Source organism: Microtus pennsylvanicus, chromosome 11, assembly GCF_037038515.1.
Source record: "Microtus pennsylvanicus isolate mMicPen1 chromosome 11, mMicPen1.hap1, whole genome shotgun sequence".
Classification (NCBI taxonomy): Eukaryota; Metazoa; Chordata; class Mammalia; order Rodentia; family Cricetidae; genus Microtus; species Microtus pennsylvanicus.
The window spans coordinates 63,187,635-63,329,756 of NC_134589.1; the positions used below are offsets into that span (position 1 = coordinate 63,187,635).

General features: G+C 46.9%; 5 protein-coding genes, 2 non-coding genes and 1 pseudogene across 22 annotated transcripts; 4 read left to right on the forward strand and 4 right to left on the reverse strand.

The window, feature by feature from the left end:
• Window positions 1-13,448: 13,448 nt before the first annotated feature.
• On the reverse strand, window positions 13,449-27,925 carry Sh3bp5l (SH3 binding domain protein 5 like). Of its 3 annotated transcripts, none has more exons than XM_075992480.1 (7): window positions 27,820-27,925; window positions 26,744-27,353; window positions 20,864-20,926; window positions 20,599-20,727; window positions 16,979-17,140; window positions 15,688-15,861; window positions 13,449-15,218 (listed from the first exon to the last, which is right to left on the reverse strand). In XM_075992480.1, exons 2-7 carry the CDS (start codon window positions 26,924-26,926, stop codon window positions 14,751-14,753), a joined length of 1,179 nt encoding a protein of 392 aa, XP_075848595.1. In that variant the 5' UTR covers window positions 26,927-27,353; window positions 27,820-27,925; the 3' UTR covers window positions 13,449-14,750. The 3 variants fall into 3 exon arrangements, with proteins under 3 accessions (XP_075848595.1, XP_075848596.1, XP_075848597.1); XM_075992481.1 differs by having other exon boundaries at window positions 27,830-27,914; XM_075992482.1 differs by having other exon boundaries at window positions 27,674-27,887.
• Window positions 17,632-17,735, forward strand: LOC142832102 (U2 spliceosomal RNA; annotated as a pseudogene).
• Window positions 27,926-27,986: 61 nt separating the features above from the next.
• Window positions 27,987-50,406, forward strand: Znf672 (zinc finger protein 672). 12 transcript variants are annotated; one of them, XM_075992472.1, is made up of 5 exons: window positions 34,751-34,824; window positions 34,946-35,081; window positions 44,637-44,929; window positions 45,676-45,719; window positions 47,846-50,406. In XM_075992472.1, the coding sequence occupies exon 5, from the start codon at window positions 48,064-48,066 to the stop codon at window positions 49,468-49,470; it is 1,407 nt and encodes a 468-aa protein (XP_075848587.1). In that variant the 5' UTR covers window positions 34,751-34,824; window positions 34,946-35,081; window positions 44,637-44,929; window positions 45,676-45,719; window positions 47,846-48,063; the 3' UTR covers window positions 49,471-50,406. The 12 variants fall into 12 exon arrangements, with proteins under 12 accessions (XP_075848589.1, XP_075848593.1, XP_075848581.1 ...); XM_075992477.1 differs by lacking the exon at window positions 44,637-44,929 and having other exon boundaries at window positions 34,575-34,824; window positions 48,024-50,406; XM_075992470.1 differs by lacking the exon at window positions 34,946-35,081 and having other exon boundaries at window positions 44,628-44,929.
• Window positions 50,407-50,507: 101 nt separating this feature from the next.
• Window positions 50,508-57,906, reverse strand: Znf692 (zinc finger protein 692). Of its 3 annotated transcripts, none has more exons than XM_075992463.1 (12): window positions 57,716-57,906; window positions 57,218-57,405; window positions 56,964-56,995; window positions 56,125-56,388; window positions 55,660-55,708; window positions 55,444-55,566; window positions 54,917-55,132; window positions 54,754-54,831; window positions 54,590-54,668; window positions 53,441-53,555; window positions 51,414-51,513; window positions 50,508-51,306 (listed from the first exon to the last, which is right to left on the reverse strand). In XM_075992463.1, exons 2-12 carry the CDS (start codon window positions 57,391-57,393, stop codon window positions 50,937-50,939), a joined length of 1,602 nt encoding a protein of 533 aa, XP_075848578.1. In that variant the 5' UTR covers window positions 57,394-57,405; window positions 57,716-57,906; the 3' UTR covers window positions 50,508-50,936. The 3 variants fall into 3 exon arrangements, with proteins under 3 accessions (XP_075848578.1, XP_075848577.1, XP_075848579.1); XM_075992462.1 differs by having other exon boundaries at window positions 54,917-55,135; window positions 57,716-57,905; XM_075992464.1 differs by lacking the exon at window positions 56,964-56,995 and having other exon boundaries at window positions 54,917-55,135; window positions 56,125-56,333.
• Window positions 57,907-62,262: 4,356 nt separating this feature from the next.
• Trnal-caa (transfer RNA leucine (anticodon CAA)) lies at window positions 62,263-62,368 on the forward strand. Its single transcript has 2 exons — window positions 62,263-62,300; window positions 62,323-62,368. It is a non-coding gene; the product is annotated as a tRNA-Leu (tRNA).
• Window positions 62,369-62,582: 214 nt separating this feature from the next.
• Trnae-cuc (transfer RNA glutamic acid (anticodon CUC)) lies at window positions 62,583-62,654 on the forward strand. Its single transcript has one exon. It is a non-coding gene; the product is annotated as a tRNA-Glu (tRNA).
• A 9,582-nt stretch (window positions 62,655-72,236) lies between these two features.
• On the reverse strand, window positions 72,237-79,227 carry LOC142859418 (L-amino-acid oxidase-like). Its single transcript, XM_075989594.1, has 6 exons — window positions 79,000-79,227; window positions 78,429-78,541; window positions 77,542-77,743; window positions 76,377-76,445; window positions 74,525-74,661; window positions 72,237-73,179 (listed from the first exon to the last, which is right to left on the reverse strand). Exons 1-6 carry the CDS (start codon window positions 79,225-79,227, stop codon window positions 72,348-72,350), a joined length of 1,581 nt encoding a protein of 526 aa, XP_075845709.1. The 3' UTR covers window positions 72,237-72,347.
• Window positions 79,228-129,642: 50,415 nt separating this feature from the next.
• LOC142860790 (immunity-related GTPase family M protein 2-like) lies at window positions 129,643-137,698 on the reverse strand. Its single transcript, XM_075992511.1, has 2 exons — window positions 137,424-137,698; window positions 129,643-132,009 (listed from the first exon to the last, which is right to left on the reverse strand). Exon 2 carries the CDS (start codon window positions 131,986-131,988, stop codon window positions 130,771-130,773), a length of 1,218 nt encoding a protein of 405 aa, XP_075848626.1. The 5' UTR covers window positions 131,989-132,009; window positions 137,424-137,698; the 3' UTR covers window positions 129,643-130,770.
• Window positions 137,699-142,122: the final 4,424 nt, after the last annotated feature.

Here is a 142,122-nt window from a genome sequence, read left to right on the forward strand (position 1 = left end):
GATGGTTGTTGGGTGAGGGAAGCCACCAAAGTAAGTCTGGGGAGCCTAAACCTGAGCCTCAGAGAGTGCCATAGCATGGAGGTCCTGGACCAAAGTGCATCGGAAGGCCTGCAGTTGCTAACCAAAAAGTGGGGCATCAGATCAGGAGGTAATGGCAGGCAGCCTGGTGGTGGCAAGACTTGGTGAATCATGCAGGACGTCACTGAAGGTGACCTAGGGAGACCATGGTTCCAAGCCATGACAGGAAGGCAACACCAGGCTGCTTTCTTGAGGTGACCCATCAAGAAAACCCTGGAGAGGCCGGGCGGTGGTGGCGCACGCCTTTAATCCCAGCACTTGGGAGGCAGAGGCAGGCGGATCTCTGTGAGTTCGAGGCCAGCCTGGTCTACAAGAGCTAGTTCCAGGACAGGAACCAAAAGCTACGGAGAAACCCTGAAAGGTAGCAGGGCTTGATGGATGGTTCAAAGAGGACCTAAATTTAGTTCCCAACACCCATGGGGCAGCTCACAACTACTTCAGCCCCAGGAGATCCAGTCCCTTTTCTGGACTCCAAGGACACCAGCACACATATGGCAGACACACATACACACACAGACACACACACACACACACACAGACACACACAGACACACACACACACAGACACACACACACAGACACACACACACACACAGACACACACACACACACACACTGTAACATTCGAGTGCCCACACATTAACTCACAAACAAACAAACAAACAAACAGACCTTGTGAAAATGAGTACTCATTGACCTCCGGGCCTCTCTACCACTCTGGAATCCCATTCATGTGTCCTAGAGACAGGAGACAGTGTGAGGAAGACTCCAGCCATCAGGAAGAGTCAGACCCTCTTGGCACTAAAGGAGTGTGTTCCTCTAAAGTACAGACTTCTCTTACATACAGAGTTGGGAGACTGTTAAGCTGAAGGATGCTCTAGAGCCAGGCGGGTGAACAGGGCAGGCTGTAGAGAAAAGTCTTTGGGAAGCAAACTGGTAGATAGATTCATAGCAGATAATCACCCCAAATTTATATACTGGAACCCTAGCCCCCAATGTGATAGTATTTGGAGGTGGTGTTCTTGGAAGGTAATTAGGTCCTGAAGGTGGAACCATTACAAAAGCAACCCCAGATGAGTGCACGTCCCCTGGGCAACTACACAACAGGGAGTGGATGGTTCCCAACCTGGAAGAGGCCTCGCCATAGACCGTCCATGCTGGCATCTTGCTCTCCGGTTTCCAGCCTCCCAGGCTGTGAGAAATAAACTCCCATTGTTTGTCACCCTGTGGGTATGGTCAACCTTCACCGTCGACTTGACAGGACCTATGATCACCCAGGAGACTCACCTCTGGCTGTGGCTATGAAGGTGTTTCCGGGGAGGTTTTTCTGGACAGGTAAGACAATTAGGATAACTCCTATCAGAATAAATCTCTTTATTGTCATGAACTCACAAATAAAAGGATCACAGTGCTGGATTAAGGCAGCTTCTCAAACAATCATTTGTCCAGTCCCAAACTCCATGCACCTTAGTGAACATTTTCTGTACAGTCAGAATGACAATGACCATTCTGAAGCCATGGAGCTTCCCATAGGGTTTTACACTTTCATTATCAATTACGTCTTTAGGCACAAAGAAAGAAAAAAGCCTAGGAGGAATGACTTCTAATAGGATATAGTACAGGGTGTAACTATGGTTACCAAAAGTATATAACACCGAGTGTATCTATAGTTACAACTATGTGAACAATAGAGAGGATTTATTTTTAATTGTCATTGTTTTGACAGTGTCTTATCTTGCTATGTAGTTCAGGCTAGCTCAAAACTCACAATTCTCCTGCCTCAGCCTCAAGTACTGGAATTTGTAAGCAAAAGCAAGAGCTGGTGTAGGCAGGATCTTGAATGTTCCAACACAAAGCCATGATAAATCTCTAAAATGATACATTGTAGCTACCCTAAGTGGATCATTACACATTGCATAAAGTACTGAAAGGTGGCCACATGACACAAATTACTAATCATTGTGTTGTGACAATTAAAAATAAAAATATGGAGAAAATGGGGCTGGAGAGATGGCTCAGCAGGCAACAACACTTGCTGCTTTCACAAAGGACCTGGGTTCAGTTCCCAGCCACTTATACAGTGGCTCACAACCATAGCTCCAGTTCCAGGAGCTCCGATGCCCTCTTCTGGCCTCAAAGGGCACCAGACGCACACACAGTACACATGCATACATACTTGAACACAAAACACTCATACACACAAAATAAAAGTAATTCAATATTTAATAAATGAAAAGAATGGTGGGGAGGAGCACTGTGAAATGCTGGCTTCCGGAGATGACACAGCTGTCATGCTCATGAACCCACTGGGGCTGCAGTTAGAACCCAAGGCCTACGCCAGATCAACAGCATCAGTCGCTAAGTTCTAACTGGACTATGGGTTAAACAAATAAGGAGAGGACATAAAGGAGGCAGGGGGATGTCTGTGGGGAAGGAAGAGTGAGCTGTGGGTGGATGTGACCAATGCATACTCTGGTTCTAGGAGCTCTGATGCCATCTTCTGGCCTCCGGGGACACCTGTGCACCTGTGTTGCACATATATACTCTCGGGCACACACAGAAAACCAAACGTTAAAAAGTCCCACTGGTGGAGAAGGCTTCTGCTCAGGGCACTGACAAGGGAAAACCGTCTTGCTGGAATGTCACAGGGCCCATACTCATAGCTGCTGAGCCTTGTTTAATGCTCTGGGTTGCTTCTTTCTACAAGCAGTTAAGATGATGTGCAAAGAGCCGTGGCTTGTTTGGACTCCAGTGTGGAAGTTTATGAGCTGTGTGCTCCCTTCTCTATGAGTCACGCCTTCCTAATCTGTTAAAATAGTAAGTTATACCTACCTGGGGGAAAATGAGATGTGCCTCACCCCACTCGTTTATGAAATAGTCCTGGAAACAATTTGCCATTGGCCCCACATACCTAATGAATGCAATTTGTGAGCCAAGCCCAGGAGGAAGTCCAGTGTCCTCTCACGGTTCTGTTCAGGGCGATCTCCTCATGTACGGCCCAGTTAAAGTCAGAGGACAGGAAGGGCTTGCTTTCCTCACACAAGGCTAAACAACATGCTGAGAAGACCCTAAAGGCTCTGCTCTCCTTCCCCGGAAGTGTGCGCTCCACTGCTGAGGAGCCCAACCTGGACCCACCCTCCAAAGCTGGAAGGGATGGACAGGCAACAACGGCATTTGCACCTGGCCAGAGCCCAGAGTCAAGGCATCAGAAACTCCAAAAGGACGCAAATGGTGGGGCACTGTCCCTCAGCATGCCACAGAGGTTCCCTGGGAGGTGGAAAGAAGGAAGACTTCATAGAGGGAGGTGGGGTGGGGGTGGGAGCTAGGGAGGAGCAAGGAAAGGCAGAGGGTGAGTTCCCCTCCTCCTTCTGTCACCCCTGTGTCACCCAGTGTGGGAGGGCATGTCGGCACCACACAAAGGCAGGTGGATGAGCCTGGTCTGTCTCCAAATGATACCCTACCTTCCTAGTGCTTCAGTGGGTGACAGGTGGCATTGCTGTTTTGACTTGTGTCGTCTTCAACAGCTCTTCTTTAAAAGAGGTTTAGAATTGGCCCTCAAATAGACATTCTCCCTTGACCCCCACCCCAAGTCAGGGTTTCTCTCTAAAGTCCTGGCTGTCCTGGAACTCTCTCTGCAGACCACACTGGCCTCAAACTCAGAGATCCACCTGGCTTAAGGGCAGGTGAGAGGATCTCCCTGGGAAGGGGACATAGACTAGATTTTGTGGGTGCACTAGGGAGGGGTGAGGGTGGGAACAGGAGGGATCAAGTAGTAGGGGGGAGTAAATAGTGGGAGAAACGAATGAAATAGGGGGGCATCTCAGGGACAAGGTGGAAACGTAGTGCAAGGGAAACTCCAATGTATCTACAAGAGTAACCTAGCAAAGACGTCTAGCAATGGAGGACACCGAGCCTGAACCAGCCGTCTTCTGTGACCAGTCAAGTCCTCAAGCAGAGGGATTGGAACGCCAACCCAGCCACAAAACTTTCAACCTATAGTTTGTCCTGCCTGCAGAGTGTTCTGGGACCAGAGCCTAGCCTAGCAGAAACATCATCAAAGAGACCAGAGATGCTTCATCCAGCAACTGCTGGGAGCAGATCCAGAGTCCCATAGTCAAACATTAGACAGAAGTCAGGGAGTCTTGCATAGGAGGAATATGAAGGATCAGAGGAACCAGAAGAGTCAGGGACCCCATGAGAACTTGGCCCACAGAATCAACTGACTGGGTATAAATGGAGGCTGTGCTTTGTCGCCCAGCCACCCAGGCCTGAATAATCGCATAGAAACTGTATTAATTACAACACTGTTTGGCCGATGGTTCAGACATATTTCTAGCTAGCTCTTACATCTTGAATTAACCCATTTCTATTCTTTTATATTTTACCACAAGGCTCGTAGTTTGTTACCTCTTGCTTCTTTGGTGGCTACATGGCATCTCTCTGATTCCACCTTCCTTCCTCTTCTATCTCTGCTTGGATTTCCTGCCTTGTTATATTCTATCCTGCCATAGGCCAGAGCAGTTTTCTTTAGTAACCAATGGCAATAAAATATATTCACAGCATACAGAGGGGACTCCCACATCATCTCCCCTTTTCTGACTAAATATAAAGGAAGGTTTTAACTTAAACATAATAAAATTATATATAGCAAAACAGGTATCAAACAATAATCACACTTAACAATATTTAGTCTATTTGTATCTGGAAAGTTTCATATCTAATTTATCTTTTATCATAACTAAAGAAAACTATAACTATCTGTCTTCAACTCCATCAAGGACCCCAGAAGGTATAATATTACCTAAGTAAACATGAAGTACATTGTAAGCAACTTCCAAAACTCTAGAATTGACAGAGACATCTCGTTGCCTGGACAGTCACCCAAAGATCTTCTGTAACGTTGGGGCATCCATCTTCGGCCTATTGGCCCATAGTAACTGGCAGATTCTCCCATGAAACAGGAAATTTATTTGTTACCTCTCGTTTATTGGGCAGCTACATGGCGTCTCTCTGACTCTGCCTTCTTTCCTCCCCTGTCTCTGCTTGAATTTCCTGCCTTGCTATATTCTGCCCTACCCTAGGCCAAAGCAGCTTCTTTAATAATGGCAATAAAACATATTCACAGTATATAGAGGGGAATCCCACATCAACTGGAACTCATGAGGGCTTGCAGAGTTCAGGGAGCCTGTAGGGGTCTGTCTGACCTAGGTCCTCTGCATGTATGTTATGGCTGAGTAGCTTAGAGTTCTTGTGGATTCCTAACTGTGGGGGTGGGGGCAGTTGCTGACTTTTGTCTACTTACGGGACACTTTTTCTCCTATTATATTGCCTTATTCAACCTTGATATGATAGATATGTGCCTGGTCTTATACTAGCATATTATGCTGTATTTGATTGATAATCCTGGAAGACCTGCTCTTTTTGGAGGGGAGATGAAGGGAGGGTGGATTTGGAGGAGAGGAGTGGTAGCGGGAGAGACTAGGGGGAGGGGAAGGGAGGGAAATAGCAGTCTAAATGTAATATGTGAGAGGAGACTTTAAAAAAAAAGAACTGGCCCTGAAGATAGCTTAGCAGATAAAGGTGCTTGCTGCCAACCCTGATGACCTGGGTTCGATCCCTAGCTCCCAAATGGCAGAAGGAGAGGATAGACTCTTGTAGGGTGCCCATTAACCACCACACATGTACTGTAGTAATCAAGTACACACCCACACAAATACACACACAATAAATCAAATAAGCAATTTATTGAAAAAAATTCAGATCTGAGTATGGTGGCCCATGCCTGTAATTCCATCTCTTGATAGCAACGGTAGAAGGATTGCAAAATTGAGTCTAGCCCTGGGCTACATAGACATTCTGTAAGAGAAGAAGAGGAGGAAGAGGAGGAGAAGGAAAGGACGGGAGCTGGAATGCTGGGGATCTCAGCACTGCAAAGTAGATGTCAGAGGGTCAGGAGTTCAAGGCCAGCTTTTCCAATAACGAATCTGAGGCAGGCTGATCTGCATGAGAAAAATAGGAAAAAGAGCCTGAGAAATAGTTTGGGGGTAAAAATGTTAGTCATGCAGGCCTGACAACCTGAGTTTATTCCTAAAACCCCGCATACAAAGCTGGATGTGTGCCACGCAGCTGTAATCCCAGAATGCCTAGGACAAGGTGGGAGGCAGAGGCAGGAGAAGCTCCCAGGAGCTTGTAGGTCAGCTCGCCTGGAGTACACAACACAGCAGCAAGCGATCTGACCACTGCACATGTGCTGTGACTTGAGTTCTCCACACTCACTCTCGCATGCACTCGTGCACACAGCACACACACGAGAGAGAGAGAGAGAGAGAGAGAGAGAGAGAGAGAGAGAGAGAACCAAAGCCAGGCATGGTGGCCTTTGATCCCAGCACTGAGGAGGCAGAGGCAGGAGGATCTGAGTTCTAGACAGCCTGAACTACAGAGAAAGTTTCAGGACAGCCAGGGCTGTTACTATATATATATATATTAAAGAAGGGAGAGATAGAGGAGGGAGGGAGGGAAGGAAGGGAAAGAGGGAGGAAGAAGGAAGGAAAAAGAAAACCAAGAAAAAGAAAGGAAGGATGGAAAAAAATAAATTTAGAAAATTTATGACAGTTCAACAATTTTATTTCATTTTATTTGGGAACCACAAATGTTGCATTTTTTGTTTTATTTGGTTTGTCATAATCAATGGCTAGAATGGAGAATTGTGGAGGAGGAGTAGGTCTGAAGGGAAAATAAGCAGAAGAAGCAGTGAGGGCAGTTGTTAAGAGTATTCCCCGCTCTTGCAGAGGACCCTGCTTGGGTCTTCAGACACCTCACAACTCCCTCTGCTCCAGCTCCAGGGCATCCAGTGCCTTCTTCTGTCCTCTGAAAGCACCCACATCACGTACAAATACCCAACACACACACACACAAAGAGACGCACACATCCACCTACACACGCACACACACACACACACAAAGAGACACACACATCCACCTACACACGCACACACACACAAAGAGACGCACACATCCACCTACACACACACACACACACACACAAAGAGACGCACACATCCACCTACACACACACACACACACACACAAAGAGACGCACACATCCACCTACACACGCACACACACACACACACGCACACAGAGACGCACACATCCACCTACACACGCACACACACACACAATGAGACGCACACATCCACCTACACACGCACACACACACACACACGCACACAGAGACGCACACATCCACCTACACACGCACACACACACAAAGAGACGCACACATCCACCTACACACGCACACACACACACACACGCACACATCCACCTACACACGCACACACACACACACGCACACAGAGACGCACACATCCACCTACACACGCACACACACACAAAGAGACGCACACATCCACCTACACACGCACACACACACACAAAGAGACGCACACATCCACCTACACACGCACACACACACACACAAAGAGACACACACATCCACCTACACACGCACACACACACACACAAAGAGACGCACACATCCACCTACACACGCACACACACACACACAAAGAGACACACACATCCACCTACACACGCACAGACACACACACACACACACACCTCTTTCTTAATTAAACAAACAAAAAATGAGTGAAGGAGAGGTAGCAGCACTGGCTGCCTTTCTTTGCAGAGGATCTAAGTTCACCTCCCATCACCTGCATGGGAACAACTGTCTGTAACTCCAGTTCCAGGGGCTCCAACACCTTCTTCTGGCCTGGTCTCATAAGCACTGCTCACATACGCAGACAAAAGACACATAAAATAATAAGAGAAAAATCCTATGGCACATAAAAGCTCCATGCTGAGCAACTGCATTTTGACTAGCAAATGGCATGTTTCCAGCCTGCTGAGTTCCAGGCATGTGATTTGTGGAATTTACAGGCAAATCCTCAGGTGCATTCTCCCAGTCCTCTTCCTAAGAGAGTTCTTTCCAGGGATTTTTTTTTAATTTGAGCGATCTTTTTTATATATATATAAAAGCCCCAAGAGTATGAACAAGACCTCGTATTTCTTTTTTAATGATTTTTTTATTTTATGTGCATTGGTGTGAAAGTGCCAGATCCCCTGGAACTGGAGTTACAGACAGCTGTGAGCTGCCATGTAGGTGCTAGGAATCGAACTCTGGTCTCGGGAAGAGCAGCCAGCGGCTTTTTTTTTAACGATTTATTTATTATGTATACAGTGTTCTGTCTGCATGTGTGCCTGTAGGCCAGAAGAGGGCACCAGATCTTACTACAGTTGACTGTGAGCCACCAGGTGGTTGCTGGGAAATGAACTCAGGACCTCTGGAAGAGCAGGCAGTGCTCTTAACCACTGAGCCATCTCTCCATCCCCGCCACCAGCATTCTTAACTCATCTCTCCAGCACCTCCAGCAAAAAATTTAAAGATATTCCAGGAATGTGACTCCTCTCCCTCAAGCCTTCTCTATACTGTGTACTCTATTTCCCTCGCGGTGTCTGGCTTCCTGGTACAGTGTTAGATAACAACCTCCACTGGAGCCAACGAGGGTGAGGCCTGTCTAAAACTCCATTTATTGGTGATTTCCCTGACACCAGGTCCATAAAGCTCTTATCTGTCAGCAGCTGAAGAATTCAGTGAGCCCCAGGAACAGCCCCACACCTAGGAACCTACAACAAGTCAAGATAAGCGAGGGTAATAAAGCCAGTGTGGCTGTGTACAATACTGTTGCCTCTGCCAACATTTATGCTACAAGACACTGGGCATTTCCCTAAGGAACCATCTCCCGCTTCTCCCAGCCAATCACACATATCCTGGGGCTCACTTCCTCTCTGGTGCTGCGCATACTTTGTATTTTCTTAGATTGTTTCGGAGTTCTATGTTTGTTTTTAAGAGTTCAATCAAGCCTGAGCCTGACAGCCTCAACAAGCTAGGCTCTGCCACCCAAACTCAACATGTCCATTAAAAAGACAAACGTGGGGTTAAAGAGGTGGTTCCGCAGTTGAGTGTGTGCTGCTCTTTCAGGGGATGTGAGTTCTGTTCCCAGCACCCACACAGGACAGCTCACCATTACCTGGAACTTCAGTTCCAGGGAATCTGGTGCCCTCTTCTGGCCCTCCTCAGGCACACACAGAAATATACACATAAAAATAAAATTTAGATAAGCTAACTTTTAGGATAGTTTTATGTCGATTTGACACAAGCTATAATCCCCTGAGAGGAGGGAAGTTCAATTAAGAAGATGCCTCCATATGATGGAGCTGTAGGGCCTTTTCTTAATTAGTGGTTGAGCAGGGATGACCCAGCCCATTGTAGATGGTGCCATCCCTGGGCTGCTGATCCCGGGTTCTCTAAGAATGCAGGCCAAGCAAGTCATGAGTTACAAGTCAGTATGCATCACTGCTCCATGGCTTCTACCTCAGTTAGAGCCTCAAGGCCCCACCCCTGTTTGAGCTGCTGTTCTGACTTCCTCTGATCACGTCCTCTGATGTGGAAGCGTAGGGCGAATGAAGCCTTCCTTCCCCAAGTATCTTTGGTCATGGTGTTTCATTGCAACAACAGTAACCCTGTCTAAGACGGGATAGAAATATGGGGACATTTATAAAGATATGGGGAAGTAAAAGAAAGAGCCCTTCACTCTAGAACCTGGTTGAAGCCTCTTAAGACAGCAGCACAATTAGCATTTACTGTGAACTTGAAGGCATAGAGTTAATATTTCTCTTATATGAAAGTACTTGCAAGTAAGAATGCTAAAGAACAGTTAACTTAAGGCCTGAATACATACGACCTCGGGTCAGGCAGGTCTCACCACTCCCAGTCAATCTCACAAAAACTATTCTGCGTTAACCTCAGGCTGTGTCCTGCTCCAAGTCACTCCACACAGTGTAAAACTTTTTTCAGGTTGTGCCTTGCCTTGCCCTGCGAGGGTAAGTAGCTTTTGAGGCCATTTTAGGATGCACTGTGCACCTGGGGGGGATAAGCAATGTAACCATCTATCCAGCTCCACATGGCATGGGCTGATAAATGACTTTTCTGGGAGCAAAGGGGGTCCCACCTATAAATTTATCAGGATGACTAAGACTAGATGCATATGGGTATATCAGCATCCTATCACAGGAGGGCCAGTGAGATGGCTCAGCTGTTAGACACTTGCAGCCAAACCTGGAGACCTGTGTTTAATATACTGGATCCACGAGGTAGGAGACAGCCTACTCCCATAGATTACCCTCTGATGTCCACACAGGCTGTAGTGTGTATGCTGCTTCCTCTGCCCCCAACACACACACACACTCACTCACACTCACAGTGCTCTTAACTGCTGAGCCATCTCTTCAGCCCCTGGCTTTAGTTTTTTAAGACAAGTTCTCCTGCAGCTCAGGTAGACCTCTGGCTTACTATGTAGCCCAAGCTGATCTTGAACTCTGATCCTCCTGCTTCAGCTTCAGTGCTGAGATCCCACACTCGGCCTTCAGGGGATGGCTAAGGATAGACTACTGTCCCGCCAACATGCAAAGATGTCGAAGACACAAGAAGTGCACCTGCAGGTTACAACACAGTGTGATAGGAGCCAAGTCCAGGTGAGTGTTGCGTCTGGACAGAAGATTTGGAAAGACGGGACCCTAATAAGCAGTGAAAAGATGTGGTTTCTTGTGAGGATGAGAGATGGGATGAGAGGAGACTCTCAGGTTCTTCACTCTATTTCATTTTGTCCTGTTTGGAGTTTTTATAAGCAGTTGTTACTTTTGTAATCGGAATCCCTAGTATTTTACTAACATAAAGGCTTAGGCAGAATGAAGGTGTAGCTCAATGATGGGGCATGGGGTGGACATCAGAGGTGGGGAGTGGAGTGTAGCTCAGTAGCAGATCCTGAATTCAGTAGGTTCAGTCCCCAGGACTATAAAAAACAATGTTCAAATGCCTGAACGACTATTTTTCTCGCAGCTATAGTTTTAATCTAAGTAGCCAGAAGTTAATCGTTTTAGGAGCAATATGCAATTTGAATGTTTTTCATGCTTTACGGATGAAATGTGACCTAGAGAGAGCATTCACAATAAGGCAGCAGGTGCGTCTCCCTTCTCTCAACTCCAGGGCCCTGCTCCTTCACTGCATCCTAGGTCTTGAGTGTTCTCTCCTACTTAGAAAAGAAACTCTTCTTGATGACCCCTTCCTCCACGTTATACATCAATATATCAACTGTTTGCTTGCTTGTTTTCATACTGTGTGATGAGCACACCTGTCTACCCCAGAGGAGAAATTCAACGCCAGCAGGCATCGCCTCACACAGAAAGCAGAATCTTCAGCAGCAACAGCTACTACTCTACCACTACTGGACTTTATCCATCTTCCCAGTTTGCCCCGCCTCCAGCCCATACTCTGTATGACCACATTCATTATCTTACATCAGCACCAAACGCCCCACAGGGTACTTCACTGCCACTTCGGTGCCTTTGACTACCTGAGGTTCGCTACCTAATCCAGCCCCCTCCAAGCACACAGGGACAGGGACTGGGAGCGGAGTGACTCGTCCATGTGCGCACAGACCATCAGGGCAGAGTCACATTCGGGATGCAAGGGAATTGCCGATTTCAGGTGGCTTCTGCTTGCTGCAGATAGAGCATGAGCGACAGCCAGAGAAGCACCCTCCTGCTCCAAGTCACAGTCGTTAAGCTGTCGAATGCACACAAGAGAAGAAAATGCAATCTCTGTAAACATTTCCTAGTCGTCAACAAGAGTCACTGTAGCATCCAGGCTACACACAGCTGCACTATGATAAAACTGTGAGCTCTCCCCAAAAGACTGAAGACTTGACTCTGGGGCTTTGTACCGCTCAATACTGATCTCCTAACCGAGTCGACTGCTGTAGGTTTGGGTTGCCAGGGGGACAAAGAGCAAAAACACCTTTACAGACTACCGGGTACAAGGAGTGTGCTGAGCATAGGGGAGCCTGAAGCTCCAGCCCTTCAACAGAAATGACACCATCTAGAACTCACCCCAGGTGGCCTGTGGAATGACAGTGTGGACAGGAGAATGAGACATCACAAATGTGTGTGTGTGGTCAGAGATACTGGTTATGTAAAAGCACCCTTGTTAGCAAGGTGGTACTGCAGCTTTATGGGGGTTGCTGTAGGGGAGCACCTCCGGAGAGGCTGGTCATTTCATGACATTTTCTGACCTTCCTAGTTTCTGTTCACTCACCTTACCTGGCAGGTGACTAGGCCTAGGACAAAGCTCATGAAAACAGCCCAAGCATTCCCTGAGGCTCCAATGTACCAGGAGCTTTAAGGACTCTGCCTGCTCCCAGGGATTGGCCAGTACCACCTCAAAAGCTCACTCCTGAGAACTATATTATACTAAGTTTGCCAAGAGTCATTTTAGGTGGGTTTTTTTTTAACATAAAATACTCCACTAAGTCTAACTATAGTAACTACCTCACTATATCCAGGATGCCTCATTCCACATCTGTCTGCAGACAACTAATTTTTAAGTCTATCCACAAATTCCTGATAGATCGGGGAAGGCGGCCTCAAAGGAAGACCTGGACAGTGCCTGTCAAAAGTGAATGCTGCTGTACTGGCTCCCCATGGCCCTGGGGAGCCAGTGCCCACAGGATCACTACTCTGCTTGTACTCTGACCTTTGGCCTCCACCCTGCCCTTCCCTGCCACCTAAAGCCCCACCACACTGGTAATTCTCTTTCTCTCCTGGGCTGACCCACTACCTCAATTCAGCTCTAAAGGCTAGCAGCATGCCCCAGCTGTAATGAAGACCAAAGTCTTTTGATCATGGCTTTGTTTTTGAGACAGGGTCTCATGTAGCACAGGCTGGCCTCAAACTCTATGTAGCTGAAGGTGACTTCAAATTTCTGATCATCCTTCCTTCTCCTGAATGATAGGATTACAGATGTGGGTCACATCTGTTTAGAAGGCACTGGGAAGTGGCAAAGCTCAGCTCCAGTCCAATCTTGACCTCCACGGCTCCTTGTGGACCTGATTTACTGGATTTTTCACAGGTCTTTTTCATCCTTGTCTAAATACACTCAGACCTTTCCTCCTATAACCAGACATGCTCCAAGTCAGGAGTCACTACCTATATGAATATGTCATTAATATTGCAGATTCAATGTCACATCCCTAATTTGATCCCTCCCCTTCCTTAATGCTTATGTGTAGACACACCCAGGGCACTATGTGTCATGCCAGCACTCTGGAGTCTTAGTCCCAACAATGGTCACTCCAACCCTGCAGGCCCTCTGCAGCAAGCCCACCCCGGCACTCGTTACACACAGTCTTCTAGGCACTGGTTCCCCAGCCTTGTCCACAGAGCCTGTGTGACCAGACAGTACTCACGGCTGTTACATAAACGATTTTATTAAATAACCAGGACTGACCCTTTCCCACACACACCAGCACATGCACTCGTACACGCGTGTCCTCATTTCTCTTCTTCCTGAACAGCCACCTCAAACCCCACGGTTCTCATTGTGACCATCCTCAAACCTGAAAATTGGGAGCTGCCATGCGAGACATGGGTGCTCTTCCCCCAGCCCTGGGCAAGCCCCCTCGCCATCCTCCTGATGGAGCAGGAGGTCAGCTCTTCCAAGGCACCCTGATCTGGTGTGGTTTCCCTTCAAACGACCCGGGAGCACCAGCACCCAGAGCTGCTCTTTGAGGCTGGGACCTCTCACTTCAGGTCAACTCCTCCCACACACGGGAGGCTTTGCATCTGTGCTTAAAGCGCTCCCCAAAGGTTCCTGGAGTAGGTACTATCTGGCGTGAGGAAGAGCACTAGAGAACAATTGAGCACCAAATTCCCTAATGCCACCCTGTAGGAGGGTGCCAAGCTCCAGTCCAACCTCTACCCAAAAAAAGCAAGCCCAGAGCCACACACGAGGAGGCGGGTGGGGATGGCAAGGTCTCAGCCTTGAGAATCTCACATCTCTACCCTCTAGCATAGACCCCATCAGGGACCTACTAGCACCTTGGCAATGAGAAGGGCCCAGCCCAGCTGGAGACAAACCACACAGACAGGGGCCATTTGAGTTGGTCCTAATGGCCACGTTGGTAACAAAGTTGAGCTCCTCCACCTGACACTGAATTGTGGACACGCAGCACAGCAGCGAAGGTCACAAGGGGTGCACTGACAGAAGGTAGTGTCTTCCAGAGGCACACGGACAGTTTACACATTGCTCACAGGCAGGCTAGGACAGAAGGACAAGAGCACAGGCTGCCGGGACTCAGCAGCATATCTAGGGCACCCTGGGGAGCTGCCTTCTGGGAAGACGATGCCAGGAAGCAACAGGTGAGGGCCTGTCCAACCACTTGGGCTAGGACACGTGTTCTCACATGACCTTCCTGCATCTTTTCTTGACCAAGTTCCCTGAGGGGAAAAGTCAGACAGATAGAAGTCAGGTCGGAAGAGGACATCAGAGAGCATCAGAGAGACTCAAGTGCCAGGAGGGGAAGAGGAGACAGGGCCAGAGCGCAAGCCTTCTGGGTGGGTAAGGCAAAGAGAGAGCTGCCTCCTGAGAAGGGACAGTGAGAAAGCTAGGGACAGAGGACTGAGACACAGCTGACCTTGCCCAGGCAAGGCTGCAGACCAGACCTGGGGCCCTGATTGCCCATATTGAAGTCAAGCCAGCACACCGCACAAAGCTACAGGCTGACGCTGCGCTGGTGCCGGCCCCCTCGGACTCCACCGTCACTTCCCCGGCGTCCCCGACTCTGGGGTCCCAGCTCCTGGCCATCTAGACTGGCGTGGTCTGAGAGGCCACGCAGGTGCTCCACTGAGTCACACTTCTGCAGGTCAGAGGCCACGGTGCGCAGGCTCAACAGGCTCAGTGTGTCCGTATCTGGGCCTGGACCAGGCCCAAGGCTGCTGCCCTCTTCCAGGCCCCCTCCCTCTGCCCCTTCAATCCCACTGTCCCCATCCTCAATGCCCTCAGGACCAGCTTCAGCCCCCACAGGGGAGGATCGTCGTGGACCCAAGGAGTGAGGAGGCAAGCCCCGGCGCCGGGCATGAATCTGCTCGCTGATCTGCTCCAAGTTACGCAGTGCCACTGAGTAGCGGGTCTTGGCCTGTGCCACCTGCTGCTCCAGTTCTGTCACCTTGGCCTTGTGCTCCTGCAGGGGGAGACAGGTAACCCATAAGATGTCTTCTGAACCCACTCAGCCTAAGGTCAGCCTCCTATCCCAGAGCCCCTAGATACCCTAGACAACACTGAACCACAATGCTTTTTCCAGCCCTGCTACACCCTCTGAATGTCCCTCCTCACCTGAGCCCCACCCAGCCTTCCTCCCATTGGCTCCTCCTCCTCCTCCCTTTCTCTCCATTCTTCCCCTGCATCTGGCTGGTTTGCCCCCATTCCCAGCTTCCACCAATTCTCACTTTCCTCATTTACCTTTGCTTCTTGATCAATGTTCTCTACCAGCTCAAACCGATCACTCGGGCCTCCCACTCCTGCAGGGTCCTTTTGAGCACTTGCTAGAGCACTGGCTGATCTGGCAAGGTTTTACCCGCATCAGTCCCCAGCACTGACCAAAGAAGCACGCCAGCACTTCCTCTACCAGTCCATCCTTCAAGCTTAGCTACCTCCAGGATTTGGCTGAACTGGGCCTTGAGCTCGAAGTAGGGGCGGCTCTTGCCAATGGCTCGCCGGAGGGTCTTCTGCAGGGCCTGGACCCGAGCCTCAGCCTGCTGGCACAGCCGAGTCACACGCTGATGCTCCCGTTCACCTCGAAGCCGCTCTTCTTCTGCCTCATTCACCTGGCCCGGATAGGGAGGAGGACACACATCAATGAGCTGGCATACATACACCCCAGGATCAGCCCTAGGCTGCCAATATGCACACTGCCCTGGGGGAACCTGAAAAGGAATGTCCACAAACCCCTTCCCCCAACCCCCACTGTCTACAAAGTGAGACGGACAGGGATTGGGGACAGCAAGAGCTTCTTACCATATCTTTCGGACACGGATCTCAAGCACTTGCCTCTGTAAACACCTCTTCCCCACAGTCTTGCCTGTCATCGCCTGTATGACATGCCACTCAGCTTTGCTGATACCATGGAAGGGTGTTACTTACAGCCAGCTCATTCCCTAAGAGTGGCTGAACACCCTCAAGCACACTGCAATTGAGCAACCAAATAATCCTGAGGGACCCCTCAGTGCCAGTGGCTAGAAGTACAGGACAGGAGGCACTGCCTATGGAAAGCCGCGGAGGCATGCTAACTTCTCCTAGTTTCCACACGCTCCCTATCTGTGTGTAGCCCAGAACAGCATGGAACCAGGAGATTTCCAGGAGAAGCAGAGAACCAGACAAGCTCGTGGGTACCCCCATCCCTATGGTTACCCAACACACCTAAACCCATTCATGAAGCTCACAATAGATAAAGTGTCTTCTCTAGGCATCCAAAATTGAAAGACACAGTCACTACCCAGGAGCTGACACATGCCACAGACAAGCTGAAGGAGGCACAGTGAGCCCATGCCAGGGAGCCCCCTTTCCCAGTCTACTTGTAGGAGGCCTGGAAATGGCACATAAGTCAACCCTCCAAGATACACTGGCAGAGTGCAAGACACTGAAGAGAAACTTCCTGGAAACAGGAACAGGGAGGGAGCTACACAGCTGAACCTAGCACGTGGGTACTGAATCCAAAGCCACTGCCTGGAAACAGCTCATGGGTCAGCCCCATCCAGAGGACAGAGAGTAGGGAGGCCTCCTAAGAGGGAAATGCTAGAATGGAAGCACTGGAGGGCAAGAGGGCAGTGGTAGGACAGACTCCGCCCTAAATGAAACCAAAGCTAAGGGACGGCTGGAGGGGGAGAGTGAGCAGAAGGGGTGAGGAGGTAAGACGAAGCAATGTAAAACGGAGCAGCCCCTTACCTTACAGGTAGCATGGTTGAGCATCTCCTGCCAAGTAGGGTCCAGTCGATTTTTGTCAGCCATGACACCCTGCTCAGCCACGAAAACCATCTCCCGGGCGGCATTGTGCATGCTCACAGCCCGCTCGTAGCGCAATGCTGCCTTCTGTGTCTCCTGCTGGGCCTGTGGGGAGAGGGCCATCAGGATGGAGAGTCCTGAAGGACCCCAGTCACCCATAAGATCCTTACCTCAAAGGGGTAAGGAAAGACAAAGAGGGACCCGCTTATACTGTCAGCTCCAGTTCCCAAACCACACTAAAAATAGATGCCATCAAAGCAACGCTCTACAGATGTGAAAAAGAGATGTAGAAACATGGAGAAGATACTGCTGCCAGGGCATGGTGGCCCCATGACATCTAGACAGACTGTGTGTGTGTGTGTGTGTGTGTGTGTGTGTGTGTGTGTGTTCGCGCGCACATAAATAAAACAACTATTTTTAAATAAAAATATTTGTGTATATCAGGTTATATGTATAGGATGCTTATGAGATTTACAAACCCTGCTCCGGGTTTCGGTTAGATTGTCATCTCCAAGGTATGACATTATATATAGACATATATCCCAAAATCTGGGAAAAGAGTCCAAAATATTTCTTAGCCCAAAATTAAGATAAAGACTGCTTCTCAGCTCACTGGCTAAGATCAAGCATAGCATCTGTTACCAGTTTAACATCTGATACATCCTCTATCCAAAATTAAGACAAGAGATATTCAACCATTACTAGGCAAGCAAAAACCTAGAAGCAAACCCACACTTCCAGGTTGACAGAAAATGGAAAAGAGCATGTCTTACAAGTGGAAATAGCACAGCTGGGCGTGACGGTACACACCTTTAATCCCAATACTAAGAAGGCAGAGACAGGCAGAACTCTGTGAGTTCAAGATTGAGGCCAGCCTGGTCCACATAATATGCTCCAGAACAACCAGGACTCATGGAGAAACCCTGTCTCAAAATAAATAAATACATGGAAGGAAGGAAGGAAGGAAGGAAGGAAGGAAGGAAGGAAGGAAGGAAGGAAGGAAGGAAAGGATATAGCTGTTGAGCTTATAAAGTATGACACAGAGTTAGGGGTGTGACTCAGTAGCAAAACACTTCTTCACAACTGAACCATTTCTCAGCCCCAGAAAGCACTTCGTCACCAGAAGGTGGCTGTCTAGAGCTTTTGTATTATGTTATAACACAGTAACACAGGTAAGATGAAGGAACAAAGACAGCACATATTATATGACCCTACTTTTGTAAAATATACACCTAAGTAGTTTTTAAAACAAAAAAAAAGCAAAATCTAGAAATAATAGTAAAGGGAAGAACGCATGCTTAGTTGCTTATAGCATACAAAGAAACAGATTCATAGCAACTAACAAACTGGCTTTTAGAGTTGGCATGACATACATACACTGGCACAAACAGGGTTAAGCAGCCACATGAATCAGGAATCAGTTCAATGATTTTAGCTGTTCAAATTCGGCATGTACATACTTTTTTAAAAGATCAGACTTCTCATATGACCTAATCAACCTCCTGCACTTCTCTAAAGCAGTAATAGGTTGCACATTTGATAAAGTGAATGACATAAATTACCAAGTCAAACTTTTTGTTATAGGTTGTAGAGTAAATGAGTTTTATAAACAGAATTATTGTAAAAAGGCAACTCTACCAAATTTGGCAGTATCAATAAAATTGTAAAAACTCAAGAAGAAATAATTGTAAAAGTTCCTGAGCAATGAGTTTGTTCATGTGTTTGTTTTCGAATGACTGCTAATTATCAAATTATATTTAAAGCTAAATCTATCATATGTGCAAATTTAAGAAATATCTGGAGAGCAAAAAAAAAAAAGGCTGCTGAGGAGTAGGAGAACACCAGATTTTCCCTCTTACTACTATTTCTATATTTTAATTCATATATAATTAGAAGTTCTTTTTTGTTATTAAATGTAAATTTTGTTCAAATTGAAAACTAAAAAAAATGCAAGTTACTAAGAAGTGGTTCTCAAATGCAAAATATAAGTGTGAATTGCCTAGGTTGTATACAAGTTTGTAATGAAATTTGAATTACAGGTAATAGTACAGTGATAATATATACCTAAATGAATAATACAGTGTAAAAACCATATTGCTTACATATTTTGAGGTAAACAAAAACCTATTCCCATTAATAATAATAAATATTCCAAGGAAGTGATGGTGCATGCCTTTAATCCCAACACTTGGGAGGCAAAGGCAGGAAGATCTCAGTGAGTTTAAAGCCAGCCTGGTCTACAAAGCAAGTTTGAGGACACCAGGACTGTTACACAGAGAAACCCTGTCTCAATAACAATAATAATAATAATAAATATTGACAAAAAAACAAAACAAAACAGTAGCATTATCAAGCCAGGTATAATGGCCCAAGCTTTTAATCCCAGCACTCAGGAGGCAGAAGCAAGCAAATCTGAGTTTGAGACCAGCCTGGTCTATATAGAGTTCCAGAACAGCCAGAGCTACATAGAGAGACACTGTCTCAAAAAGGAGAAGGAAGGAAGGGAAGAGAGTAAGAAACAAAGAAAGAGAAAACAGTAGGATGTCAGAGTGGATATCCTAGTAACACCCTAAGTATTTAAACACAGAAGACATCTAAACATCAGCAGGTGAGGCCTATGGGTGGAACTCAGCAGGAGAGTTCTTGTCTGGTATTCCCAAGACCCTGGGTTTGATCCCAGCCCAAGGAAGTAGAGGAGAGGGGAGGGGAGGGCAGAAGAGAGGAGTGAAGAGGAGGAGAAGGCAGAAGGAAGGATAGATAGAAAGAATGAAGCCATTAGTAAGACTGAAATTTTCTGGACAAGACCCAATGCCTCCACACAACCATTTCTTGACCATGAGTCCATTTTCTTACATTTTATACGTGTGTGTGTGTGTGTGTGTGTGTGTGTGTGTGTGTGTGTGTGTGTGTGTATCAGCACAAATGCCACACGATGCATGTGGAGGTCAGAAGACAATACACAGGAGTCACCATGTGGATTCCAGTGAATGAGCTCACGTCATCAGGCCGGGGAGGAGGTGCCTTTATCCACTGAGCCCATTTCCTACAACTATAAGAACCTCAACTCACAGGCTGTTCAGAGCACGTCCATACCCTTAAGTATGGTACCTTATTCTCAACTCCATACAGAGACCGAGTCCAGAAACAGTCCCTGCAGGAAGCCCTCCCTGATTGTAGGTCCAACTGCCCTGCTGCTTAGTGCTGTCAACTAGACACAGCCTAGAGTCACCTGAAAGGGAATCTCAGCTGGGGAACTGTCCAGATCAGACCGGCCTGTGGGCATGTCTATAGGGCACTGTCTTGATTGCTAGTTGATGTAAAGTCCAGCCCACTATGGGTGGCACATTCCCTGAGCAGGTGGTCTAGACTATATAGGAAAGCTAGCTGAGTATAAGCCCTCAAGTGAGCCAGCAAGGTTTCTCACGGTCCTGTCCCAGTTCTTGCTTGGGTTGCTGCCTTGACGCCCATCAATGATGGACCGTGACCTGGAAGTGTAAGTCACAGAAACCCTTACCTCCCCTAAGGTCTCAGTATTTGTCACAGCAGCAAAAACACAGGCATACCTCCTTAGCCAGTCGTCGAGCCTCATAGTAGGGCCGGGCCTTCTCAATACAGCTCCCCAAGTGAGAGCCCTGAGTGTTAAGCTTTCTTGCAGACTCCTGCAGGATCCTCCGATAAGTGGTCCTGGCCTCCTGGAAGGGAAGATACAGAGCAGGCATACAGGTCTCAGAATCTCATTTCTAGACACACCACTGTCTCAACCTAGGAAAGCACAAATAGAGTAATCCCCAGAGACCAACCCAAGGGCGTGAGAAATGAGACACTCACATCTAGCTGGAGCTCCACCTGGTTGATCTCCTCACTAGCCTGGTTCAGATGTTCTAGCTCCTCCTGCCAAAGAAGGGTGTGAGTTAGAACAGGCGCGAGGAGCCTCAAGTGAACCACACTAGGCAGGGAGGAAAAACAGAGAGAGTCACTTGAAAAGGGCTAAGAAATGCAGGAGGGACTGTTCCGGCGACACCCTGTCCAGGCCAGAGCACAGTCTCATGTAATCTTCACAGTTCCACTTAACTGAGTAGTCAGATTGCAAGGATGAGGAAACCCCAGTTCAGGGAATGTGGTCCGACCACACACAGAGCAGCAGCACTGAGCCTCACTCTCCACCAGAACGCACTACTTCCTCTTGATGGGGGAAATTTTCTAGAAGATAAAGGATTCTCCTTCCTGGGCCAGGAGGGTCACACACTTAGTATACACTTACTACATACTTACTGCTCAGTACTTAAAAAAATGTGAGCACGTTGGGCGGTGGTGGCGCATGCCTTTAATCCCAGCACTCGGGAGGCAGAGGCAGGCGGATCTCTGTGAGTTTGAGGCCAGCCTGGTCTACAAGAGCTAGTTCCAGGACAGGCTCCAAAGCCACAGAGAAACACCCCCCCCCAAAAAAGAAAATGTGAGCACAGAGCCTGGAGAGATGGCTCGGGGTTTAAGACTATATGTTGCTCTTGTAGAGGTACCAGGTTCAGGACCCAGCACCCACATGGCAATTCACAACCACCTGCAAGACCAGCTCCAGGGGATCCAGTGTCCTCTTCTAGCCTCCAACGGCACTGCATGAACATGGTCCACATACATATATGCAGATAAGACACATAAAATAAATACATCTTTTAAAAAGAATGTAGAAAATAGAGAAAAAAAATGAGTGGAGCTGGAGAGATGGCTCAGAGGTTAAGAGCACCGGAGGAAGGAAGGAAAGAAGAGGGAGGGAGGGAGGGAGGGAGGAAGGGAGGGAGGGAGGGAAGCAGGCAGGCAGGCAGAATTTAGAACACAGCACACACAGAGGTGGTGACTCCCATCAGTGAGCAAAAGGTTCTTGGCAGCAGTAAACCTGTGTGAAAATGGGTACAGGGGCCCCCTAGACCGCAGGATCACCCACCTGGGCTAGAAAAAGCCAGAGCAAGTTGCCTGGAGCCCCTCTTCCCAGCAAGAAGGCAAAGCAGAGCAAGTGCTCCAGGGAGACAAGTTGAGGGGCACAAAGAAAGACCAGTGAAACAGGCACCATAGGAAGAGCAGAAAATAGAGACCCAATTGGCAAAGTGAATCCCTAGAGCCTGGGGCCACTGAGTCTGAGATGTAAGATGACAGATCCGAGCAATGGAAGGAAAGCTGGAGGGATCACAGAAACAGAAGTAAAAGCTATTTACTGTGTTCCAAGAGGAAGAAGAAGGGAAAGACCCCAAGGAAATGCAGGACACAGAAACACAAGGGCTTGTTGGATGATCAAGATGAAGACCAAAGACCAGGGAAGGGCAAGGTTCCAAGAGGTTTTTTGACCAGATCCCATCCAATGCAATATAACTTTTCCTACCTATTCATTTTTCTAATTATGAGTATAGGATGAGGGGTATGCATGTGAGTGCAGGTGCCTGCAAAGGCCAAGGCATCAAATTCCCCTAGAGTTACAGCTGGTTATAGGCTGCCCAACATGGGTGCTGCGAACTTAACTCAGGTCCCTGTAAGAGCAGTACATGCCCTTAACTACTACTAAGTCATCTCAGAAGCCACCCCCTCTTCCCCCGTGCAATGATCTGGTACTGGCAAGGAGGAATCTCAGGAGAAAAATCACTAGACGTACTAGTTGGAATGTCTCACTGGTCCCTGGGCCTGAAAGAAGAGCTTGGAACCACCCTAGATCTCTCAGTGATGGGACAGAGAGCTAAGAAAGGTGCTGGCTACAAACCATTCTCCCTTGCCTAAGAGAACACATTCAATCCCAGATCCTGGGAATCTGAGGATACCCGTTAGAGTGCTGGGCTGTGCCAAGGGCTCTGCATCGGGAAATGCCAGGTACTTAGTCACAGGCTCCACAGGGCAGGTGCTCCGCTCCAGGTGCTGCCTCCACCAGTCCATGCAGTCTGCCTGCTGTTCATCCATGACAGCCATTAGACAGCAACTCCACCATCTTGCCCCCTCTGCACAGATGTGATGTTGGCTACCATTCGCCTGGCTTGGCCCTTCCAGCAACCCAGTGAGGGGGGTTGGACTGGAATGAAAGAGCTCACTTATTTCATAAACAGACACACAAGTGCACACTTTGAAAAGACACTGAAAAACTAAAAGTACAGGAAACTGCTCCCATGTGTCCAATAAGTTCCAAGACAGACGGGCTATACAGAGAAACCCTGTCTCAAAAAAACAAGAAAGAAAGAAAGGAAGGAAGGAAGGAAGGAAGGAAGGAAGGAAGGAAGGAAGGAAGGAAGGAAGAAAGAAAGAAAGAAAGACAAAGCCTGCTGACAGGTCTAACTAGTGCTCACAAAGCTCACACAGAACCAAGAGAAGCCCCCCACAGACAGACGGACATGGTAAGCAGGGAGGAACAGCCACACTGAAGCATCATGGCGAAGTACAGTGGGTAGCCGCTAAGCACCCAAAGTGCTGTTGTGAACAGTCAGCAACACATTCCATTTGGCCTGTTCCACCAGAAACTCCTGGCACTCAGCGAAAATGGAATTCAGGGAGGACAGGGTCTGAGTCAGCATGCATCATCTGTCAGAAAGCCAGCAGCCAGCAGGAAGATGACCTTCTTGGGGCACTCTGGGTGCATTCCCAGAAGGCCAGGCCACTGAGTCAAAGCATGGGTGCTTGACTACAACGTTTCTGCTCCACCCTTGGACGCTCCTGGTCCTCTTCCACAAATCACCAAAAGCCCAAGCAGAAGATGAGTAAACAGGACCAGGGTGGTGATGACTGTACTTTGAGAGTTAAACTAACAGATGAAGATTAGGACGCTAAGAGTTGGGAGTAAAGCAAGGGTGTCCACATATCTTTAAAAAAAAGTATCCATCGGAAAGAAAGTAGAGCTGAACATGGTGGCACACACCTATAATCCCATTCAGGATGCAGAAGCAAAAGGATCAGGAGTTCAAAGTCAGCATGAGCTATACAGTGAGTTCAAGATCATCAACTACATGAAACACTATCTCGCAAAACAAAACAAAACACCCAAGGAGGCAGAGAAAACCAGAGGGGGCCAGGCCCATCCTAGCACCACCAATCCCTCTGCCCAACACACCCACTCCTTCCACTAACCCTCTTTCCAAAAGCTGGAGGACTTGAGGAACTCCAATGATCCAGTGAAACCTTGATGGAGACACGATGACCTTTTCTGAAGGGGTAAACAGATACTACAGGCAGAGACAGGCGAGTCTCCAAGTCTACTTCCAGAGACATCCCACCAGATGACAGACAAGAGCTACCTGCCTGTCAGCCATGGAAACCCAGCCCTACATTATGGAGCCTTACCCTGAAGATAAGCATTTCCAAGAAATTCAAAAAATTCCAAAATAGGTCAGAGCCCTACCTCTGGGCCACCCCTTGCCTAGTGGACTCGGCCCCAGCTGTGCTTTAATTTCACATCTTATTCTGTTCGGCAGTGTAAATGAAATGTTTTTGAAAACTCCCTAGTGGGTTTTGATGGATCTGTTAATGGAGACACATTAAATGTGTTCCGAAAATCAGACACTCCCTGAAAGAGCTGAGGCACATTTTCCAGGCATGCACTATCAAAAAAAAAAAAACACTGAACACTTGCTAACTCACCTCCTTGGCACCAAAGAATACAAACACAGAAGGCAAAATGTTGTGGCCACCACCTCAAAACTGCAGTATTCCTCCTACCAGGCTGCTTTTTCCTACAGCAAAGTCTACAAAGTCAGGCTGAAGAACTGACCTATCTGTGCCTGTGTCATTAAATGAGGCGGAATGTGGGGCCTTCCCTCCCCGTGCAACCTACCACGCTCCACTAAGTGCAGTGTGGCTTAGCAGGAGAGACTAGCCCCTCCAGTACAGGTCACACTGCAAGCTCCCTGGAGGCAAAGCTGACCTTACGCGCCCTCAGGGCGTCCAACACTCCCTCCCAGAGCGCAAAAGTCAGAACTGTGGAGGCAGAAATGTCCCATCAGCACCAGCACCAGCACCACAGTAAGAACTGCGGGTCTTTGTCTACCTGATTACATTTCCACAGGGACTCTGGCGGTTACCTTTTGGGCAGTGCAGCACAATCGTGCCTCTCCATTCTACTTCCTTTGCCTCCATGATTACTGGAAAAGTACACAGGACAAGAGGTGAGAAGAAGATGGAAGAAGGCAGGAGAGAAGGCTTCTCCAGAGCAGAGCAGGGGATGTTTCGGGAAGGTATAAGAAGTGCATTATACGCCCTCTCCTCGAGGAACAGATAGAGCTCCTTAACGATCTATAAACACTACCAAAGAAACAAGCAAAAGTATTTAAAAAAAATTCTATACTTCTGTGCACAGTGAATGGGAGCTGTGCAAACCAGACAAATCAAATCCCCCACTTTATAGACAAATTAACTCAAAAAAAAAAAAAGTAAACTTTCTCAACAATCACAAATTATGGGGCTGAGGCAGAGGCTCCAGACTTTTTTGGGTGTTTTCTCAGTGGAGGACAAGTCTTTAGAATGAGCATAAGAAGCTGAGCTGTTTTCAATTCAGCACCATGAAGTACAGCAGAAATAAAATACTGACTCATGCCAGAAAAGACTAGCTCACCAAATCCTTCATTACAAGCACACAAACAGCCCGAGAGAAGCCTTACTACACACACACACACACACACACACACACACACACACATCAAAACCAGCTTTGCTTTCTTTGCAATTCATTGGCATTACCCAGTTAAGGTTTGTTGACAGACAAGCCCAGGAATTCAAGCATTAGGATGCTCTGGCTACCTAGAAGGAGATAAATCACTGCCCCAAGTAACAGAACCTCAGAGATGCAACCTACCCAAATGGCATAGTTGGACCCCAAACACAAGCACATGCTGGCTATTATTTGCCCAAGAAACTTCCCTGAGTCCTCCTTAGACAGCACCCTGAAACACTACAGATAGCTCAGCTTCACCTAGCCAGCCATCTCCTCCACAACGCTCAGTCTCTTCATACCCACTTCCCTGATGTCTCTTACACAACCATCCCCACCTTACCAACTAGACTGGACACACTCCACGGCAATACACTGTTCTACCATTCTTTTGGTAAATCCACAATTCCAAGAGCCAGGAATGTATAATAAGGACTGATCCCAACTGGTCTAAATCCTTGCAATATAAGAGGCTTTCTGCTGGGCATGAAGGTCACACTTTTAATCCCAGCACTTGGGAGGCAGAGGCAGGCGGATCTCTGAGTTCTATGCTGCCATGGTCTAAAATAACCCTGTCTCAAAAAAAAAATACAGACAAATTTTTATAGTGCCTTTCAAATACCTAAAAGATTGCACAACTAGATTCTGAGACACTGCTGAGAAGGCAGAAATATGGAAAGATCCCCTCACTTAGCCTCAAAACTGCCTCCCAATCTCAGTCACTTCCTCTTGCCTCCAGTACATGCAAGACATCGGGGCTCCCAGCCCCTCTGCTTAGTCAGAGAGAAGAGCAATGGTTCTATGTATGCCCTGAAGTGTACAGTCACCCAGCATACCCCGAGCAGGGCCCCAGATCTCCATCAGCACTTCCGTTGGCACTTGTCACGATAAACCACAATGCTTGATGCGCACACCTGTTTTCATTCCCCACCCCAGTGCACTGTGGGAGAGTAAGTCTAAGGCCCCTCTCCTCGGACACAGTCTCTTCAGCGAGTCTGGAACCTGGGCTTCCCTTCCCTCCATCCACTCGGCCTTCTCACCTGTATCCTAGGATCCAGTTCTTCCTCCTCTCTAGGGGACAACTTGGTCTCGCTGCTGCTGCTTCCACCTCCTCCAGGCTCCTCTGCGACCGGGCTCCTAGGGACTTCATCCTCTACCACCTCTGGCCGCAGTTCCCCCTGGGGAGTCTCTCGGCCTCCTGGAGCCTTTTTGAAATCAGCCATGCTGGCTGGAAGAGGGCAGAGCCCTATGCACGAGAGAGGGCTGACATGCTGGGACCAGGGCCCCAGCTTGAGGCTTCCTGGGCTTTGGATGTCAAAGAGAAGGGCTTCTCTTCTCAAAGGCAGGGGGAAAGGGGCACAGGACGAGCCTCGAGCTCGGTTAGAGGCAGAGATTCAAAGTGTTGGCGAGGTCCCTATAACTAAAGCCTGGTCTGTGTGAAAGTTCTTCACACCCCACCACAGGGAGTCCACCGAGAGACCCCAGCAGCAATAGCCCCAAATCAAGGAGCAAAGGGGGCCTGGATCCTGGGCCGAGGCCTACGAAGAGGAGCACCATTCGGGAGGGTGGAGGCAAGCGCCTCCAGGCTGCGGTGGCAGATGGAGAGACGGCTAAGTCCGAGCAGAGGCTAAGAGATGAGCCTCTGGGGAGCTGCAGGAGAAACAAAGGCCAAGTTATATATGATGTCAGCATCAGAACCTTGGCCAGCAGCCTCTTCCAAGTCCTGGGTCTCCCAAAGACACCACTGTATCCCAAACACACACTTGTGTGGTCCGACCAGTCCCCACCACAACTTCTTTCCTCAGGCCTCAAGGACTTGAGGTCCGACTCTGCCCCTGTCCCTGTTCCTCTCACTCCAGCCCCTCCCTAGTCAGCATCTTGCAGACTCCCCTCTGAGCCCCCACCCTCTCATCCACTCCCTCCTTCGATCCAGCCGGTCCCCCACCACCCTCTCCGGCTTAGCAATTCACCTTCTAAGCCTCTCAACCTCGCCTCACCAGTCCTGCGGACCATCGGAGCCTCTAGGCTCCAACCCCACACTCTTCTGCAGTCCCAAGGCCTGAGTTCCAGTCATCCCTAATGACCAAGAACAAAAAAATCCCCGTCCTGGCTTTACCTCAGTTTACCTTGTTGTGCGGGGAGCGTCTAGGGAGCAAACAATCTTCCCCCGCCCTCCCCGCAACAAGACTGTCCAACCAAAAACGCCCCGGCGGAGAGGAAACGGAAATATGCCATCGCGTAACAACGCTATCCCTCCCTTCCTCACTGACAAGCATAGCCCTGTGCGGGCTCAACGTCCGGAAGGCTGGCCTTCAGTGTCCGTACAAGATGGCGCTGCTCTTTGTCCAACATCGCCTTTCCTGGCTCCCAGTTCATCCCCACCGAGTCTAAGTGAAATGAACGCCTGAATATGAGATTCTGAGGAAAACTACAGCGGGTGATGGGGACCTAGAGTACCTCCCGACTAGGAAAGTGCTAGCAATAGTGTCGTAAGAGAGCGGACATCTTGCTTTACGGCATAGAGGCGGTGACTCCGGACGGTCCCTTCCAAAAGTGAACCGGAAGTGGTGTGTGTGTTTCTGGTTTCGGCGGCTTCGGCTCTCTCGCACCTGGGGATTGCTATTAAAAACAAAAGTCTTTGTCCAAAGGTGATTTCTCTCCCTTCAATGAAACCGGCGGACTCTGTCAGGAAAGGTGAGCGAAACTCCCGCTCCCTCTCTGCTGCCGGCGCCTTCGCTCCCGCTAAGTGACTGGCCTCACTGGGCGCCAGCTACGCCGTGAATGGTGGGGATCTCAGCGTTGCTCGCTTTGAGGAGGAGAATGAGGTTCGAACTAAGCCCAGTGTATCACTCCCTACTCCATAAATGGGTGGTCTAGATGCCCCTGCTACTTAGGCAAGAAGGACAGCGGCTAAGAGCTGCAAGGTGGGGTCTTTGCTTGATGCTGACTGCCTTAGCCGGGTCAGGCTTTTCCCTGGAGATGAAGCACGCACCTGGGCCAAGTTCTCGTCCCATTGGGTTCTGTCCAACACAGCCCGTGTTTCGCAAAGCGGTTACAAGATTTTGTCTAGTCAAGAGCTGCACTCCTAATTGCGTAGGGGTCATTAGGTGTTTTAAGGGGAACGTGAATGAGGAAGGAGAACGGGGGTTCCGTAGTCAGAGAAGGGAAAGGAATTACAGAGCCGCTCACTGTAGATGCTATAAGCCAGCGTGTTTCTAGTTGACAGTTACGTTAGGATTCTTCTCCGTGTTAAAAAGTATTGCGTGGTTTGTTAAAGAACAGTCAGGAAGATTGTAGAACGAGATGCAGGGGCCAGTGCAGTGGGGGAGAGATTGGACTCCAACTATAGCGTGAACAAAAGGAAATTTATAGCCAAAGATCGGTGTTGGGGTCAGTGGATGGAATGCTGATAAGAGGGAAAAGTAGGGTCAAACGGGACTGGTTAAGCCAAACTGGATTCTTGCTGAAGACAGCCCTGGAAGGTTTGTGTCTATACCGAGGATCCTGACGTGCAGGATGGGTAGAGGAGCGGTCTTGGTAAACTTACTGCACAAAATTCCTTATTAAAACCAGGTTTGACAAGATAGTGTACAGGCGGGCCTAGAGAAGGGGCCAGAGACCCTACTAAAGTTAGACCAAAGGATCGTTTTCATGTCTCCAAGACCAGGAGATGGAGGCCCTGTCTTTCCTAATGCCTACATTGCAAAGATATGTGTGGCCCTTGGCTCTTTGTGAAGGATACCCCTAAACTGTAAGAAATACATACACTACCATAAGGGGACAAAGGAAGGATTCAAAATTGTAGACCCTTTTTAGTAAGGGCTCTAAGAAAAGTAACTTCGGGACCCGTTATTATTAGCAACCAGGTGTTGCCCAAAATAAACAGCACATTCTCCTGACAGCATTGAGCTTTCTCAAACGGGCATTTCAATGGGACATAAGAGACTAGGTCATCCTAGGGACAGGACTGTTGGTACTGTCTCCAAAAAAGTAAAACTGGAGTGTGGGAATACAGCTCAGCAATACAGCCCTTGTCTAGGTTCTGAGTTCAGTCCCTAGCACTGCACAAGGTGGAAGTTTTAATTTTAAAAATTCTTCTATTTAGATTTTGTTTATCCTCTGTATGAATGTTTTGCCTGCCTTTATGTATGCGAATCACATGCGTGCCTGATGCCCCCAGAGATCCAAAGAGGACATTGGATCTCCTAGAACCAGAGTTACGGATGCTGTGAGCCGTCACATGGGTGCTGAGTCCAGGTCCTCTGCAAGAGCCAGCGCTCTTAACCACTGTGCCATTTCTCCAGCTCAGAAAAACTAGCTGTTGTTGTTGTTATTATTACTATTATTTTATTTTATTTGGCTTTTTAAGACAGGGTCTCACTTTGTAGCTCTGGCTGCCCTGGAACTCACAGAGATCCACTTCCCTCTGCCCCTCCCTCCCCAAGTGCTGGGATTAAAGGCATGAAGTACCATACCTGGCGAAAAACTAGTTTTTAATGAAGATAGTTTAGGGTCTGTTGTGAGGAAAATAAAAGATAGCAACAAAGGTCTGGGCTGGTGAGAGGCCCAGCGGATAAAGGCATTGCTGTGTGAGCCTGACAGCTTGATTTCTTTCTTGGGAGGACTCAACTTCAATTCCCAGAACCCACATGGTGGTGGCTCACAACTATCTGTAACTCCAATTCTAGGGGATCCAACATCCTTTTCTGGTCTGTGGGCATTGAATGCATGTGGTGCAATGCATATATACATACATTTTTAAATTTTTAAAAATATAAATTCTAAAAGCCTTAAAAAGAGAGAAAGAGGGGGCCGGAGAGATGGCTCAGAGGTTAAGAGCACTGGCTGCTAGTCCAGAGGTCCTGAGTTCAATTCCCAGCAACCGCATGGTGGCTCACAACCATCTGTAATGAGATCTGGCACCCTCCTCTGGTGTGCAGGCACACATGGAGACAGAATGTTGTATAAATAATAAATAAATAAATCTAAAAAAAAAAGAGAGAGAGAGAGAGAGAGAGGACATCTGTGTCAGGCCAGGGGCAGAAAAAGGACCATGGAGGGCTAGCAGCAGCAGGTTGTAAAGAATTTTTTTCAAATGGTTTCACTGTATTCTGGGCCTGGAAGTGCCATGACCCTCTGCCTCAGCTCTGTAAGCATTAGTATAGACATTATTTTTCCCCTAACATTACTGTTTGCCTGATTTCATCCTTAAAGACTAGGACATCATGAACTTGTGAGTTTTTTTTCCAAAGGGGCTGATGTTTAAATACCTGATCAGTGTTTCATCCTTGCTCTGTACCAGTCCAAGGTGCTTCTGTGCTACTGATCGTTCTTCGTAGTCAGTTTACTGACAAAAGTGTAAAAAGAAATATTAGTCTTTCTGTAGGAATAAGTGTTTGACACACTTGATAAGCAGCAGGAACCCCAATCACTTTTTAGTTAAGTTTATTACTAATAAGAGCTAGAGAGATGGCTCAGCAATTAAGAGTAGCGTGCTGTTCTTTGAGAATGAATTCAGTTCTTAGCAACCTATGTCAGGAAGCTCACAATTATAGCCTTGGGGGAGTCAGTGCACATACACAAACCCACACACATAGACATAGTTAAAAATAAAAACCTTTCTTGAAAAGATTACTGTCTAGCTTAATTTAAAAGATAATTGTCAAGGCATTAGAATCACTTGTATTGTTAATGTTATTTGTAAGTTTTTGCTTATCTTCTTTAATTTCCTGAAAGCTATTTTGATGTACTTTCCCATTAATAACGAGATTAATAAAAACCTTCATTCTGTAATTCAGAACTCAGTTGACCCCTTTTTTTCTGTTCTAGTTCTAAATTACTATATTTCACTTTGCTGCACTCGGTTCTCTCCATCTTGGAAACTCAGCTGACCACTATGAAGTTACTTGGAAAAGAATTGAAACAGGAGCAGACATGTTTTGCATGTGACCGAAATTGAAACACATAATGGGAAACATATTTAGTGATATAGTAACATGCTGACTAAACTGAATTCCACCTTTACACAGTAGTAACAGCAAGCCTTCTACATTCACAGGCTTCACGGGATACAGCTGGTTCCGCCATTCCCACTGAGGGATACTCTCACTCTTGGGTATGGATAGGGCCTGTGATATTCTATTTATATTCTATTAGCCAGCCATGTGCAGACACCCTAGCTCATGAGTAGCTGAGCATGTAGCTCTGTGATAGAGCATTTGACAAGCATATTTAAGGGTCTGGGTTCACATCTCAACCTACAGAAAAAGAGGGGTCACATGATTTGTGAACTCTCCCAAAATCTTTACCCACTCCATTTCCTAGAATTCTTGCCCTGCTCCACTCAGCAAGCTTTACAGCTGGGATTTAACATTTTGTCTGCTCTGGCCCACATTAGACAAGGGCCACCCAGAAAATACACAACACTAGCAAAATGGGGGTGTCTGTGTACAATTTTGATAATCTCTACGAGCATATATAAACAAAATGTTTTGCATACTGATTCTACTTATGCAGCACTCTGTTCAGAGAGTCTTACAATCTCTGGGCAGGTCCCCGATTTGCAGTCCCTGATAACTAAAGCTCAGTGGTACATTTGAAGAGCTAACATAAATATCTGATTCAGTGGAAGGAAGTAGTTTCAGTTCACAGGTGTTCATCAGATTTTTGTTCTAACTTCACTCTTAATTGTGCTTCATTCTTGAAAATAGTTGCTCATCTGTAGCTGCTGCCATGAGTAAGGTGAGTGGTAGGTGTGTCTACAAAGATAAACCTATAAACATCAGACACAATCAGATTTTCCTTTAACTTGGATGTCAGATTGCAACTCTGCATTCCATTTGAAAAGTGGCAGGTAATGTAGTAACTGAAAAGAGAGAAGGATGGTGTACCAAAATGAAGTTTTCCAGTTGTTTTTCCTTACCATATATCCCTTGATAAGCACCTGATTGGGCAGTTTGTCTGTATATAATGCCTTTCAAGTCACAGTCTTAGAAAACGTACACGAATTCCCTGCAAATTAAGCCTAGCGCCTCAACCAAAACGTAGCCACTGTCCATTGTTTGCTGGATGGGCATCCTTCATATGTAGTTTGTCTCTGGAGTTCTGCTGAATTTTTATTTATTTTGATGTGGCGGAGGCAGGTAGTGAGTTTGGAGTCACCCTAGTCTGCATATCGAGTTCCAGACCAGCCAGGGCTACATAGTGAGACCATCCCAAACCAAAGCCTGCCTCTTCTGCAATAAGAGTTCAAACCCCAATAATCGCTGCCTTTCACTCAAGTCACCACGAGCATATGTAACATCTGGTGGTGCCAGTTTCAGTCTAGAAGATAATACGCTGGAAACCACCATAAAACTAAGCCCACACATACAGACAAACAAAGCCATATTTTTATGTTGTGCGACATTTCAATCTGTTGTCTAAAAAGTAAACTGAAGTAGCTACAAAAGAAATCACACACACACAAAAACAACTTGTAAGCTACACTTTTGTTATTTCAACACAGAGTCCTCTTTTCACATCTGATACTGTTGTAATACACCCTGACAAAGAGCAACTAAATGGAACAAGACTTTATTTTAGCGGACAACTCTAGGTTTTATATATAGTGCCATTACTGCGGAGGAGGCAGAGCAGCAGGAACTTAAGGCAGCTGATTGCCCCATCCGCACAGCCGTGACCAAAGAGAAGGGATGCATTAAGCTTTCTCTTAGTCGTCTCTCAAAACCTGCACAGTGCAGAACCCAACCTCTGTGAAAATGTCTCACAGGTTTGCCCACGGGTCAACCCAATCCATATAAGACCTCGTTGAGACTGTCTTCTCAGGTGACGTTATGTCCTATCGAATTGACAAAACTAACCATCACAGATTCTCGGGTAGCCTATGCTGGCTAGGAATTGCAGAGGCAAGGGATGACTGAATTCCGATCCTCCTGCGTCCACTTTTGGTGTGCTCGAATTTTCAAGCCTGCGTACGACCAATCCGTTTTATGTGGTGCTGGTAAAGAAATTCCGGGATTTAGCTAATCCAACAGTCTGCCACCTGGGCTAATTCCCCAACAGGTTCCGGATTGGGGTTGATCCGCCTAGAATCTAGGCGTCCTAGGCTGCATGCGTTCGTGAGTTGGACCCCTGTGCTCTGCAGTGTTGGGAGCAGTCTCCGCTCGCACTGGTCTCAGCCTGAGGCAGCTAGCCAGCAAAACAGGAGTACCGCTGTCCCTGGCAGTGCTCTTGGGCAGGTCATTAATCTATAGGAAAGATTAATCAAGATAGTGGACATCCGGTCTGGCCTCGCTGTGTAGGAAGATAGGAACTTGGTGACAGATTAGGGCGACCGGCCTCCCTCGGGTAACCTGCTACGGCCCTGACCCGTCTCCAGGTGGCCCTGGGCTCGGCACCCTTTCTTCTGAGTGGCAGGAAGGGACCCACGTACAGACACCCGAAAGGGAGACAGGTTAGCAGGTTTCGCGGTCAACAGGTCGGCGTCCTGTGCAACTTCGCCCTCAGGTCAATAGTGCGCTTGCGCGGGATCGACGCCCCCAGCAACCAGCAACAGCGATGTGGTGACCCTGCAGGCAGAGCAGGCCAATCAGCATGCTGTCTTCTGGCCCCGCCCCGCGCTGCGCCCGCCCCTTCCTCCGCATGCTGAGCCCTGCACCGTCTGCAGCGCGTTGAGGTGAAAGCGGCTCGGAGCTGCCCCCGGCGACTGGTGAGGGGGCTGAGGGCCTCAAGGCAGGGCGGGCGGGGCCGCGACCCTCGACGGCTGCCGTCTCCCCTCGACCCGGGATCCAGAGGCCTGGACCGGAGAGCGACGAGCGGCGCAGGCGCAGTGGAGCAGTGCGCCTGCGCAGGCCGCTCCGGGACGGTCGTGCTGTCCGGCCGCGCGTCCGCGGAGTCGTGCGCCTGACGGAGCGGGTCACGGGGAGACGACAGCCTCCGGCCTGTAGTGACGGCTCCAGGGGACCCGAGGAAGCGGGGGCCGCGCGCCCCGCACTTTCGCATCACTCGGGGGCGCCTGCACCCGCCCGTGGCTCAGGCAGGCCCGCGTGCGCCTCCGCGGTGGGAAAGGATTCTTGCGGCCGAGCGAGAAAGCCAGAAAGACCTGGCAGGCTGTCGGCCAGTAAGTTAAGCCCCGGATTCAGGGTCCGCCTAAATAAGGGCGGTCTTGAAGAGTAAATCGCGATTGCCGCGCAGCTTCAGCTCTCAGGCTTATGGCTGCTTTGACCTTGTCCTTTTCCTAGAAAACGATCCCGGTTTCCTGTATTGAGTTAGCCCAGGCTGCGGGCACAGGTAGCCTAAGTCCTCTGCTCAAGGTCGCACAATTAGTCACGGAAGAGCCAGAATCTGGATGCTTGCCTTTCTCTTCCCTCTGAGCAGGTGTGTCAACATAAAAACGAAACTCCCCAAAGGCAATGTGAGATGTAGGCAGGCTACAGCAGAATTGGGGAGATACCTGCTGGGAGGTTTAGATGCTGTGTGATTATAGTCTTAGCTTTCAGGTTCGTGGAAGCCAATAGTATACGTTAATGTCTTCCAAAGGCTTTACCTGATGATTTAAAGGCTGTTAGATAACAGAGGCGAGAGATAAATGGCTATTAAGGCTGATGGAAGATGGCGGGGCAATGGTGGTGCATGCCTTTAATCCCAGCTCTCTGGATGTCTGAGTCACAGGCCAGTCTGGTCTACAGAGTGAGTTTCAAGACAGCCAGGGCTACACAGAGAAACCCTGTCTTGCGGGGAGGGCGGGAAGCCAAGATAAATTTATCACCCCTAGCCGTCTTTCAGCCTCAGTAACAGTTGGGGTGGGTTTTCTTTGTTGTTGTTGTTATTTAAAAAAAAACACTTAAGAAATGAGTTCCTGTATCATGTTATTAACCACCATGATCCAGATAGCAAGTTTGAGGACAGCTTGACATGAGACCTTGTCTCAAAAAAAAAAAAAAATATGACCTAAAGTAAAGGTAGCCGATGAGAAAAATCTGCAAACAAAAGGTATGGGAAGACTGATTTTGGTTTAAGATTTACTTTATGCGATTGGGTGTGTGTGCGTGCGTGTGTATGAACTCACCTGTGGAGGTCAAAAGAAAGCATCGGGTCTCCTGAAACTGCAGTTATAGGCATGTGAGCTACCCTATGTGGGTGTGCAGAAGAAACCAAAGTTTGGTCCTTTGCCAGAAGATCAGGCATTCTTAAAATCACTGAGCCATCTTTCCACGCCCATGGTATAGGTTTTAGTTCCTCTCTGGTGACATACTTTGCTTCTAAGTTAGTAAAAGATAATAGTTTCCTAAATTGATGCATTATAAAGGATCTTAGGTCAGGTGGGTGATAAAGGACTATTAAGAGGACTAAAGATAACACAAGATGATTTGGGCTCTCCTTCTGCAACATTCCAAGTCTTTATAATCATTCCGCATATGTGCGGCTTTTCCAGGGAACTTTACAGGTTGCAATCCCAACTCAGTTATCTAAGGCAGAGTATATATAATATATATGGTGGATGGGACTATAAAGAACAGATTTGAAAGAGCTGGATACTAGACTAATACAGCCATTTGACACAAAGTACCATTTTAGCTTCTTTGTATGTTGGTGATCCTTTAAGATTTGATCACCTGGTAATGTCTTAATTGAGTTTGTATAAGTAAATTCCATGATATTCACAATGACAGGCCCACATTTTTCTGGACTCGTCCCATTGTTAATTGGCACATGATTATACATCATTTTTTTTTACAGCCTAGAGTGTGTTATTTGTGTCCAATTCATTGGTTGTCCCAGAGAAAATGCAAGAGACTGCTCGTTGCTTCTGCCATGTTCTCCCTGTTCTGAGATGTCTGGCCTTCAGTTTTGCCCATTTGTTAGAGAGACAAAGGATAAGCTCTTGGTGTCAGTATTTTTTTTACCTACCTACATACTAATCTCTAACCTTCCCAGAATTCACAGTCTTTGTAAAAGCAAAACTTTTGATTTGTATTTGGATCATGATCAGACTTAGTTCTTGAGATGGAAGCAGTTGTCACTCCTGTTTCTGCCAGCTCCTTGAATATGTCACACTGGCCATAAACCATCCAGTGAGAAATGGATAATTGATTCAGGGTCCAGGACAACAGTGTCTCTCAGCTTTCTAGAGGTAGGAAGAATCCAAGTGAAGAGTCAGTTTCCCTGGAGAAAGCCACAGTCCATTCCTACTCCTAGTTCCGTCCCCTCATTTGAGTTTCATTTCCTGGATAGGGTCCTAAGATTATTGTAGCTGAATCTTGGGTGAAACATTATCCTAATTATTCTTTATCAATAAGAATGCAGGAGTAAGAACCTGAAGGATCAGAGAAGCTACTAGTAATCTCCTACCTGCTCCACTCCTTCCATCTAAGGGCTGAGATCTCTCTCTATCCCACCTTACTACTTTCCTGTCCAATCTGTCTACAGTCCTCCAAAACCTCTGTGGTTAATTTTGATCATCTGTGGCTAGCTCAGCCCTCTGACTCCCAACAAGCTTTATTTGTTAGAACATGATCAGAATATACATTTCCCCCTTTTTGTCTAAAAAAGAAGGAAAATTATAACTAACATAGTAAAACTATATACAATACATATAATAACTATGTACATGTGAAAATTACATTAATAATGTCCAGTTCATTTGCATTTGACAAATTCAGAGAAAATCCTCCATTATCTATTTTGACGAGTCCAAAAGGCTGTACCTAATTCACTTTCTATTCTAACTTGCATTACCAAAACTGTCTTTTAATGTCTCTCAACCTTACACACTATTGTGAGTTTCATTTCTGAATTTGGTAACAAGGAAAACAATAGCTATAACTATCTAATCTCTGACTCCCATCAGAAACCTGAGGTTTAGTACTACTGAAGTAAACAGAAAGGGCCAAGCAATCAACTTCCAAAACTAAGAAATGACAGAAACAGTTGGATATCTGGAGAGTCACCCAAGGTACCTCTATAGCTTTGGGACATCCATCTTCAGCCTGTAGGCCTAGGATATCTGACAGAGTTTTCTGTGACACGGGGATTTTTAAGAACTGCCCCACTTTGTCTCAGCAAAGTTCGGCAGTCACTTTCTTTTGTGTCGTGCTTGTCCAATTTGAACACCATATTGTCAGCAGTTAAAGCAAGGGCAGTTGTTTGCCCAGTGGCTAACTTTTGCCACAAGGAAAAGAAGCTCCATCTGGAGTTTTTTCAATCCACATCATTTTCTCTGAAGTAGACTGGTGCTGCCAGAAGCAGATGTGTCTTACTGTCATTTAAAGAATTATTTTATTAAAACATCTTAAATGCCATATTCTGTAGATCTCTGAAGTGTTTGAAGACCACCTGTCTACCTAAAATATATCTGTTTGACCTTGAAAACATACCTAATATCACTACAAGTTTGTAATAAGTGAATAGTTTGTAATAATAATTTTCAAAGACTAGAAGTTTATATTACATTGTTGAAGGAGCTGTATATGTACAAAACCTTATAGAGTAGAAACGTATGTACAGTAGTCTCTAACAATAAATTTATATCAATATACAAAAATATCTTAAACAAGAGTAGAAACATCTAGTATAGCAAGAATAACCTCATTTTTTTTAATCAATATACAAAAATCCATACCAATGTAAAATATTTAGACTGGTAGTGCTTTTTTGGTTTAAAAGTAGATTTAACACTGGGGAGGCAGTGGCAGGTGGATCTCTGTGAGTTCGAGACCAGCTTGGTCTACAAGAGCTAGTTCCAGGACAGGCTCCAAAGCTACAGAGAAACCCTGTCTCGAAAAACCAAAAAAAAAAGAAATAGATTTAATAATCTACCCTTTTATCCTATCATTTCCCCTTTATCTTTTTAGAATGAGATCCCTGAATCTAACTTTCTTTGTTCAGCATTTTTCTCGACCATTACTAATAACAACTACCATAAACCCCTGAACAACAAAAAAATCACCTACCCTCCCTCTTGGGAATGTAGGTATTATGTTCTTAGCCATGTGGCTCAGTACCTTTCTCAGAGGGTCAGTTCACATGTTGCTTCTTTGGTAGTCTGGGCTGGAATTGGGAGAATGGGCTTCCTTCTTTCCAGCATTCTCCTGTGCTCATCGCCCCGCCTCTACTTCCTCTCTGGTTGACCCGCCTATATTTCCTGCCTGGCCAATTAGCATTTTATTAAAATACATGATTAACAGAATACAGACAGTTCTCCCACACCAGACCCTGGATGTTGGAATATTGACAGATGTAAAAATAACTACCCAATAGGGACTATCAAGAAAACTGGATAGGTTCTATAAGTAAGATGTACTAAATCATATTTCTAAATTTATAGAGCTGGTTTTGGAGATGGACTCTGGCTCAGTACCTTTTACAGCGGGGCAGATCACATCTTGCTTCTTTGAAGTCTAGGCAGGAGTGGGGAAGGGCTTCCTCTTTCCCAGAATACTCTTTTCATCACCCCACCTCTATTTCCTGTCTGGTTGACCCGCCTATACTTCCTGCCTGGCCAATCAGCATTTTATTAAAATACATAATTGACAGAATACAGACAATTCTCCTGCACCACAACTCCAAAGCCATCTTTAATTTTTAATTGAACTACAAAAAGACCATTTGCAGAACAGCAGAAACAAACATTTGAGATTTATGGAATTTTATCCTGTTGGAAACATGATATACTAAAAGGCAATTTACTCTTTTTCTGGGACATTTTCTCTGGATGATTTATCCTTTTTTCTTTTCAGATGCCTCATTTGTCCAGTGGTCTTCAGATTCTTGAGTTAGATGTCTTCATTCTCCTGAAAAGATAAAAACAAAACCCTGCCCCAACCCTAACTTAAAGGAATTTCCCTTTAGGCAAGTTATATCTGATCAAATGAAAAGCATCTGTTAGCCTTATAAGTTAGTTTCGATAGACTGTTCACACTGATGAAGATAGACTGTTCACACTGATGATAGACTGTTCACACCGATGAAGTATCTATTGCCTCTTCTAATCAAAAGCTCTCTTCAGTTCGTATCTAATCTTTGTCAATTTTGATGGTATCCATAGTTTTTCTTCTCCTGTGTAAACAAAAGCAAAACCTCTTCCCCAACTTAACACATATCCTGGTCTCCATTCTGAGGTCAACATATCCTTAAAGTATACAGGTTGATTTAATTCGCATTATTTTCTATTATCCAGTATCTCTCCACAGCTGTTGTTCCTTTCTCATTAGCATTTAAAAATTTTAAAGTTAATAAAGCGTTGTACAATCTATCTCTGGAGTATCTTAATTACCCCTTTCTTTTTATTAACTATATCTTTTAGAGTGCAATTGTATCTTTCTATAACTGCTTGCCCTGTAGGATTTGGGGGTATACCTATAACATGCTTTATGTTATAATATGCAGAAATACTGTTTTATTTTACTAGAGACATCTGCTGGAACATTGTCAGCCTTAATGTATACAGGTATATCCATGATGGCCAAGACTTCTAATAGGTGTATAATTACAGAATCAGCCTTTTCAGAACTTAAAGCAGTTTTCCATTGAAATCCTGAATATGTATCTGTGGTGTGGTGTACACATTTTAATTTTCCAAACTCTGCAAAATGAAACATCCATTTGCCAAATTTCATTTATTTGATACCCTTTGTGTTACTTCCTGTAGGCAGTGGTGTTTGGTTATACAAAGAACAAGTAGGGCATTGCCTTATAATTTCCTTGGCTTTTTGCCAAGTGATGAAAAAAATTTTTTTCAAACCCTTGCTATTAACATGTTTCTTCTTATGAAGTTCTGAGGCTTCTAACACTTTCCCACTAAGGGTGATCAATTTCACCATTACTTTATACTATTTGGCCTGATAGATCCCTATAGGATCTGATCTGTGTTTATTCGAGAGATGACTTATTTTATTTACTTATTTATTTTGGTTTTTCAAGATTGGGTTTCTCAGTAGCTTTGGAGCCTGTTCTGGAACTCACTATATAGACCAGACTGGCCTCGAAATCACAGAGATCCGCCAGTCTCCCCCTCCCCCCCATGTTGGGACTAAAGGTGTGTGCCACCAACGCCCAGCTCAAGGGATGATTTTTGTTTCTGATTATTTCTTATAATTGAATAAATAGCAAAGTTAATTTTAAATCATCTGGAATAAATTCAGAAGTTTCAGTATGTGAAACAACTCTTTTTGCATACTGAGTCAGTAACTATATTAAGAAGTTCTGGAAAATTAATAATACCATGAGAAGATCATATAATTCTGACTTTTGAACAGAATTATAAGGGCGTTCAGCCACTTTACTTTAATTTCCTGACTTATAGCCTGACTTTCCTGATTTGTTGGCATCAGAATGTAGGGGCTCCAGAAATTGGTATTCTCTTTACAGTGTGAGGAAAGATCCAATGAGTTGTCTTTATAAATGGAAGTCTCTTGATTTGGAGATATTTATTACTACTCTTTCCCAAAAAATTCCTGCAAACTCTTTGCCACTGTCCATTTTCTGTCCAATATGAGGAAATTTCAGCATTAGTAAAAGGTACCACAATTTCTGTTGGGTCTACTAATTGATTAAGTCTCAATTTTCCTTTCAGAATCAACTCAGAAATTAGTTCTTTAATTTTTTACTGTATGGTAAAAATATCCATTCTTATATATTATCCTTTTTCTGCACTAGAATTTCAGTAGATGGTAAAATAAGCAGAGTACAGTCAAGCTGTGGATCCAGACAATCTACATGTACATTCTGCAAATTTTTTCCTTCCAAAGCCAGTTCTCTCAACCTCAGCTGATAATTTTCTTGTACTATTTAAGTCCTTATCACTTTGTAATTTAGAAATAAATTACTTAGTTCTTGGGTTGTCAATCCAATTGTGGGACATAGCCAATTAATATCTCCCAGAAATTTTTGAAAATCATTGAAAGCTCATAATTGATCTCTCCTGATTTGTACTTTCTGTGGTTGAACTTTTTTGTAAACCTCTATTATATCCTTGGTAGAATTGATAGAATCTCCTTGTGGTTTTTCAGGAATAATTTATAATTCCCAAGGAGGCAATTTTTTTTACTTCGAACATTTTCTTTAAGGTATCTGCATCTGAATCAACTAGTAAGATATCACCCATAAAATGGTAAATTATAGATTGAAGAAACTGATTATGAATTATTTCCAATGGCTGCTGTACAAAATATTGTTACAAGGTAGGACTGTTTAACATTTCTTGTGGAAGAATCTTTCACTGATATCTTTTAACAGGTTGAGAACTGTAAGTAGGCACTGTGAAGGCAATTTTTTTATATCCTGTTCTTGCAAAGGTATAGTTTAAAAAGAAGCACAGTCTTTTAAATCAGTCAATATAATAGACCATCCTTTAGCTGATAGAGAAGGCAAGGGAATTCCAGCCCCATTAGCTGAATCACCTTATTAATAACTCTTAGATCTAGTACCATTTTCCATATTTCTTTTTAATAACAATACAGGAGAATTCCAAGGATTGGTTAATTCTTCAGTATGTTGAGCATTTAGCTGTTCCTGTACCAGCTATTCTGAGACCTGTAATTTTTCTGATATTAAAGGACATTGTTCCACCCAGACAGGGTTGTCAGTTATTTTTAAGGTAGTGTTGTTTGTACCTTTGAAAGATCAGCAGCTGTTGTGCCCTGTTTATATATAACCTGTATGGTCAATGCCTGTTCTTTATAATAACTTTTAATGTTTTTCTCAGAAACATATGTTAGTTTTTGGTTTGTTCCCAAGATTGGAGGAATGTTAATCTGGGCATTCCGTTCCTGTAATAAGTCATGTTCCCATAAATTCATTGCTATGTTAGTCCCATATTGCTTTTATTTTCCTCTCTGTCCTTCCAGCCTTATACATTCAGCCCATCTTATACTTTGTTTTACTTAAGATAAAGTTCCAGTCTCTAAAAGCTGAACATTTACCTCCTAAAGAGGCCAATTCTGATGCCAAGATCTTGGTGTAATTATTGTTACATCTGCCCCTGTGTCTATCAAACTCTCAACTACAATGCCATTTATTATTCATATTTTTAACTTTGTTCTTTGATCATTTATAGAAGTTTGGCAAAATGTGTTTTATGGTTTCTCCTTGAAATTTTTGTTTTATCTTCTAAAGCTATTCTGTCATGCAGAGCAGTATGGTTTTCCATAACAGGCATTAAGTCTTTTAATTGCTCTGTGGAGGAGCATGACTGAACTAAATTTAATATGGGACTTGCAAGAGGCCCCCATGGTGTTTCCCAATGGTAAAGGGTTACCTTGCGTGTCCCATTTTGGTCTGCATTCATTAGGCCAATGTCTGTGTATTCCAGAAGGCTAGGGCCTTCTGTTTGGAATCTCTTTAAAAAAAATTGTTCCTGGGAACATCTTGTCTGTAATCTCTTTTCAGATGACCTGGTTTACCTCAGTTCAAACATCGAACCCTTTTGATTTTTCTTAATTTCTAGCAGTCACTTCTTAATTTTTAGCATTCACTTCTATCTAAGTATCACCACAAGTGTGAGATCTAATGTCAGCTGTTTTTTAATCCATTCCTCTGTGGGTGCTGATCTTGCTTTCCAAGGCCTGATTGCCCTTTTATGTTCTGAATTAGCATTTTCAATTAATATTCTTCTAACTCCTGTATCTGATATCATTCTATTTACAGTCCGTCTTTGTAAAAATCAGTGAAGGTTCTTTGGGGTCTTGTATAATTTTAGCAAATGGCTCAGTTCTCTTTCCTGATTCATTGATCTTGTCCTAAGCATTCAAAGCTGCTGTACAGCATAGGAACAAGGTGTGATCATCAAATATAATCTGTCTTTCCACATCAGCATAACAGCCCTCACCAAAACTTTGATCTTGGGAAATCTCATAACTTCTATCCCTACCTTGCTCTTCAGTGGCCCTAGCTTCATTTCTCCACTGTAACCGAGGACCAGCTTCCAATACTGCTGTAACTACATCTTTCCAGTCTTGTGGAAATTCTGTTCCAAATGAACCATGAGTTTAACATCTGCCTCACAAAAAGTGAATGCATACCATATGAAACTATTGGTTTCTTAAATCTCTTCAAACCTAACATTTCTATAGGTTCCCAGTTAACTTCTGAATAGCCTTGGGGATGCCTATCGCTTGGTGGTTGCTCTTAAATGATTAACTGGATAAATTAAGTCTGGTTGTCTAATAGCCTTGGGCTGCTCCCCTTCAGTTTCATAATACCATGGTGTGGTAACTTCTGCTGTCAACTCCTTTGTGTGTAAATATTTTTCCTAGTTCTATTAGTCTGTCTAAGAATGTTATCAGTCAGTTTTTTGTATTTGTCACTAATATCAAATAATTTTTTAGGGGTAAAATAAAAATTAAATTGACATTATGTCAATTATAACTAAGTTGATTTATCCATTTAATTGTTCAATTTTCAAGCCATTCATTAGAGACCTGCATCATGTTTCCCATTTTTAACATGTAGGAAAAAAAAACCTCTTTAAAGTCTTCTCTCCCCCTTTTTTTTTTTTTTTTTTTTTTTTTTTTTTTTTTTTTTTTTGGTTTTTTGAGATAGGGTTTTGGTTTTGCTGTAGTTGTAGAGTGTGTCCTGGAACTAGCTCTTTTAGACCAGGTTGGCCTTGAATTCACAGAGATCCGTGTGCCTCTGCCTCCTGAATGCTGGGATTAAATGCGTCCGCCACCACTGCCCAGCTTCCTTTCTTTTTCTTTTTTTTCTTTTTTTTTTTTTAAGATTTATTTATTTATTATATACACAGTGTTAAGCCTCCACGTATGCCTTCAGGCCAGAAGAGGGTACCAGATCTCATTACAGATGGTTGTGAGCCACCATGTGGTTGCTGGGATTTGAACTCAGGACCTCTGGAAGAGCAGTCAGTGCTTTTAACCTCTGAGCCATCTTCTCCAGCCCCCTTTTTCTTTCTTAATTTCACCCTTTAAGAATTCCCAGGAGTCTCACCAGATCTGCTGCTGATGGCAGTGAAGTGTGAGGATGGCTGAAGCTGTGTGGCATGCCTGTGTGGAGAACACAAGTTGTGCGTAGCCTGACTGATGGCAGCTGTGGCTGATGGTGTGTAATTGTGAGCTGAGAGTATGTAGCAGTTGCAGCAATAGAAGCCAGAGCTGGTGCCGGAGCAGCTAACCTAGTGTGGCAGCAGCCTGAGGAGGGAGTCCAGGAGAAGTCCACAACCCATGGGGAAAAGGAACCAAGGAGCCAGCATGTGAAAGGCAGCTTTGTCTGAGGTGAGGGTGGGGGCCATCTCTCCCAAGTGCAGAGGCCAGCTCTCTTGTAGTGACCAGTGAGAGGGAAGGCCAGCAAAGGGCGGGGCTGGCTCAGCATGGCCCTTTGATTTCATCTTGCACGGTTCCTAAGGTCTCCTGATGTGACACAGGCCACAGACATCAACACAGTCCCTAGCTGTAGTCTGGGCCTGGACAACATCCTGGCTCTGGGTGGAAGGAATGGCCACTCAGGTGGTAATGGTTCTGATAGCCATGTGGCTGCCTCAGGTTGCAGCCCCAACTCTGGGTCTCTATGGATATCCCAGTGGGGTTCTGTTGAGGATCCAGTGAAGACAGTGTACCAGAAGCCCAAGGTCTTGAACCAGACCAGTGACTCATTGCATGAACATTTGTAGTAAAGCTGGCAGGACAAAGGGGTATAAGATGACACACTGAAACCCCAATGCCACCAGGACAAATGAAGAGATGTTGAAAAGGAGGAGAAGCAAAGAGATCTGTTTTGGTTTTGGGGGAGAATTTTGGTTTTACTTTTGTTTTTTTGCTTGATTTGCTTTGTTTTGTTTTGTGGGGGCCTGGAAGGGGTAAGGAGAGGATATGAGGGGTGAGCAGAATTGGGGTACATAATGTGAAATTCCCAAAAGGTCAATAAAGAAGCTAAATTTGAATGAATAAATAAATAAATCTCACTCTCAGATCAATGATGGATGATTTCTAAGTGTTCTAAGCATTATAATTTTTTTTTACAGGCTTCTACCCCAGGAACAGACCTTTGCTCATGTAATGGGATGAGGTAAGGAAGAGATGTAAAAGGGCCAAGCAGCAAGCTTACACCCTACACTCCTGTCTGTTATACTGAAGAGATGGAATATTTTTTATTTGCCTTTTATATATTTATATGTGTTGTGCATTGGGGTTACTTTCCTTGGGCATGATCCCTGGGAAGTACTGGCCTAGGAGAGGATGAGCTCACAGAAGCATGAGCTAAGATGCCAGCCTCTCAGAGTCAGAGTATTGCTCTTGTACATTTGAAACCAGCCACTGGGTTTTAGTTTTATGAAGGCAACTATTCCTTTAAATGACCAGCATTTGGGAGGTAGAAGCCGGCAGTTCTCTGGGAGTTCCAGGCCAGCCAAGGCAACATGAGACCCTGGATCAAAAATAAAATTAGGGGCTGGAGAGGTGGCTCAGCAGTTAAGAGTACATACTGCTCTTTTCATGGGATCCAAGTTCAGTTTCTAGCACCCACTTGAAGTTACTCCATTTCCACAGGATCTGATGTCCTGTAGTCTCTTTAGGTACCTGCACTCTCATGCACATATCCATACACAGAGACATATGCATAGACATAAGTAAAAATATAAATATTTAAATTAAAAATAGAAGCAAAGCTCTCCCTGGAGGATTCAGAGTTAACTACTCTGAAGTCTGCTCTATGGCTACAAAGGTGCCCCTGCTTTGCAGGACTTAAAAGTCATCTTTGATAAGGTATCCTGGGGTTTATAATAGTCCAGATTGGGGTAGGACAGGAGGGACACACATAAAAAGTGAAGTGTATCACAGGTAAGATGAGTAGTAAATGAATGCATGTGGCACTATTCCTCAGTTTTGATTTCGTTTTTTAAGATTTATACAGTACTCTACCTGCATGCCAGAGGAGGGCACCAGATGTCACTACAGTTAGTTATGAGTCACCATGTGGGTGCTGGGAATTGCTCTTTTTTTTTAATGATTTATTTATTATGTATACAGTATTCTTCCTACATGTGTCCCTACAGGCCTGAAGATGGCACCAAATATGATTACAGGTGGTTGTGAGCCACCTTGTGATTGCTGGGAATTGAACTCAGGACGTCTGGAAAAGTAGTCACTACTATTAACCTCTCTATTGAGCCATCTCTCCAACCCCAGTTTTGATATTTGAAAATAACTATTTAAGAAATACCTTCCTCCTGCTGTATGTGGTGATGTGCCCTTTTAATCCCAGCACTGGGGAAGCAGAGGCAGGTGCATCTCTTAAGTCTGAGGCCAGCCTGGTCTACATATCAGGACAGCCAGAACTACATAGATTGACCCTGCCTCAAAAATTGAAGAAGGAAAAAAAGTCCTTCCTTCAGGAAAAAAACGCACAAGAGGAACATATTCATGGTCATCCTCCACCCAGCATGGAGGAGCAGCAGATGTAGAGTTCACGCTGGCTTCTTGTTGGCCAAGCATTTCATCCACTTTACAGAAGTAGAGGCCCAGTCAGTAGGTTCTTCAGCCAAGCCAGCAATGCTGGGTATTGAGGGATATATTTCTATTTTCCACAAGAGAATGACTACTGGCCATTTTGTCTGCTTTTTCTCAATGATCTAAGAGCACACCTTACTAGAGGTTGTGTGATGTCCCATGCCTATAAAAACAAAGACTGACTGATCTCTCACCTGGTTGACTTTACTAGTGACTTCTCCCTCAGGGCCTGGGATCTGTCACTATCCCCAGACACCAGTATGATGTATGATCAGTGTAGCTGTGTCACCCATTCGATCAGCAAATGTGTCACACCTATTTTCTGGTAGGTAGGGAATCCCCACTGGGATGCATTAGAAAATGACCAAGGAGGAATGCCAGGCAATGAGAAATCCCCAGGGGCTTCAGTCACACCAGAATGTAGGTTGAGTTACTTCCCTCTTGGCCTCCCCAGCAATGTTGTGTGTTTCTAGTTCTAGCAAAGACCACGACCACACACACACACACACACACGCCTTGGAATCCACACATGCTTATTTACTGGACAAGTGTCATTTGCCCCTCTTGCCTTACCTGGCTCTACCCTCTGAATTTCTAGGACTCCGAGTGACTGCCTTCTCTTGAGAGCTAGGCCAGCTAATATGTTACAGGCCTAAAGAGTTCAAGGTGCCTTTTCTATATCCCCAGCCAGAGTCGTTGCAGCCAGTGCTAGACTTAGGGTGACCTCCCTGCAGGGATCACATTGATGAGTCCAGTTCCTGCCTGCCTTTGGAACGGCTGGGACATCAGCTCTTGAAAGAAGAAACTGAGGAATCTGCAGACCAGTTTTCAAGGCCACAGCCGTTTTCCCTCTGGTATTTTCCAGGTATTAAAACCACAGATTGTTGGCTGGAAAGACTGGCATCATGTTCACAGCACCTGGCATGGCAGCGGTTGGGGGAAGACCTTATTCCTGCAGTGAATGTGGCAAGAGTTTTCGGTACAGTGCAGTGCTGCTGCGGCACGAACGTGCGCATGGTGGTGACAAGCGTTTCCGCTGTCTAGAGTGTGGTGAACGTTGTGCTCGAGCCTCAGATCTGCGTGCGCACAGGCGGACCCATGCTGGCCAGACCCTCTACGTCTGCAGTGAGTGCGGCCAGAGCTTCAGTCACAACAGCCTGCTGGACCTGCACTTGGGGACACACCGGAGGCGTAGCCACACTTGCCGTTGCCGCCTCTGTAGCCGCCGCTTCCCTCACGTCCCTGCACTGCTGCTGCATCGGGTCCGTCAGCACCCACCAGAGAAGCCGCACCGCTGCCCACTGTGTGCCCGTTCCTTTCGGCAGAGTGCTCTTCCTTTTCACCTGGCACGGGCACACCCCCCAGAGACCACCACTGCCACTGCCCCTTCCCCTAGCACGCTCCACCACTGTACACAGTGCCCACGGGCCTTCCGTAGCAGTGCTGGGCTACGGAACCATTCCCGTATCCACGTGGTCCTCAGTCTCAGCGACCCTGGCGCTGAGGCCCACCAATGTGGTGTGTGTGGAAAGAACTTCAGCAAGAGTTCCACGCTTACACGACATCTCCAGAGGCACTCGGGGGAGAAGCCTTTCAAGTGCCCTGAGTGTGGCAAGGGCTTCTTGGAGAGTGCCACGCTGGTGCGGCACCAGCGAACACACACTGGGGAAAAGCCATATGCGTGTAACGACTGTGGACGCTGCTTTAGCGAGAGCTCCACACTACTGCGCCACCAGCGCAGCCACCAGGGTGAACGGCCACATGTGTGCCCCACTTGTGGCAAGGGCTTTGGACAGCGATATGACCTTGTGGTGCACCAGCGCAGCCACACGGGCGAGAGGCCCTTCCCGTGCCCAGAGTGCGGCCGGGGCTTCACAGACCGCTCAGACCTCACCAAACACCTGCGCACACACACAGGGGAAAAACCTTACCACTGTGAGCTGTGTGGCAAGCGATTCACCTGCATCTCCAACCTCAATGTGCACTTGCGCAATCATGCTGGCCATAAACCACACAAGTGCCCAGAGTGTGGCAAGTCCTTCAGTGTTGCCTCCAAACTTGCACTGCACAGAAAGACACACCTAGGTGAGCGGACAGCAGAGTGCTCGGAGTGTGGCAAATTCTTTAGCCATGGCCGGTCACTCTCACAACACCAGCGGTCCCACAGACGTGCTCGAGCAGCTGCCTTGGCAGCCACTACCACCACCACTGTAGTCACTGAGGTGACAGTAAGTCCTCCCCTTGCCCTCACAGGGCCAATGCAACAGGACAAACCAGGGCTCTTGGTGTCTCCATTTCAGGAAACTTGCTAAGAGGACCCCATGAGGGGTGTGGGTGGACACACATTGAGTGAGCCCCAAGAAACAGGGCAGCTCAGATAGCTAGGTATTCACCTAGCTTGCCTTGTCTCTAACCGAGATCCCCACCAGCTTTCCATCATCTTCCCCAGCTCTAAGTACTAGGAGTCCGGGAACCAACACATCCCTGTGCAAGACACTAGGTGTCCGTGCTGTAGCCGCCACTCCGCTCTCTGGTGTGCGGCTCTTCGGGGGACATTTGGTCAGTTAGATCTCCTGCTTCTTATCGATCTGTTATCTCTGCTGCTTTCTCTTGCTTGAAACATGTAGTGCAGAGGTGAAACACAGGCAGTATGGAAAACTGGAATGGCTCCATTCATTAAAGAACCAAAATCTGTGGCAAGTTACTCCCTTGAAGAGGTAAAAGTAGCCAGTAGCCTGGCTAGCCGTATGTCCTTTCACAAGATGCTTCTTAGGGCCCAACAAAGTGGTTCAACATCAGCTGACAACCTGAGTTTGATCTCTGGAACCCACATATATACCATCCATGGCCCATGTGCACACACAAAGAAGTAATTTCCCCCTCCCCCAATAAAGGCTCTTAGGACAGTTTTCTCTAGCCAGGTAATTGTTTGCCTTGGGATGCAGCCCATTACTGTGTGGGTCCATAAAGCTCAGTGACACCATGTGAAACAAAATGTTATTTACAGATGAAGCTTCAAGGCACAAGGAGACAAGTTCCCTGAAGTCCTGGGCAAGGGCAGGATGTAAAGCCTGGAATTGGTCAATGACTGCTTATAGGTGGTGAAATTGTTACTTGTTTGGGTTTGTGACACCAAGAACCCCTATGTCAAAATGAGTTCCAAGTTCTCATCCCTTTTGGTGGTGGTTTCTTCATTGCTGTGACAAAATGCCTGAGAAAATCAACTTAAAGATTCATTTTGGCTCGTGGTTTCAGTAGTGTCATTCCATTGTCAACTGGTTCCAATTCTGTGAGCCTGAAGCAAAGCCGAAAGGCACGGGAGGCTACTTACTTCAGGGAAAGCATACAGGAACACGATTACTCTTCAGAGGTAATTCCCCAGGGACTGTGGCCTCACTAACAGACCTTCAGCTGTGAGCTTAACTCTAACTCTGAACAGCTGTTTCTCTGTAGGGCTTGGTACTGCATACCAGGTCAGACTGCAGGGTCCAACCTGAGGCAAATGCCTTCTAGTGCAGCCTGCCCCCAGACCAGGGCAGATGATACACTACAGGAAAGGTCTCAAAAGAAATTGGGCATGTTAGCGGATCGGTTTCTGCTGCATTTTAGCACAGCTAACATCCTGTTTTCAAAAGATTCTCAGATTCTTAACTCTGTAACACCAAAGCATTTGTTCTGCCCACATTTGTATAAAATACCATTTATTGTTCCTTGAGGAATGCTAAAGCAAGGTATCTGGAGCCCAGTCATGCCCTACCCTCAACTTCACTCTTAATACCTAGCTCCTGGGGACCACCATCTGACTTTTCTCTGCATCCCTGAGATCTGGCAGCCCAGGTTGTGAAGAGCTGGCTGCTGAGAGGGCAGAATTAGAGTCAAAAGAGGAAGAGAGGCTAGCGCCCTCAGGAGTTTGCAGGGTTTCAGCCACAGAGATGCTGGGACTAGACTCCAAAGAGCCAGGTGACTCCTGTGCAGAGAGCAGGGTTGGGTGGCTTTTGCTGCAGTGAGCTGCCACACTGTCTGGCTTCTCAAAGCGTTTGCCACAGAACTCACAGGGGTATCGCAGGGCAGCTGCAGTTTCTGCATGCTTGCGTCGGTGCCAGTTTAGAGAGGCCTTCTGACGGCAAGTGAACCCACATATCTCACACCTGCAGCCAGAGACAGAAGCCTTGGTCCACCTTCACCTCCCTGGAGGTTCTGCTGCCCACTTCCTGGCTGCCAGATACCAGCTCCCTCCATGGCCCCTGGCACTCACTGCAGGGGCTTCTCTCCTGTGTGGATTCTTCTGTGGATGACAAGGTTGCTGCTAGTGCGGAAAGAGCGAGCACAGAATTCACAGATGTAGTCCCGGGTATCTGTAGGCACACAAGGGACATTCAGTCACCTGTCTTCAGACTTTAGCCCACCATCCCCAACAGAAGGCGAGTACTGGGGCTCAGGAGTCTTGGGTCCTAATACTTGACTGGTTCTAAAAACTAAGTGAGACAGACAATAGAGCATCTAAAACTGCACTCCTGTGACCTTTAAGCCCTAGCTCTGACTGTCTCCTAGGCACAGGCATGCCTCCCCTATTTGGGGCCTTGGGCTGCATCTTTGACAAAGGAGTAATTAATGGAGAGCTGGAGGCCTGTGTGGATAGGAAGTGCCATGTAGCAGGCACATACCCAGGACCAGAAATCTTCCAGGTGCACGTTGTACCTGCCATCCCCAGTGCCATGTCTACAAGTGGCCAGTCTTCCTTTTACTGAACTTGCTAATTCCAGCAGCACTTGGTGTCACCATTGTTACTGATCAACAGCCCTCAGGCTTTTGTGGTTCCTCTCCTCTGCCACTAAACCTAAATGCCTGCAGCAGAAACATCCTTGCATCTTATGACTGTCTCACAGCTCTCTGAAGACCTGGCCATTACCGGCAGACTCTTTCCTCCATCACTGCGCCTCCCACAAGCTCTGGCTTCAAATCCTCTCATCTGCTGTCATACAGCAGTACTGAACCCTTGTCTCCTCGTCATTTATTTCATCCTCCGCTCTGCTCAGACATCACCCCCAAGCACCGTGCCACCTCAAACATTTCAAGCCTCCTAGCTCCAACCAGGTCTTCCCGCCTTGTCCAGTGTGACAAGCTGATGATTCCAGGTCACCATCATCCCTCCTACCTTCTCATAGCCCCTGCCCCTCTCAGCTGTTTTCACAGCTGTCTTTGTGGCCTTCTTTCACATTACCAATCTGTCCTGTCCCTTAGAGGACTTGCTTGGTAAAAGTCCTACTCAAGCCAAACCTACCCCCTGTACTGTGTAAGATTGGGCATAAATACTCAACCCTCCCCACGGTCTTTCCTTTCATCGATGAGTTCTACAATGGCTTCTGTCCAAAGAGAGCAACTGCTCTCTCCAACATTCCTAGTGTCATCCCAGAGCACAGCTCTTGTCACACTGTCTTGTTATCTAGGCCCCTCTCCTTCCTTGGCCTGCAGCTTGTCAGCCTCTTCTCCCTCCTTCCTTGAGCAGTTTCTGCACTGCCACTTTCTTTGCCTTCTTCCCCGCTGGCCTACGCTCCGAAGGCAGATGTCAGACTTCCCTCCCTCCTGTGCAGGCACACTCCAGCCCCAAGGCTCCAAACACTACCCTTATACTCATGACAGATTCTGCTCATTCTGTAAATCTCATCTTACATCTTGACATCTAATTAATATATATTCACCCAGATTCCTACCCACCAGTCCCTTATTTGCCTTCAGGGACTCATCATCACCTTTTACCCAGCTGCCAGTCCCACCTGCAGCTCACCCATCTTTCTCACACAGCCCTTTGCACTCCTGTGAGAGCCTCAGGTACCGCTCACCAACTATGTTGGACAAACCCAAGCCGTTACCATCAGTGTACAACCATCTCTACTCATCTAGAGTCCAGATTCTCCACATAGTTATCTCTGAAAGTCAGCTATCTCCCTACCTTGGGAGAGCTCACAATGAACTCATCCCAAAGTAGAAGCTACATCATCCTTACTGTGGCCTTTGAGGCCTCCTCTCCATTCCTGAGCATATGAATGCTTCCCACATGCGCTGCCCTCTGTTCCTCACTTCACTCAGGTCATGCTACAAAGCTTTGACCACAGAAACAACTTGCCCTTCCTGCTCTCCATCCTCCCCTTCTTTCTTGTCTCTTCATGGCCCTACCTGACTAGAGCAGACATTTCACAACAGTCTCAAGCAGGCAAGGGCTAATGGCACAGAGGGACTAAGGGATGTCATCCTCCCCAGGGAGCTGAAGGGTGCAGCACTCACCACTGTGCAGCTTCATGTGCTCCTTCAGGTGCTTCTTAAAGTTGAAGGACTTGCCACAAGCTGGCTCAGGGCAACAGAATGACTTCTGGTGGATGTGCTGGTACTTCTTGTGGTGCTAAGAATGGGTGACGAGACGAGGCAAAAGGATGGCTGCCTCCGCAGGGAGACTGACTTGAGCTGGGTGGGCAGGCAGGCTCCTCTTCCACCCTTGTTTCCTACCACAGTTCTGTCATTGTCTGGGCCACCACTTTACCTATGCCCTAAGTAGCACAACTGTCCTTCCACCCTGACCACTGACTGCCCTCACCTGCTCCCTCTGGATGGCCACCCACTCACTTCCTTACACACCGTGATTGCCATGGCCACAGAACTGCCTGCACAAAATGACACTCTGAGTGACACTCATGGTTTATCTGTCTTGCCTTGTCTGTCAGAGACAGAGTGTAGTTTAGGTGAATATGATGACCCACACTGATATGTGCTGCAGTCTCTGGCTACTGCTATTTATACATACCAAGGTGGGGCTTTCTCCTAAACCTGCTTTGAAAATGCACGGGCTTCATAGGCTCTCAAAGTAGAGCACTGTTGAGGGAAAAGGGTTCTTTTGGGTTTGGGGGAGGGAGTTCTTGTTTTCTATTTTCTTTTTTCAGTTTGGGGTTCTGATCCAGGACCTGGCATATGACAGGCCGGTGCTCTACCACTGAGCTACACCCCCACCTGGCAGATAGTGCTTCGAACTAAACTTCCCAATGAGCAAGTCCTTCTTATGTGATCTAGTCTCATCCTAGCTCCTGCAGTCCTGGATGCCTTCCGCACTCTAGTTCTTTGTTCCCAGAGTTAATGGCAGCAGCTGCTGCAGTCACCCACATAAGAGGCTCAAGTCTGACCTGCAGGTGCCCTTCTCAGGTCCACCCTGTCCACCTACGCCTCACCATCTCTCTGATCCTCCCTATACTTGGGGCCAGAAGCCCTTACTTACTGTGGAGCATGGGTCTTTCCCTCTACACCAAAAGCTGTGTGTGCTACCTTGCACATGCTTGACAACTGCACTACAACTAAGTTATATCTACACTTCAGCCCAGGAGTGGCTTTTTCTCCACCCCACCCGCAACCCCAGTGGTCCCGCAGGCCTCGGCTTGTGTCCCTCACATTCAAATACTGCCGATTGGAGAAGATCCTTCCACAGCCAGGGAAGTCGCAGGGCATCAGCTCTCTTTTAGCAGCTTTTCTGTGGGGAGAATGGGAGAAGACTTCTGCGCTCTGCCTCACTCCTGACCTCCCCCCTCCCAACAGTCCAATCTCCCCAGTCCTACCTAATTCTCCTGAGCCCAATCTGGGCAGTGTCCTCATCCCAGGTCGGGTTCGGATCAGACTGGGCCTGACTTCCAGGTCTATGGGTAACAAAGAAGCAGCCAAGCACCTCAAGAGTGACATCCCAGGGCACCCCGGCCCTCTCTGTCTCAGCCATCACGTTACCTGTCCAGAGACTCGGTTATTTGCAGTTCTACAGAGGCCTGAGGGGTCCTTCTGAGATCCAGCTGTACCTCAGCATCTGATGTTAGAGCAGCTGGAGAAGCCAGCGAGGAAAGAACAGCACAAGGAACGGGGAGAGTTGCAGGTACTGGTGGTATCTCTCCCTCCTTAGGTGTATGGGTAACAGGGGATGGAGGCGGCTTAGGGACATCTGGTTCACTACTGGAAAGAAAAGGAGGAGGAGGAGGACATTATCCCTCTGGGCAATCAGTCAGCCCTAACCAAGTCCTAGCCCCTAAATGGAAAAAATCCCAACTCCCACAGCGGGTTCTCATGCTCTCAGCCTCCCCCAGACTTCATCCCTTTCCCACATTCCCAACTCAAAGCCTATAGTTCACTTTCCCCAACATCTGCCCTGCCCACCCTGCAACAAGTCCCTCCCTCCAGCTGACACATCTCCGAATTATAAGGAGCCAGCTGCTTCCTCCCTCTCTCAAACTGTTCAACATCCTCCCTCAATCCCAACTGACTCATCTGGGGAGGAGCTGTAGGTCCATGGGCTGGCATCACTGAGCAGCTCTTCATCCTCATCCTCGTCCGCATCCTGTTCCTCTCCCGGGGGTGGGAAGGTCTCCAGTGGGGATTCTAGTCCCCTGCAAGCTCAGGAAAGACAATCCTGAGAAACTGCCACCTTACCCCGACTACCTGTGCAGGTCTCTAGCCTGTCCCTCACCTCCCGTCCTCACCTGGACAGCCTGGTTTCTGGAGTCCTTTCATGCTGCTCATGGTCCAAACCTGTTGGCACAAGCAGGTCATAAGAGAAGGAGGGCTGTGCTCAAAAGACTGAGGACAGTTTCTTCCCAATGGCAACCTGGTTTGCTAGGTAGTACTTTTTTACAGATGCATTCTCTTTTAAACCTTATTTCTAGTTTCTGTCAAAGACGTAACCATCACTATGGTTTTGCTTCCTATACCTAACAATGCATGTGAGGATATATTTCCTTGCTAGCACAAAAGGATCATTATTAGTAACTCCAGCACTCAGGAGGTGGAGGCAGGACCAGGACTTCAAGGCCCCTTGGCTATATGAGACCCTGCCTCAATCAATATATTAATTAACAAATAACAAGATCATTTTTATAAACCAGTTTTCAGCTAGAGAAGATTGGAACACTGTTTTCTTTCTCCACAACCCTTCTTTCCTTACTCACCTTCAGGCTCCTGCTTCCTCCTAGCCTCTGAGCACCAGGTTCTCTCAGTAGTTTGTGTAAAGGGGTGCTGCTTAGGCACCTCTGAAGGTGTAGGACTCAAAGAAGGTTCCCAGGAGAACGTGTGGCCTGCTGAACACTCCCACACAAGCTCCCCATCTCCACTTCCAGGCCCCCGAAGCCCAGGCACTAAGCTGCACTCTCGGCTGTGCCTATGAGACAGGAGCACCAGGTACTGCAGACCCTTTTGGGGCAGAGGTTCTGGACCTGGAGGTAAGATGATGCAGTCATGCAAGGTTGGAAATTTCTCTCACCCAGAAAACCACTCAAAGCATCCTAATCCCTCTAAATCCATGGGCAACCTCAGTTCAAATCTCGTTTATCGTTTTTTAAAGTACTCTTTTTAAAAATATCTTATTTTTAATTAGCTTTAGTGTGGGGAGCAGAGGGGGGGTGCCCATGAATGCAGGTGCTCCTGGAGGCCAGCGGTGTTAGGCCCCCCTGCAGCTGTAGTTTCAGGCAGTTGGGAGCCCCCTGCCATGAGTGCTAGGGAATGTACTTGGGTCTTCTGCCAGAGCAGCACCCGCTCTTAACCTCTCAGCCCTCTCTTCAGTCCCTGGAGAGTTTTGCTTTTGGTTGTTTTGCTCTTGTTGTTCTGCTCTGGCTTTAAGCCTAGACACACCCACCCCAAGGTCCTGAGACAAAGCTCTCTTCCCAAAGGCTGGGGCACCATGCTATTTCGGGCTCGTCCCCTTCCCAAACTCATTACGGGCGTCTGATCCAATTCTCTTTGAGCATAAGATTCTGGGAGCTGCCACCACCTGTTGCCATCTTTTACTTACCTGCACAGAGGACACAGCCTGAAGAAGTATACCTGCCAGAGAAGAGCTTGGAGTCAGTTCAGAACCTAGGAAGCTAATCACCCGCAACCCGCACCCAGGCACTCAGACACTTAAGGGGCCAACCCTATGGACCTCCCATTCGCTGGGGCTGTAGGGGAGGAGCAGCCTGCCCTGACTAAGCGAGAAAACCGAGGCCGTAGAACAGATTGGGCGCTCTGCCTCGGTGCCCACCCCAGTCCCTCCTGGCCCCTAACCTGTCCAGCAGGAACTTGGCGAGCTGTGAGTGCAGGGAGAAGCCCAGCCGCTCCTTGAGGAGGCACCACTGCTCCATGTGGCCGCCCAGGCGGATGCGGCACTTGCTGCGGCGCGAGTCCAGCAGCCTACGCTTCTCCCGCCGGCGTCGGGAAGCATCTGCCACAGGAGAGGCCATGCGCGCCCGGGTCTGAGGGAGGACGTGGTGTCGTCGGGGAGTGCCGGACAGACACAGCCCCAGCTCCGTCTGCACTGCATGGGGACCCGAGCACACTCCCTCCAAAGCACTCGCGACTCTTGGATCCAGCCACCCATTCTTAGAACCAGGGTGGGACTTGGGGTACGGGGACAAGAGACCTCCACTGGGAAATTTGTTCTCCTTGTCCCAAGGTGGTGGGGTCTGCGTGCAGCCGTGCCTCGGCCTCTTCACTGCTTCCCATGCAAGGAGAGGCCCGCCCCGCACTGCCTGTGTACCGGGCGGGCCCACGCCGGAGTCTTACCTGCGCGCCCCAACCCGCCTTCGCCTAGACTGCGCGTGCGCCTCCCGGTCCCGCGTGCTCACTCAGAGAGCCGCGGGAGGACCGGGGCCCACCGCACTCGCCGCCGCTGTTTCTCCTTTAAGAAGAAACAGTCCCCCTTGGCGTCGGAGGTTGCAGACGGACTTACAGCGAGAGGCCAGAGGCCTGCGCTTGCGCACCGTGCCCTGCGCCCCACGCAAAGCCTACCGGGAATTGTAGTTAGCCCTGGTCCTGAATGACTGTCAGGGGAGCCTGTTGTAGTCAACTGCTCTTTTCTCTGGAGCATCTCTGCCTCTCAGTTGCCACAAGCAAGCTCTAGTTGCAGCATCCTCCTCCTGAAGTCAACTGGAGCTCTTTCTGAACTGCTAGGCCACCCTCCAGCCGCAGCCCATAACCTGTTACTATCAACATTCTTTCAAGAAGTTGCCTAGATTCTATGCAGACTTTCATTTCACAGTATCTATCTACAAATACCTCTGACGGAACTATTTCCACCAAGCAACCGCAACGGGGCTTTCCGATGTCACTTTTTGTTTTTTGTTTTGCCTAAGACAAGGTCTCATGTTGTTCAGACTCATCTCCAACTCACTACGAAGTCAAGGTGACTTTGAACTGCCGCCACCTCGGAAGTACTGGGATTACAGGACCGCACCTCTGTGGTGCAGGAGAGTTTAGCTCTCTCCTTCTTTGCCACTGCATTGCTCCTACTTTCTCCTCAGCTTTCCTCTCTGACTTCACCTACTCCTGGTTTCCTCCCTCCTTGCTGGCCTTTCTTCTGGGAATCAACTGTTACCAAAGGATAGAGTGCACCAGGTTCAAACCCTGGCAAGTCACTCTTTTGGATGCTTTCTTTGGGGGTGATCTATATAGGTCACCCATTGATGGCCCACTAGGTTTATGTTTCTGGCTTCCCTCTTTGGATTCCAGACTCCTTTGACTGCCTAGTTGGCCCTTCATGGTTAATTGAGTTAATACACTTCTTGCATATAAAGAATTTAGGGATCAGGAGAGAGATGGCTCAGCAGTTAAGAGCTCTGACTGCTCTTCCAGAGATCCTGAGTTCCATTCCTAGCAACCACATGGTGACTCACAACCATCTGTAATGAGATCTGGTGCCCTCTTCTGGTATACAGGCATATATGCAGACAGGACATTGTACACATAATTGTTGTAGGAAGGCTGCTTGTTTGTTTCCTGCTGCTCAGCCCCAAAATAACCACCAAGAAACCATATTATTTGCAGTATTGTTTGGCCAATAGCTTAAGTGTATTCCTGGCTAACTCATATCTTAAATTAACCCATCTCCATTAATCTGTGTATCTCCAGGAGGGTGTGACTTACTGGGTAAAGTTCCGGTCTCTGAGGGGGCTACATAGCTTCTCTCTGACACCGCCTTCTTTTTCCCAGCATTCAGTTTAGTTTTCCCCACCTAGCTCTGTTCTGCCCTGCTCTGCCATAGGCTCAAAGCAGTTTCTTTATTAACCAATGGTATGCACAGCATACGGGGGGGGGGGGGGGGGATCCCACATCACATAATAAATAAAATCTTTTTTAAAAAAAGAATTTAGGGCAGTGCCTGGCACAAGGGTATCAACAATGAACAGCTACAGGAATGAGCTCAAACCTCACTCCCAGCCACCTGCACCTATTGGCCGCTTTTCTGAGACAAATCACTACAAAACTGACAACTGGAGACTGCAGAAATTTACTCCCTGGAAGTTTTAGAGGTCAGAAGGCCAGCACCAAAGTGCTGACAGGGCCACGTGTCAGTGAGAGCTCCTGGAGAGAACTTTCTCCTTGCCTTTCCTGCCTTCCAGTGGTGCCCAGCATCCCCCGCCTTCTGACCATGCCACATCAGCTTTTGACTCCACGATCACATGGCCCCCTTTGAGGGCAAGTCGTCATTTGCCTGCTTCAAACACAGAATCAGTTTTGGTAATCCAGACAATCTCCCATCTCAATGCTTCAAACAATTATCTGCGGGGTGTTTGCTACAGAGAGCAGTTTTCACAGTTTCTGGGAGCGGATGTTTGAGGAAACTATGTTTCCATGTCCAGGACCCTCCCCATGGACTATCTCCGCAATGAACACGGCTTGCTGAGCAAGTCTGCTGGCCTTATTCAATCCCGAGAACATACATGAGGGTGGAAGGAGAGAAATATGGATTCCACAAAGTTGTCCTCGGGCCTCCACAAACATGAACCATGGCACACATGCCCACACATGTTACATACATACAGAACACTAATTCTTATTTTTAAAGATGATCACCAGATGTGGTGGTGCGGTGCATACCTTAATCCCAGCACCTAGGAGGCAGAGGTACATGGATCTCTGTGAGTTTTGCAGGTCAACCTGATCTACATACTGAATTCTAGGCCAGCCAGAGCTATAGAGTGAGACCGTGTCTCAAAAAAAAAAAAATTAAAGACTGTCTTCATGGGTTTGGAAGAATAGCTTCGTAGTTAAAAGTGCTTTCTGCTCTTGCCAAAATCCAGAGTTGGTTCCCAGCACTCACATCAAAACAGACCACTAAAACTTGTAACTCTTAACTCCAGGGGACCCAACACCCTCTTCTGGTCTCGGAGGGCACCTGCACTTCTGTACACAAACCCACACCCTGACACATCCCCATATAATTTTTTTTAAATTAAGAATATTTTCCCTTGCAGCTAGAAAGGTAACCAGACAGGATAATGTGCACCTTTAATCCAAGCACTTGGGAGGCAGAGGCAAGAGGATCTCTGGGAGTTGGAGGCCAGCCTCATCTACATAGTGAGTTCTAGGACATCCAGGGCTATGTAGAGAGATCCTGTCTCTAATTTATTTATTTGTTTGTTTGATTGTTTATTAAAAGAAAGAATTTTTGCTCTGGCATTAAAAAAAATAGACAGTTTTGCTTGGCGATAGTGGGGCACTCCTTTAATCCCAGCACTACGGAGGCAAAGGCAGGAGGATCTCTGTGAGTTCCTGGCCAGCCTTGTTAGAGAAGCAAGTTGCTGGACTGCCAAGACTATACAGAGAAACCCTGTCTCTAAAAACCAAATCAAAAAAGAAAAAGACAGCTTCAAAAGAGTGGCGCAGTCAAGCAGTCAGGCCTCACTGATTACAGCGGGGACACGAACTCACCCGAGTCTGTCGGCTCTCTCTTTACTCCGTGCACTTCTTCATTCATTCACCACTTCGGGTACTGTTACGCCCAGTCCGTGAGGACCCCAAAAGAGTGGATTATTCTTAAAACTCAAACTCTCCTCTGTGTGGTTTCAACGTCCTACAAATCATCGTTAACCAACTTTCAGTTACGTTCCTCGGACCCTTCCTTTGACTAGGCCTGAGCCTTGACCCGCACTTATCTCCTGGATTAGTCCGTGGAGGGTAGCTGATGCTACCTCCCTCCCGCTGCTCCTAGAGATAGCCTTTTCTCACTGTCCTCACTTTTTTATATCAACCTTTTATCACCGTCCCTCACCTTTGCTGTCTAAGACTTTGGCTTGGTTTTTGGAAGAATTCCACAAGGCCTGTTTAATAGGAATGTTCTTGTCCTTGACATCTGCCCTTAAGAACTTTCCACCCACCCTGGCCACCATTTCCCTGGCTACACCTACTCCTCCCCCACCCCCCACCCCCCACCCCCGTCTTTGCTGGCCCTCTCTGCTTCTGCCATAGTCTCAATAGAATAGCCTTCCTCTCCAGTTGAACAAGGGCAGGGTATTTTTTTCCTTAGCATCGTTCATTAATTGAATAAAATCCCGACATATATAACACTCATGATTGGATGGGTCGTGTGCTAGTCTTCTGCTTCATTTCACTGAGACCAGCTCCCGCGCTTCCAGAGCTCACTGTGCAGCTGAGGATTAATAACCTTGAACCAATTGCTCTGCCCGCGTATATTAGTTATTGAGGAATATTTCTCAAAAGGACATTGCACTAATGAGGCCTCCCCCCAGCAGTTCTGACCCCTCTACCTATCAAAAGTCTCGTGTGGTTTTGTTGGTGGTGATTGGTTTTGGTTTTTTTCTCGCGGGTTGAATAGCTGTACCGATTATTTCCCTCAACAGCTCACCAGGGCAAAGGGAAGTTTTGGGGTTACATGAAGGAAAAAGTGGTGGCGGGGGGAGGGGATGTCTGGGAGAAAAACACTCGGCCATCCACCAACCGGTCCAGGACAGTTCTGCAGGGAGGTCCTGGGCCTTCCCCCTTTGCAAGCTAAAGCTCTCAGAGTCCAGTCGCCGCTGCTGGTGCCATCCTCGCCTAAGCCAGGTAGCTCAGAGAGGGAAGCCTGGAGCTCCTAGTCTGGCTCCCAGTCGATTATACCCCGATCGCTGGGTGCGTTTGCAAGGCAACAAGGGTGACCGTGCGGTCTGTAGCTGCGGTTCAGTGCTGCCTGCGTCTCTCCCAGCATCGCTTTTCTGGGTTTACAGCCGGCGACGACGCTAGAGCCAGCGGGGAGGGACATTGTAGGGCGGCCGCACGTAGCAGCGCGCGTAGCACAGGCTCCAGGATGAGCGGGAAGGCGCAAAACTTCAGGTGTCAGGATGGCCGAGTGGTCTAAGGCGCCAGACTCAAGGCGTGAGCCTTCCCTACGGGCGTTCTGGTCTCCGAATGGAGGCGTGGGTTCGAATCCCACTTCTGACACATCTCCTTTTTTTTTTTTTATTTTTTTTTTTATTTTCCTCCGCTCAGTAACCGATCCTTCCGTGCAAGACTTCTCTCAGCTGCCGGCGTTGTCAGGTCCTCCAGAGCAGCGAGTTGCTAGGTGCCTAGTTGCTTATTCCCTGGCCACCGCAATTGCCCGGCAACCCTGTCGTCACCTACTCTAGTGCTGTTAGAAAGGAAAGCTAGCATGTCCTCCCTGGTGGTCTAGTGGTTAGGATTCGGCGCTCTCACCGCCGCGGCCCGGGTTCGATTCCCGGTCAGGGAAGTGACTCTTTTGCTTTTTATTTCCTTATTCTCCCAACGTTTCATTACTTAGTAAAACTCAGACTGAATACTTCGTTTAAGAAATGAAAGTGAGTTCGAGTTCGGTAACTTTCTGTTTAACAGAGAACCGTACTGTGGTTTTGACACCAGCAGACAAGCCAGTCAGGCGTTGACGATGAAATACGACCCAAAGCAATACTCCCCGCCAGCCCCGCCTGGCTCCTGCTCAGAACCCTGCCACACCCAGGGTACCCTCATAGCAGCTCCTCTGCCAGCGCTTGCCTTTCTAGTTAGAAAATATGTAGAAATAATTCAAACAGTGCTGCGAACACTAGTGTTCTCTTTACCTAGAGTCAATATTTTATCACATTCTTTGCACGGGTGTTATGCTAGCGAATTAACTCTGCAACTTCTGAACCATCTTTTCCAGACCCGAAACACCATTTTAAAAAAAATGAAAAAAACACCATTTGTCACCAGTTCCTCCTGAGTCAACGTAGTCCTGAAATGAAAAGCTTTCTGTGATCAAGGTCGCAGTGTGCTCATCAACTGCTCTGCTTTAAAGTTAGCCAGTTGTAAAAGATTCTGAGGCTCAGCTCTGCCCCTAGTGTTAGGAGTAAAAATCCCGTGGGGATCCAGAGTGAGTTTGCTTGCTTTGACATAGCTGTGCACCCTTCTGCAACAGTAAAACCTTTACCTTGCCAAGATATCGCCAAACCCACATCTTTTCCTTTCTTTTTTTTCGGGGGGGGGGGGTTAATGGGGGACCGGGGCAGTTGAGACAGGGTTTCTTTGTGTAGCTTTGACTAGCCTAGAACTAGCTCTGTAGACAGGCTGATTTTGAACTCAGAGATCTGTCTGCCTCTGCCTCCAGAGTGCTGGGATTAAAGGTGTACATCACCATTACCCATCATCCCCAACCTATTATCAACAGGTCTTAAACCTGGCTCTCCCAGGAACAGGTGTGGTGGCGGCACACACCTTTAATCCCAGCATTTGGGAGGCAGAAGCAAGCAGATTTCTCTGAGTTTGAGGCCAACCAGGTCCACCTCTGGAGTTCCAGGCCAGTCCGGGCTACATAGTGAGTTCACCTGCTGGCCTTGAATTTGCCTGTTCTGTCTTGTGTCCTGTACCTTGCTAGCAGCCCTGCCTGGTGTGACACACAGCCCAGGGCAGCTGTGTTTCTGATTTCCAGGTAGAATGAAGTAGATGAAATCCCAATTTTAAAAAAACGATTATTAATATGTTTGAAGAAATGAGATAAGTCATAAATAAGTTCCTGAACAAATTTCAAGAGAACACAAACAACTAAGTAAAAAAAAATATTTAAATCAATGCAATATAGAAAAAAGAGGAATTCAACAAAGAGATGGCAATACTGAAGAAAAAACAAACTGAAATACTGGAAATGAAAATCACAGTAAATCAAATGAGATGCTTTCAGGAAGCCTCACCAATAGGACGGACCAAGGACAGGACATCTGGGAAATGAGGAAGAAGAAGTGGAAGGATAAGCAGCGCTTCCTAGATGGATGGACACTGAAGAGACAAATCTGAGAATCGTGGCCACGGAAGGAGCAGGATTTCATTCTGACAGCATTTTTAATAGCATCCCAATAAAAATTATAGTGGAAACTTTCCCAAATTAGGGAGTGTGGCAATTCAGACACAAGAGGCCTTTAGGAGATCAGCCTGACTAGCCCAAAAAAAGAGCAAGACTGAAAACAGAAAATCTGCTGGATTACATGGTACACAGTGCTCAAGAGGTGGAGACAGCTAGATCTCTGTTCAAGACCAGCCTGGTCTACATAGTGAGTCTCAGGCCAGCCAGGGTTACACAGTAAGACCCCATCTCAAAAAAAAAAATTGCTCACTAAATAAAGTCCAGGTCCTAATGGCTCATTGCTACATCCTATCAGACCTTCAAAGAACTAGCCTCAATGCTTCTCAAGCTACTGCACAAAACAGAAAGGAGGTACCACCTCCAAGCTCTTTTTGATAGGCCACTATTGCCTATCTGATGCTAAAACCAGACAAACACACACACACACACACACACACACACACACACACACACTATTGCCCTGATGCTAAAGCCAGACAAACACACACAAATATTATAGACCACAACCTCTCTGATGGGGATAGATGCAAGAGTTCTCAGAAAAGTACTTGCAGATCAAACTCCAAACCACATCAAAACGATCATTCGCACTGACCAGGTTGGCTTTATTCCAGAGATGCAGAGATGGTTCAACTTAAGCAAATACTAAATATAAAACATCGTATAAATGGACAAAGACAGAAACCATGTGATCATCTCAGTACGATGTAGAAAAAGCTTTTGACAAAATCCAACATGGCCTCAGGATAAAGCTTTAAGAAAACACCGAGTAGCAGAACCATTTCTCAAGGTAGTAAAGGCTACACATGAGAAACCTGTAGCCACCATTGTACTAAATGGAGAAAAACCCATGAAACTTTTCCACTGAATCAGTGTTCAGTTTCTCCACTCCTCTTTAGTTAAAAGCTGGAGGTCCCAAAGCAGTAAGAGGAGAACAAATAAGAAGAATTCAGGAGGGAAAGAAAGAAACAAAGTATCTTACTTGAAGGTGATCTGATTCTCTAAGTGGGAGACCCTTATAAGTGGGAGACTCCTCCAGGACACTCTTAGAGCTGATAACACTTTCAACAAACTGACAGTTTGTAACATTAACACAAAAACCAGTAGCCTTCCAACACACCAATGACCAGCATACTGAGAAATATCTGGGGAACGATATTACTCAAGATTGACTCAAATTTATTTTATTTTATTTTATTTTTGGTTTTTCGAGACAGGGTTTCTCTGTAGCTTTGGAGCCTGTCCTGGAGCTAGCTATTGTAGACCAGGCTGGCCTCGAACTCACAGAGATCCGCCTGCCTCTGCCTCCCGAGTGCTGGGATTAAAGGCGTGCGCCACCACTGCCCGGCTTCAACTCTTTTAAAATACCTTGGAATAAACCTAACCAATGAAGTGAAAGACCTCTACAATGACGATGTTAAAGACAGTCAAGAAAGAAATCCAAGAAGACCCTGGAAGATGGGAAGGCTTCCCATGCTCATGGATCAGAAGAGTCAATATTGCAAAATTGGCTATTTTGCCAAAGGCCCTCTACAGATTCAGTGTAATCCCATCAAAATCATAAAAATCACAGAAATAAAAAAGGAATCTAAATTTTACCTGAAAATGCAAACAATCTTTGCTAGCCAAAGCAAACCTAAGCAAAAACAACAATGCTGGCGGTGTCACCAACCCTGATTTCAAATTTGATTTCATATAATATACAGAGCCATAGTAACAAAACAGCATGTTCTGAAACAAACAAAAACCAGATCTTTACATAAAGAACAGAATAGAAGACCTAGGTACAAACCCATACACCTGATTTTTCACAGAGATGCCAAGAGTCTGCGTTGGAGAAAGACGGTCTCTTTAATGAATTGTACTGGGGAAAGTGGGTGTTACCTGTAAAAGAAACTAGACCCTCACCTCTCACCCTACACAAAAATTAGCTCCAAATGAACCAAGGAACTTAATTTAAGACCTCAAATTCTGAAAACAATAGAGGAAAAGGTAGGGCAAACATCTCAAGACTTAGATAGAAATAAGGACTTTCTAAACAGGACTCCAGTTGCTCAGGTAAGAAGGCCAGCAATTGACAAAAGGAACCGACCTCATGAAATTGAAAAGTTTCTCTACAGTCCATCAGCTTACAGAATGTGAGAGAAACTTTACCCCCTATACATCCGATAAAGGATCAATATCTAGAATATACAAAGATGAAAAAGCGAAACAAGATAACATACAACTGAGTTTTTTAAAAGAGCTAACAACCTGAACAGAGAGTTCTCAAAAGGAGAAATACAAAGATCCAATAAATGTTTTGAAAAGCGCTCAACATCACTAGCCACCAGGGAAATGCAAATTAAAACTACTTTGAGATCCCACCTCACCCCAGTCAGAATGGCTATCAGGAAAATAACTGACGGCAGGTGATGGCGAGGATGTGGGGAAATGAGCCGTCAGTCACTGCTAGTGGGGGTCTAAGCCACTATGGCAATCAGTGTGGAGATTTCCCAAAACACTTCCACATGTCCCAGCCTCTCCACTCTTGGAAATGTTCCTAAAGGACTCTACATCCTACAATAGAGATACTTAGCCAGGCGATGGTGGCGCACGCCTTTAATCCCAGCACTTGGGAGGATCTCTGTGAGTTCGAGACCAGCCTGGTCTACAGAGCTAGTTCCAGGACAGGCTCCAAAGCCACAGAGAAACCCTGTCTCGAAAAACCAAAAAAAAAAAAAAGAGAGAGAGAGAGAGAGAGAGATACTTGCTCAGCCATATTTATTTCTGTTCTCTGTACACACACACACACACGATATAAAAATAATCTAAAATAATTTTAAGTAACACAATACAAATTTTAGTGCAGTTGAAGAAGGTGGAAGGTGAGCATTCCAGCCCAGCCCTGTGGCACTGCTGTGAGCCTTAGGATTAAAGAGGGGAGATGTCAGGCAGGGAGCCAGGCCTGCATAGCTGCTCTTGGTCAAGGTGTAGTTTGGTTGGTCCTTATTGAGCTCTGGCTCTGCAAGACAGCTCGGAGAAGTCCTTATTGCTTGAGGGAAGAAGCTGGTTCCCTGATAATGACTTCTGCTACTCAGGGGTAACCTCAGCACACAGGGATCTGCCTGGGAAGCATTGGGGCAAAAGAATTTACCAGATGAGAATTGATATAAAAGTTTTAATAAATAGTCACTTCCTTGAGAAGGGCTCGTTTTTTTTGTGTGTTTTTGTTTTTGTTTTTGTTTTTCACAGCAATTGAGAGAAATCCCCTGGCTTGGCTTCCTTGAGTTATTTGAATGAACTTTAGGAAAGCAGCTCCTGTCCTGAGACTAAATTCTTTATTTCCCCCTTAAGGAGTCTATTCATTTAGTTCTCTGATAATTCCATAGTGCATTCTGGCTACTCCCTGGCCCTTTCTTCCCTCCTTTCCACCCCTATTGCCGCCCCTAAGTCTCTTTCCCATTCATTCCTGTTTTGTTGTTACCCCTAGGTTTAATTAGGCCTGAGTGACCATGGATTTCAAAGTGTTCACTGGAGCCTGGTGGGTTTACCAGAAGGGGTTTACCAGTAGGTGCACAACTGAAGACAATTCTGCCCCACCCCCAGAATCCATCAGTAGCCCCACAGTTCAACAGGAAGAGGTAAATCTGCGTGGCCCCTCCCCTACCTATGACTGACGTCTTACACAGGCCCAGCCTTATGCAGTAGGCGCTGCGGCTTTGACCATGCTTGCGAAGGTCGTGCCATGCTCAGGAGAGGGAATTTCACAGCCCTTCTCCCTGTCTTCTGGCCTCACAGTCTTCCCACTCCCTCTTCTGCATTGCTTCTTTTGCAATATCATTGCAAAGCGGTATCATTGTTCTCTTTAGAACAGAGCCGTCCACCATCGTTTACTCTCGGCACCACAAGCAGCCACGTGTCTCTGCCTTCACCGCCGTTCATTGTAAAGATTCCCTCAGACTGAGAGTAGCATTTGTCGGTGAATGTGAGTGTCAGTACATACAGGGCACCTTGGCACTATGCTGATTTAGTTAAACAGTAGTAGTAAGTTCCTCCTGGGACATTAAGCCTCCTTGGCCATAGGTTTTTAACTACGTTTGCAGTGCCAGGCATGGGTTTCCTTTTGTGGAGCAGGCCTCAAAACCTATCAGAGAGCGTTTGGTTTGCCTCGCAATCGTTGTGCCAGTATGGCTTTAGTGGGCACCTCTTACCCGGAAGGCTGGTGGTTTAGCTCGCTGGGCTCTCGGCGGGGTGAGGCCACTAATGCTTTTTTCTCCCGGCCGCCTGCATTGCGCCTTCCTGCACTCTGGCAACTGGCCAGCAGATTTGATTTCTCTGTAACTCGCCTTGAGAGCATGTGATGTCTTCAGCAACGGGGTCTAGTCAACTAGTTCTGGTGGGAACCCCAAGAGGAAGAAAAGGAGCTGGATCGTAAGAGGCTCCGAGGCCTCCCCAAACAGCAGCTCATGTGGGGTGTCTGTTGGAGATTGTCTTGGTTGCTTTAACTAGAAAGACCACCTGGAAAGACCCAGTCTAGAAGAGCGGCAGCCCCACACCCTGGTTTGGTGCCCTGACCTCTATAAGACTAAGAAAAGTTATTAAGCACAAAGCATGCGTCCATCTATTCTCTTTTTGCTCTTTTTAAAAAGAATTTTAAATTTTTATTTATTTTTAAAATTTTAGATTTATTTTATTTGTATGAGTGTTTTGTCTCCATGTATGTATGGACATATGTATGTGGGTAGGTATGTAGATATGTCTACCATATGCATGCCTGGTGCCCTCAGAGGTCAAAAGAAGGCATTGGATCCCCTGGAGCTGGAGCTACAGATAGTTGTGAGCCACTATGTGGGTGCTGGGAACAGCACACGGGTCCTCTGCAAGAGCAACCACTGGGCCATGTCTCTAGCTTCATGTTGTTATGTTTTGGGGTGTATGTTCTTGAACGTATGCACACATGTGTGTGCAGGTGCCCAAAGAAGCTAGAAGAGCCCTGACCCTCAGAGCTGGAGTCACAGGTGTTTGTGAGCCACTTTCCATGGTTCCTGGCAAGCAAACTCTGGTCCTCAAGAGCTAGCAACAAGTGCTCTGCACCACTGACCAATCTGTCCAGGCCATGTCTCTGCTCTTGACCGTGACCAGCTGCTTGAGTTCCTGCCTAGACTCCCCCGCGGTGATGTACTGCCGCTTAGACCCTTTCTTTCCTCAGCTGCTTTTGACCGAAGTGGGAGTACACAGCTCGCTGCTCTCTGTGGGGAGAGAGAGACTAGGAAAGCGGGTGAGTCAGTCCTGGAAGAAACAACCTGTAGCCTGAGTGTCTCTCCACATGCCTTCTGGGTGTGCTGCGGAGGTGAGATCCTGGCTGGTGTGGGCCAGGGCTGTTTGTCATGGTTGTGGTTTGGTGAACAACCCCAGGAGATAAAATAATGCCTACCCTGCCTGAAGAAAATTATATCATGGAACTTGCTCTGTAGACCAGGCTGGTCTCAAACTCAGTGATCCACTTGCCTCTGCCTCCCAAGTGCTGGGGTCTCAGCAGATTCTTGACAGTGCCTAGTTGTCTTTGGTTTTGAACTATCACCTCACTATGTAGCCACCTGGTCTCTTCCTGTGACCCTCAGGGTGACTAACTCAAAATCCCAAGAGTTCCCTTCAGGGCAAAATTCAGACCAAGTCATTGCCAAATGACGGGCTCGTCTAGAACACATCCATCCATCTCTACACCCTTCATCTCATTATCTCTCTGATTAGAAGGCATCGCCAGCATCAACTCTGCCATCTCTTACACCCCTCCTCTTGGGTCTGCCAGGACAGGGAGGAGTAGGGCACACAAATCAGAATGCAGTCCTGGGCCTTCCGAGATAATGTATTCATCAAACACCTAACCTACTCATTGTGACAGGTCCCCAGTGTGAATCACTAGTTATATGAGCGCAAAGGAGAATAAGACAGAGCCGAGGATTTGGAATGACGGCTAGACGGGTTTGGTGAGAATGAAGGTGTTATGCAGAGAGACCCTTGGGTCCTGTCTGTAACCATTAGACCATTGAGACAATGGACCCCAAGGAATTGGAATTCCTCCGGAAGTCTCCTGCAGAGAGAGGGGGAAAGCCAGAGCCTGGCGCCAGGCAGAGACGAAGCTTGTCTCCCCGGAAGAACTGAGACATTGATGGGTCAGTGTGGGCAGGGCCACACCTTGACAGGGTTGTTTGGTTATTCAGACATGGTGCCTTCTATCTACACTGTGTTAGCAACCCTGAAGATGGCCTGACTTTATTCTTCCCCATGTGGCTACACCCAATACAACTGCTTTCTCTGCTTCCAGCCATTATTATCCTCCCTTTCCACGGGGTCTCACTATGTAGCCTTGGCAGGTCGTGAACTCTCTATGTAGACCAGGCTGACTTCAAACTCAGAGTTTCCTCTGCCCCTGCCTTCTGAGTGCTGGAGTTAAAGATGTATACAACCATACCTGGCTTACTCTCTTTCCAAAGATATTTTCAATGTATTTGAGTATTTGCCTGTATGTGTGTGTATGTGTGCAGTGCCTGTGGAGGTCAAAGGAGTAAATTGGATCCTCTGAACCTGGACTTACGGGTGTGTGTGTTGGGGGCGGGGGCATGTTCTAGGGTCGTGTGCAGAGGTGAGAGGGCAGCTTGTGAATCAGTTTTCTCCAACCACTTGGAACCTGGTGACTGAACTCAAGTCAGCAGACTTTGTGGTAAGTGTCTTTACCTGCTGAGGCATCTTGCTGGCCGCATTGTTTGTCTCCTTAAACAGTATGTTAAGAATAGGTGGACAAGCCTGACTTATTGACTTATTGGGGCTTCCAGGGCCCAAGTCTTGACTGTGAAAATCCCAGAAACAACACTATTAGAGTATGTCCACGGAGGCCGTTGGAACAACACAGGAAAGCATGGAGCATATTGCTGGCCATGGTGGCCTCAAGTGACCAGCATCTCAACTTCCCTCAAAATTTGGTCATGGAGCTGGGCAGTGATGGCACATGCCTTTAATCCTAGCACTCAAGAGACAGAGGCAGGTGAATTTCCGTGAGTTCAAGGTTAACCTGGTCTACAGAGGGAATTCCAGGACAGTCAAGGCTACACAGAGAAACCTTGTCTTAAAATTGTTCAGTCATGGAAGAGAGAGAACTGAGAAGAGGAGGGGAGGATAGTGGTGTGAATGAGAACAACCCCATAGGCTCATATGTTTGAAGACTTGATGTCCCAGTTGGTGGAACTGTTTGGGAAGGACTAGGAGGTGGGGTCTTGTTGGAGCAGGCATGTTACTGTTGGAGCAGGCATGTTACTGGGGTGGCCCACAGCACTTCCAGTTAGCTTTCCCTCCCCCTCTCCTTTCAGCTAAGAATGCGAACTCTTAGCTTCTGCTCCAGCACCACACCTGCCTGTCTGCAGCCATGATTCCCAGCACGGTGGTCATGGACTCACCCTCTGTAAATTGCCTTGGTCATGGTGTCTCCATCGCAATAGAAAAGTAAGCCAGAGAGTTAGAACTAGATAAAGGATAAAAGCCGAGGCCCAAGAAATGGGAAAGGGTTTCATCTGCCCTCAGGACACAACTCTAAAATTATTTAGGTGACTCTAGAATGTCAGGAAACACTTGGGCTGGCCAGATGGCTCAGAGGCTAAAGATGCCTGCCACCAAGCCAGGGGTCTGAGCTTCATCCCTGGGAGCCACACAGTAGAAGGAGAGAACCGACTCCCTAGTGTTATGCTCTCACCTCCAGGCCTAGAACCATGGCATTTACACACACACACACACACACACACACACACACACACACACACGGAGGGGGGAGAGAGAAAGAAAGAAAGAGAATAAATAAAATTTAAGTTTAAAATTTTTGAATAAAAATAAAACAATGAACATCGAATTCAATAATTGCTTTATTGTTTTTATCTCTGTGACACAAGTTCTTCCTGATCTACTGTCATAGATCTAGGGGTCATGGGCCTTGGGTCAAATCTGAGCAAAAGCAAAGATGGGTAAAAGTGGGGTTTGTATCGTCTTCTGATGGACAGACTTGTTTGGAATCACCGTAGTTCCTGAGGCCCATATGGGTGTTTAGAGCTCACTTTTGGGGAAGTGTTCTTTTGTGTTTCTGGGGTTCCTTGTCAAAGCCAAGTCCACAGCCTCCTGAATGTTCTTTGCCACCCTAAGCCCTGACTTGATAGCAGTGTCAATCCAGCCGTGGGGCATATCTGTGTGCTCACCTGCAAAAAAGACCAGCCCTTCTGGCTGGCTGAGCTCCTGGGCATAGTCCACATATTGGTAAGGGGTGAAAAAGGCAAAGCCACCCATGGAATAGGGGTCCTGGCTCCAGTTCTTGACTGTGGAGTAGGGACAGAGGGCACGGAGTTCTTCTTTGTTGCGATTGTGAATAGCAGCTAGGTCGTCCAGAACAATGTCCACTACCCGGGTGTGGTCCAGGGCAGTGAAGAACGAGGAGTCATCATCCAGGGTATAAGATGCTAGGACAACGCCCGCACCATTGGGGAAGATGTGGTTGGGATAGTAGATGAAGCGGGAAGGCCGGTCAGTGCTAGACTTCCCACTGAAGATACCATCGTGTTCCCAGAAACGCTGTGTGCAGGCCAGGATCACTTTGGTGGCGCTATTGTAGTGGACGGAGCGCAGAGCATCCTGCTTACTGAGAGAAAGAGATGGCTGGAATCTGAGGAGCCGGGCAGCCTTGGCAGTGCTGGCTACCACCACAAAATCGGCAGTCACCCGCGCCCTGGGCTGCAGAGGGTCAGGTGTCCGGTAGGTCACGTGGACACAGTCGCCAGACATCTCCACTTCCTCAGCTGGGGAGTTGAACCAGACAGTCCCCGGGAGGAGCGAATTGTGTAGGGCCTGGGGGAGCTGGTCAAAGCCCCCAACGATTTCATCGAACCTGAGAGTGAACAGCAGAGAGGGAGATGAGTGGGTTGATGGACAGGGCCTTCAGAGGACAGGCCATTGGGACTGGACAATGACTCAGTCCCTTCACAGGCATGTCCCAGCCATGTTTTAGGGGGACGAACTGTTGGCAAAGAACCAAGGGCAAGCAGTGGGTCCATTAGCTCCAGGGACCCAGAGAAAGGCACTGCTTTGGGGTGACCAAATTGGAAACATGCATCTACCCTGAGCTCATACAACCCCTCCTCTGGCTGCTTATCTCCTCTCGACACCCAGGATGCCTGGTCAGAAACTGACAAACACCCAGAATCGAACTTCTGATCCTCCTACCTCCACCTGCCAGGTTCTGAAGTTATAGGCAGTTGCTGCTCCTCCCAGTTTTAAGTGGTGTTTAGGAAGGAACCCAGGGCTTCATGCATGCTAGACAAGCAGTCTAGCAACTGAGCCTGAGCCCCAGCCCTGGCCCCGGGTTCTTAGAGCCCCTTCCATAATGCCCTCAGGGGCTGCTTAAGGAAAGTGGCTAAACACTACTGAGCTGTTTTACTTAGTCCGCCTAGGAGTTCCTCCCCTCCCACGCCCCTTCAGAGCGGTTCTTGGTTTGAATTCAAATTGATAAGAAGGGCAAGACTCCTTGCCAGAAGACCAGAATGTCTAAATAAATCAATATCTGGGCCTTCCGTTCAGCTGTCTTGTAGCCTGTTTTTTATTTTCATTTTTTCACAAAGCCAGTTTATCGTTATCTTTTTGTTGTTGTTGTTGAGTCTGGAACTTCAGATCCTCCCACCCCTACCTTGGGTGGCATCACAGGTGCGCACCACCTTGCCTGGCGCCCTTTTATCTTTATAGATACAGATCACGTGGTCAGTGACCAACGGTGACTGGAGTCTCAGGTTTGCATCCCTGCTAAGTCTTCCTGGGCTGAAAGATGACAAGTGTCTCTCGAAGCAGAGCTGAGGCCACAGTCCCTGTCACAGAGCAGATGAGGCTCACACGCTCTCGATAGACCCTTAGTGTATCCAGAGGTTCTCAGAGTGGAGTCCCAAGGTAGGCAGCCTATCAGAAGGCTCGCCTCCAGGCTCTACCCCAGGTGTTTAACACGCCGATCCGCCCCAGTGACTCTGAGAGTCAGGATTCCCTTCTTTCTCCTCCCCCGCCCGGCCCTTTTTGAGATTAGCTGTAAACTCAAAAATCCACCTGTGCCTGCCCTCTGAGTACTGGGACTGTGTAGCACCACACTGGCTTCCAATTTTGGAGGAATTTTTATCCCGGTTTCCTAGTTCCTCCTTTCACTACCATCCTCATCAGGAACTAGTGACCCCCTGTCCTGCCCTGTTCCTCACCGGGGTTCTTGGAAGAAGGAGATGATGCCACGCAGGGTCTCTGTGAAGGCCTCGTAGTAGCCAGAGTCTGTGTTCAGCAAGTCCCCGATCATCTGCACAGCCCCGCGGCTCAGTTTCCCCACCTTGATCAGGTACTCCTGAAGAAATGAGGCAGGCAGATGAGAATGTATAAGGAGTTAACATGTGAACCTTGCTTCCTATCCAGGGACAGCAAGGAACAGGGCTGGATGGGGCAGAAGGACAAGTGTGTAGCCCCTGGGCCCCAAGGCTGCATTGTACATGTGTCCAGACACGATCCCCTTGGTCCCTGCTTAGGGACAACAGGTAACAGTAGGTATGTTTTTCAGCCTACACACTGTCAGCCATTCATTCATACAATCCTCTGAATAATGATAAGGGTTCCTGCTTTGCCGATGGAGAAACTGAGTCCCGGTCTCTGTGTCTGCCCATGTGGACCCAGTCTGGTTTCTACAGAAGATCAGGCTAGGAAGAATCTTAATACCAAAAAGTTCTCTTCCTACCCTGACCTTCCACCCCTGCCCCATCACCTGCTGATCCAGCCGCTCCATCAGCAAGTGACCTCAGAGCTGGCTCACTCTGCACCTGCTGCCCTGATTGTGCCTTATGCTTTTTTCTCGGCTCTGTGTCTTAGATAAAGCCGGCGTATGGCCGTGACAAAGCTGGCTGGAATGGCTTCACCAGTTAGAGTGGGTGGCCATCTGGTTTGCCTGGGGCTGCATGCTCCCTGTCACCAGCACACGCGGGACCTGAAAGAACCTGCTAGGACGTCCAAATCCTGCCAGCTGGGAAAAGTGCCACTATTCAACATACTTGTGTAACCCAGAGGCTAAAGCAGAGGGCTGTGACATCCTAGGGACAGCAACACCAGGGTTCCCGAAGACATGCTGGATCTGTTAGGACTGCCAACACCAAGGTTCAAAGAGGTTATCTCTGCCCCACATCTGAGGGCATGTTCATTGGGGTGTGGGTCCTGGAGATCTCTGACTTGTCTCTTCTCTAATCTCTCTCTTGAGTAAGCAATGGTCAGACCACACATGGCCACAGGCTTTGACCCACCCAACAGCTGAAGCAAGCAGCCCACGGAGGCAAACCACAGTCAGGACCTGGAAGTGACTATCAGCTTCTCTCTCAGGATCAGCTGGAGAATACCCATCACCCTCCATCCCGTCCCCAGGCCCATGGGTGAGCTAGCTCCAGCATCCAGGAGCCAACAGCCTCCAATCAGGCCACATCTGGAACCTTCCTTGTGCTTTTGTTATCTGCAGTGCCAGGGATTGAACCCGGGGCCTCACACATAACAGACCAGCTCTTACACCTGTGGCCTATACCGCAGGTCCAGCCTTTCCTGACTTTCACCATAGTTCTGGGTTACGAAAAATGTTTTCATCAGTGGTAACCTGCATACGGCAGTGGTCCCCAGCAAGCAATGCTGTAGCCTGCTTGGTTCATGCAAGTAAACATTGTGATTTTTGCACAACTATACAATCATTTAAAGATACATTCTGAGACATTAGCACCTTGTTAAGCAACACACACCTATATAAGTTTTTCCCATACCTCTGTCTGCCTTGGCTCTGTGGGTATTATGGATGATCCCCTTGATACAGCAAGCTGTGACTAAGTAGCCTTGATTGCCCTCCTTGGAGGGTCTCTGTTTAGCTCCTTCCCTCCCTCCCTTCTTCCCTCCCTCTCCCTCCCTCCCTTCCTCCCCTAATGGAGCTTGCATTCTGTCAGGGCAGACAGTTAAACTAGACGAGTACAGTGTAGTGCAATACTCCCCAGGTAGCAGTCCCGCTGGGGTGGTGTCAGGGCATAAGGTCTCAGAACTGACCTTGGTGGAGAAGGAGTCGTACTTCTCCAGGACCTCACGGCAGCTGCTGTTCTTCAGCTCTTCCACAATCTCAGGAGGGAAGAGGACAGGGAGGATATGCGGTGAGGGTCGGCCCACAGAGATTGTCCAACCCGCCCTGTCCTTCCCCCTTCCCCATGCACTACATTTGTTCAACAGCCTCTGTGTGTGTGTGTGTGTGTGTGTGTGTGTGTGTGTGTGTGTGTGTCACACTTTAAGGAATCCTGCCTTCCAAAACTGTGTCCTAAATCTGGGATGGTGGGAATTTCACCTCGCATGGATACCAGGTATGCAAATGTAGGTGTCCAGGCTCCCCCATCAGCCTCGAGGTTCTGCCTCAAGTCTACCTCCTTGCCCTGTGTTGGGGACACTTCTGTGGACTTCTAGGTCACTGTGAAGCATGTAGGCACCAGAGGCTGGCCCCACAGAGCTGCTGAGAGAGGCTGGGTATGCTGAGATGAAGTGAACCACAGCAGGACAACACTGTGGGACACCGGGAAGGGGCCTCCCACTGAGCTCAGCTGTCGTCCTGAGGTCCTTCCAGGCCATGGATTAGAGAAGGCAATGGCATGGTCACTGCTGGGCCAAGTAGAGAAGGTGGGCAGGCAGTCGAGGTAGAGTGCTAATTGTTCTTCCTTGACAAGCTGCCAGCCGTTACGACTGCACAGTAAAGGAACACTGGTCCTGTACCTAGCACCATTTTGTCACCTTAACGCATCCTGTCACCTAATCCTCGTAGCAACCCAGGAACAGGAGGCTCTGGCAATAATGGAGAAGAGAGAGGGAGCCTGCACGTATTATGCCTGGAGTCACACAGCGTATTCAACCCCAGAGCTTGCAGGGCTCTCAATGAAATGAACCTGGTCCCAGCACGACGATTTCTCGGCAGCTACTTTGTACATGTCTGTACAGGCACTGACGTCTGGGGTCTGAGAATATACTGACTGCAGAGCCAGTGCCTGACACAGGACAGAGCCATGAGAGGGAGTGGAGGCCAGTGATGCTCAGTCTGGTGCAGGCTTCCTGCCCTCAAGGATCTGGGGTCCACTAAAGCTCCTCCCTGGAGAATCAGAGGAACTTGAGGGTGTTTGTGCCGAATGGCCCGGGGGGTGGGGGGGGAAGTGGGCTGCTCTCCACTCTGCCTTACCTTCCTCAGCGACTTATCAAAGAGCTGTTCTGCCGTCTTCCCCATCTCGTCAGCTCTCAGTGAGTAACCCAGAAGCCCAGGGTCGGCCTGCACCTCCCCCGTGCGCTGCCGGATTCCATTCACCAGCACCCAGGTCTGATTGGTGCAGGGACAGAATTCCTTTAGCATCAGCCCAAATTTCCTGATGAGCTCATGAGAAAGCCTGTGAAGGGGGTCAGAGACTTCAGGCTCTGAGAGTCAGCCAACAGCCCTTCCTGCTCCCCGGGCCTGCCTCCTGCCTCCCTCGGATTCACCAAGACTACCCCTGGCCTTTCTCCAGAGAGGGATGCCAGGCACCCTGGGCATTACACTAGACTAGAAGCCGCAAGGCCAGGAGGGAGCTGCATTTCCTGCCAGTGGACCTCTATGATGGCTGAGGTCTCGGCCACTTTGTGCGGAACCTGCAACCTTCACCCTTTCAAGGATGAACATTCCTGAACATCCCAGTTCCTGGGGGCACAATGAGGGTGGTGTGCCGAGTGTGTCTGTGGGGCCAACCTTCCTGGAGGCTATGTTCACTACTCTTGAACTTCTCCACACTTTTCACCGGTTCAGAAAGAGTTTCCTGGAAGGATACCAGGCTTCCTTTCATTTACACACTCAGAAGGCTGCTTTTGACTTCCCAGCAGGTTTATCTTGGACCACCTTTCTTCTCTGATCCTGAACCCATGCTCCTTGGCAGTCAAACCTAGCACAGCTTTCTCCTTATGTGGATTAAACCTGAGGCTGGGAGATGCTCCTGGGCTGGGAAATCAGTTGAGTCAGACCCTAAGCCCTGGGCTTCCAGCAAAGAGCTCCATCCACTGTCCTGGTGTGACAGCCCTCATCCTGGCCTTCCTCCTATTTACCTGTGGTTGATTGGGATCCGCATGGCGCCCAGCTCTATGTACCAGTGTGCTCCAGGAACTCTGTGGGTTTCGATTCTGCCACCTACGCGCCCTGAGGCCTCCAGGACAGTCACCTGGAAAGGTAGACGACTCTTTAATGGACTCAGTGAGCCTTGTCACATACCCTGTGGCAGACCCAGACTTACCACCCTATCCCTCCTAATCTCCCTCCTTCCCTCCTTCCTTCCCTCTTATCCTCCCTCCCTCCTTCCCTTCTATCCTTCCTCCTTCGCTCCTTCCTTCCCTTCTATCCATCCTTCCTTCTTTCCTTTCCTTTTCATTGCTGCAGATGGAAACTACAGGGTGTTCCTCATTCTACCACTGAGCTACAGCCCCAGCTTCATCCTGCCTCTTTCTGGAAGCCACTCTTGATTACTGGGTGAGATTATCTGCCCTCCTACCCCAGCTACCCTGGAGCCCTGGAGCTTCCTCTAGGCCCCAGCTCCCCAGGAATGTCCACAGCTTGGCCTTCTACCTCCCTGCTTAGAGCCCAATCCTCCCACAAGAGATTCTCCCCCGCCCCATCACCTACCTGGTGGCCAGCATCCTGCAAGATCTTGGCAGCAGTGAGCCCAGCCATGCCTGCCCCAATCACCACCACCTGCTTCCTCTCTGCTGTCTGCCCCAGTCCATTTTGAGCCAGTTGCAGCAGCTCCTCATACTGCGGGTCCTCAAAGCACTTGACAAGCTGGTTGTTGAAGGCCTGGGTATCCAAGCTCAGCACAAACAGGAGGGTGAGAGCCAGCCAGCTTGGGAACATAGCTGTGGATGTGGCAGTTAGGCAAATGACTAGGGGTGAAGGAGGACTGGCCATAGCCCTTGATCTGAAGAAGATTTATCACTGGACCCATGATGCAACATCCCAGGCACTCCCCAACCCAAGAGAGCCTTAGTCATGGGTCCTCCCGAGTGGACCTGCCACTCTTCCTGCTAGCCCACAAAAATGCCCTTCAGGTACCAAAGCCTCTCACTCAGAGAGTGACACATACACTCTGCACTGCCATGCACACAGTGAAGTAGACCTGCCCACCACATGGGATTTCCCCATGTCCACCACCATTTGAGGTAGATAGACTTTCTGCTGCAATGAGAAGACCCTTAACTCAGTACCACAGTGAAAGACAGAAGATTGGAAGCCTGAAACCTTGTATAATAAAGCAACAGTCCCCCAAAAAGTGTGAGATAGGTCACCAGGTTCCCAAGACCCAATGGATCATTACAGGGTTGCCTCTCAGAGATGGGCCTGGCTCCTTGAAGTTAAATTTACCAGGCGATGAGCTTGTGTTTTCATGCTTCTCTTCTGATGTGTTTCTGTCAATTCTGGCTCCGCTGAGGGAGAGGCAAACCATGCCTTCCCTCTGGGAGCCCATCAAAGGTGTGTGTTTTGTGGTAGTTGAGTTCTTGGTTTCAAAGCTATTATCTCTTATGGGACAAATTGTGTTTTCCCAAAATTCCTATGTTGAGACTTTAACACACACGATCTCAGGACTCAACTCTGTTTAGGGGTCATGGTCTTTGAAAAGATGACTGAGTTAAAATGAAGTGTGAGGGTGGGTCTTCCCGCAATGTCCTCCTAAGACGTGGAGCCTACAGGAGAACTACTACTGCCTCCTTCCTAAACCGGCGTAATCTCTAACTGCATCCTAAATACTTATCCTTATGTCCACAGCTAAGTGTCGCTCTCGTCCCTCACCAAAAAAACTTCTTTTCGCAGCACACAGAGACCACCAGTATGGGAAGCCTCAATTTGTCAAAGTGAAGAGAGCAACTGATTGCGGGGTACCCAGCCCCAAAAGATACATCTACAACACAATCCCTACAACTACGGCTCAAGAAAGAGGGAGCAGAAAGATTGTAAGAGCCAAAGGACCAGGGCATCTACTTTGAGATAGTCTCAGAAAAACACGCACACACACACACAGGGGAAAAGTAGGAGAAGGGAGAAGAAGGGAGGCCTGGGAAGTTTGGGCGAAGAGTTAGAAGTGACCACATTGTATGGAATTCTCAAAAAAGGTAATAATAATATTGTGTTTTTTAAAAAGGAAGAAGAAATGTGAACACTAAGAGAAACATCAGGGACACCCCACGGAAAGGGAATACTGATGAGGACGTGAAGACATTGAGAAACCAAGGCCCACCCTCCATACCTTCACTGAGACATCCATCCTCTATGAGACATACCATGTTCTATGTATTTTCTAACATGGTTTGAGGTGACCAATGCAGGTTGTTCCTCTGTGTCTGTCCCCATGTTGGTGAAGAAACAATCGATTAGGTACCTTTCTCCAGGAACATAGTTTACCATGGAAACACGTAGTCACGTTACAACAGATGGAGGCAGAGGGATTGCCACCTGTGTATGACTGATTGCTCTCTCACCCCATTCCACCCAGCACCGTGCTTCTGAGTTCCTGTTCGTCCTGGGTACGTTAGATAATTGCTCAACCTGGATATCAGGCATGAATCAGAAGTCATTTCTGTCTGCTCAGAGCCTGGCTCCGGGGACTTCTCAGAGCAGCTGAGGGGTATGAGCGGGGAGCAATGAGCAGAGGGGAAGGTGGTGGGTAGAGTAGTGGATGAGTAGACAGAGGGACGGACACGTGGACAGGTTGTCCTCTGCAGTAATCACAGACACTAGGCCTGGGGCCAGGGCCAGGGCCAGGGCCAGGGGCTGAGGTTTCGTCTGGACTTGTCGTTGCTCACCCTTCGACTCAGCTTTACAACCTACTTCTGTCTGCTTTCCTCAGGGCCTGCCTGACTCCAGACTTCCTCTGTGAATCAGGGCACTCGGCATCTGGCTTTCGAATTATTCCTGAGGAATCAAACACACACACACACAGATAGATACACAGTCTCACATACACACTCACACACACATACACACACACACTCACATACATACTCTCTCTCTCACACACACATACACACACACTCTCACACTTCACCATGACCGGAATCCAGGCTTCTTTCCACCCCTTGGACTCACTCATCTCTAGGACTAAGGAAGTGGATCCTGACTTTGAAACCAGAAGTCTCTGGTTTTCCCTCTTTGCCCTCTTGTGGTATACTTATTTACATTTATTCTGTGTATGTGCACATGATTCAGTATGATACACGCGCCCATCACCTTAACTGCATGTATTGCTGGAAAACGGTGCTTGAAATTCCCAGCAACCATCCCTTTTAAAAAGGGTGGGCCCTCTGGGAAACACAACTCCCTTGAGTTCTCCCTGCATGGAGGAAGTTTGCACTGGGCTGCTCTCGTCTTCCTGTCAGCTGCCCTGCCCTGGAGAACCATGTCATCACGGTGACTCCAGAGCAGAGGCAAGCAAAGCATCTTCAAGCCTCAGGAGCTATCAAAACAACCCACAGTCCCCAGCTACCAAAAAAAAAAAAAAAAAAAAAACAAAAACAAACAAACGAACAACGGAGCCAGGAGACCTGTGGTGGCCCAGGCAGCCACAGGCATTTACTATACAAGGTGAAGCCAACACCAGCCCTAGCGTCCCTCCACCCACCCTTGGCTTTAAAGAGTGCTGTGCCCTGTGTCTGTTGTGGGGTGACCACTGAGAAGCCCAGGTGTCTGCTGGAGTCAGGAGCCATGTTTACCGTAGCCACACTGCATCGACCCTAAACTTTATGTGGCCACGGAAATACTGTGAACATGTGTGTAATGACTTTGATGGAGGAATGGATAAAATCTATCTGCAAGTGAGGAACAGGACACAGAAATCTCACATCCTGAATCCGTTTGTTTCTTTGAGATGAGCCTCACTCAAAGCGGCTCAGACTGGCCTGGGAGTTCTAGAAGTTACTATAAGACCCTGCCTCAAAAAAAAAGTATACACACACACACACACACACCAAAGACAGAGCATGGTACGGAATACCTTAATCCCAGCACTCAGGAGTCAGAGTCAGACAGATCTTAGAGTTTGAGGCTAGCCTGGTTTACAGAGGGAATTCCAAGACAGCCAGGACTACACAGAGAAACCCTGTCTCAGAAAAACAACAGCAAAAATCTACCAACAGGGAAGTTGGAGAGGTGACCCATTGGTTAGAGCACTGGCTAGGTTCTGTTCCCAGCACCCACAAGGGTCTCAACACCATCTGTAACTCCAGTTCCAGAGGCTCCAATGCCCTCTTCCGGTCTGCATGGGTATCAGGCACACACATGATACACAAGCAAGCAAAACATTCATATAAATACATATATGTATATGTGTATATATATATATTAAAACCTAACTACCCCCCCCAAAAAAAAGAAAGAGGGAAAGAAAAGGTTCTAATGTTTTCTTTACTAATTTTCATTACTAATGTAATGTAGTTACAATAAGGTAACTAACCAACAACCTAATTAGTATTTCTGTTTGTTTACTGATATAGGATCTCAGGTGGCTAAAACTGGCCTTGAGTTCCTGATCCTCCTGCCTCTACCTCCCAAGTGCTGGGATCACAGGCCTGAGCCACCACACCCAGCTTTAGTTTTGAGACAGGGTCTTACTCTGTAGCCCGGACTGGCTTTGAACTCTCCATTCTCCTGCCCCAGCTTCCCAAGTGATAGGACCACAGGCGCCTACCACCATGCCTGACTTCCTTGCATATTTTGTAAAGAACACGAAGGGGGGAATTTGAAAAGATATTGAACAACAGTAATAGTGTACATGAATGAAAACCCTGCCTCTGCCCTATGATTACACCCTGTATTATATATACTAAATTATCACACTGTGCTCCATGAATATATGTGATCATTATGTGTAATTAAAAAGAAAAAAAATAGAGATGGCCATGGTGTCAAACACCTGTAATTCCCGCACTTGGGAGGTGGAGGCAGGAGGATCAGGGGTTCAACGTTCTCAGCTACAGTTTGAACCCAGCGGGGGGGATACATGAGACCCTGTCTCAAAAAAAAAAACTAAAACAAAATAACAAATTAATTAAAAATGAAACCAACGCTGTCTTTTTAAAATACACCTGTCAGGGAATTTCATTTCTGTTACTGGTTTGGAAACCATAATCACCTTGGATCCAGAGCTGGCCAGTGGGGATTACAAGGGAAGACTGAAGGTGGTCTGGAGCCCTGGCCTGGCAGGCTCCTGGGGTTCTCACAGAAGCCCAGCTTGGATCTCAGTCTCCAGTGGCCAGCTGACTCCAGTCCTTGAGTCAGTCTGAGGGTGGACAGACAGAACATGTCTCTCTCCCACCACAGAGCTTCCCCTATCTCGACCCTAGAATCGCGACTGCCACGGGAGGCATATGGAAGAGCCCTGGAGAAGCGAGCCCAGAGCCTGGGGGATCATGCCCAATCTGGGGGCTCATGCCCAATCTGGGGGATCATGCCCAATCTGGTGCCCTCTACACACAGGCTAAGTTCTGTTCACCTTGTCACTAACTAGGAGGTTAACGGATCCTTCTACCAGTTCTTCCCAGAAACCTTAGAGAAATTTGACCCTCCTGAGTTTCTGTCCAGGGCTCCTTAGCACTGCTTGCTTAGGGCGGTTCACCTTAGCGTCTACTCCTTCCTCATGCCCGTTCCCTACTGCTCCCACCACCTAGACGGGGGACTTTATGATGTCTGTCTGTCTGCCCACCCTCCTCCGCCATGTGTCTCTTTCTCTCTTTTTTCTTCCGTTCCCCTCTCTCTTTCCTTTCTTCTTCTCTTTTCCTTTTTTTGAGACAGGATCTCACCAGGTAGCCCAGGTTAGCCTGGAGCTCACTGTGTATCCCAATTGACCTCAGACTCCATCATCCTTCCCCTTCTCTTAGGTTTTACTCAGACTGAAAAGACCACTTCCTTCTTCCTGCAGGGCTCCAGGGCACTGGGAACAGAAATTCCAGGGTTGTGCTTGTTTCCTGCTTGGTGCATCCCTGGTGTGTGCTGTTCTTCTGACACACCTCTCATTTCCAGGACTTGACTCTGTTTTTCCTGGAGCCCTTCTGAGAACCATCACTCTTCCTTGTCCCTCCCTTATGGGATGGAGAGCCGAGGAGGTGTGGTGGAGCCCATGTAAAGGTTGAAACGTCTGCAGACCCACCCGCATAAGGAGCGAGCCTGGGCCTGGTGGAAAGCAGGATGAAGGGAGCAAGTACAAGCATAGGCTCCTGGTGCCCGGCACAGCCTTGCTCCGGCACAGCCCCGCTCCGGCGCAGCCCTGCTCCGGCACAGCCCCGCTCCAGCGCAGCCCCGCTCCGGCGCAGCCTCACTCCCAGCCCCGCTCCGGCACAGCCCCGCTCTGGCCCTCTGACATCTGGAGACAGGGGGGCTTCTGAAGCTCGACTCCACCCAGCAAGAGCATCACCAGACTCTGGGTTTAGGCCCTCAGATCCCCCTCATAGTACTCTAATTACCTCTCCTGCTCATTCATCAAGCAGATTTACAACAGGAGGGGTTCATCAGAGAGACCGTGCCAGTCAGAGGATGACGCAGCAGGCTGCTTCCTAGGGTACCTGAGTGTCTCCAGAAGACCCCCAGAACAGCATGGATCAGAAAATTGGATGAGCTATCTATGGGGATTTCATACTTATACGATGTTTTAAAAGGACAGACCTGAGAATGGAGATAAAGTGACCGTCGGGGGCTCTCACTGGCCATCCCTGCACTCCAGAGGCTGAGGCTGGAGGCCGTCCATGGCTCTGAGGTCAGCATGAGATACACGGTGAGTTCCACGCCAGCTGGACTAAGGGTGACTCTGTCCCTAACAACAGCATAAAAGATCACGGGGCTGATCTCTGGAAGGTGTTGCTTGAGCCCAGACACAGGAGACCTTCCTGGGCCGATGAGAAATTCTCTGCAATGTCACCTGAGTGGTGGTCACATGAGTGTGTCACCAAGTTAGATATGTATACAGGGCAGTATATGCTCCATAAAAATCTCAAAAGCCAGTTCTAAATCATAAACGTAAACCCAATGCTAACATTAAAATTACATTTCTAAAAATTTTTGAGACAGTGTCTCACATAGCTCAGGCTGCCTCCAAACTCACTATGTAGCAAAGGGTGGCCTTCAACTACTCATCCTCCTGCCTCTGCCTCCTAAGTGCTCAATCAGAAACGTCTATGCTTGGCTGAATTTTTTCTTTCTTTCAGGGGCTGAGGCAACAGCTCAGCGTGTGACACTTGCTGCGTAAGCATAAGGACCGGAGTTCGAATCCAAAGCACCCACGTGAAAAGCCAGATGTGGCTGTGTGCACCTGTGACCCCAGTGTTACAGGAGGTGACTCACTGGGGCTTTACCGGCTGGGCTCTAGTTTCAGGTTCCGTGAGAGACACTGTCTCAAGGGAATAAAACAGAGCTTGAGAGATCAGAATATCCAACAGCCTCCATACCTGAGCGCGCCCGCGCGCACACACACACACACACACACACACACACACTGCTTTTCCTACGTTCAAAAGGTTGGGGATGGTGATCCTAGCACTTGGGAAGTGTGCTGGCTAGATTTTCTGTCAAATTCACACAAGCCAAGGTCATCTGAGAAGAGGGAACTACAATTAAGAAAATGTCTCAGTTAGATTGGCCTGTAGGCAAGCGTATGGGAGCATTTCCTTTCCTTCTTCCTTTCTTTTTATTTTTCTTCTTTTCTTTTTTTGTTTATTTATTTATTTTTACTTTTCGAGACAGGGTTTCTCTGTAGCTTTGGAGCCTGTCCTGGAACTCGCACTGTAGACCAGGCTAGCCTCGAATTTCCAGAGATCCACCTGTCTCTCCCTCCTGAGTGTTGAGATTAAAGGTGTGCCTCACCACCACCCGGCCTATGGGAGCATTTTCTTGATTGATGATTGCTATAAGAGAGCCTAGCTCAAGCTCACCATGGGTGGTGCCACCCATGTGCAGGTGGTCCTGGGTTGCATAAGAAAACAGACTGGGCAAGCCATCGGGAGCAAGCCAGTAAGCAGTATTCCTCCACAATCTCTGCTTCGTTCCTGTCTCCAGGTTCCTACCTTGGCTTTCTACATAAACTGATGACATGACCACGCTAAGGGGAAGGTTTCTATTCTAGATATAAGAGAAAGAACAGCCAGAGGCATCTGGAAGAGTTCAGAGCAGAAAGAGAAAGAAGTAGACAGAACTAAAGGAGTAAGTCACAAAACAAAACAATCCCACACCAATTAGGAATTATGATTAATAAAAGGGTTATTTATTTAAAGGGAGAAAACTTACAGATCACCGTCCTAGACAACAGCCTCCTGCACGACCAGGAAAAGCGTCTGATAGCCAGAAGCAGAATTCGAAGCAAGCAAGAGAGCCAGAGAGCTGCCTCTGTTTATTTTTAAAGTGAAAGATACCACACCCCAGTGGGCTGGTATCTCAAAGGCTATTGGCTGAAGGAGCAAAAGTAGCTCCTTTTGTTTAAGTAAGAGAGTTTTAAACCTACTACAAAATTATGTACAATAAGAACAAATATCCTATTCTAACTATCATAAGCATTGTATAATAAATAACTTGGCCAAGTCATGAGAGGAAAGAAGCTACATTTATCTAGTCTTCAACCCCATTGATCATTGAAGATCTGAGAAAGGAAATAATGTTACCTGGGTAATTAGGAAGTGCAATCAAACAACTTCCAAAACATGCAATAAATCACAGAGACAACTGGCCACCTGGGCAATCACCCAAAGTCACATTTGCAGCGTTGAAACAACCAACTTTGGCTAAGGCCTAGAATAACTGACAGATTATTTTTAAAGGCAAGAAATATTTCAAAACTGTCTGACCCTGTCTTTGCAAGATTGGACAGTTCTGCTTATCCATTTTCAGATACTATGTATTTTGTCAGTAGTTGAGGTATGGGCAGTTCCTTGCCCAGAGGCCGGTTTTGCCAAGAAGAAGACAAGCTCCAAGTGGAGTGTCTTTGGTGTTCAACAATCTCTCAGGAATAGATGGGTACTGCTAGAGGCGATTGTGTCTCACTACCACAGAACTCTAAATTAGCTTAAATGCCATTTTCTACAGCTCTTTGAAGAGGCTGAAGATTATTTATACAGAATATAATCTCTATGCATCTAAAGAACCTGATTAGTCTAACTATAAATATGACAGACATAGATGATTATTGACCTACAATTCCTAATACCTGTCTAACTTAAAAATTAAGAGAATAAACAACTGTGCAATAAATGAGGACAATGACCTCCAAATGTAAACAATGTATATCATTACATAAGCAATATATAAGTATTTTAGTCAGAGGTAGAAATGTACACTGTAATAAGGTAAATATATATGTCAATACAATATATATCAATACATAGAAAATGTTTTAAACAGAGGTAGAAGCATGCATGCATACAATATTCAATATAATTTAACTTTGTATCCATATACAAAAATCTATGCCAATGCAATTATCTATACAATAACTCACAAATACCAATCTATTATACCATGATCCAGTTCCCCCCCCCTTTTTTGAGCTTATAAAATTCCTCTCCCAACCGTCAACCATATAATAATTATAATCAACCCCTAAATAATGTCCCTAAACCCAAGGACAACTTTGCTGGGAGAGGGGACGTTGGTTGTGGTGTCATATGCTGGTAGGATTTGCTGAAGGAGGCAGAGGCAGGAGGATCACAAGTTCGAGGCCAAGCTGCCCTAGCGGCAGGCAGCCGAGCAGGGTTTTCCCCACATTGGGCGCCAATTAAGGAGTAAGTCACAAAACAAAACAATCCCACACCAATTAGGAATTATGATTAATAAAAGGGTTATTTTTTCAAAGGGAAAAAACTTACAGATCACCGACCTAGACAACAGCCTCCCACACCACCAGAAAAAGCGTCTGATAGCCAAAAGCAAAATCCAAAACAAGCAAGAGAGCCAGAGAGCTGCCGCCACTTATTTTTAAAGCGAAAGATATCACACCCCAGTGGGCTGGTATCTGAAAAGCTATTGGCTAAAAAGAGCAAAAAAGCTCCCATAACACACAGCAGAGTGGACCTGACCTGGGCTCTCTGCATGAGAGGGGAAAATAGCAGGAGACAGAGAATTCATGGTGAGAGGAGCAGGAGCAAAACAGAGACCAGATCGGGGCACGGGGACAAGAATAGCAGGAGTATACGGAGAAATGAGAAGTTGTAGGGAAGGAGGCCCATGAGCTGGAGGAGGGTTAGGATAGAGCAGGAACTGAGAAGAGCTAGGATGCCGACATGGATGTTGGAATGTGTAACAGGTACATGTGATATAGAGGACTCCTGGAGGCCAGCTTGTGCTTGGATGTGCTAAAAGGTAATACAGGTAGCCATATGTCCCTTCTGCCCAAGGTAAGAGGAAATAACTCCCTTGGTAGATGGGAACCAGTTTCACAAGTTCCTGAGGAAAGCTGGCTTTTATCTAACTGTCAGAAATCCTCCTATAGTCTAGGTTGAACCCATTTCTAGGTATTTGGATGCCTTTTAGAGCTTGGGGAATTGGAACTTCCTTTGGACCTAACACTTTCCTCTTTGATGGACCTAAGAGTTGTAAGCAGAAATAAACCCTTTCCTCCCCAAGTTGCTTTTGGTTATACTGTTTATCACAGCAATAGAAACCTGACTAAACTGGGCAGTGGTAGCACACGGCTTTAATCCCAGTGCTAGGGCAGAGGCAGGTGGATCTCTATGAGTTCAAGGCCAGCCTGGTCTACAAGAGCTACTTCCAGGACAGCTAGGGCTGTTACACAGAGAAACCCTGTCTCAAAAAACAAACCAAAAGGAAAGGAAGGAAGGAAACAAGGAAGAAAGAAAGAAAGAAAGGAAGGAAGGAAGGAAGGAAGGAAGGAAGGAAGAAAGGAAGGAAGGAAGGAAGGAAAGGAAGGAAGGAAGGAAGGAAGGAAGGAAGGAAGGAAGGAAGGAAGGAAGGAAGGAAGGAAGGAAGAGAAAGAGAAAGAGGAAACCTTGACTAAGGCAGAAGGTGGAAGTAGGTGGATCAGAAGTTCAAGGCCAGCCTCAGCTACAGGGCAAGTTCAAGGATAGATTGTACTAAATGAGACTCGGGCTTTTAAGAAAAAGTGTGAATTACATGAGCACACGTGCACTCATACACGTACATGAGTGTGTACAGACAGTGAGACAACCGTAGAAGATGAAATCTAGTAATTGAATAAAATGCCAGGTGGCGTTGGGATGCTTCTAGCGTGAACTGGGATGTGTTGAGGCAAGGGATTATCTTCTGGCTGGGGCTGTCAGTCTGCTTATCACCACGAAGGTCTACTAGGGGCTTCTGTTCTCTACTCCTCGCGTAGGAAGCAGTTGTGCTGTCCTGGATGCAGAGTTTGGCCAACATGAGATTGGCGCAAATAGGAACTAGCTTAGCAAGCCAGGACCCCACCTGTGCCAGGATGCATGTATACCTGCTTGAAGTAATGGAAATAAGTTCCTCTCCTTTGCCACCCCTTAATAATGACCCATTTCTATACCGACATATCCTAGAACCCATCCTGAAACCGAGATGGGCTGAGTCATCCTAGACCAGTTTTGGGTGACATGCATAGTAAGACAGACTGTGTTCCTGAGCAAGCTATTTGCCATCTTATACCTAGGCATAATTGGGCATAAATATGATTAAAATCAGATGCATTATTCGAAAGATATGCATAGTGAGCAAAGGCTTGCATAACCCGAGGCTGTCAATCAAAACAAAGACCCACCCACATGACACCTAGCAACTAAACTCCTCCTTCTGATCTTCACAAAAGGAAAGCCTTAGACAGTACCCGGAGCCCTGGAGTACCCTCACTCACGTGACCCACTGCTCTCTGAGGACACATTCTGACCTGTGCTACTGCTTTGCTTTGAATAAAGTCCTCTCCACTTTTGCTAACCTACGTGTGTCTTTGAGTTTTCTGAATAAGATGCCAAGAACCTGGAAACTCCTAGATGACTTTGACCACCAGTAACAAAGAGATTCCTGAAAGGCACTCTTGTGTGTTTGGAACACTGGCATGGATCTCTGCCCAGGAGATATTGTCTTGCAGATGGGGGAGTCCATCCTGAGGGTGTGTCCTGAAAGTCTAGCTTCGAGATTTGTCCTAAGGGTCTATCCTGGGGGTGTCTGTCCTGGGGTCTATCCTGTGGTCTGTCTCAGGGTCCATCTGTCTCTCTGTCTATGTATATGCTATGTGTGTATGGGTGCCCACAGAGGCCAGAAGAGGGTGTCCAACCCTCTGGAGTTAGGCATTTGTGAGCTGTCTGACGTGGGGACTGGGAGCCAAACTTGGGTCCTGACAAAGGGCGGCAAGTGTAAGTTCTGAGCATCTTTCCAGCTACAACCCTCCCCTTTCTGAGAGAGAGAGAGAGACTACATAACCTGGTCTGTGTAACCTGGCCTGGAATTCCCTATGCAAACCAGGCTAGCCTCACATTTATGGTGGTCCTCTTGTCCCTGCTTGCCCAATGCTAGGATTAGGGCGTGTACCACCATGTGCAACTTCTGTTTTTCTTTGACTGGGGGGTCTGACAGCCAGGGTAGGGATTCCTCTGCCGTGCTGAGCAGGGGAGAGGTAGCTGTCCTCATCGTGTTCCCAAGGCTTGAGTCTGCTTCCTGTGAGTCAAACCGGTAAGAGCACAGGAAGCAGCACAAAAGCAGGACGAGGAACTGTGGGTAGATGCTCTGCACTGGCCCCTGCCCTTGCAGCATGCCTTTCTCCTTTTGCACCTCCTGTGTCTGCCTCTGCACCCACTCCACAGGCCATGTGGGAATCACCCGTGCACTGCACACGGAAGGAGACCATGCCCGAGCAGAGCCCTTCAGGGACTGCTCACTTCTATGACTCTGGACAGAGTCGGAGTCAGATAAGGCACAACAGGTGATGTGGGTCAGGAGTCTGGCCCTGCACGGCGTGCATAGAACAGAAGCTCAAAGCATCATGATGGATGGGGCGGGATGGGGGAAAGTGTATGCAGAGAAGGGAGAAGGGAGAGGGAACAGGAACCCAGGAAAATGGAGAGTTCCCCCCCAAAACAGCTGGGAATAGGGGGACATGCAGCTCACACCCTTACTTGTTCAGTTCCAGACCCAATTCGCACAGATCACACTCACAAAAGGCACACATATCACATATAACATACAATACACACGTGCCACATACAATATGCATAACACATAGCACACATGCAAAAACACAACACATTACAGAAAGCACACACAATTCTCTCTCTTTCTCTCCCTCCCTCCCTCCCTCCCTCCCTCCTCCTTGGAGTGGCTCTGGACCATCTTACACCTATGAAATAGCAGAAGGAGAGACAGGTCCATCCAGTGTTATTGAAGAAAGGGTTTGCCCCAGAGGGACCCTCACTATCCTGTGTCTTGTTATCCTGCCTGCTTACTACCAAGAAACTAGTCTTAGGATGTTATGCCTGGGCACAAAGGGACCTGGCACAGTCAGAGGGGCCAAGAACGTCCTTCTAGAGTGACAGAAAAGCTGGAAGAGAGGACATTTCCAGGGTCTTCCATCCTGGGGAAGAAGGCAGAGGGACCTACCTGGGAGCCTGCCTGGGGCTGGTAGCTTCCATGTCCATAGAGCCAGAGCTTGGGCAAGTTGTCAGTGTTGAGGAGGTTGGGTGAAGGTCAGAGTCCTGGACCAGGAAGTAGCCCTCTATGCTCCTCCATCATGAGCCCATGGCTCTGGTCTCGACAAAGCTGGGCTCCCTTGGTTTTCCTCTGGTTTCCAGGTCTGCCAATAGGCTTGGAGAACAGGGCCGAGGGTGGGATGAGATCAAATGTATAAGCCGCTGTGTGACATCCAGGGCAAGGCTTTCATCCTGATGCAAGCAGAGGCATGGTGCAAGAGGGCGTGCCTGTCAGTGGCTCAGCAGGACCTGGCAACTCTGCCACTGGGTGGGGATGGGTCCTCGGTTCTGCCTCCCACCGTCAGTGACCCAGCTCCTGGGCTCTGAGTCCTCAAGTCCTACAGGGAGCATACTCAGGTGACCTGATGTGACTGCAGGGATGCTTCTGTCCCCGCCTTTGCACCTGACCTTCCCTTTCTCGAAGCTGCATAAGGAGAGAAGGTTCTAGCAAGACTAGAAGTTTTGAGGTGTCTCCTGGAAGATGGTGGCACAGCAGAGGGTCTGCAGGATGGAAGGGGGCTACAGCCTGAACCTGCTCTCCACCTCCAGTATCCCTGTTTCCCAGGGGTCTGGCTTCTCTGCCCTTTCACACAGAGCTATCCTCTAGTGGTCGATATGGTGGTAACAGCAACAGGAATACTCTGCCTCTTGTCTTTCTTAATTCTGAGCCTGGCTCTCATTAAATAATAGAACTGTTCGTTACCCTTGTTAAAGACTGCAAGGCAAACCTAATTCAGGAAAATTTTATCATGGCTTTAATATATATAATTTTCATTTATTCGTTCAAAATTTCATAGATCTATGCCCTGTGTTGCATCTTCCAGTGCCTCTGTCTTCTTGGTGCTCCCACCCAGCTACAGGTCCACATTTTGTTATTGCTATTAATAACCCCCTGAGTCTGTTAGTGCAGTCTGTATGTGCATAGATGTGTGCCCATGGCACAGGCCATATGCCTGCACACATATCCCTAAAGGAGAGTGACTCTTTCTCCCTCAGCACCATCCACTGCCCAAAGTTCCCCCACCAAGGAGTCATGCTGAGATGTCAACTGGCTTGATCTTCTGCAGGTCTTATTCAGGCACCTAAACCTGCTGTGGGTTGATGATCCCAGGAGCCACATCATATCCAGACGCCTGCATTTCACAACTCCTCATCCACTAGCTCTTGGATTCTTTCCACCTCCTCCTCCTCACAGTTCCCTGAGCCTGGAATGGGGAGAGGTTGATCTAGATGACCTGTCCACAATTTAGCACTCACAGTCACTTCTCCTGGACCCCTGGACCAGTCGTGAGTCTCTGCATATTCACTAGCCACTGCAGAAGGAAGATTCTCTGACCAAAGTTAAGAACAACATGAATCTATGGTATAAACATAAAGATTTAGAAGCAAGTTTAGAAGCGTGAGCACTTTACATGACAGCAATAGTAGGTTCCCCACTATGACCTCCCCTGTCATGGACTTTTTGACCAGTACCAGGCATGAAATTCCTCCAGTTGAGCAGGCCTCATAGCCCAACCAGAAGGCAGTTGGTTACCCCATAGCTGTCATGCCACTATGCACCAGATGGAACAGCCTGCCTGTCAGCTCAGCACATTACAAATAAAATTTATTATGTCTATTTGAGGTTCATACATAACGTTCTGGGGGTATGCATACATGGTAAAATTCCTTGTCTGTCATCCTACATAGGTTCTATCCTGTGTGATGTGTGACATGACCAGCGAAATCTACTCAACAACAAAATATACCTATTACAATGTAATGAACTTGGTCCTCATACCGTATGTTAGATCTCTAAACTTGCTCGTCCTATCGAGCCCTATTATATAATGTCATGAAACTTTTAACCTACATCTCCTCATCTCCTCTGCCTTCCCCTGGCCCCACTCACGATAACCCTTGTGTCACTTCACTATCACCACATATTTGAGCTTTATGAGATTTTAAAATACATTCCACAAATGAGTAAGCTCAGGCACTATTACCCTTTTCATTTTAACAGTCCATTATGTGCCGGGTGGTGGTGGCACATGCCTGTAATCACAGCACTTGGAGGCAGAGGCAGGTAGATCTCTGTGAGTTTGCAGCCAGCCTGGTCTGAAAAATGAGTTCCAGGACAGTCAGGGCTGTCATACAGAGAAACCCTGTCTCAAAAATAGCCATTGTGCACATGTGCCTACTGTGTATATGTGTGTGTATCATATATATGGATACGTATGTGCATGGAGAGAAATGCATAGGTGTATGTCATACGCTTAGATAATATATATATGTATATATACACACACATATATATACAGTGCTTGGATATAACTGGCATATTTTCTTTGTCCATTCAACTGTCGAGATTTGTTTCCATAGCTCAGATATTTTGACAGTTCTGCTATGGATATTTTAGTACAGGTGTCTTTAAGAGGTGATAGTTTCAAGCTGGAAGTGGTGGTGTACCCCTTTAATCCCAGCACTCAGGAGGCTGAGGCAGGGGGATCCAGCCTAATCTACACAGTGAGTTCCAGGAAAGCCAGGGCTATGTAAAGAAACCCTGTTTAAAGCATGCAAAATGAAAAGAAAGAAGAGGTGGTGGTCCCATCTCCTTTGTGTATGTATACATTCAGGAAGAAGATTGCTGGCTCATTATTGTTTGCACATAGATGCATGGTTCTCCCGAGAACACTGTGCAAGCAACATCCCTTCCCCATTGCACCATCTCGTTACCCTGCAATGGGGTTTTGTAGTGCAATAGAAACTGGACTGAATTTTTAACACAACAAGGACAAGTGGGGATTTCCAGCCAAGGAGTCAAGTGGATGTGAAAGGATGGAAAATTACTAACAGGAGCTAGGAGTAGTGCTCAGTGGGTAGAGCACTTGCCTGGCGTGCAGGAGGCCCTAGGTTTTGGTCCTTAGCACTGCACAAAGCAGGCCTGGTGGCTCATGCTTGGAATCCTAGTTCTTGGGAGGTAGAGGCAGGAAGAGAGGGAGTCATCTTTAGCTACATATTGAATTCAAAACCAACGTGGGATATATGAGACTCTGCCTCAAATTTTGAGAGAGAGGTGGAGGGAGGGAACAAGAAGGGACGAGTAGAGGAGAAAAAGAGAAAAGAAGAGAAGAGGAGAAGAAAATAAGGAAGGGTGGAGAGGAAGAGAGGAGTGGAGAGGGGAAGAAGGGAAGAGGGAAAAGGAGAGCAGACTAGGAAGATACATCAGTCATTGCAGTGTTTGCTCTGTATCCACAAGGGTCTGAATTTAATCTCCAGAAACGTAAAAAAAAAAAAAACGGAAGTGGGGTCAGCAAGATGGCTCAGCAGCCCAAGGTGTTAGCCACCCAATGACACAAACCTGAGACCTGGGTTCTACTCAAGGTGAAGAGGAATGACTAGAACGCCACACGCGTGCATGGCACTCACCCTCACAGCACACACTATGAGTAGACGGAATAATATCACAGGGCAGATGTGGTGGCGCAGGTTTGCACCCAGCACTGGGGAGGCAGAGACATATGGATCTCTGCGGCTCGGTGATCGGCCAGTCCAGCCTGCTCAGTGAGCTCCCAGCCACGTAGGGTCCCTGCCTCAAAGTGAGATCAGTGGCTCCTGAGGAATGGCGCCCAGATTGTTCTCTGACCTCCGCATGCATGTACAAACACGAACACTTCGTGCACCCACAGTATCATGAATACACACTCACACACACAATTTGAGCAAAAAATAAAATGACTAAGAAGAGACATGGAGGGTAACAGGATTGTCTCTCTACCGAATCAATAAGAATGCTGAAGGCAGGTCAGGCGGATGAGATTCTGAGAGATGCAGAAGCGAATTGTGGTCTTACATCCAGGGCAGGGATCTGGGGTACGCTGACTTACTAGGAAGAAGATTTGGTGGAGTCAGATTTGTTAGGTCAAAGGGGAGAGCCTTTGTTGGCACCCCCAGTCATAAGCATGCTGCCTGAAACAAACATTTGTGTTTTTCCATAATGTCAGGATCATTTATTAATAATAAATTTATAAGGTACACTCTGTTCATTGACAGCTGTTTGACAAGCAGTTCAGCTTTCCTTGGCAACCTGGCCAAGACAAATACAGGTTCTTTCATTCCAATATTAATGATTAGTAGTAACTCTCAAACCACATATTATATAACACAGTAAATAAATATACCCATCCATCCTCCTTCCATCTATCCATCCATCTATCTATCTATCTATCTATCTATCTATCTATCTATCTATCTATCACCTGTTTGTATGTAGGTTACAAAGTGACTACAGATGGCTGAAAGGCCACAGCAGGACTCGAACTGTTTCCAGGCGGCGTGACAGATGTTACAAGATGCCGCAGCTTGTGAGCTACAGAGCTAAGGGGTGCTAGAGGCAGTGGAGGCGAAGGGTTAGACCAGGTTCAGACAAACTGGCAGATGGACGGGTGGACGGCAGATTCAGATGGATGAACGAGCAAGCAGGCAGTTCATGCTGGCCATGTCTACGGCAGGACCAAGCTGAACTGAAGCTCCTGAGATGGTGGAGAGTATGAAGCCAGAAAGTCACCTGATACACAACCAGGTGGACATTTGGCAAGTTGGTGGGGCTCCTAAAGTGTTCGGTGCCCTCCTCTCTGTGGGATCTAGAGGAGTGTGTTGTAACCTTTCTGGAATCTCTGTGTCTGCTAAACTCTCAAGTCTGGAATTTCTACTTGACTTTAATACACAGTGTCTTCCTACAGTGTCAGTCTAGCATGGACTTCTAGGAGAGAGTGATTTTATCAGCTTGTGCTGTGTGGGAGGTGCCAGACACATGGTGTTACCCATCTGTCCATGGAGCTGTGGAGTCCCCCTCATTCTCAGAATGGAGTCAAAGTCAGGTGTGGTGGCTCACGCCTTCAATCCCAGCACTTAGGAAGCGGGGACAGTGGATCTCCATGAGTTCAAGACTAGGCTGCTCCACAAAGTAAATTCCAGACCAGCCAGGGTAACATAATGAGGGCCTGCCTGGAAAGAAAAAAAAAGGAGTGCTGGGGGTTCCTTTTAGCTCTCTGGGTGCTCCAGGGTAGCAGGTTCACACATCTGAGTAGATGAAGTCGCTGAAGCCTCAACCAAGTCACCCAGCATCAGCTTTGAGGACTAGCAGGGAAGGACAGCATCAGTTCTCACTAGATAGATGATAGACAGACAGATACGCAGGCAGCTATGGGGTTGTGTGAGAACCGACTCCAAATCAGAGTGGGGAGAGAAACCGGAAATGTCAGTTTGGAGCACGGGTGCCAGACTCTAGAGGAAGCAGCGTGGACTGAGGCTCCGGGAGACACATAGCTTTCTACTGAAGCTTTCTGCTGAGGCTCCACGGGAGACACGCAGCTTTCTGCTGAAGCACAATTTCTGCTTCAGTCACCCTATTTTTAAAAGATTTGCTTTGTTAGTGTGTGTGTGTGTGTGTGTGTGTGTGTGTGTGTGTGTGTGTGGCTGTATGCGTGTCTGCATGAGTTTATGTGTACCATGTGCATGTAGTAGGTGCCTTTGGAAGCCAGTGGATGCCCGGGAGCTAGAGTTAGAGGAGGTTCTAGGCTCCTGTGCAAGTGCTGGGGACTGAACTCGGGTCCTATGAAAGGGCAATTTGTGCTCAGCTGAACCTGAGTTCTCCGTAAGTCTGGCAAGTGCTCTTGACCACTGAACTAACTATCTGTGCAACCTCATTATTTTTATTTTATTTTATTTTACTGTTTATTTCTTTATTTTGGTTTTTCAAGACAGAGTCTTACTATGTAGCTCTGGCTGTCCTGGAACTCACTCTATAAGAGAACAGGCTGACCTCAAAAATCAGAGAGATCTACCTATGTCTGCCTCCCAAGAACTTGGATTAAAAGGCATGTGCTACCACATTTGTCCAGCACCATTATTTTTAAATATGTATACACATGTGTATCTGTGCAGGGGTATATGCACTTAAACACAGTGTCCACACAGGCCAGAAGAGGGCGCAATTGGAGCTAGAATTACAGGCAATTGTGAGCTGCCTGATGTGGATGCTGGGCACTAAACCCAGGTCGTCTGAAAGGGAAGCATGGGCTCTTAACCACAGAGCCATCTCCCTAGCCTCCGTCACCTCTATAACCAATGTAAGGTCATTCTCATTTACCAAAACACGTCTAATTTCATTATATTTGCCAATTGGTTTTTGCTTGTTTGCTTTTTGAGGTAGACTCTCACTCTAGTTCAGGCTAACTTGAAACTCACTCTGTAGCCCAGGCTGACCAGGGATTCACAATCATCCTCCATCCTCAGTCTCCTGAGTGCTTGGAGGACAGGCAGAGGAACCCGGCAGTTCTGCTCGTAGTCAGGAACAAATCAAGAATGGCAATGAACCTTCGCACAGGCCTTTTCAACATTTCTTTACTGGAAAGTCACACAGGGACTTCAGTGTGGAGGTCAAAAAATGCAGGCCCATTTCCATCTTGTCTGCAGGTCAGGGAGTTTGGAGTCTGACAGGCAACTCAGGAGGTGGTTGCCTGGCTCTTTGGAAATTAAGACAGCTCAATGTCATCCAGCAGCATGTAAATGTGCTTCTGCTCCTTCTATTGTTACTACGAGTTCACCTAGGCAAGGGTGGGTCTTCAGCACATGGGAAGTAGAGCACCTTAGCTACACAGAATGCTAAGAATTTGATGTCTCAGAGTGATAAGACTGTGTGAGTTGTCTTTTGTTAATAAAGTCTTTTGTTACCTTCTCCCCGAGTTTACATTGGGTATAAAAGCTGTGGGAAAATAAACCTGGGGATTTTAGGGTTTCAGTAATCGGTGGAATGCCCTCCCAGTACTTTCTATGGTTTCTGTCTTATTATTTTTATGTGTCTTCATATCCTTTACTTACATTTCTTCAACTCCCACACGCCTACCCTGGAAAGAAGTATTTTTGTCAAGGCCGATCCTTGACACTTCAGATCAGCTTTGCAAAGCCTCTTGAGGCCAGGACACCCTACCAAGGACTCTCTCCCAGACTTCTTCTTCAGTGTTGGTAGGTTTGGGTGAGTCTCTTCCCAAAGACTCCTGGGGCTTGGGACTTGCAGGAAGTGAACTTGCTCACCTAAGATGCTGGGAATTCTGAAAAGCAAGTTCCAGACTAGCTTCTTTAAAAATTAGCATATATTAGTTACACATAACAGGTTTCGTTATGACATTATTACACTTGTGCATAATGTATTTTAATCATATTCACCTTTTCTGTCCCATCCCCACTCTTCCCAGCTGTCCCTCTTCTACTTTGAGTCTTTTTGTTTGTTTGTTTCTGTGAACTGGTGAGTTTTACTAGGGTTGCTTGCAGGAGAATGGTCAGTCCTTGGGGAGGGGTGGGGCCTCATGATGCCCCCCCACTCGTTTTTGCAAGTACTAGCTCCATAAAGTCAAGCTTTGCTCTTTAAATCTGCCTGCCTGTACCACTCTTCGTGAGTTATTATCAAACCCAGTAGTCTCCTCCAAGTGATGGCAATGTAGGTAACATTTTCAGCTTTGTCCCCTTACAATGAGGACGGCCCCTTTACTGGCCCTCTGAAAATAACCATGTATTCCTGGAAACAAGAATTCTCAAGTAGTGCTTCCACATTATAGAGCGATCAGGTAAGAAGAAAGGTAGCCATTTCAATCTCACTTGAAAGCAAGAAGACATCGAAGTACAGCAGAGCATCTGTGAGGACCCAACACAGCGCCGATCCAAACAGCAGCCCTGAAACTGGCCATGGTTAGGCTCGGTGCAGGAGAGCACTTGCTGTCCAAGCATCCGGACCTGAGTGCACCCACGTAAAAAGCTGGGTGTGGTGGTGCACATCTGCATCCTGGCACTGGAAAGGCAGAGACGACAGGCGGTGTCCCTGTAGACATTGGCTAAGCATATAGTTAAATCAGTGAACTCCAAGTTCCAAAGATAAGATGAGGGCTGGAGAGATGGCTCAGTAGTTAAGAGCATGGGCTGCTCTTCCAGAGGACCCAGATTGGATTCCCAATACCCATATTCATCTGTAACTCCAGTCTCGGGGGATCTGGCATCCTCCTCTGACCTCTGTGAGCGCTGCATGCAGCCAAAACACCCATCTACATTTAAGATTTTTTTTTAGAGAAAACCAAGTAGAAAGTGATGAAGGGAAACACTGGACATCGGCCTCATGGCACACACACACATATGCACGAGCGTCAGAACGTGGCATGAGCTTAGTGTAGCATAATCGACGAGGAAATTCAGCTGTCTTGTGCCATACAACTGAAATAATAACCTAAAATATGGCTTCCAGCATGATAACAGGCCAGCAAGGACATTGATGGATTTCAGGCAGTTTCTGAGACACTTCTGTCAAGTATATAAATGTCGTCTCTCTGTGATGGTTAATTCTGTGCATCATCTGGTTTAGACCTGGCCACCTCCTGGCATAATTTCTGGGTGTGACTGTGAAGGCATTATCAGGTGAGATTATCATTAAACAGGTGGTCTATACAACAGGTTGCCCTTCCTAATGGGCAGGTCGTGGTCATCATACAAGCCACAGACATAGGCGTTGGTTCCATTGATCCTCAAGTGATTGGAGTCTGAAGCTATCCTTCCTCAGCATCCTGCATGCCCACCATAGTTGTGACCTTGGCTCAGCTCTCAGGCACCTCTGGGCTTGTCCCCCATTGCCCTTCCTCCATATGCAGGGACATACAGAAGCTGGCTATGTTGCTTTCCCGTGACATTTTCTGTACACAGGGATACAGTAGGACCAGGATGGCCAGGAATAGCAGGTCCTGGGAGGCAGACCCTCAGAATTTCTCATCTCCCCAGTGGCAGCAGGAGTTGTGAGTATGGAAACCCTTGGCCACGTCTGTGATGCCCAGGAGCAGGACTCTGGAACTTGTCCCAAAGCACCTGTGTCCCAGAAGCCCTGCTCTGAACCCCAACCCCAAGCCACCCTTTGCTTGCACCAGTTCAAACAAGCCAGACTTCCACATCCTGCCTTCCACCATGAATCTTCAGAGGTGCTGCATGAACAAGGCAAAAGATGACAGCTGGCATCCTGAAGTCTGAAGGTAGCGTTGACTTCTCACAAGCAACATGACATTGGTCACGTCTCTTCCCCTACCTGCTTATGCTAGTTAGCTTTTGCCCATTTGCCCAGACTAGAATCACCAGGGAAGAGGAATCGCCTCCACCAGACTAGCCTGTGGGCAGGAGTGTGGGACACTGTCTAGACTGATGGATGGTTGATGTGGGATGGTCCAGCCCCCTATGGGTGGGGCCACCCCTGGGCATGGGTGTCGGTTGTAGAAGAAAGCTGTCTGAGTGAGGGTAAGGGAGACAAGCCAGTGAGCAATTGTTCCCTGTGATTTCTCCAGCTGCTGCTGCTGCTTGAGTTCCTACCCTAACATCCCTCAGTGATGGACTTGGATGGCGACGTATAAGTCAAATAAACCTTCCCCCCGCCCCAGATTGTTTCTAGTCATACTGTTTTGTCACGGCAACAGGAAGCTAATGAGGACAGTGAGCGTCGATTTCCTCATTGGCACTGTTGACTTTGGTATAGGTGAGGTTAAGAACGGCTAGCGAGGGGGCTGAAGAGATGGCTCAGAGGTTAAGAGCACTGGCTGCTCTTCCAGAAAGTCCTGAGTTCAATTCCCAGCAACCACATTGCTCACAACCATCCGTAATGAGATCTGGTGCCCTCTTCCTGCAGAACACTATACATAACAAAAGAACACTTATATATTAAAAAAGAAGAAGAAGAAAGAAGAAGAAGAAGAAGAGGAGGAGGAGGAGGAGGAGGAGGAGGAGGAGGAGGAGGAGGAGGAGGAGGAGGAGGAGGAAGGCCTAATGAAATAATGAAAGCCCCTAGTGACCTCTGACTCTTTGACACATCTGTTCCTCTGGTAGGACTGAGACAGAGAGCTGAACATTAGGAAAGAATGAGGGATCTTCCAGGAATACATCTCCACTTGAAAAATATAAATATGCTTTTGCAATAAAATATAAATAAATTGAAATTTATTGTTTTATTCCTTTTTTTGATACAGAGTCTCAGGTAGCCTGGATCAGCCTTTGAATTTCCTGTGTCTCTAAGGATGGCCTTGAACTTGTGGTCCTCCCTCCTCTATGTGCTGCCATGCCTGGTTTTGCAGTGCTAGGGATGGAACTCTGGGCTTTGTACATGCTAGGCAAATATTTTCTATCAGCTGAGCTACAGCCACAGCCCTGTTTTATGCATTTTTTAAAAGGTTTGTCTTATTTTGAATCATAAGTGTGTATGTCTGTGTGGATGTTTGTACACAAGAGTGCAGGTGCCCACACAGCCCAGAAAAGGGTGTCAGATCTGCTGGAGCTGGAGATACAGGTGGTTGCGAGCTTCTCATTGTGAGTGCTGGGAACAGGACTCAGGTACAGTGAAAGAGCAACCAGGGCTCTTAACTGCTGAGCCCTCTCTCCAGCCCCTGCTGTAATCATTTTTAAGTGTTTAATTCAATGGCATTTAGCACTTCTGTGGTAATGTCTGTCCTGCATCACCTTATACAAGAAGACTCGCCTCCCACTTTTTTGTGTGTGTTTATGTGAGACTCCTTTGTTTTCCTTGGTTTAATGTCCTCAGGGCTCAGCTATGTTAAAAACTTTCCCTCCTGTCCAGGGCTTAGTCATGTCCCATTGTGCATTTCTCCACGCATCCACTCATGAATATTCAAATTCTAGTTTAGATTAGAATGTTGGCAAAATGATTGATTACTGATCTCAGAAATGAAGGCAAACAGTAGGTGAGAGAAGAGAGGGACACAAAAGGGTGATGACTGTCTGGGGTGGGTGTGATGGTGTTGAGGCAAAGGCAAGGGTGAGGCCCTCTTCCTGGATCACTGACTTTGGTATGGCTGGCTGGGAATTCCTGTCATTGGAGCTCAAGGTGCCCTGGCCACTTCTTCCTGCCTGCTAGAACTTCAGCACTTATACGCCGTCCTTCACCCTCCACCCTCATCCCCATCCCTCACCCCACCCCACTCACCTGCGTTCCAGTCGCACTGTGGGTCATTTAGCCTCATCCTCCATGAGGCTGAACCATCTGGGAAAGCATCCCTGTTGAGGGCAAGAGGGCAGGCTGCCTTTGCCAGACAGGTGGTGGTAGGACCAGCTGGGCCAGTGAACCCTGACTGGGTTTTCAAAGACCACAGCCCCAGGCCCTCTGGGCAAGCTTCTTTCCTAGAGATAGCATCAGTGCAAAAGGAGGACTGGAGTGGCGTGGAAGGGGGGGGGCTTCCCTTCCCTGGTAGACACTGGCAGAAGAAGACTGCGGACGAGAGCTACATGGAGCGGTGGAGTTACAGCTCCGCATGCCTGCCCTGGTGAGACCTGTACGGACGGAGCAGGAATGAAGTTTAAACCTCAGCACTACCACAGGGATTGTTCATGAATGGGTCTGCATCTTCCGATCTCCTTCCCCTCCTACCTGCTATGGTGCCTCCTCAGGGGGTCATAACCCCCACCTGGCTCTATCCTTGTTGCTCTTGACCTCTCTTTCCTTTTTCTTCCCACTGCCTCCTCCAAATCACCGAGTTGTGTGTGACCCCAACTTTTCAGAGTTACTGCAAGAAAAACCGCCCATCTGTGTCTAGGCCGACCCACATATCTTCAGATACCCTTCCTAGGAGTGGCCCAGAGGACTCATTACGAAAGGGGCTATGGGAAGAATCCTCATTCATCCTGGGCTGAAACCAGGACCAAAGGGAGGCTTTTCTGGAGCTTCTCCCTCCTTCCACAGTCCTTCATTAGTGCTAAGAACTGATTGAGTAAATGAGCAACAAAACACCAAGCGCTGCATGCCTCCAGGAGATCAGAGGGCAGGCGGCGGGACGAATCGCAAAGGATACTGCACTCTTCCTGGACTGGAAGGCCCAGTGTCAATCACTGTGTAGACACAAGAGAGTGCTTATCAAATGACAGAAAAGACGGGTCCTGGCCTGCAGGAGTCTCTATCTGTGGAGAGTCTCGAGGAACAAGGAACCCACCATTCCAGCAACTCACGGACGCATGCCTTCATCTCCCCACCACACCCTCCAAAAATAGGCTTAAATAACACTGGCCATTATGTGTCCGCAGTGTAATGAAGACCAAACAGGGAGTGAAGCACCCCCGATCATGTTAATCAGAAAAGTCAAAGCAAATTAGGAAACTCAGAATATTATAAAGTTGTGAGTGGAGTTGGGGGGGGGGAGAATGTATGTGGAGGGCTGGGTATGTGGTAGGCTGTGCACATGACGGAGGTATGTGTGGTTGAACTATGCATGAAAGAGGCTCATATGGTATGAAGGAGGCTACCGCAGTGAAGGCCCACATGGAGGAGCATGTGGCAGATGTGGAGGAGCGTGCAACGGATGTGGAGGAGCATGCGGCGGATGTGGAGGAGCGTGCGGCGGATGTGGAGGAGCGTGCGGCGGATGTGGAGGAGCATGCGGCGGATGTGGAGGAGCGTGAGGCGGATGTGGAGGAGCGTGCAGCGGATGTGGAGGAGCGTGCAGCGGAGGTCCACATGGGGGAGCATGCGCGAAGGAAGCACACATGGAGGAGGCACACATGGAGGAGCGTGCGTGGCGGAGGCACACGTGGTAAAGGCACAAGTGGTAGAGTTCTGTTGCAGATGCCATGCTGGTATGTTTCTGCTTCAGGCATCTACAGGTGTCTATGGCAGCATTTGTCCCCATTCCTGTGTCACTAATATCGGGTGTGGCCTGCCCTTGCCCAGCTTTCCTGCCCAACACACCTAGGAGTGTCCACCTCTCTACTTTTAGTGAGACTTGTTTGGATGAGGCAAAATCAAGTTTAAGTCTCAAAGTTGCCATGGGGCTGGTTTGTGGATGTGTAGGTCATGGGCTGCATCCTTGAGCTGCCCTCCCCTGCTTGGGGTCGGCATTCAGCAAGAGGACAAGTCGGGGACCGGAACTTCTGCCCCTATTGCTCTTCAGCCTCCTTGCTCTTACCTCCTTCAGATCACTAAGTAGTCGAAGCAGGCTGCAACCTCTGGGCCTTTATATTGGGTGCTCTCTGTGCCCAGGTTAGACTTCCTCATGGTCCTCCCTAAGCCACACTCACACAGCCTCATCCCTTAGCTTCACCCAGCTCTGCCTTTGTCCCTTCCACTGCCCCCTTTCCGCAGCCGAATCTCCATATCACCAAGAAGGAAATGACTCTCAGATGGGGTAAGATTGGCAGAGCTAAGGCATAAGTTGTGTATTGAAATAAGAGGCAAATTTCACAGCCTCTGGAACCCTGCTATGAAAGAGGACATACAAAAACAGTTTTAAAATAGAATATAAGGAGATTCAGGTTTGGCACACCTTTAGTTCCAGCACTCAGGAGGCAGAGGCAGGCAAATCTCTGAGTTTGAGGCCAGCCTGATCTATAACTCAAGGTTCCAGGACAACCAGGGCTACACAGTGAAACTCTGTTTCAAAAAACAAAACAAAAGAAATTAATGTAAGGGACGCTTGAGGTAATAATTGTGACAGTGAGTCAGGCTAAGATAGCATTTGGGTGTCCCTCCCACACATTCAAAACTGCCCTGCAGTTCAGGGATAGTTGTTTGAGACGAGAAAGCCCAAAGTGCGCTAATATAATCTGCAGAATTTAAATATCAGGACTGGTGAGATGCCACGCAAGCAGGAAGATGAGTTAGATCCCAGGTCTCAGCTGAAAACAAACCTGGGCATGGTGCCACATGCTTGCAGTCCCAGTACTGGGGAGGCTGAGACAGAAGGATCCATCGACTTGTAGGAAGTCAGCCCACTTGGTGAGATCTGGGCCAGCGAGACACCTTGTTTCAGAAACTAAATGGACAGCCCTGAGCTGCGAACCCTGAGGTTGTACTCTGGACTTCACCCCTATCGGCACGCGTGTGTGCAGCTACCTGTACACTTTCACACCACACGCATGAACACACACACACACAAAATTCAAATATTTATCTTAAGTCATTTTAAGATTTTTCTAAGAAAGACCAGAAAAAATGTTTAAAAGTATTATTATATACTGTTCCCTTAATTAATTAACATAATTGCTAATTGCACTAGTATTTGTTACTAGGTGCCCCTCTTAACAGGTCCTGGTTTTGTTCTATGGAATTAATAACACTGATACAAAAGTAAAATGACTGTTGAGGAATATGAAATAATGTATACTTTTTAAACAAACAGTTTCAATATCTATAGGTATAGCACAAGTATATATCATTTTCATCTATTAAATCGTCACTTTATTTTTGGCTGCCAGGGACTGGAGAGATAGCTCCATGGTTGCAATAGCTAGCTGCTCTCACAGGGGACCCAAGTTCTGTTCCTAGCTCCCCACTGAGTGCATCAAAACCACTTGTAACTACAGTTCCAGGGAGATCAGATGCTCTCTTCTGGCCTCTGCAAGCACCTGACCTTGCGTGCACAGACCCACGCACAGACATACGTAAATAAAAATGAAAACAACTCTTAAAATAAAACTGTGACCCAGGGATGAAGGAGACAAGTAGAGTTCGTTCTTTTTCCTCTTTCTTTCCTTCTTCCTGCCTGCCTGCCTTTTGTTTGCCGTTTGCAAGAGTGAATTTAGTGAAGCAGCGCTGCTTTGATAACTCCAGGCATGGCCAAGCAGGGGTGAAAAGCAAAGTCTGGGAGTCTAGGTAGAGAAATGAAATAAACATACTGAGATAGATGGTGGAGACAGAAAGTTAGGCTGCACACAGAGCCTGGGCTTGGGATGGGAAGTCTGCATCTATATGACCCCTCTAAACTTGGAGATGCCCTCAGGATTATGAGTTTACCTCAGATATGAGGACCTGGGTTTCAAAACTTTACCCTTTCCTGGTGGAGGAGAAAGGTCTAATATAGGCGAGACTGGCCTCAAACTGTCCATGGTGTGCTTATGTGGTGCTGGAGATTGAACTCAGGGCTTCACTTGTTTTTTATAAAGATGATAAAGTTCAAATCCAGGGCCCTGTACAAACTAGACAAACATTCCACCTCGAAGCTAAACCCCAGCCCCAAAGGGGCCTTTTACGAATAACCGAATTCACGCCCATTGTTCTCACCACTGACATTCATGGAATTACAAGAAGCTCTGGACCAGAGGAAGAGGGGCAAATCCATCTCCAGCTGCTCACCACCCTTCCTCTTTCTTCACTGAAGAGACAATGAGAAAAAGAGCATCAGAAAGTTCAAAAGAAAGCGGGATGTGGAGCTCAGCTGGTCATCCTAGCGCTCGGGAGTGAAAGCAGGAGGATTACTGTGAGTTCTGGGCAAATAGGACTACATAGCAAGTACCAGGTCACCTAGCAAGACCTTGGCCAAATAAGTATACACTGATGATTGTCCACTCAACCAGAAGAACAACCAGGAAAATTACAGGATCTCAATACTAACCATAACTGTAGTCTTAATTATCCAATTGAAAGATGAAGACTAAATGAGACTAAAAACAAGATCCAGCTATCTGCTGTCTCCAAGAAAGACAGTTCACTGGCAAAGGTACACTCAGACTGGCATACGGTGGAAGTTGATACACCAAGCAAGAGGATGCAAAGCCAAGCAAGAGTAGCCACATGCGAAATTGGTCAGAAAAAGTGGAGAAGGCAGTGCACGTTATAGAGGCAACAATCCATTAAAAGGTGCAGCAATTACAAATGTACATACACCAGACATTGACACACTAGACTTCACGAGGCAGACACTAAACGGAAGAAAGATGGACCCAAATACAACAATAGTGGGTGCCTTCAATATGCCACACTCTTCAACAGATGATGGATGCATGGATGGATGGATGGATGGATGGATGGATGGATGGATGGATGGGTTGGTGGGTGAATGGGATGGTTGAATGGATGGAAGGATGGATAGATAGATAGATGATAGATAGATAGATAGATAGATAGATAGATAGATAGATAGATAGATAGATAGATAAATAGATAAATAGATAAACAGACAGATAGATGATGGAGAGAATTAACCAAGAATCTTTGGAGGTAAGGCGTACCATAGATCAAGTAGATTTGTATTACATCTATAGAATATTCCTTCCAACAGCTATGGAATCTGAGTTTTCTCAACAGTCCATGGAACCCTCTCTAAAATAGATCATATATCAGGACACACACAAAGCAAGCCTTGGAACATACAAAATAAGGGCTGGGGAGATGGCTCAGTGGCTCAAGTGCCTGCTGCACACGCATGTGAATCGGAGTTTGGGTCTCTCGCAACTCATGTCAATGTTGGATGGGTGTGGTAGCCCACCTGCAATTCCTGCCTACAAAGGTGAAGGCAGGGGAATCTCCAAAATAAACTGGATAGCAAGATTAGCCCTCTCTGTGAGCTCAGGGTTTCATTAGAGACCTTGTCTCAATGAAGAAGGTAGAAGAGAGAAAGTGGATGATTTCAGACATCTACTTCATGTGTACCCACATACTCAAGCATGCCCAGACATGCAAGCATGCACGCTGCACATGCATGAAAATGAAACAAGAAAAATATAATCAAAATAATATATCTTATCAAATTATAATGGGATAAAACTGGAAGTCAACAGCAAAAGAAATCATACAAATGCATGGGTTGTGAACTCTGGTCATTGAAGAAATCAGGAAACAAAAATTCTTAGAATAAAATAAAAATGAAAGGCTACGAGAACCTTTGTGCTTCAACAAAGTCAGTTCTAAGAGGAGAGTTTATAGCTGCGTGTTCATCCTTTAAAAAAAATTAGAGATTTCAGATAAACAATTCATTGATGCCTCTCAAGGTTTTAGAAAGATAGGAAGAAACAAGTTGAAAATCAGCACATGATTGATCTATAGCCAGCCCTGGACTGAAATAATAGCCAGGCAGCCGGGCGTTGGTGGCGCACGCCTTTAATCCCAGCACTCGGGAGGCAGAGGCAGGTGGATCTCTGTGAGTTCGAGACCAGCCTGGTCTACAGAGCTAGTTCCAGGACAGGCTCCAAAGCCACAGAGAAACCCTGTCTCGAAAAACAAAAAATAATAATAATAATAATAATAATAGCCAGACAGTGGTGGCATACACTTTGATCCCAGACTCAGGAGGTAGAGGCAGACAGATCTCTGTGAATTTAAGGCCAGACTGATCTACAAAGTGAGTTCCAGGAAAGCTAAGGCTACACACAGAAACCCTCTCTCAAAAGTCAAAAACAACCAAAGTCCCTGACAGACCTGTAAAGCAGAGATAACACCAATACTCCTTAAGGTGTTTCATGAAATACGAAGAGAACAAGCATGGGCAAGCTTATCATATGAAGTCAGTATTGCCCTGATGCCAAACCCAGATACAGACTGAACCACCACACAGAAATAGGAAATAAAATAGACCAGTTTCCCTGATGAAAATCAAAGCAAAATTTCTCAACAAATACTTGCAACAACCAATAAATTTGATGACACATTAGAAAGATCGCATGCTGTGATCAGTTAGATTGCATTCTAGGTTTGCAAGGATGATTTGACATACATAAATCAATAAACTATGAGTACACTCTGGGAAAGAAATCATATGATCATCCCAACAGATAAAGATAAGGTTTATGAAAAATCCAACATCCCCTCAAGATAAAATCCCTTAAAAAACTAAAAATAAAAACTATACCACTATACAATGAAAGGCATATTAGACAATAACTTATAGTAAAGATTATAACCAATATACTAAGTGTAGAAAAGCTGAATGCAGTTTCTCTAATACTAAAAATGAGCCAAAGAGGCTGGCTCAGTGGCTAAGATCAGCTGCTCTTCCAGAGGACTTGAGTTCTGTTCCAAGCACTCACACTGAATGGCTCACAACCTCCTATACCTCCAGCTCCACGGGATCTGATGCCCTCTTCTGACCACTTCAGGCACCTGCACACATGGCACATACTCACATAAGTATACACACAAGTGAAAATAACTTTTTTACCTGGGCATGGTGGTACATGCCTTTCATCCCAGCCCTTGGGAGGCAAAGGCAGGCTGGCTCTATGAGGCTACCCAAGGCTGCATAGTGAGACTCCATCTCAGTCAATCAACTGATCAATCAAGCTTTTTAAAAAGAGTCAGTCAAGGGTGTCCATTCTCCCCATTTTGATTCAATATATTGCTAGATATTTTAGCCAGAACAATAATGCAAGATAAAAAATAATACACAAGTAAGAAAGAATTCAAGTTCTCTCTATTTTCAGACAATGTCATTCTGAACCTAAAAGATCCTAAGGACTCCAACAGAAAACCTTGTTGCAGCATGACCAAGTTCCAGGAGCCAGAAGCTTTTCTGCATTCCAACAAGAAACATATTGAAAAGGAAATCTGGGGGGTGGGGATCCATTGCCAATAGCTTTGAAAGAAAAATATAAAATTAAACCAAGCCAAGAAGTGAAAGACCTCTAGAGTGAAAACTTTAAATAAAATATAAAAAGGAAATTGAAAGAAACACTAGAAGATGGAAAGACCTTCCACGCCCATTGACTGGCAGAATTAATACCAGTAGGCTATTTTATCAAAAGCAATCTGCAAATCCAGTGCAATATTCAAAATTCAATAGCATTCTTCAAAGAAATGAAAACAACCCTATTTAGTACACGGAAGCACAAAAGACTCCAAATAACAAAAGCAATCCCAAGCGAAGAAAATGTGGTGGAAACCACAGCATCTGCCCTGCAACTACACTTCAGGGCCACAGTAACAAAACCAGCGTGGTGCTGGCACAGCACAGAGGCGAATGAAATGACTGGAGGACCCGGAATAAACCCATGTGGTCACATCCTCCAGTACAGACATCATAGAAATAACACCTGTAGCCGGGCGGTGGTGGCGCATGCCTTTAATCCCAGCACTCGGGAGGCAGAGGCAGGCGGATCTCTGAGTTCAAGGCCAGCCTGGTCTTCAAGAGCTAGTTCCAGGACAGGCTCCAAAGCTACAGAGAAACCCTGCCTTGAGAAGAAAAAGAAAAGAAAGAAAGAAAGAAGCACTTGCTTTATGAATGGGTATGTGGAGACGGATACCATGTCCAGAAGAATAACATAGTTTGTTAGAAGAATAAAACCGAATTCCTGTCTCTCATCTTGTGTAAAATTCAGTGGAAACTGGATCAAAGACAGTGTGCCAGCCATGGTGGCCCAGACCATTAATCTCAGCACTCATGAGGCAGAGGCAGATCTATGTGAATTCAAGGCCAGCCTGGTCTACATAGCAAAACCTTATCCCAAAAGAAGGAAAGGGAGGGAGGGAGGGAGGGAGGGAGGGAGGGAGGGAGGGAGGGAGGGAGGGAGGGAGGGAAAGAAAATGAAACGAAGGATGATGGAGGAAGGTCATTGGTTAAAATAAAGAAACTGCTAGGCCCATTGGATAGGCCCACCCATAGGTGGGAGGAGTAAACAGAACAGAATGCCGGGAGGAAGAGGAAGTGAGGTCAGACTCCACAGCTCTCCTCTCCGGAGCAGACGCAAGAGAGACGCCATGCTACCTGCTCCAGGGAAGACGCACGCTATGAAGCTCCAACCCAGGATGGACTTAGGCTAGAATCTTCCCGGTAAGCGCACCTAGGGGCGCTACACAGATGATTAGAAATGGGCCAGAGCAGTGTTTAAAAGAATACAGTGTCCGTGTAATTATTTGGGGCATAAGCTAGCCGGGCAGGGCAGGCGGCTGGGGTGTTTGGGGACGCAACCCTGCCGCTCCCCCTATTACTACAGAAGGACAGAAAGAAGAAAGGAAGGAAGGAAAGAGAGAGGGAGGGAGGGAAGGAAAAGGAAAGGAAAGAAGGAAGGGAGAGAGAGAGGAGGAATGAAGGAAGAGAAGGGAAGGGGCCAAGCCCTAATGTAAGAACTAGGACTTTGAAGGTGTAAACACAGATGCTCTGAAAAAGACTCCAGTAACTTGGGATATAACCCCAAGAACTCAAACAAAACACTCATACCCATCAAGTAGAAATGAATGAATCTTTGTGTCCCCGACTGCCCTGGAACTATGTAGACTGGGTTGCCCTCAAACACACCAAGATCTGACTCTCTCTGTCTCGTGAGTGCTGAGATTAAAGGTATTTAGGACCATGTCTAGCTAAATTAATCTTTTTAAAAAAGAGGCACAGAGAAAGAAAAAGACAGACTAAGATTTAGGGGAGGGGAAGAATCCTTACGTATTGCTGGTATAAATGTAAATTAGTGCAATTACTGAGGAAATCAATCTGGGGCTTCCTCAAAGGGGGAAAACAGCTGAAAATGGAAGTACTGTGTGATCTAGCTACATTATTCCAGGACACACGCATCACACTGCAGAGACGCTTGCACACCCGTGCTTACTCCAGCACTGCTCACAGCGGCTTAGTTATGGAACTAAGCATAGGTGTCTATCAACAGATAGATTTCTTTTTCTGATGTCGTATACACACAAAGTGATTTATTCAGCTTTACAGAGGAATGAAATCATGTCATACATAGGAAAATGGATGTAAGTGGAGATTACCGTATTACATGAAATGAGCCATATTCAAAAAGACAAACGCCACATGTTTTCTCTCATAGGCAAAAGCTAGATATAAGATGTATATATTACAAAAACATATTCAAAATATAGCTGTGTCCACATGGGGGAAAGTAAATTAAAATGACAGCGCTCTGTTAACTACTGGATTTTCAGGGTGAAGCAATTTGGCATACTTGGAGGGAAAATTTGGTAATGTATCTAAAACATTCACACACACAGATTGTATCCTACCCAGAAATTATACTTCTAGAAATTTCTCCTGGGGAAACAGTCGTGTTGCAAAGATGAATATATAAAATTCATACAAGCATTGTATTTATATAAGAAACCTAGGAAAAATACAGATGTAACTCACCCATTAGGAGTTTGTTAAGGAAGTCACTATGAGTTAAAATCATGGGTTTCTTCACCTTAACAGCCGCCTGACTTCAGTCTACACATATCTGTTAGCCCGCTGATACATGTATATAGAACATAAATTTGTATAAACATGTGTTTGTCATGGCATGATATACACATACATATTAAGTATATATGGGTGTGTGTATGTTTTTTATAATGAATGTGTATGACATTCATAACTGAAAAACTATTCTATAAAAAGTGTACAGAGCAAGCTTCCGGAATTACAAGGCCTGGTTCAGCCCCTCGCTCATCGGCACTATATGTGTAGCCTACAGTCTCCTCCACACCATTTACGTGTAGTCATACGCCTTAGTCACACCTACTCACTAATGACTTTGTGAGAACCCCTGCAGCTGCACCCGTCTTAATGCCAACTCCCAAGACTGAAGATTGCTTTTTGGCTTCTTTAGCTTCTGGCAGCCACTGAAAAACCATTTTCACTATTCGTGAGAAGTGAGACACACTTTAAAGGTTAAGCACATTTTTCATGCTCACGTGAAAAATGTATCGAAGGGTAGTGAGTTCCAATCCATGGCTAAAAATCCAAAGTGGTCTCAAGGCCACTGATGCACTCTGGTACCTGTGTAGAACAATGGCTCCCCAGACATGTCCACATGCGAATCCCCAGAACCTGTGACTGCGTTTCCTAACTTGTTAAGGAGGATTAAGGTTGCACAAATAATGAGGTTGCTTATCAGCAGAACTTACAGACGTGGTGTTCAGAGCCCTGGGTTGGGCCAGATGTAATCACAGGGTCCTCGCATGTGGAAGGAAATAGACGAACAGCTGGCGTGGGGGTGTCACAGTGACTCAGCCCACACTGCTGGCTTTGCAGGTGGACAGTGGACCAAGTATGAGCCTGAAGTGGGAGGGTGGTTGGGCATGCAAGGCCAGGAAGCGTGCTGTGTCCCAGGGTCTCTAGGAAGGACACAAGCTGCCAACATTCTGACAGACAGAACTTTAAGATGTTTTAAATTCCTCGTTCCTTTAAGCTACCAGATTCCTGTTCCTCTGATACATTGCCAGTAGAAAACAGATCCAGTCTCCAACACAACTGCTCTGTGACACCGTTCCTAGGGAGATGTGAATGAACATCTATTCGCTCCAACACACACCGACATAACAATATCGCCAAAGTCCAGCTCGATAAACCAGTGAGTTTATTGGGGTTATTAACAGGAGTATAGGTGAGGGGTTACTTACAAGATATATATGACTCAAAGACAGTCGCCTCACTGAAAGCCCCCCACAACCCAGCAGGGGTGACAACTCATGAACCCTCATGCTCTGCAGGAGTCAAGGCAGCTCAGCAGGTGGGAGTCTCATTTCTAGTGCCCTCTTCCTAAGGAAAGAGAGACTTAGAAATTTCACAAGCTTCAGGGATTTCCTGAGACTTGTGAATTGCATACTTCTTAAGTCTCAGTGGGTGTCTCATTAGAACTTCCCTAGTTTGGAGGGTTTTGGATTTTTTTGTTCTTGTTGTTGTTTAGGTTATTCAAGACAGTGTTTCTTGTATAACCGCCCTGGCTGTCATGGGTTTCATGGAACTCTCTTTGTAGACTAGGCTGGCCTCGAACTCACAGAGATCCGCCCGCCTCTGCCTCCCACATGCTGGGATTAAAAGTGTATGCCAACATGCCAGATGAACTTCTCTAGTCTTAAGGAGCTCCTTTCTGGGCAGAATGCTTCAGTTCTTCAGGAAAGGGCTACACAACAAAGCCATGATCATTTTCACACCCGAACCCAGTCTTGTCCCGAAACTTACGCCTTTCAAATTAGTCTTCGAACTAGTGCAGGAAAATTCTTCCCACCCCTTTCCCGCTGGAGGGGCAATGCTTGGTAAAAATCGTCCTTCCTTGCCTCTGCTTCCACCCAAGCTCATTCTTTACATACTTGGTAAGAAAGGAAGCTCCCTTCCAGGCCTCCGCATCCAGAGCTCTGGCTCCCACCCAGCATGGCAGGCAACTCCGTCTAAAGGGGAGCGAAGGGGCCCACTCCAGTCCTGCTACACAACAGTGGCGGTTGGCAGGTACAGCCCTTGCAACCGGCCTGGGGTATGGTGTGCTGCTGAAACACAAGGTTTTCCTCCCACAAGGCAAGCCTGTCTGTGTGGAAACTGCAGGCTGCCATCTTTCTTAAAGTATCTTGTGCCACCAATGGTTGTCAAAGACCTAGCTGTGATTATTCCAGCTCACACCAACTTGTTTCGTCTCCGAAGTAGGAAAGTGACAAAGACTGGGATATTTCCGGTTCTTGAAATGAGCATAGAGACAGGGATGGGTGTGAGCATAGGGCATGTGTGAATTACCACTATTGCGCTGGCAAGCCTGGTAATTGAGTGCGTGTCCACTAATAGAAATACTATCACCTGTGATCGATCCTAATGGGATCAGCTGAGGTTAATTGCCTCTGGGGCTAATTACCCTCTGGCCTCATGGAAAAGTGAGAATGATTGTTGGTTCATCAGCAAGGGACTCATTACTTTCCGGGCTCCTTCGGGGGATCTTCCTGCTCTATTGAAAGACTCATCTCAATGGATTCAAAAAATAGCCAACTCAGGTTTTGAGTATCAAGTGCAGCCACCTTAAGAAGATCCTTTTTAGGCACTGGGATGGGTGAGGATTGGGGAATCTAGTTTCCATGTCAAGGGGGATGCATTTATGCAGTTTCAAAAGAATTCCCGGCTTCCCACGAGCCCATCCTGGTCTCTTGCCACTTGCTGGCTCTTGCAAATGGGTGGGGCTGTGGGGCTCAGCTTGGTTTTCTGGGAACAAGGAGTGTTGGCAGGGGCAGAGGGAGCAGCCCAAGGAGACCTCATTAACCCACGCCTCTTGGGATCCTCCCTGGGGCTTTTATGGGAAACTTTTTTTAATTGGTGTTTACATCCTATGATAATGAAGGCAGTCATCAGGGAACTTACAATAAGAGAAAGATACTTTCTACACACAGCAGCTAATCGGGCAGTCTCAAGAAAGCACAGCTCTGCGGTGGGAGGGTAGCTTGGCAGCCAGACACAATGTAACTTTGTTAACTTACATGCTTGTTTATTTTTAATTAGCCTTCATGGTGTGCTGAGTAATTTTTTTTGATAAATCTTCTATAGATCACATTTATTCATTTGAACGCAGATTATATATAATATATATATATATGGTTGTAAACACATATGCAATTTACTTTTGAAATACTTTATGTGTTTTCATGGAGAGGGGGTTTGTGCACATGAGGTATGCTGGCTTGTTTGGTTCAACTCGATACAAGCTAGAGCCATTTTGGTTTATTTATTTAATGTGTATAAAGGTTTTGCTGATGTACGTCTGTCCCTGGTGCCCATGGAGGTCAGAGAGGTTATCCCTTGGAACTGGAGTTACAGATGGTTGTGTGCTGCCCTGTGGAAATAGAGCCTGGGTCCTCCACAAGAGCAAGTGCTCTTAACCACTGAGTCATCTCGACAGCCCCTAGAGTAATTTTGAAAGAGACCCTCAGTGGAGACAATGTCCTGAATTGGCCTGTGGGCAAGCCTGTGGTGCATTTTCTTGATTGGTGGTTGATGTGGAGGGTCCAGTCCACTGTGGACAGTGTCACCCTGGACTGGTGGTCCTAGGTGCTATAAGAAAGCAGGCTAAGCAAGCCATGACAGGAAGGCCACCAGCAATGTTCCTCCATGGCCTCTGCTTCAGCTCCTACCTCCAGGTTCCTACTTTGAGTTCCTGCCCTGACTTACTTGGATAATGGGCTACGTGCTGGAAAATGAAATAAACTCTTTCTGCCCCAAGTTACTTTTGGTCATGTTTCATCACATCAAAAGAAAGTCTAAGACAAGGTTAAAGTGTTCACAGAGGCAAGAAGAGGGCGTTAGATCGCCTGGAGCTAGAGTTACAGGCAATGGTGAGCAGCCAGATGCAGGTTCTGGGACCTACAGAGGTAATGCAGCTCTTACCTATTGAGCAATCTCTCCAGCCTCTCAAAATATTTTAGATTTATAGAAAAGTATGCCTGTACAGCACACACACACACACACACACACACACACACACGTAAATTTTTTTGTTTTTCTGTGTTTTTTTAAACTTTTATTTTTATTTCATGTGCATTCATGTTTTGTCTGCATATATGTCTGTGTGAAGGTGTTCAATCCCCTTAAAACTGGAGTTACAGCCAGTTATGAGCTGCCATGTGTGTGCTGGGAATTGAACCCAGGTCCTCTGGAAGACAACATCCAGTGCTCTTAACCACTGAGCCATCTCTCCGGCCCCCAAGATTTTTTTTTGTTTTTGTTTTTGGGTTTTTTGTTTTTTTTTTTTAAACCACAGCTCTTGGGAGGTGGAGGCAGAAGGATTGCCAGTTCAGGGCCAGCCTGGGATCCATGTGAAACCCTGTTGGGAAAAAAAAAATCAGAAGGGCTGGAGACATAATTCAGCAGTTAAGAGCACTTGTTGCTTTTCCAGAGGACTGGAGTTCAGTTTCCAAAACCCATATCTAACCTCTGCATAAACCTACACCCATGTGGCAGACACATGCATGTAAATAAACAATAAAAACAAATCTTTTAAAAAAAATCAGAATTATTTATTTTTTGTTTGTTTTTTGTTTTGTTTTTCAAGACAGGGTTTTTCTGTGTAGCTTTGTTGCCTGTCCTGGAACTAGCTCTTGTAGACCAGGCTGGCCTTGAACTCACAAAGATCCATCAGCCTCTGCCTCCTGAGTGCTGGGATTAAAGGCCTGTGCCACTACCACCAAGCCAGAAGTTTTTAAAGGAAAAGGAAAGAATAGAGGGAGGAGTGAGGGAAAGAGAATTGATTTCTCATAGTCTAAGTTCCTAAGTGACAGTGTCTAATGAGTTCAGACCTCCTGGTACTGGTACCGCACACCCTGTGGCCCCTTACCTGCTGAAAGGCGGTAAGCATGAGTCAGGTTATGCAAGGATTCCTCCCTTCCCCGACTCATCCCATAGCCTATCTGAATATAATATTTTAATTCCTTGAGAATTTCATGCAATGCTCTTTGATCATATTTACCCCCTACTCTTTCCAATTCCTTCCATATCCACTCCCTACCCTCAATTTCGTGTCTTCATCTTTGTTTTTCATTTTCTTTTCTTTTTTGGATAACCGTGGAGTCTAATTTGTGCTGACTCTAGATCCTGGATGTGGAAACCCGACTCCCTTCCCCAGAAGCCATCAACTGTCACAGCTCCTTCGTTATGGGGTACATTTGAATTTAAATTTCTATTAGCTTTTTTTACAGTCTGGTTACAAAGAAAATTACATATACTAACCATGCCTGTCAGATATATGAATATGTCTGGGGAGTGTCCAGACCTTTGACATTGCAACATGATCATTAATCTTCAAGGTTTATGCTTGAGTATCATGCAAGTGAGTTATTTTGAAATCCATTTAAAAAAAAAAAGCTCACCTCACAATGTTTTAAGTCGTTTTGTGTTGGGCCGTGCTCACAGGCTGGGCAAGCCTGACTTGGTCTCATCACTCCATCAATCACCATTCTCACGTATCCACGAATCAGGTTTTTGCATCAAGAACATTTAAGTTCTGCCCTTCGCTTGGGCTTGGATGAGTCACCCCCGGAACTCTGAAATCTTAGCATCATTACTGGATATTAAGGGGGGGGGCAAAGTGAGCTTTTAAGAGGTGATTAGGGTTTGGCCCTAAGTAGTATCCTTTCATGCAATTAGCTGATTAATAAGTGAATGGAGCATCATGAAAGTGGCTGACATCAGAGCCAGTCTGGCTAAATCTCTAGCCCTGTCTCTCACCATGGAAAGCTCTAGGTCCTGCCATCACCCGATGAGACGCCCTCAGCCCAGAGCTGGAACTGAGAACTCCAGCACCCCTAATTTCCTCACCATCTACCTGATGTGTGATGGTGCGGACAGAAACAAGACAGACCCAGACAGACGCTCTCCCAGAAAATTTTAAGCATGTCATACATATCATTTACTGCAGCCACTGAGCTGTACAATAGGTCAGCAATATTATCCTGTCTGAAGCCTTCTACCTCTTGACCAGTCACCCCCATTTCCCCATCCGTGGTAGCTACCATTCGACTCCATGTTTATGAACTCAGCCTTCTAATCATTCTTCATGAGGATGGAACCGTGAAGGGTCTGTCTTTCTGTCCTGGCTCACTTCTCTTGGTATAATATCTTCCAAGTCCGTCCATCTTGACACAATTGACAATTTCATTCTTTTCCCTTTCTCTCTCTCCCTCCCCATACCCTCTCTCTGAGACAGGGTTTCTCTGTGTAGCTCTGGCTGTCCTGGAACTCACTCTATAGACCAGGCTGGCCTCCAGCTCACAGAGATCCACCTGCTTCTGCCTTCTGAGTGTGGGGATTAAATGCATGTAAAAGGTTGAATTGCACTCCATTGTGTAGGTGTACCACATTTTCTATTCTTTTAAAGAAGTGTGTGTGTGTGTATGTATATGTGTGTGCGCGCATGCGCACATGCGCGCATATGCACGTGTATACAGGTGCTCCTATTCATGGGGGCCAGAAGGGAGCATCACTCTCTGCCTCTTCCTCTGAGGCAGAACCTGAACTGGGCTCACATCTTGGCTAGGCTGAAAGCCAGCAAGCTCCAGCATTCCTCCAGTCTTCCACCCCCTGGGAGCTGAGGTTGCAGAGATGACTCCACTCGAATAACTGCAGAACAAGCGCCCTGAAGACCGAGCCATCTCCTAGCCCCGGTATACCAACATTGTCGTTAAGTGTGTATTGATTTTGTGGGTGCTGCTTGTTTCCATTTCTTGGTTCTGAGAATAATGCTTCAGTGAGCACGGTAGTGCAGATGTTCTCCTGTATGCGGAGTTCATTTCCTTAAGATATGTGCCCGGTAGCTCGATCATATGCTAGCCATGTTTTTAATCTTGCACAGCACCGCCATCTCATTGTCCACAGTGGCTACTAATTCAGATTCTTACCAACCACTATTAGGTTCCTCTTCTTCATAGGTTCATTCTCACCAACACTGTAAGGGTTCTCTTGTCTTTATATCTTCACCAATATTTGTTATCTTTTGAATTTTTATTCTTTAGATTGCCACACAAGTATATGCTGTATGCCGAGCATGTTCCTACCCCTCCCCCTCCATTAGTCTCTCTCTCTCTCTCTCTCTCTCTCTCTCTCTCTCTCTCTCTCTCTCTCTCTCCCTGTGTGTGTGTGTGTGTGTGTGTGTGTGTGTGTGTGTGTGTGTGTGTGTGGTATTCGGGATTTGAGCCCAGGGAGCTACACAAGTCCTCCACTTCACAGCCATCTCCTTAGCAATTTCTGCTTTTCTTTTTCTGCTTTGGTTACCTGTGCTTTGTCATCAAATCCAAAATATCCTTGCCTAGAACAATGCCAGGAAGCATGCCAAACAGGAAAAGCAGCAGCGGGAAAAACAGCTGAAGGAAAATCAGAGAATGAGGACTATGGGGAGGAGGGTGGAGAGAGATTCTCATCTTCAGGAAAGGGAGTCGACTCAAGGAAATGCAGTCCCTCTGGGAGGAAGAGAAGCACAGATACTGTGGTTCCTATGAGAAGGGCTGAAGCTCAGGGGCCCTGCACAGTTAAAAATGAACAATTTAGGGACAATTTGGTGGTGATCACTGGGCTGTGCACAAATTGGTATTTGAAGAAGGGTTTAGCCAGGCACCAATGTGGTGGATATACATACACGCAAGCAGAGCAGTCATATACCTAAAATAAGGCTTTAAAAATTAAAAGCAAGAACGCAAAAGCTCAGGTAGTACCCCCAAAGATGGACTTGGGGTCATTAGACCCTGTGTCTATCGGGTCCTCCTCCCAATGTGGCTCTGTGGGTGAACTCTTCTCCCTCTGCCTTTGATCATTACAGCATCACTCGGGTCTTTAGTTGGTGTATAGGGGTGAGTGGCCAAGCCTAACTTCTTGGAACCCCCGAACTTGGGCTTTTGTCCCCTAAACTCTAGATATGCAAACACTAAGCCTTTTCCAGTGGCCTTCTTTTTCAGCATTAACATAGGTTGAGCCTCTAAACGGTGGACAGAGCTGTGAAGTTCTCTCCTGTGTACCTCATGGGTGGGATAAAGTCCTTAACAGAGCAGCCACTGTCCTGCAGCTGGGGCTCAGGTTGGACTTTTGATTTCCAAGGGACAGGGACACCATCTTAGTTACCATAACTGTAGTCCTCAGAATCCTGGTCTGCTCTACATCCTACAATTAACTACTGTATTTTAAACAAACCAACGGGGTTTCCAGATGAAATAGGGGGGCTCACGGCTGTCTGAAAAACAAATCTCACTGTATTTTATCTGGCAACCCTACCTATAATGAAGAGAACAGCTCCTTACAGGGAATAATTATCCGAGCATGAACGTTTTGAGTATGGGGATTGAGAAACCCGCCAATAGCGGTCTACATTCGCTTTCTTCACAATCACGACTCCAAGCCTTGCAAAGCTCAGACTGCTCACACTCCCAGGTAGGAAGTGTGAGGGAGGCCCAGGATCCACAGTTCCACCGTTTCTCCAAGTGATGCCGTAGGCAGTATGAGTCTGTGTGTGAGCATCATTGCCTAAGCTAGAGTATTCGAAGCTGAGGAAGCTGCTACTGGGCCAGCACCGCAAGTAGCCCTCACGGTCGTAGAGGCACTTTCAATCCTCTGTCTAGGCACCTGGAAGGCCTGTGCTCTCCGTAGAAGGCTAGGGTAGGAGACTGGCTGCCCTGGGGGCGTGGCCTAGAGATGGGCCCAGATGTTGTTGCAGCCAACGCGGCCGCGATCTGAGCTGCCCAACTAGGTGTTGCCCGGTCGGCGCTGCAGGCAAGCTTCTGGCTTTAGTGCAGCGGCAGCGGCAGGCCTGCTGCGTTCCCCAGCAGCACCCTTGCCGTTCGCCGTCATTGCTTGTGCGTGGACGGTGGGCAGACGGGACCCACACCAGGGCAATGGGCCGGCGAAGACTGAGCTTCTAGTGCCGCCAAGGGACGCAGCGGCCACAGATCTGAGGGCGGCAGGGGAGGAGCCAGGTCGCGTGGACGACCTGTGGGCGAGGTCGACGGCGGTAAGTTTGAATCCCGGCGACCCGACCCGGCAAGGGTGGGGCGTGGTATAGACGGGGCGGGCTGAGATGGGGTGGGATGATGGGTGGGAACGGCTGGCTGGGGGCGCAGTCTGGCGAGGATGAATTGGTTTGTGGGCGGGTTGGAAGCGTCTGACTTGGTTAGGGGTGTGGCGAGTAGGCGGGGTCAGGCCGAGTACCTAAAGTGAGCGAGGTCAGGATAGTTCTGGTGAAGGAAGGATGAATGGAGCGGGGGTCAGGATAATGGATGGAGAGTATGTCTTAAGTTGCCTTAAGTTGCGTCCTTTAAGGGTGAGGCCAGACATATTAGGCTTAGTGTGAGTCTGATTTTCCATAGCCTAGGGTCCTCGTTCCCTGCCTTTTTCTGTTATTGTTTTGAGACTGGGTCTCACCTGCTAGCATCAGTTCTCCTGCTTCAACCTGCTAAGGGCTGGTGTTATGTACCTAGTGCCTTTTAAACAGAAAGGTTTTTGTGTGTGTGTGTGTGTGTGTGTTTTTTTACTCAACTTCTTTTTTTTATTATAAAAGGTACACTGTTTATATTTAAACAACAAAGAACAGAAAGTTTTTAAAAAGGAAGGTGCTTATGTCAACCAAAGCTCTCTTGAACTCTCTTGAACATGGCTTAGGGTTGGAGGGCATTTGTATTTACAAAATGCTTTTATAAATAAAACTCACTTTGTTGTAATAAATCCACAAAAAAAAATCACACGGCTATATTAAGGTAGCCACTCAATAAACACTAGCCCCGTTCTAAAGTCTGTACATCCCAGTGAACTTCTGAACAAGCGCTTAGAATGGCCATCTGAAGCCCTGGAGCTTCTAAACAAGCGGTTAGAATGGCCATCTGAAGCCCTGGAGCTTCTGAACAAGCGGTTAGAATGGCCATCTGAAGCCCTGGAGCTTCTGAACAAGCGGTTAGAATGGCCATCTGAAGCCCTGGAGCTTCTGAACAAGCGCTTAGAATGGCCATCTGAAGCCCTGGAGCTTCTCTCAGGGTTTTACACTTTTGTTTTTCTAGTTCTTTCTTCACCTTTTTCTGTTTTTGTTTCTTTGTTTTTCTTTTTGAGGGGTGGATATTTTTTTTTCGAAACAGGGCTTCTCTATGTAACAGCACTGGCCATCCTGGAAGTCACTCTATAGGCCAGGTTTACCTCAAACTCAGAGACCCACTGCCTCTACCTCTGGAGTACTGGGGTTAAAGGTGTGTGCCACCAACACCCAGCTAGTTCTTTATTATTTGTAAAATACCTTAAAATTATTTTTTGTTATTGTTCTGTTTGTTAGCTCCCAGGCTGGCCTCAGATTCCTTATGTAACTCAGGGTGACCTTAAACTTCTGATCCTTCTGTTTCACCTCCTGAATTCTGGGATTACAGAAATTTGCCTCCAAGCCTGGTTTATTCGTTGCAGGGGATGGAATCCAGGGTGTGGTGCATGCTAGGAAAGCAATCTACCAATTGATCTCTAGTCCCATCTTAAAATAATTTTATTTTGTTATTTTCACAATTTTAAAAAAAGTTACAAAACAAGTTTTTTTAAATAAAAAAAAACTATCTTTAACTCATCCATACTATTTCATTCTCCACTAAATTACTGTCTTATTTAACAGAACAACAGACCTGTACAAACCTTGTTTAGATCCCTACTCGTCTTAAGGATTCGTTGTCGGGGGGTCTAATTACGATGCCCTGTCTCCTTGGAGAAGCTTATGTATCAAACAGCAGAGTTGCTGATTTCCCTTCCCCCACGACCCTGCAGAATGGTCCCTAAGGCTCCAGGTTTCAAGTCTCAGCAGTTAAGCATGGCCACGGCGTCTTGGAACAGTTCTCTCCCCTACCCCGTTGGCCCACCTTCCCCTGCCCTTCGTGATGGCGTGTGTTTGCCTCCACCAATCTTTAAAGACTCCTTCCTCCAGGCTTCTCATTTACTCCGGGCTTCCATCAGGGATAACCTTTTGTGGCTCTGTCCACCAAACCCGAGAACAAACACATTTATAAGGCTAGGCCAGGTGTCCCTCCCAAACCCACAGGGCTCTCGCTCTCCAGCCTGCTTCAACTGTGCCTGGGCAGGTGTCCGGGACAAGCTGTGGCAGAATGGCTGGTTTGGGGCTTGTCAGGCAGCATGTTGGTAAGTAATTGGGGCCTGCCTTGGGCACAGCAGAGGAAAAGGCATGAGCTGTGATTAGAAGGCGAGACACCTTCCCCGTCCCAAACACGACGAGAAGTGGGGAAAAGGTCAGGTATCTTTTACCAAGCTCACCCTAAAGTGTTTCTTCATCGGTGTTTAAGGCAAACATGTGGCTGTCTATCTAGAGCGAGTTATGGCAGGGAGGAGAGGTTGTAAAGAACCTTCCGTCTGCTCAGGATGAGCATGTGGCAAACTCAGCTTTCAGAGCACTTTTGACTTCTGTCATTGCTTGGGAGAGGCTGGGATCTGAAGCAATCACCTACACTGTGAAGCCAGGCCCATCGTCCTCCATCACACACAGGCTCCCTGTTTCCACAGCCCAGCAAAAGTGGGTACCTAAGTGACCTGTTTGCCCAGATAACACGTCAGCACTGCACAGCTTCTCACTGGTGGCTCCAAAGTCCACATTTTCTCCAGGCTCGTGTGTGTGCTGGGGAGTGGGACAGGATGCTCAGAAGAGCTGAGGCCAGTGGGGGCTTGTATGAGCCTCTCCAGTGCTGGGATTAAAGGCTTGTGCCACCACTGCCCGGCCCAGCTCAGCCTGCTTTCTTATAGAACCCAGGACCACCAGTCCAGGCACGGCCCCACCCACAATGGACTGGGCTCTCCCCCATTGATCACTAATTGAGAAAATGTCTTACAGCTGGATCTCATGAAGGCAGTTCCTCAACTGGGGCTCCTTCCTCTCTGATGCCTCTACCTTGTGTTGAGTTGACACAGAAAAGCAGCCAGTACATAGAGGCTCAGTTCTGAAGGTCTACTTAATCATTTTCATGATGGTTTCACTGTGGATCTGAGTGTATTTTCAGGGAATATGATTCTGGTTTTGCTTAACATTTTGGTCCTTGTAAAAGGTAAGAGGTTGTTTGTAGTTGTTGGTTTGTTGAACTCACTGTTTAGCCGACGCTAGCCTTTGACTCATAATGATCCTCCTGCCTCAGCCTCCCAAGGGCTGCGATTATTACATCATATCTAATCATAGTATATTTTCAGAACCATTAATGGCTTGTGTGACTGAGGTTCGTTCCTTTCCTGTTGTATCCATTACGTCCATTCTGTGAGGTACTCGCTCTAGGTCGGAATTCTCTGTATAACCAGGGAAAGCTGCTCTGGGTCTGAGCAGCTGTTGTTGGGATGTTTCTGCCCTCTAGTGACAAGTGCAGGACATGCTGGACAAGACAGCTTCCTGGCTCCCACAACTGCGCAGCCCACCCCTAACACACACAAAGAATTGTCCTATGCCAGGACTGTTAAGGGTAAGGAACTTGCTAGAAGAGTTACTAACCCCATAGACAGACAGCAGTGTGGCTGGGATGCTGACAGGAGGAAATCAAGACCTCCATGACAGAGGCCGTGGTCTCTAGTACCTTTCTGAGGATGGGGCAGGTTTCACGGCACAAGAATGCAGCTAGGATTTCTGATTCCCAAGCAGGAGGCTGGGAAGCAGGTGGAGAGCAGGATGTGAGGTTTGATGTGTGTTGTGCCTGAGTCCTAGGACCCCCCAGAAGACCACCATGGAGCCACACTTCCAAATGCAAAAGCAAGGTTTCGTGTATTAAGTACGGGCTAGCGCGGGTCCTCTGCCTCACAGTCTGACACAGCAGACGGAGGGAGAAGGACCCCGTCTACTATTGTAATGGGTTCATAAAGACAAAACCACAAAGCAGTCACAAGATTATAGCCTCAAAATACAAAATTACATACCCTATATCATAATTGGCTGAAGGTTAGGTGAAGCTTAGCTGTTGGTTCCTGATAGGCTATTATTATCTAAGGGGGATAGCAATAACCCCCCCCCCACACTGCCCACCGGTTACATCCTCCAGACATCTGCTGACCCTTTGCTAACCACGGGGGCTGTTTGAAGTATTACCCAGCTGATAGAGGAAGGTGAGTGGTCAACATTCTCTGTATGACTACGGGTGGGGAAATGGGCTACAGTCAGCAACTTTGTGTAACTTAGGTTTTTCCATTAGCTGATACTTCCCCTAAAGAGGGGTCCCGCAGCCTTCAGCTTATCCTGGGGGCTGGGGTGTCAGCCTTCAGCTTTTCCTGGAGATGGGGTATAGTTCAAGGTCCCAAAAGGGCCCAGCACAGAAATGGAATCTTTTCCAGCCTTTCGACGTCAACTCACTTCAGAGAGTGAAACACTCAAGCACTGGGAAATCTCTTAGCTAGGGACTCAGTGTCTCAGTTGGGCACCTGCCAGTGTCTGTGAGAAGAGGCAGCTGTAGGCGCTGCGGCCTGAGCAGAATCTGCATTCCAGCCTTACATGGTGACAGTCATTGATGCTTCAAACCACTCTCTTGTGCTTTCTCGCCATAAAGAACGCTATGCTCATCACATGGAAGTGAGTGAGAACCGCCATCTTGTGACAGTTCCTGGAGAGAACTGAACAAATAAATATCTGTTCATCCCAGACGGGGCACCCACGGCAGCCTGGAGATGCGATTCCACCCAAGTCCAGCTTCCTAAACCAGTCGGTTTATGGAGGTTACAAGAACATAGGCGAAAGGTTACTAACAGACGCAGAATGCTTCAGAGGATACACAGCCCCACCTAGCACAGGTCAGAGCTCATGAAAGCTGTATCCATGGAGCTGCTCGGCAGCCCCATTGATTGGAGACGCCCACTTCCCCAAAATTGTTATTCCTTATATAGCTTTGTGGAGAGGGGTCTTGTGAATGTTGTTTACTTCTTAGCCTGTAAGCATCCCAGGAGGGGACATGTCAATTCTGTGGAAGTAACCACCCCACAACCGGTAACTGCCCTCCAGCAGAACCTCCTTCCCAAGGAGCAAGTCTGTCACCCAGCAGCCTCCGGGTTCCTGGGCAGTTTTATACTGAGCTCTTTTCTCCTGTCTCTCGAGAGCTCATTCCGGTCTGTTTGGAGCAACACACTGAAAGTGACTGTGTGTTCATGCTAAAGGGGAGACAAGGCCTAAGCAGAGAGTCAAATAATTACACGTTGAACTAGCCAGGCCGCCTGCGTTCAGCTTGTTTCTTTGTGTAGACGCTGGGATTTGATGTAGAGAGGGAAGGCTGTGGTGTAGGGGGGCCCCTGTGGTTGTGGAAACAGATTTTGACACTTCTGATGTTGCGAGTGAGATTTGAAAAAAAAAATGATGTGTGTGTGCATGTATGTGCAGCAGGGTGTTTGTGTGTGTGTGTGTGTGTGTGCGTGCGCGCACGCATGTACGTGCGTGTAGAAGCCAGAGGTAGAAACCATGTGTCTTTCTCTGTTACTCTCCACCTTATTTTCAGAGACAAGGTCTCACAGAACCTTGTCATGTTGCCATTTTGGCTAGACTAGCTGACCAGCAGGCTCCTGGGATCCACCTATGTTCACTCACCTCCTTACAGGCATGTACCACCACACCTGGCCTTTTACATAGCTGCTAGATATTCAAACTCAGGTCCTCATGCTTGTACAGTGGCATTTTTGAGGCATCTCCCCAGGCCCTGAAACTTTATTCTTAAAAAGCCAGTATTAGGGAGGGGAGAGGGATCTCAGAGGTTGGTAGTATATACAGCTCTTGTGGAGGACATAAGCTCTGTTCCCAGCACCTACGCTAGGATCTCAACTGCCTGTCAACTCCAGCTGAAGGGAGTTGTCCTCCCTGGGCATCCCTTATACAACCACAAACGGTCTCTCTCTCTCACACAAACACACAAGCATACTTAAAAATAAAATAAATCTTCTTTTAAAATCCATTATTGATAGGTGGTAGTGGCACACGCCTTTCATCCCAGCACTCGGGAGGCAGAGGCAGGTGGATCTCTGTGAGTTCAAGGCCTGCTTAGTATACAGAGCAAGTTCCAGGACAGCCAGGGTAAGGGCTACACAGAGAAAGCCTGTCTAAAAAAAGTCCATTATTAAAAACATTTGGGGGTGCCAGGAAGTGATGGAACAGGCTTTTAACCCCGGCACTCAGGCAGGAGAGGCAGGTGGATCTCTGTGAGTTCCAGGAAAGACTCAAAAGCTACACAGAGAAACCCTGTCTCAAAGAACCAATAAAAATAAATAAATAAAAATATTTGGGGGAACACAGGAATAGGTGGAGGAAGGAAGGGGTGGGAGTGATATAAATACAGTAGTCATGTATGAAGTTATCAAAAATTAAAAAGAACAAAAACCAATACATATAGTTAGATAGTATACTCTTATTATTTATTTATCATAGAGATTAACACTACATGTATGTTACATACAATACACAATATATGAGTATGGTGAATATATAACATGTACATATATTTCTGTCTCTGTGCATAGAGAAGTATGTATATAGAGCAAGCAAGGAGAAAAATCTACATTTATGTTCTAGGACATAGAGAGAATTTACAGCCTGCTGTCCCAGTCGGGCCCAGAGTGAGCCACAGTCTGCATGTCAGTTTCCTCGGTGCTGGAGCCAAACACATACAACCTGAGTAGCAACAGCCACATGACTTTAAACGAGCAAGCTCACTTTCCCACTGTGAACACACTATAGCAGAATCTACACTACAAACTTGACTTCAACAATGATTTCTGAGCATCATCCGGATGACAAGCAAAACTTGAGTGATTTCTTTGCAGACCCTCCCTGTGAGTCTATCGAATTATGTAACAAAGGAATAAGAGGGTGGAAGGTGAGGCCAGGCAGAGCTGTGCTCACCCTCAATCCCAATCCCACCACCACTGAGACGTCCTAGCCCAGCCCATCCTTACCCCAGCATTTAAAGTAGACCTCCCTTTTCCATTTGAGTGATTCGTTTTTACAAAGTTCTTGTGCCAGAAAGATGATATAGTTGATACGTTTTTCTCAACTAATACAATTACATTTTCTTTCTGTCTCAAAACAGATTTTGTTTGAACAATTTCTTTCCGGGTATCAAAACCCATGTGCTAGGCAAGCACTGTGTTACTGAGCCACACCCAACCTTCTTCCCAGTGTTAATCAATAAAACTCCAATATACCCCTTTGCTATCACTGTACCTGTGAAGTTAATATGGAATGTCAAATTGTCAGGATCTAGAATAACTATGGAATTTCCATGAGAGAGTTTCTAAACTTGACTCACTGTGGTTGGAAGACCCACTCTGAACATGGATGGTTTCGTTCTATGGACTGAGGCCTTGGGCTGAGTGAAAATAAGAACATGAGCCAAGGAGCAGTGTGCATCTCTCTCTCTCTCTCTCTCTCTCTCTCTCTCTCTCTCTCTCTCTCTCTCTCTCTGCTGCCCGACTGTATACACAATGTCACCAGCTGCCCTATGCTCCTATTGTGATGACTGTCTTTTATCTATCCTTGGCTGTACTGTCAAACTACCAGGCAAAAATAACCCCTTCCCAGCACAAGTGGCACGGAAGCAGGCATGCTGGGGTGTAACGGCTGGAAGAGGAAAGTATTTAGTGTTCTGAAAGAAAGAAGTGGAGGGCACAGAGCTGACAGTGTTATTCCCAGATCACAGGGTCCCCCAAACCACCAGAGTCCGCACTCATATGAAAAAGCAAAGAGCGTTTATTCCAGCTCCAGCTTGGACCCTCCACCCATCTGACAGGACAGTGAGTCATAAAAAACCAGCTAGGGTGGGGTTCTTAACACAGCAGAGGTTGAGGTGAAGGGATTCCTAAGGTTCAGGACCCCTGATTGGCTGACATTTGTCTATGGGTGTCTTGGTGAAAGGGGGTGGGTGTATGCTGGGCTAAGGGACATCTGGTGATGTTGGAATCTACGTCTACAATGGTTGGAACATTAGGCATTTCCTTTGGAACATTTAGTATTTTGCCTTTAAAAGGTCCATTCCTGGGTGGAGACTGTGTGCTCTCAGTTTGTGATCTTTCCCCAAACCAGGTATTGCTTTAGGGTAAACTGAAACTCGGGCCTATTGTTTGAATGGTTGGACTGGTCCCTACAACAGCACACTGACATCCATTGAGGGGGGAATTAGAAAAGGGATGTAACAGCACACGGAGAAGCATCTGTCTTAAATAAACACAAACACACACAACTGAGCGAAATGGGAAAGCTCCGTGAGGAAGGGAGAAGGGTCTATGTGTCTGGATAGGGGCTTGACCTGGAGAGTTAGGGGTGGATGAAGAAGTTCAGATCCAATAGGAGACTGTGGGTGCGAAGTGTGAGGGGCCATGACATACTTGACACCACTGGGGTAGTGTGGGGGACCTAGAAGTCTTCCAGTCAGCACTTTGTGCATCCCATGACCAGTGGTACAGAGTTAAATCCCCTCTCTTTACACATCGGCAGACAGGTCAGAGAACAGCACTCTACTAGCCATGTTTTCAGACAGTGGACAGAAACAAGCTCTTCCTGATTCCCAAAGGATGCTCCACCTCCCACGAAAGGGAAGAACAGAGAGAGGAAAGACAGAAGCAAAAATTAAGAGGCGTCTAAGACAAACTATATCAGTCATAGGTGCCAAGGTAACCATGTGTCAAACGTGAAATTCTGTGCAATTAGAAAAAGGAAATGTCTCCTAAATTGGGATCCCAGAAAGTTCACTTACAATAAAATTAAACAAATGGTAAAAAGCAAAACCCATGGCGCTGTTTGCTGAGAGGGACGCCCATCAAGAAAGTCGGCCTATTAGCCTCAAGGAACTTGAAACCTATCCGGAAATTAAATTCAGCTGGGGGTAGATGTCAGGTGGAAAGCTGGGGAGAGAACCTTGGTTAGCCTGCCCTTCCTGAGGAAGGAGAATGTCCTTCAAGATTTTATTCAGAATTTTCTTGGCTTTCTCAGCAGCTTCATCAAGTACACGTGCCTGTTGCCTGTGTGTTGAGACAAAACAGCAAAGGACGAAGTTAACAGCTCGAACGGGCAAATGGTACAACACAGACAGTGTCCGGCCATCTTGTTGGTGATCCTGTATAACCTGGAGCTGACTCATAGTCAGAGCCAACTGGTGGAGAGATTTTTCATCCACACCAAATTTTTCTTGGAAGACTTTCTGACACTCTTCCAGATTATTTGGATCCGAGATTCCATAACGTTCCTGTAAATTATTCTCCTTTATGATCCCTTTAATGAATTCCACTTTCTTACTAATAATCTCCTCACAGACTGGGAAAAGGGTTGCGAAGAGACCTTCATACCTGATGCTATGGAGGTCTTCTGTCAGTGTTATTCTAAGCTTAGGGAAATCGAGAGAATCAGGACTAAAGTTGGATACTAGGAATATGGGGTGCTCCTCCAAACCCTCCTTCTGGAGGTTTTCCTGGATGTTCTTTTGGATGTTCTGCTGTAGCTCGGGGTCTGGGGGGGCACTTATGTCGAAGTCCCTGTCCAGCTTTGTCCAGACAACATAGAACCTCCTTCTCATGCTCTGCATGGCTTTGGCCAGCTTCACATGATTCGAACTGAACTGCTCAGAAGCAATGATGATGATCAGGTCATATTTGCTGAAGTCCATCTCCTCCAGGTAGTTCTCCATGCTCTGGGATGTGACCCCTGTGCCAGGCAGGTCCCACAGATTCACATTGGGAAACTTGGAGGAGGAGTATAGGACTGGTTTCTGGGTGGTCCTCACCACCCCAGTGGGAGCTGAATCCTCTTCCTCATGTCCAATCTCCCTAAGAGCATTGATGAAGGATGACATGCCATTGCCGGAGTCCCCAGTTACAGCAATTTTCACTGTTTTTCCTGATGCTTCCTGTTTGATCTCCTTGACTGCAGAGACGACATCTACCCAATTCCCTTCTTCCACAGCAGTCTCCATCTTCTTGACAGCTTTCACAGATAAATCACCTTTTTCTTTGTTAATGGCTATAGCATCGGAGAAGCATGTAAATTCTTTATCCTCAGGGGATCCAGCTGCCTCTTCCATGTTGGTGAACAATGGAGCAACCTGCAGATACATTAGGAAGGGAGTTAAGGATGGCTATGAACATGGGTACCTACAGGAAACACTGTTCTTCATCCAGACTTTCACATCCACAGAGAATCCTACACCACAACCTGCTGACTACAGACAGAGTAGGCTGAGCCCTCTTGTCCACGAGCACATTTCTTTGACAGTGAGGATAGCTCTGTAGCTGTTACTGCAACATTGAACCCCAAAGCTAAGCACTAGAATGACAGGCAGTTCTCTTTTGGGTACAAATGTTCATACTCACCTCTTCCTGGTTGCCAAGACTATGGAAGACATACGTTCAGAGCAGGGAACAGCCTGTGCCAGCTCCCTGCCTGGAGGACCCACAAGTCTTCATTACACTCTTCCTGCATCCGTGGCTGTTTGTTGCTTTGCACTTGGGAAAGTGCTTTTCCTTTACCCAGGAGTGGCCAGTGGTAGAGGCACAGCCAATGCACTGCTGCACACCAGGCTCAACAGCAAAGCCTCATGGTCTCCAGGTCATCTCATCCGGGGCTGAAGAGACGGCTCAGTGGATAAGAGCACTGGCTGTTCTTGCAGAGGATCTGGGCTTGGTTCCCACACCCACATGGTGGCTCACAACCACCTGTAACTCCAAATCCAGGGATTCCACAGCCCACTTCTCGACTCCAAGAGTACCCGTATGCACATGTGCACATACAGACACTCAGGCACATATACACATAAAATTGTATGTTTAAAAATGCTATACAAATTCCACTAATTTTAATTGAGAATATGGGTTGTCTGTTACCACTGCTGCTATTTTTATTAACAGAGATTGAAATTCTTCTGTGAACAGGCTTTAATGTGTTTATTAGCGTATATATTTTGTGTTTGTTTTTGTTTGGAGTCAGGGTTTCTCTGTGTAGCCCTAGCTGACCTGGAACAACTTCTTAATATTTATTTATTTATTATGCATACAATATTCTGTATGTGTGTATGTCTGCAGGCCAGAAGAGGGCACCAGACCTCATTACAGATGGTTGTGAGCCACCATGTGGTTGCCGGGAATTGAACTCAGGACCTCTGGAAGAGCAGGCAATGCTCTTAACCGCTGAGCCATCTCTCCAGCCCCTGGAACAACTTCTGTAGACCATCCTGGCCTCACACCCAGAGATCTTTCTACCTCTACCTTTCTGCGAGTAAAGATGTGCGCCAACACACTCAGCATTTTTGGTATAGATTAGTACTATGCACTGGGTATTATTATGACATTTGCACACACGAACACCATGTGTTTTATTATATTCTCCTTCACCTGGGAACCTTTCGAGCCTTCCTCCTGGTCCCAGGGATGACTCTCCTCTTCCCAGCCTGTTCCCCTTCTACTCTCATAGTTGGTTTTTAGATATCTGTGGGTGTTTTTCTCCTGTGGCCCAGTGTGTTTCCTTTGACTGTTTACAAAGCAGGAGTGAGAATTGGCTTACAGCAGCATACGCATCTTCTCAGTGGCTGCAGACCTGAAGAAAACGTCCCTCCTTCCTTCACCACCCATTTGGTGTGTCCAAATCCTCAGGGAGGACTATGGTCTCACCATATCCTTCTGTTTCTATGACAAGATGTCAAAGGGCCCAGTTGTGTGGTGATCTTTTACAAGTAACCATGGCTGCAATAGGTTCAAAAGTGCAAGAGGCACACCGTGTCCAGAAGTAGTCAGCATTCTACACACACACACGCACGCACACACACACACACACACACACACACACACAAGCAACCATGCTTCCTATAGGTTTGTTTGTTTGTCTGTTTGTTATGGAATCGGGGATTTTCTGTGCGTGTAGCTTTGGAGCCTGTCCTGAAACTCGTTCTCTAGAGTAGGCTGGCATCAAACTCACAGAGATCCTCCTATCTCTGCCTCCAAAGTGCTGGGGACTAAAGGCATGTGCCACCATTGCCCAGCTACTTCCTACAGTGTTTTCATGCTTCTCTTGTCTCCTGAGCTTCCTTGAGCCCTGGGCGAGGTCTGATAGAGATACAGATGTCTCACTTTGATGGGGCATCAATCATATTTCTGTTCCTGACTAAGTCCTTACCATGACACTGGAAGTATTTTGAGGGCAGGATTGGGAAGGATAACTTTTCAACATCAAGGAGGGAGAGTGTGGGGCTTGAAGAGACGATTCAGGTTAAGAGCACTTACTGCTCTTCCATAGGACCTGACTTCAATTCCCAGCATCCATATCAGGTAACTCACAACCTCCTGTAACTCCAGCTACAGATATCTGACACCCTCTTTGGGTCTGCTGGGGCACTGTACAAATGTGCCTATACTCAACACAGACACATATACACATAATTTAAAACAATAAGAAACTGTACATGGTGGTACACACTTTAATCCCAGCACAAAGAGACAGAGGCAAGAGAATATCTGTGGCTTCCAGGTTAAACAGTGAGGTCTACATAGTGAGACACTTTCTCAAAATAATAATAATGAGAAGAAGAAGAAGAAGAAGAAGAAGAAGAAGAAGAAGAAGAAGAAGAAGAAGAAGAAGAAGAAGAAGAAGAAGAAGAAGAAGGAAGAAGAAGAAGAAGAAGAAGAAGAAGAAGAAGAAGAAGAAGAAGAAGAAGAAGAACAAGAACAAGAACAAGAACAAGAACAAGAACAAGAAGGACAAGAAGAACAAGAAGAACAAGAAGAAGAAATAACTAGTTTATAAAAGATGGAAGATGTGGATGCATAGACCCATACACGGCACAGGTAAGCACTAGAGTGTTCGCCTTCTGGAGTGGACCCTGGGACATATCAGTGTGCAGACAGGACTACAACCACTTCTCAGTGCCACACCAAATCTCAAGACACTAGACAGCAGCATACACCTTATCCCACAGTTCTGAGCTGAAAGCCCTCACTGGGTAAGGTGTGTGCAATCCCAGTTATGAGTCATTGAAGTGGCTCTTACCCTTGAAGTTTTATTTTTTGGCTTGTGTGTATGAAACTAAAAGCGTTTGAAACTCAACGCCACATATTTGAGAGATTTCCTGTCAGTCTCACGTACTTCCTCTGTCCTTTAATGGTCTCTCTGCCAGCCAGTGTAGCCAGAACTACAAAAAGAAACCCTGTCTTAAGAAAGAAGGAAGGAAGAAAGAAAGGGAGGAAGGGAGGGAAGGAGGGGGGGAGGGAGGGAAGAAGAAAGGAAGGGGAAGGCAGAGATTGAGGGAGGAAAGGAGGGGGAGAAAGAGAGGGAGAGAGAGAGAGAGGTCCCTGCCAGACTTACTCTTGGGTCCTGTGAAAGGACTAGAATTGTGCCCAGATGTGCACCCTAGATATCCAGGGCTCTCGTCTGTGGAAGGGGCTTCTCAGGCACCCTTAAGTCTTTGGTACTGGTTTTTGCTGTTTCCCAGTGGGAGCATCCTCTGCCTTTCTTGCTCATCTTCTGGGAAGGACAGTAAAGCCTGCAGCACAGCTCTGCTAGCCACACTATGTCAGCCCAAGGAGCTGGCTGCAGGCTCCACATAGGGCAGGCTGACACCTCCTCCTGAGTCCCCAAAGCATCAGGCTTGGTGAATTGTGGACAACTTCCTAGGTCCCTAGTTCTCTGCAGATTACTGGAGTAGTTACTTTTCTCACTCCTGGGACTCAATACCAACAAGAGTCCTGGAGAGGCTTCCTGTGAACTGCTGCAGAAAACACTGCTCAGACCCTGACAAGGCATTGCCTAGAGCCAGCCCATCAGTATTCAGCCAGGAGTTCAAATGGCCCAGGCTAACCTATTTGAGGGTACAGTTCAATTTATGCCTCTAGTGTCTCTGGTTTGCTCCTGGGCACATGGCTCCGACAAAAGTCCAGGGGGATGAGGAACAGGCCCTCCTGGCTCACACCCCTGTGGCCACACCTTCCCTGCCCTCCTGGCCTGTACCCTCTCTGAACAGGATCCAAAACAAGCCCTTCTTCCTTAACCTGCCTTCTGTCAGGAATTTTGACAGAACCGAGGTTGATAATGAAGGCTCTCCTCATCCACATGTGAAAATGCCATAGCACATCCTGCTATTTTACAGAGCATATTTCCCTTGTTGCATTTATTGATTTCTTGTGTTGAAGGTGTGCCAGATGCACAGGTAAGTTAGAGGACCCTTGTGGCCGACAGTTCTCTCCTTCTCCCATGGGGTAATGGAGATCAAGCTCAGGTAGCGATCACTTTTACCCATTCAGCCCCCTCACTAGCCCACTATTATAGACTCATAAAAAGTATACATCTTAAAATGTAAATCACTGTCTACTAAAGCCCGTGCTGGTATAAAACTCACTGTGTAACTTTGAACTGAATCTTCTGTCCCTCTTCCCAAGTGCTATGACCAGGAGTGGGATCCACCTCACCCAGCTAAATAAGCAAATACTGAAAAATCACCATATGAAAAGATTGCCCAAACGGGACCACCTTTAATTCCTTCTGATTCCAGTGACCTAGAGCCCCTACAGTGGGGCTTCCAGAGCTTTAGGAACCAGCCTACACTAGCTATGGTTCTGAGCTGTGAAGATCTTGTGTGAACACAAATCCTGTTGGAACTCAACCCCCACTTTGTTCTTCCTACCTTCACTAGTAGGGGACACAGGGAATTTCTAGGTGCTGTGTATTCCAGGAAAGTGTGATCCACCCCAAGGATGTTGGGAATGGCGTTGGACCCAGCATACAAGCTCTGGGAAGGTGGTATGATTTAAAGTACCCAACAATATGGACACTCTAAAGCTCCATGAAGGATGGTGTCTGGGGGGTCAGTTTCTCCAATGCAAATGAAATACTTGATCTGGGTTTTGTTGTTGTTTTTGTTGAAATTTGATTATTTTTTTGATAGTTTGTTTGTGGTTTGCTTGTCCTAAAAGGGTCAGTGAGATTACTTAGCAAGTAAACATACTTCCCACGAAGCCTACAAACAAGCCTTACCCTGAGATCGATTGTAGAAAAAAATCAACCCCACCAATTGTCCCCTGGCTTTCACAAGCAAACAGACACACACAGACGACCACTAAATAATTGATTCTTAAAATATTGAACCGAGCTATACAAAACAAGAGTTTATTTAGAACCTCACTGCTCCAAGTCCCAGTCTCCGTGTGTTCTGAATAAGAACCAATCCTGGCACAACCCCATCGTGCCAGGGGGAAGTTCTGATCCAGGACTCAGCCAGAGGCTGAGAGACAGAGCAAAATCCCACCTGCTTTCTCTAAACTAGGTCCCTTCAGAAGACCCACAAAGCCAGGGATAGGCAGATAAAAAAGGCTGGTGGGATGGAAGGACTCGACTCCAAAACACCAGGATCTCTGTGGTCCTGAAGACAGTCAGGGCAGGGCCTGATGCTCAGGATCCCCAAGAGGATCACCAGACCATTGCAGCCTGCCCTGAGCAGTTTATAACCCAAGCTGCACTTAGGAGTCTCTCACCTACCTGCTCAGAAGCCTTAGAAAACTGGAATCCAGTCCAGAATGTTCAGGAGGGAGAGAACAGAGGTGAGGGGACCTCTGGGGAAGAGCGAGTACAGGAGCTGGAGCAGCTGGAGGGCAGCCTGAGCTCTGGATTTCCTCAGACCCCTGCAAACTCTGGATCTGGCTCCAACTCCTCACTTGTAGGTATGAGTCCTGCCTGCCTCCCACGATGGGAGGGGGCCCCTGCCGGAGCAGCTTTCAGTTTCAATTCCTGGAAATGGTTGGTTTGCAGGACTCAGCTGCACAGGCTCCCAATCTCCTTCAGAGAGGGAGGAGTTCTGTCAGAAGGCCAGGTTTGGGGGTGGGAAGTCAACCCAGGAACAGTGACATCCAAACTGCAGTCAGAGCCTCCTGGTGTGACCCCATGCCCCATTACTGGAGCCCCCTCCTGCTCTGCTGGTGCAGCCAACCTCTTCACACCAGTGAGAGAGAGCTGCAAGCACTTCTCAAGACTGCTCACAGCTGCTGTCCCTGCTCACTGCCTGTCTCTCATCTTAGCTCACAAAGGAAGTAGAGTTAAAAGGATCAGGAGTTCAAGGCCATCTGTTACTAAATTTGTTTGGAAGCCAGCCTGGGATACGAGAGACCCTCTGTACACACACACACACACACACACACACACACACTCACACTCACACACACACACACACACACACACACACACACACACACGTGTCTACTTCGCGTTGGAGGTAGCAGGAGAAATGGCTCAGCAGTAAGAGCACTTATTTATCTCCTAGAGAACCATTTTCTCAGCATCTTCTCAGCACCATATCAGGAGCACTCGCCTGCCTGTAACTCCACACGGCCTCGGAAGTCACCCACACACCATGGCATACCCAGACGCGGACAAATGTGCATAGGGAAAAACCTCTTTAAAAAAATTCTCTGTAGGGCATTTGTAACCAGGGTACGGGGCAGGAAAATAATGACAGCAGGGTGACACAAATCAAACAAAATAGAAAGATGACAGTTTGTTCCCTCTTACTTTTCTGAGAAACTGCAGCTCTCAATAGGGAGTTAGGAAATCCTGTGTGGCCAAACAGCTGAGGGACAAAGTCAACATAGGCTGATACTGTGCTTTAATATTGGACAACAGTGAAGGGCGGCCGGGAATCCTCCTAGGGAAATGCAGCCCTCTTTGCAGCTCTCTTTGCAGGTTGCAGATGTGGACCTGGGCTGTGGGGTGGGTGTGTTTCATGTACCTGCTGGTCAGAGTGAAATGTCCTCCAAGACCTCCACACTTGTCCTCAAGCGGAGGCATTAAGCATGTAACTACTGACCGGATGTGGTGGTACATGCCTTTAATCCCAGCACTTGGAAGACAGAGGCAGATGGATCTTGTTTATTTCAAGGCCAGCCTGGTCTATATAGCCAGTTCTAGGACAGCCAGGGCTACAGTGTGAGACCCTGTCTCAGATGACAAACAAAATAGAATGCAATTACCCCAAGCACACTTCTCCTTGCAGATAAGCACTTTGTCCTGGAAAGAGCCCTGGGGAGTTGGGGGTGGGACCCAGTTGGCAGTTGCTCTCCCTGTCCTGCACAAAGCCCAGGGTTCCATCCTGGGCATGATGGGCACAACGGCACAAACTTGTAATCCTTGAGAGGTGGAGGCAGGAGGATCAGAAATTCAAAAACATCATTGCCTGTATCCCAGGATGTGTGAGACTCTGGCTCAAAACAGCAACAGCAGCAGCAACAAGAGGAATAGGAACTTCTGAGTACTTCCTGCTGAAGAACATATCAAGCGAGGCCTAGCTGAGGACACGTGGAAGCAGAGCTGACACCTATTTCCATCCTTCATCCTCCACAGTCAACTAGCCAGATGCTGACTCTACTGAGTGTTCGGGATCCCAGTGGAGCCAGGAGCCTCTCTCGGGATGAGGTTTTAAGCACAAAACCTGTATCCTGGTTGACATACTTCAGTTAATAAGAATAGTTAGCCAGGCTGAGCATATGGCACACGCATTTAAAGCACAGCACTCGGGAGGTATGAAAAGAGATGCAAAAAAGAAATCCCACACTAGCTCAGAATTGAGTATAACAAAGGGTTATTTATTTAGGAATAGACTCACAGATCACAGTCCTCTGCTACAACAGGGAACAATAACCAAATCCAGCAGCCAGAAGACAGAGCGAGCATGTGCTTTACATGGGCATTTATAGTATAAGAAACCATGCCCAAGTTGGCGGGTAACTAAAAGCTACTGGCTGAAGGATTTCCTACAGCACCTCCCCCTTTTGTTTAAAAAAGAGAATTCTGAGCCTAATACAAAAGCTATATAAAATAAGAAGAAATATCAAGTATAAAAATTAGAACTACAACCAGCATAAACAATATCAAGCAAGAAACATATGATAAATGTTTCAATAATTATCCTATCCTAAGGAGCCTATGTCTTGTATTATAAATAACCTGGCCAAGTCATGAGAGGAAAGTAACTACAACTATCTAGTCTTCAACTCCATGGATTCCAGAGAAGGGAAATAATATTACTTGAATAAGCAGGAAGAGCAATCAAGGACTTCCACAATGTGCAGTAAATGACAGGGACAACTAGGCAATCACCCAAAGTCTCATTTGCAACCTTGGAGCAACCAACTTTGGATGAAGCCTAGAGTAAATGACAGACCATTTTCAGAGGCACGAAAACTTTCAAAATCGTCTTACTCTGTCTTGGAAAGTTTTGACAGCCTTTTTTCTTGTATCCTGCTTGTCCTTTCTGGAAATCATGCATTTTGTCAGTGGTCAATGCATGCACAGTTTCTTGCCAAAACACCAGTTTTGCCAAGAAGAATACAAGCTCCAAGTGGAGTGTTTTCAGTGTTCAACATTCTCTTGGGAATAGATTGGTGCTGCCAGGAGAAATTGTCTCACATCAACAGAACCCTAAGTTATTGAAATGCCATATTCTACAGCTCTTTGAAGTGGTTGAAGATTACCTATCTATGTGGAATACAATCTCTATGTATCTAAAGAACCTGATTAGTCTAACTGTAAGTATGGCAAACATGAAAGAATATAGACCTATAATTCTTAAACCTATATAACCTATTATTCATATTAGAATATTAAACAATCTTTAAACAAAGGTAAAACAAATGAGAACAATGATCTCAAAATGTAAACAATGTATAAGTATCTTGATCAGAGGTAGAAATGCATATTGCAATATGACAAACATATCCCAAAATTGTATCAATAAACAAAATGTCTTAAGCAGAGGTAGAAGTTTGCATGCATACAATATGACAAAATAGCTTTGCCTAGGTATACAAATATTATAGACAAAATAGATACGTATTCATTGTAATTTAAGTTTTGATCAATATACGAGAATCTATACCAATATAAGTTGCCTATAAATAATGGCTCACATGTATTCACTCTATTACTCATTATTATTAGTGTGGGTGAGCTCACACTAATCTATTATCCCATCCATTTCCCTCTTTTTTCTTTTTTTTATATTTATTTATTATGTATACAGTGTTCTGTCTGCATGTGTGCCTGCAGGCCAGAAGAGGACGCCAGATCTCATTACAGGTGGTGGTGAGTAACCAAGTGGTTGCTGGGAATTGAACTCAGAACCTTTAGAAGAGCAGTCAGTGCTCTTAACCACTGAGCCATCTCTCCAGCCCCTTCCACTTCTTTTCAAAAAGATCCCTGGACCTACATAATTTCCACCCTAAGCCCCAACCCTATATCAATTATAATCAAACCTAATTGATGTCCCTAACTCTGAGGACACACTTTGTTGGGAAAGGGGACATTGTCTTCTAGAATTGTTTCTAGCTGTCATGGGGCGATGTTCTTTCTATGGGATCCTGTGAAAGTAAAATGATGGTTAAGTTTCAAGATAAAAATAGGTATGAAGAAAAGTAAAAATTTTTTACTAAATTCTTTCTTCTTTCTGTCCCATAGCAGATGGCTCCTGACATGAGACAGAAACTCTGAATTTTTCCTTTGACAACATGCTTGTATCTAGAATAGGGCAGAGCCATTTTCCAACTCAAACCAGCATTGATTTTTCAAGCGAGTCATGACTATTATTATAGTAAGTAGCATATATACATATGTGTATGTATATGAATATGTGTGTGTGTGTTCAGTGATTCTTACCGTCAGATGACCTGTCCTCATAAGTTATAATTCTCTTTATTTGGTGATCCTATCTGGATAGTTATCTTTTCTTCTTTAGACATATAGATGTCCAGGGTCTCTTGACTTTTTGAAGATGAGTATTTTGCTGCTAGGCAAGAATAGAACCCTGCCCCAACCCTAGAAGCCTTACCATCTGTGTGGTTGTCACCTCTGTGGGTGAGCCGTCATTTCTATTTCTCAAGAGGTTTCTCTTTTTCAAACCAAGTCTTTATTAACTTTGATGGTATCCATAGCTTTTCTTCTCCTGTGGAAACAAAAGTGAAAACCCTTCCCCAAAGTAGCATATCTCTTGGTTTCTATTGTGAGGTCAACACATCCTTGAAATGTACCAGCTGATTTAATTCAGAAGATTTTTCCATTATCCAATCTCTCTCTCTGCTTCTGGTATTCCTTTCTCATTAGCATTAAGAAAATTCAATGTTAATAAAGCATTATGTGTTCTATTTCTGGCAGCATTTTCCATCCCTTTCTGTTTGTTTTAAACATATCCTTT

What these genes read in the sequence shown, in the direction of transcription:
- Sh3bp5l (XM_075992480.1), bottom strand. Translation starts at nt 26,926, where the DNA reads ATGGCTGATTTCAAAAAGGCTCCAGGAGGCCGAGAGACTCCCCAGGGG. An exon ending in AGGTGGAGCTCCAGCTAGAT is followed by an intron (nt 20,728 to 20,863) that starts GTGAGTGTCTCA and finishes CTTCCCTTCCAG; the next exon opens with GAGGCCAGGACCACTTATCG. An exon ending in AGTTCAGCCAAATCCTGGAG is followed by an intron (nt 15,219 to 15,687) that starts GTAGCTAAGCTT and finishes CTCCCCCTGCAG; the next exon opens with GAGCACAAGGCCAAGGTGAC.
- Znf672 (XM_075992474.1), top strand. Translation starts at nt 48,064, where the DNA reads ATGTTCACAGCACCTGGCATGGCAGCGGTTGGGGGAAGACCTTATTCC.
- Znf692 (XM_075992462.1), bottom strand. Translation starts at nt 57,393, where the DNA reads ATGGCCTCTCCTGTGGCAGATGCTTCCCGACGCCGGCGGGAGAAGCGT. An exon ending in GCCAAGTTCCTGCTGGACAG is followed by an intron (nt 56,996 to 57,217) that starts GTTAGGGGCCAG and finishes CTTCTCTGGCAG; the next exon opens with GTATACTTCTTCAGGCTGTG. An exon ending in GCACATGAAGCTGCACAGTG is followed by an intron (nt 51,514 to 53,440) that starts GTGAGTGCTGCA and finishes GTGTGCCTACAG; the next exon opens with ATACCCGGGACTACATCTGT.
- LOC142859418 (XM_075989594.1), bottom strand. Translation starts at nt 79,227, where the DNA reads ATGTTCCCAAGCTGGCTGGCTCTCACCCTCCTGTTTGTGCTGAGCTTG. An exon ending in TGCAGGATGCTGGCCACCAG is followed by an intron (nt 78,542 to 78,999) that starts GTAGGTGATGGG and finishes CTACCTTTCCAG; the next exon opens with GTGACTGTCCTGGAGGCCTC. An exon ending in TCCTTCTTCCAAGAACCCCG is followed by an intron (nt 73,180 to 74,524) that starts GTGAGGAACAGG and finishes GTTCACTCTCAG; the next exon opens with GTTCGATGAAATCGTTGGGG.
- LOC142860790 (XM_075992511.1), bottom strand. Translation starts at nt 131,988, where the DNA reads ATGGAAGAGGCAGCTGGATCCCCTGAGGATAAAGAATTTACATGCTTC.